This window comes from Scardinius erythrophthalmus (genome assembly GCF_964197995.2).
Source record: "Scardinius erythrophthalmus genome assembly, chromosome: 21".
Lineage (NCBI taxonomy): Eukaryota > Metazoa > Chordata > Actinopteri > Cypriniformes > Leuciscidae > Scardinius > Scardinius erythrophthalmus.
Genome location: NC_138241.1, coordinates 10,497,680 through 10,620,574, shown reverse-complemented (window position 1 = coordinate 10,620,574; position 122,895 = coordinate 10,497,680). Strand labels below are relative to the sequence as shown.

Below are 122,895 nucleotides of genomic sequence, written 5' to 3'. Positions count from 1 at the left end.
TTACATTCACAAAACTTTACAGTTTTATTCCTACCTACATTCTGACGGTTTTTACAGAGGAGTTTGTTCATATATAATTTGCCTAATTTTAATTCAACAGTTTATTCCTAAAAAATGGTGGACAATTATTTTGTAAAAATAAATAAATAACAATAAATAAATAAATAAATAAATAAATAAATAAATAAATAAAAATTAAACAATTTTTAACCTGGCTTCATCCAATGTTCATATTGTTGTTCAAGAAGTGCATTTAAATGAGTGCATATTTAATTAGAAAATGCATAATTTGCATATTTAAACATACTATAACATTTCAGAAAAATTGTAATACAAAAAATGTTAAAAGTATGGTGATTTCTAATAGTATTTTTTTTGTTTACCCTATTCACCTGTCTTTCCTTAATTGAAACATTCTTACAAATCAATTGTGGATCTTTGATGAAGATGGCTGATCGAACATACTGTGAAATCATTCTAGTGAGTTGTCTTGCTGTCTATTGCCTATATTGACAATATCTTGTCAGAACCTAATGGAGCTAATTTGGAACTCTATTAGCAAATCACGCAGCACTCCACATATAAAGCACATGGGAGACTCCGCTCACACTTCAATACATTTCAATAAAAATACATGCAATACTTCCTGAGAAGTTGGCCAAAAAAAGTGCCTGCGATGGTTTAAAATGCAAAATTTTTCATAGGCAGCTCATTCAATTTTTTTAACCATCTGTGTAACATAAAATAATGTGACAAATAAATGACAGAGTTTGGTTTATTTCTCTGCACCATGGATCTGTGCAAATAAAACTACAGAGCCACACATATTGTCAGGATTGGTGTCAGGCTGATTGGAAGGGTTTATGTCAACGGCTTATATAATTTAAACCTCTTAATCGTATATTCCACGTGCATTCTTCTATTTGCAGTTCTGTCAAAATATTTCCTCTTTTACCTTTGCTCCTTCATGTGGGAAAATAATTAGTGTAATGTAGAATCATCAGGTTATTTACACATACCAACTGAGAGAAAATCATTAGTGAACATCTAGCAAGCAAACAAGTTAGTAGCATCTTAAAGGTGCTCTAAGTGATCCCGGGAGACTTAACTTCTTGTTGACGTTCAAATTGTTGTCAAACAAAACGGAGGCTAGCTAGACCCTCCCTCCTCCTCATCCCGTCTCCTCCCTCCTCCCCTCCCTTCCGGCATAAAGGAAAGTCATAGTCACTACAAACAAAGTTCAATGTCTAATGTCGCCAAGTTAGATAAATGTTTTTATATATTGCAGAACAGAATGCAGAAAAAGAGAAACATTATCTTAAAATCATTTCACCACCTGAGGTTATAACTATAGCTCCCATACAAGGACGCAATAATAACAAGATAACTTCGCGTTTCCCAGTGAGCATAAACAACAGCGGCGTCGTAAACAAATTTAGTCAAAGTTGTCAATAGTCTATAAATGAACATTCAAATTCATAACAAACAGTGGGTGAAAACAATCATTCACATAAATTGTCGCCTTACTGTGAATTTGCTTGATCATTTACAATAGAGATTGATCACTAACTGCTAGAAACATATATGTTGTATTAAAGGTGAACTAAGTAACTTTTTTTACCTTAACTGAACAGCTTCGGAGTCATTGGAATGGTTATATTACTTATTTCGGGTTGAATGGTGGTCGTTTCGCACCCCCCTGGTGCCCGTGAGCGGAAAATCCGCACTTGCAACTTTGAGCCGGCGGGCCGTGCGGCCGCCGCGTCAGGAAGTATCGCGTGAGATCAGGTCTCGCGATGTAAACAATTGCTTTACGGCAAAAGAAATCTGCTCAAATACTGTCATTATTGCGCTCCCTCACGCTGTCCGAACCCGAATGAAGAAGACGTTTTAAAGAATGTCCCATCTGCTTTGATGTCGTTGATCTACTAGCCTCTGGTGTCTGAGAATCACCAACGAGTTTTTACAACAGTGTTGTCAAATATCTATTCCGAAGCTGTGGGGGGGCTCTAGAGAGAAACCTGTGAGCAAAAAGCGAGAATACAGCGAAGAAATCCCAAAGTTACTGAGTGCTGCTTTAATCACCAAAGTTAACGCTGACTGCATAGTTCTAGCTAATTACATCCTTGTGTTGGTTTTGCGAACATGAACGTCAATTTAGAAAGAAAAATGGATTTACCCACCTGTTCTGCAAAAACAGAGCAACTGAATGTCGGATTGGAAGCCCTTCTGCCAGCGGAGTTCTCGCCACCTTTCGAAGGTTTTTCCGATGTAAATTCGGGTCTTCATGCGTTCCTTATCCTTGTCCCTCTTCTTTGCAATTTGTTCATCGGAACGTCGTCTCTTTGGTCGTGTGTCTGCCATAATTCAAACTTCCCTCTTCATGCTTCTCTCTCCTCCACACACCCCCTTCATGTGTGCACTAACCCCCCAAACCCCACCCTCAAATACTTCTTATCAGTGATTGGCTGGAACACTGTTTGTTGCAGTGACGTGCGGTGATGTCTTAGAGAGGCTAGGCACTGAGTTATGAAAGCCAGATTACCTGATTTATTGTTTAGGCTATAATACATAATAACAGTAAGCGTTACGCACAAGCGCGGCATATCAAGAAATGTACAAATCAGGATGTATATCATGTATTCTCACAGTCTCTCTCTCTCTCGCACACACACATCCATACATACATACATACATACACGCACGTCGCACACACACAAGCGCGGCACAGGCACACACCGGTAGTTAATGTCCACTCCAGCATCAGAATGCAACCATTCTTAATCCTTATTGTTGCACAGCAGCCAAAAGTAAAAGTAAAATCACACACTGCTCAATTGAATATGAAGGCAAATGGCTTGCATTAATTCAACCACATTTATCAATTCAATATTAAGCCCAAAATAGTTTTTCACCAATCGGTAGATTATTTGTAGCCTACATAAAATTCATCCGCCGCTCTTTCCTCGTGAAGACGTCGATCACAGCTTTGTAAAACTCGTCTTTACGGGCCTTCAGTTTGCAAAGTCTCTGGCTCTCAATTTAAACTTTTTAACTCTGTGATGACGGCCGGTGCTGTCATTTTGACTTTGAATTTGGCGCGTGGATTAGGCATGTAGGCTAGCTGTGGTGTAACGTTAATGACGTTAGCTGCGCAAATGTCCAGTAATATCTCGATTTTAATTGGTCCATGTCTGATATGTTACGGAGATGTTACTGGCGTACCATATTTACGTCCAAAGGCACAGCAGATTTGTGCTTTTTGCCGTACATGTTAAAGAATACAGGATCGAAGTGCGCATGCGGAACATGGGTTTTTCGCTTGTCGTCTGCAATGAATCGTAAAAGCACTGCTTATTCTACGAGTTGTTTTTTATTTGATTATATGCGTAACTGCTACATTTGTCATCATAACGTCTAAATAATTGGAATAACACACGTATTGCATATATAAATCACAAGAATAAACAGTAAAAATACAAATACAAAAATTATTTAATAAACATTTTTATTTTTGAATTTTGGCAGGGTAGGCAGTGCCTAGTTTGCCTACCCTGACCGCACGTCACTGGTTTGTTGTGTTTCGTGGTGCGGGTGAGCCTAGTTTGTTTTTGTTGCCGTTTGTGGAGCCTGTGATGTCTACAGAGACCGCGTTTTTTTACAGTGTGTTCTGGGGACAGACAACTAGCGGATAGTGAGGAGATGTTTGCTGTGTGTGACAAAAAATGTTTTGGCCTAAAAAACGCGTGACATCACTTAGAGCACCTTTAACAACCTTGCATTGCAAAAACAAGTTATGGCTATGAGGAGACATGCACAGATTATTGAAGAAGTCCTTCTCATCACATTCCCTAACGCCCTGGGCACAGCAGCCACAAACACAAAATGGCCTTGTAAAAAGTCTACATTGTCTATATTGTTGTTTATATCAAGATAAGGACACAGCAGTGAGACAAACTGAAGGCCACACACTGCAATCATTTGACACCATGAATTGGCCAGTAAGTAATGTCACAGGAAGACAGTTCAGCAGGGACATTTATTTATTTGACACTGCATTACAAAAAGCTTCAATTACTTACATGTTTATGTGAATAAGGCATATATTACATACTGTAAAAGTAATAAACCTGTAAAAAGTTTTTCACCAGCAGTATAAATGTCTCAACAGTATAAAATCAAACTAGGAACAATCAGACATATTTTTACATACTGTGTTGCCAACCAAGCAACATATCAAAAATGCCCACATCTGATATGGCTCTTTTGATAAGTAAACATCTGATGGATAAAAGCAGCATCTGACAAAAATCAACTGATAATTGCGTTAAAAAGACACTGTTTATTTACCTGAAAATTTTGTGCAAATGGTAACTGTAGTCAAATGCCATCGCCCATTCATAAAATGTTGCTCATTACATGTGAACAACATATGTAAACAACATCAATGTGCTTTATTTTTTTCTTTGCCAGAATGCATGTGCTGCCCTCCAGTGGCAGGAGCTTAGATGTGCATTATCTGCAACTTCATGCTGCCATAAGGCACAAAGCTCCAAATCTACCACAAATTTAACACATTAAGATTGCAAATTTAGGGCTAAATGGCCTCTTTCAATGCTAAGCAAAGCTAATATCAGATTAAAAATATAGTGGGAAGAATATTACAGATAACACATAGAGCATATTTCAACAAATTCTTCTGCAACAAAACATTTTAAAAATATTTCATAAATCTAGGCCTGTAAAAAAAAAAGGGTGAATATCACAAAACCTGTCAAAAACAATTTCAACAGAAAAAAAAATAAAGACTGACATTATGTTTAAGAAAATATAGAAGATTTGGCTTACTTTCAGAATCAAATGTGATTCTTATTTTTGAAAATAATAGTAATATATTATCTATATTGTTAAGTAATTTATATCGTTGTAGTATTTGTTGCATTGCTTTTATGCTGATTTAAAAAAATATAATTTTAGTTTATTTTTTAATACTATAATAACATCTAATATGTTATATATAATGAAAATCATTGAGAATTTGTTTAATTGTCATGAAAATAATATTAAAATGCCACCCAAAATAGCTTTATTTTCTTATAACATGCTTCTTTCAAAATCGTTCTTTTCTTGTATTTTTTCTTGATATATTTTTGTGATATTCACCTAAAAATAAACATGACAACAGTTTGGCTGAGCAAACTGTAAAACCAATAAATTGTAAATATGAACCCAGCAAATCATAGAATACAGCATGCAATGTGTGATTTTGACACCCTTAAATGTTCTCTACTGTTCCAGCATCATCATTTAAAATAAAGGAATTTAATGTGCAATGAATTAAAAAGATAGTGTAAATAGAAAACATTTCCAACTGTTTCCAGTGTTTCAAATGCTAGACAGGAACTCTCAAATTAATTCTTGAATTCTCGTCTCTTTCTCAGTGATTCCACACTCCCAAAAGAGGTCTGGATTTGCCCTCTATGATCTGCTCGGCACTGGAGGGTAATAGATCTGCATGGAGTGATCACATACACTGAGGTCTGGTTTGCCACTGATGAGTATGTCATTGCTCCAGATTTCGTCTGTTGACTTATCGCAATTGATCAGCTGGAAATCCCTGTCAACACAGATCTCTATTTGGCCCAAAGTCTGAACCTGGCCCCCCTGAGAAATACAGAAAGAAATTAGATCTCACCTCAGCAAAACCGATGGCAAATTGTGGTCCGAGTGAATTTAACTGTTGCCCAGAGCAGAAGAGGAAATCTAAATGGGCTACATTTACTTTCTTAAAGGAATATTTTGGGTTCAATAAAAGTTAGGCTCAATCAACAGCATATTCAAAAACATTAATTAATTTTTATTTTGAAACGTATGTATTATTTGAGCCGTAACGTTTAATTTCATAAATGTATGTTCTCATGGCAACAAAATTTTAAATCTAGATATACTAAAACATTGTGCAGTTTTTGACTCTAAAATTGTTTGTGCCATAGGCTGACCCATTCACTTCCATTGGAAGTGGCTTACTGTAGCCCGGATTTGAAATTGTTTAACAGAAAAGGTGGGACGAGTCTAAATACATTTTTGTGGTAATCACCATTATGCCAGTCATGAGGGGCTTTCGCACTGGGTAGTTCTAGGAACTTTTGTGACTTTTATTTTGACGGCGCGACTGACCTTTATTTTGGCGGCGGTGAGAATGCCAGAGGCTGAGCATATAGTGCTTGCATGACTCACATTGGTTATTAGATAAAACTATTATACATAGAAAATAGACAGTATATGAAAGGATATTAGCATATGCCGTGTGGTTGATGTCCAGTGTTGCTAGCTGAGCAGAAATACATAATCATGTTTTGCTTGGTCCCCTAAAAGTTGCGTTGGATTTTCTCCTCAGCGTAAAGGTTAAGAGGCCCATCTATCACTGTTTTCCATGTTCGTAGAGTTAGATTGTGGAGTAAATATATAGGCTACAATCTGTGTTTGCCATAGACTGTAAAAAAATATGGACGTAGTGTCCGTGATGTCACCCGTAGGTTTATGAAGAGTTTTTTTGAAGCCCAAAGTTGGCGGAGCCGGCCGTCGCCATCTTGGCAGCACGTCACTCCCAGATAAACGAAAATGGGCAAAAAGGCAGGATTAGCTGAAGGGACGTGACGCTAACAGACAGCAGCTATATAGACCAAAACCACTTTTTGCACCAGGCGGTAAACACATTTTTTTCTGCTGTAAAGTCGGGCATTTTAACATGGGGGTATATGGGATTGACTCTCTTTTGGAGCCTGTCTCTTAGCCTGGCTCCGCCCTCCTACGTACTTCCGCTCAATTTCATTTTCCTTCAGTACTACGTCTGGGACTGCTGTATATTCTAAGGTTTCCAGAAACAAATTTTTTGTAGGACCAATCAGCGAATAGAGGGAGTGGCTGAGAACGATGACGTTGATGTGATCACACACATGACTAGCGTCGGCCAATAGTGAGTCTACGTGTGACGTACAACACACAGACGCGCTGCTTTATCAAGACTCGAGGAACAGAGAGAAGGAAATGAATAGTGGAATAAAGTCGTTTTTTTTGTTTGTTTTTGCGCACAAAAAGTATTCTCGTCGCTTTATAAACTTTATAAAAGACAGACATCTTATTCTAAACATAATCCTCTGATCATTCAGACGACCACACGTTAGCGATTGGCTATGGCAGATCCTGAGTGACTCTGGGCAGATCCAATAGTTTTGAACTTTAACAGAGAACCCGCCTACAAGGAAGTAAACGTTTCTCAATGGAGCGAGGCCAGACTCTCTGTACAAATGAAATGTACGAGAGTCTGGTAGAACCAGGCTACCTGTCTCTAGCGGCCAGTCGATGAATTGTAGTTTAAGTCACTTCCGTGTTGGTTTCAAGAGAGAGACCGGAAGGTTGCCGCTTGGTGCTTACACAGCTTTTTTTTTTAAATGGCAGGTGCTGGTGTTTCGCGTGCGTTCAGCCAAGGTCACTGGTAGTTCCTATAGTGCTGGTAGGAGCTCTTTTTTTTACTCTGAAGTAGGAGCTAAATAAGTTCCTCCAAAAGGAGTTTCAAGAACTAAAATCCTTCCTAGTTCCTGCGGTGCGAACACGCCAAAATCTGGGTACTTCCGCCAATAGTTCTAGGAACTATGAAAAGATTGCTCTGGTGCGAAAGCCCCTATGCTGTCGACTGAGCCAGGAATATTTAACACACAGTCTCAAAGGAATACACACAACACGACAAAATAAAAAAAATGCTTCAAAGTCTAAAACAACTTTTCTTGTCTGCTGATGGAAGGGTGGTTGGAATATTCATACATTTTTCATTCATACCTTTCCTGGGTGGACACACTGAATCTTTGGCTTCACTTTGTAGAAGTTGATAAGGGCTGTCTCCACATCATCAAGCTAAAACAAACAGGAAATATGACACATTTACTCACATGTGACCATAATCACATGATTTTACTCTAGGCCAAAAATGGAGAAGTTGAATGAACGCAATTGAACACTGCAAGAAGTCAGGCTCTGTGTGTTGAAATGCTGATCTTGCAGCTATCGCAGTATAGCCTATACACTGGGCAAATTATACACGCTGCGGTTTAGGATAATGCTTTGAGCCATCTTATTAGATTGATGATACTTTCGTGAAACTTAAACCTGATCGTTATTTCCATTATCTCTTTCATGTGAGCACATGTTGTGGTATCAGTGATAGGAAAAGAAAACACAGCAAGCTGGTACATTACAGTAAATACACTCCAATGCAACCACAGCTTCTGGATTATTAATCACAGACCACCTCTCAGGTCAAAAGTCAAAGTAAAATATTTACGTGATCATCTACAGAGGACCACAAATAGTTCAGTATATCATAAATGATAATTACAGCAGTGAGAGCAATTAAACCACTTACAGTGTAATAATGCTCCTCAGAGGGCACAATGTTGTTGTTCCTTAAAAGACTGAAAACACAAAAGACTCATTAGGAAATCAATGTCAACTAGGGATGGGAGGCATGATGGTAGCAGCCAACATTTCTGTGAGATAGCAGAAGTGTTTTAAGCGGTAGTGTTTATACCATTGTAGCTATAATTGTGAAGTCATTATGGGCAGGATTGCTTTAATATACTTACGTACACAATGAGGGAACATGAAGTAATATGGAAATCCAAATCCGCTTTGGATTTCGTGCCCCAAACTTGTTATTAAAGTGCGTTGTTAGGTACAATATGAATCAACGGTTTATTTGTTTATGGTTGTCAAGCAACATTATAGTTTGCCACATTAACCCTACAAAGCCTATTGTATCATATTTGATATGCAGCTTTCTAAGGCCTCTAAATTATCAACATGAAAAATAGGGGCAAAAACAAAAGTTGTTGCGTTTATAATTTTGTTCAGTGTGTGTGTGTGATATATTATATATATATATATATATATATATATATATATATATATATATATATATATATATATATATATATATATATTTCTCAACACACAACCAAAATCTTTTTTTTTAGATTTTGTCTAAAGGTTCTGTTATGCCATATCCTTTACAGGGTTAATTTAGAGTTTAAATTGAAGAGTCATGCAAGTATATATTACCTATTTTACAAAAGCTTTGAATGAGGCTCCAATCAGAATTTGAGTCAGAACGATCAGTTTTATAATACTAGCTTTACTGTATTGAGTATTTTAATTCAGCTGAAGTTTTACATAATGCCTCTTTATGGTGACAATTATCAATCATTTACTTTATAGATAAACGTATTTTTTGCTTTGAATCCACCAACTATACTGCTATCTCACAACTTCCTAATTTACCGAAAGCCACAAAATCAGAGTATACAGTGACAAGAACCACTGAAAGACAAGAACTCACCTATTAAGGTCATACTTGTGGTACAGCTCAAGAGCTTTGCTAAAGTATTTATGCTCACTATTCAGAGACTCTGCTTTTGCAGCACATGTTCCATGTTTCTGCCATTCATATTTCCTAAGCACACAAAAACAAATACATTAATAAATTATTGTAATGCTTAAATGTATTTTACATTTTCAAGTTTTTGACATACCAAAATTCTGGGGAAGAGGGTACTATCAGATCTGGCCAGAATTTCTCCATTTCAGGTAAGATGTCCTGCAAGACATGCACATACAACAAGTCAAGCACATGTCCGTTGAATTAAAATATATTACATGCAACAGGGCAAGAGGGCAAATTACCTCAATCAAAGTGGCATTAAAATGCCAGGATGAGTTGCACCTTACGCCAGTGTTGGGCCTGTAATAACAAAAATATTCTCCAAATACATCTACCGCCACAAACCATAATCATCCAACTGGCATTGTCACCATTACTGGATGATTTTTGAGATCACATGACAACCAGGGTTGCACTATAAAAACATTTATCATAATCAATATATCATAACAATATTTGTAGTACACAATGTCAAGTATAAAGTTTATGTTACACAAGATGTAGCAGAAGTGAAATGCAGAAAATATTTATTTTTTTATTTATTCAAATAAGAGGTGTTATATTAGAATTATGCATTTTTTTTATGCTTGTCGATTAGTTAAATGTTTGAGGAAAAGGTGTCTTCAGTTAATACCAAAAGCATATATTTATTACAGCTGATTAACATGATGGCTGCTTTTACAAATCTAAACACTTTTATGTTTTTCACCTTCTTTTTTAATACAGCATGTCTTCCATAAAAACAAGAAACCAATATAGTCACTGATCATGCATGTGCACCTCAAAAAGGAAATATTTGTGAGACTTTGACAAACATTTTGTCTTGATAAACCTACCATAATCCATGCAGAGTCCAATAGCTCAAATTTGTTTTGCACTGTTCCATCTATAAATGAAAAACAGCATAATTGATCCACCTGATACCCAGTGGAGGACCAATAGATGGCGCGTCAACAATAAAATAATGTCAAGCAAAGGAAATACATTACACTGCAAAATGTCTGTGGCCAGTGTTGGGTCAGGATGAGTTTTGTCCATTCTCCCCTAAAAGAAGCAGTCAATTCACAATGTATGATTTCAGTGTGACAATTACAATCTGACATACATTTTGTAAAAAGTGTGCATTTTGTTATACATTATGCATATCATGGTTGCTGAGCGAGAACAAGTTCTTAGAACATTTCTTTAAAATGTGATTCTTATTATGAAACGGTTCATTAATTAGCAAATCAAAAACCGTTCGACCAGTGTAGTCGGATATATATGAGTCGGTTCTTTCTAGTTGATCAAAAATAACTGAATTAATCTGACTCTCTAAGTTATTAATATCATGTTCAATATTAATTAACCAAGAACTGTTAGTGTGTTTTGTTTTGTTTTCATTGCTGTGAAAAGTCACAGGATGTCTTGTCTGAGACCTCAACAGGAAGGATAACAGAATGTGAAATAAATGTAATAAACCTAGCCCAATTCTTACTAAAGTTGTTTTTACACAATCTTTGTAATGCCAAAAACAACTTTAGAAAGAATTAGGCTAAATTTATTACATTTATTTCACATTTTGTTATCTGTCCTGTTGACGTCTACAAAAAAGAAACAGTCTCATAAGGGCAGTACATTAAGTTCAGTTGAACGTTGTTTTCTAATCTTTACCCTTTTAAACGCATTGGATTTTATATAGTGTTTACCGTGTAATCTATATATATTGTCCAATAAATTCAGGAAAATACAAACATGAGGCTTTACAGTAAGGCTATATTTACAGTATTGATTGTCTGGCTGCTAATGCACCTCAACTTCAAACAGGGATCAAAATGTAGAAATACATTTATCTAAATATATTTGAATGACATACCGAGGATGGGCAAAGGCCGATGAACAGAAATATCCAGCACAAAGTACGACAGCAACTGCAATGAATCTCATTCTTCCAGATGGAGCAAGTCCGTTCATCTAAGAACAAAAGAAGGATTTATTTCCAACGTATACAACGTACATTGCAAAAAGCATCTACAAGAGTCAAGACACAGTCAAAACACAGAGCATAACGCAAAGTGGCGTCCAAAAGTAACAACCGAATGTGAGATAGAAAACAAACACAAACAACAACAACAAAAAACACAGAACATAGCAACTTGCGTTAAGAAGTCAATTACCTTTTATTGTCTGATATACAGCTTAGATATTTTTGTGCAGTTTTTACGTCCTATTAGTATCAGAGAGCAGCAGCGTTTTAAAGGTTGTTATTCAGTCTACAGTATGTGTAAGATCGGACTGTCCCAGCCACTGTTTCAGAAACCGTGCGGTGGAGTCACTTCTCTTCCTTTCCTGTCAGACACACACACTGCGGCCTCTGTGTGCCTTGATCATGTTTACGTTGGTACGTCACTGCGCGTGCGCTGTCAAATCATGTGATAAACGGCAATCGATGTCATGTGAAGGTGGATTATGCAGATTAAGCTATATGTCTCAACTGGTCTAAACCAGGGAGTTTTCTAATGTCATTGTACAGTTCCTTTCGGGTTGCAGGCAAAAACACTGTTTTTCATTCATCTGTCAATTTAAAGATTTTGTATGTAAAGAAAACATTCAAAATACACTTTTTTTTAAGTGTATTATATCTTGTATAGCCCTTTATTTATTTCCATATGTAGAATTCATTTACAGTACATATCTTTAAAGGCTGTGTTCTCAAAGATTGTTTCTCATGCCCTGAGCCAGAAATCTCCACTTCAGCAGCACTTAACGTTACATACAGTATACCACACTTTACAGTTTTATGCATTTCTTTCTGAAGGTTTGTACATGGGGGTTTGTTCATTTATAATTTGCCTGATTTTATAGGCTATAACATTTTGTTCCTAAAAAATTGTGAAAATGTAGTTTTTTTTTTCTGGCTGATTTTATTTTCTGATTTATGGAGTGATAAGTGATATCTAAAATCCCCTATGTAAAAACCTTTAAGTCTAGTATGTCAAACAATAAAAATAAATAAACAAGAATTTTTAATCTGGCTTTATCCAGTGTTTAGATTTTTGTTCTAGACGTGTATGCAAATTGGTGCATATTTAATTAGATAATGCTGCATTTGCATAAACAGCATTTCAGAAAACTTGTAATACATATTTTTTTTTGTTGCAATTCTTAATGTAATCAATCAACTGGGGGAAGTATGGGGATATCTAGTTATTTTTTTAAATTGTATTACCCCATTCACCTGGGGGTATCTTGCTGTTATGGATCTGTGAAGGAGAACTCAAATGCAGGATGACAATTAACAGCTTTATTGATAAACAGATAACACGACGAGGTAGGAGAAGGTAGCAATCCAAACAATAGGTAGAGATGAGACAATGCCAACAGCAGAGCAGCAGATGTAATGAGGTATCCGTAGGCCGGAGTGAAGAAATGGCAGATCAGAGTGAGACCAGAGGTAACCAGCTAAAGCCAGACAGGAACTTCTTACAGCTTGACTTCTTACAGCTTGACACTCAGGTATCTCAGGCTCAGAACAGGGCTGCTTGCTGGACAGGACTTGGACAGGACTGGACCAGGACTGGAACAGGGAAACAAGACAGAGCCAATGGCAGTAAACAGAGCACTAACAAACTTCTACAACAAAACACTAACGACTTAAGAGGAACGATACTGAGACACATTAGTACTCTGAAGTACAACATTTAACGAACTGGCAAATACAAGAGGGAAAGAGCAAACATATAAAGGGAGCTAAGAACATGAGGAACAGGTGAGCACACTCAGACAAACAAGGACTTAACGAGATGACAGGTGCTAACACTCAAACAAGGACTCAACTAAACAAGGGGGCGTGGTAACGGGAAACAAGGAGGAAGGGACAGAGGAGCACATGGCAAACACAAACAAAGACACAGCCATGTGTTAAAGCACAACACAAACATAGAGACATGAAACAAAGACAACACAGACAAAGCTGACAGGGCAGAACCCTGACAGTACCCCCTCTCTAATGGACGCCTCCAGGCGTCCAAAACAGGCATAGAAGTCCACGGGGGCAACAACTGGAGAGGTGGGTGGGGTGAAAACATTGAAGTCCCAAACTGACCAGGGAACACAGAGGGAGGGACGGGGCGGTTGGGAACAGAACCGGGAAAAAAGTTCAAGGCTGACAAAGGTGCCAGCTTAGGGGAACCATAACCAGGAAACACAGAGGGTGGGATGGGGGGAATGGGAACTTGATTAGAGGCACTCTGGGAACCAGGAACTGGCCTAGCTGGTCTGGGCCTCCAAGGGGGCTTGACAGGTCCGGGGGCGAAGACAGGGCTGGTAGGATCGGGGAAAGTCTTGGAAACAGGTAAGGGGACTGACTCGGGGACGCCCTCCTGGTCTGTGCAGACGTGCACGGGGACACCCTCCTGGGCTGTGCAGACGTGCACGGGGACTGAGTCGGGGACGCCCTCCTGGGCTGTGCAGACGTGCACGGGGACACCCTCCTGGGCTGTGCAGACATGCACGGGGACTGACTCGGGGACGCCCTCCTGGGCTGTGCAGACGTGCACGGGGACACCCTCCTGGGCTGTGCAGACTGGAGCAGAAGGCTTGAAAACAGTGCTTTCTGTAGCTTCAGCGGGCTTTGGGACAGCCCTTTCAGTAGCATCAGCGGGCGCTGGGACAGCATCTTCAGTAGGATCAGCGGGCGCTGGGACTGCACTTTCAGTAGCATCAGCGGACTCTGGGACAGCGCTTTCAGTTGCATCAGCGGGCTCTGGGACAGCGCTTTCAGTTGCATCTGCTGGCTCTGAGACAGTGCTTTCAGTCGCATCAGCGGACTCTGGGACAGCGCTTTCAGTCGCATCAGGGGGCGCTGGGACAGCGCTTTCTGTCGCATCAGCGGACTCTGGGACAGCGCTTTCAGTCGCATCTGCGAACTCTAGGACAGCGCTTTCAGTAGCGTCAGCGGACTCTGGGAAAGCGCTTTCAGTAGCATCAGCGGACTCTGGGACAGTGCTTTCAGTAGCATCTGCGGACTCTGGGACAGCGCTTTCAGATGCATCAGCGGGCTCAGGAAACGCCCTCTCTGTAGCAGCAGCGGGCTCGGGAAATGCCCTCTCTGTAGCAGCAGCGGGCTCGGGAAACGCCCTCTCTGTAGCGGCAGAGGGCTCAGGAAACGCCCTTTCTGTAGCGGCAGCGGGCTCGGGAAACGCCCTCTCTGTAGCGGCAGCGGGCACGGGAAACGCCCTCTCTGTAGCGGCAGCGGGCACGGGAAACGCCCTCTCTGTAGCGGCAGGGGGCTCAGGAAACGCCCTCTCTGTAGCGGCAGCGGGCTCGGGAAACGCCCTCTCTGTAGCAGCAGCGGGCTCGGGAAACGCCCTCTCTGTAGCAGCAGCGGGCTCGGGAAACGCCCTCTCTGTAGCAGCAGCGGGCTCGGGAAACGCCCTCTCTGTAGCGGCAGCGGGCTCGGGAAACGCCCTCTCTGTAGCAGCAGCGGGCTCGGGAAACGCCCTCTCTGTAGCGGCAGCGGGCTCGGGAAACGCCCTCTCTGTAGCAGCAGCGGGCTCGGGAAACGCCCGCTCATTAACAGCAGTGGGCTCAGTTAACGCCCTCTCAATAGCAGGCTTGGAACTAGTGGACAAGACAGGATTAACAGGCATCTCTAGGATCTTGACAAGACTAGTTAGAAGTTCAGATAAAGCCTCTGCAGCAATGACAATAGGCATCTTAGGACTGGGATCAGTAAACATAACAGGACTGGTAGAGGTTGTCTCTGTGGGAATGACATCGCTTATCAACGGCATGGGAATAGAACTCACTTGGCTTGACACCTCAGAAACCATTGGATCTGGGGCTTGGGAATGGAGAAATGTAGACTGTTCAGCACGTACCCCTCTCCTCTTTCTCTTGCGACGAGCTGATACTGCTTGCTGGGCTCCTTCTGTAGTATCTGTAGCCAACTCGGCCAACCCAGGCGGAGAAGCAGTAACCCTCGTAGAATCAGCACTGACTGAAACAGATTGAACAGGCTCTGAAGACACAGGATAGTTCTCGTTAGTAACAGGGAAAACAGAGGTTAAGTCGACAGACTCAGAGATGACTGGAACTGGCATATCTGTCTGAGAGACGACAGCAGTTGATTTGGCTGTAGCTTGAATAACAAATAGTGAGTCAGATCTTGAAGTAATTGGCATAGTTGACTGAGAGATGACAGCAGTTGACTTAGCTGTGTCTTGAATAACAGATAGTAATTCAGATCTTGAAGTGATTGGCATAGTTGACTGAGAGATGGCAGCAGTTGACTTAGCTGTGTCTTGAATAACAGATAGTGAGTCAGATCTTGAAGTGATAGGGACTGACCTGGATTTCTGAGAAGTGGTGAGGCTTGGTTTGACTGGCTCTGAGGTTGATGTGGTGAACTGGACTGCCCTATTCCGTCTGGATCTCAGTCTTCTCGTAGAAGCCAAAGGAGGATCATAAATGTGACGAGACAGGCGGGGAAAGTTGAAGGCAGATGCAGGTGGGCTTGGCGGCATTCCCCACTTACTGCGATTACCAAGGTAACTAACGAAACCCCAGAAATCCAGAACACGGAGAGAATCCATCTCCCATGCAGGCAAGGGGTCATCCAGGCAGGAGTTAAAGATATCCTTGAGAGCTGCATCATTATAATCTAGCCCCCTAGACCAGGTCCAAAACATCTGGGCAAAGCCCCCAACTCCTAAGCCATCCTGGCGAAGAGCGGTGAGACTACAATGACGGGCCAATCTCTCTTGCATGTTGGCGGGTGGCAGGACCTTGATGCTCATCCTGCTGAGTCCTGTAGTGGCCAGTTCGTTCTGTTATGGATCTGTGAAGGAGAACTCAAATGCAGGATGACAATTAACAGCTTTATTGATAAACAGATAACACGACGAGGTAGGAGAAGGTAGCAATCCAAACAATAGGTAGAGATGAGACAATGCCAACAGCAGAGCAGCAGATGTAATGAGGTATCCGTAGGCCGGAGTGAAGAAATGGCAGATCAGAGTGAGACCAGAGGTAACCAGCTAAAGCCAGACAGGAACTTCTTACAGCTTGACTTCTTACAGCTTGACACTCAGGTATCTCAGGCTCAGAACAGGGCTGCTTGCTGGACAGGACTTGGACAGGACTGGACCAGGACTGGAACAGGGAAACAAGACAGAGCCAATGGCAGTAAACAGAGCACTAACAAACTTCTACAACAAAACACTAACGACTTAAGAGGAACGATACTGAGACACATTAGTACTCTGAAGTACAACATTTAACGAACTGGCAAATACAAGAGGGAAAGAGCAAACATATAAAGGGAGCTAAGAACATGAGGAACAGGTGAGCACACTCAGACAAACAAGGACTTAACGAGATGACAGGTGCTAACACTCAAACAAGGACTCAACTAAACAAGGGGGCGTGGTAACGGGAAACAAGGAGGAAGGGACAGAGGAGCACATGGCAAACACAAACAAAGACACAGCCATGTGTTAAAGCACAACACAAACATAGAGACATGAAACAAAGACAACACAGACAAAGCTGACAGGGCAGAACCCTGACACTTGCCTTAAAAGGTATTCTGAATTCCCTCATTTTGATTAACTTACAAATTAAATAGATACAATTTGTCATTAGGACTTTAGGAGGCATATTTTTGCTGTATAACAAAGTATTTACGTAAATTACCCTATTTATTTGTTTTATATTTATGTTTTTTTTTCTTTTTACCCATCAATATTAAAATTTTAGGCCTATATTTGTGTAATACCGTTTGATGCCGCTATAGGAGCCTAGTAGTAAGCAAGCTAGATCATACATCATCATCCAAACAAAATTGTTGATGAGCAATAAAAAACACATAGGCCTACATTAAGAAGCTTTAAAAGTTTCGAGTGCAATTCGTCTTTTTAGTAATTGTGAGCAATTACTAATTAGTAATTCAGAGCAATTGATGTGTCTACTTTAATACATTATTGTGATTTCTGTTCGACTCACCTTTAACTAAACCTTTAGCGAAATGATGTGGGAAGTTTGTGTAAATGCTATATATAGTCTAACGCCTTTCCATAAATGGGATGCGGGAGAGGCAGCATTCCGCATGGGTAATATTTTGCTTTTCATCAGCTGCTTTCATACAGGCGGGTAGAGGCTCATCTACCTCCGCGTCGCGCTCTTCTATTCTCCTGGGGTGAGTATGTCTGGCCCCCTTATTCACACACTTATTAAATTATAAAGCAGAGTTGTCCTTGTAGAAACGGGTACAAAAACGTTGAGGCTGGAGAAGACTTTTGAAATTTCCCTTGTTTGGATATTGATCTATCTCATGATTTTGCTTGAGTGGGAGCTGCACTTGACTTTGAAAGGATTCATAAAACGTTGGCAGTTAAAACATTTTTAGTGCTCTGTGAATATGGGTGAATTAATAGCTGGACAAACTTTGACATTGTTTCGTTTGTTTTTGAAACAGTGTGTTGGTTGAAATGACCTTTAGAATAGGCTATTTACCCCCTTCCCATGAATGATTGTACATGCATTATGATCCATTAATTGCCAAATATAGCTATGTTATTGAAAATTGTGCATTTTTTTGGTTACACTTTTAAGGTGTCATTGTTACAGTGTAATTATATATTTAAGTACTGAGTAATCTTAAGCAACTGCATGTACTTTTTTATAGGGTTAGGGAGGATAGGATTAGGATTTGGTTGAGGGTTAGTTGCATGTCATTATGCATAATTTAAGTACATGTAAGATGTAACAAGGACACTGTAAAATAAAGTGTTACCCATTTTTGATATGCACATTAGATTATATTGTATGTGTTGTTCATTTGTGAATGTGAGGACGTAATGCTGCATTTGAGTAAGCATGATTGTTTGTTTATTTGTTGAATTATTTTTCTAAAGAAATGTGAGGAATGTGTTCTTGTTCTTTTGGGCTTTCTGGTTGAGATTGTCTTGCAGTGTAGTTTATTTGTCCTTGTTAGAAGATAAATGTTTATGAGAAGTGGTTATCTTTCCATATTTCAGTAGGCTATGTATGCAACAATAGCATGTGTCTTCAGTATACAGTAGAAATTACCCTGGAATACTGTACCCATCTCCTTGGACTGTCCGATATCCCAACCCCCAAACTCTAATTTTAAACTGCCATGATGTTTGTCTTCCCTATGGCCCAAGGCTCCAGAACACCCCCTCCTCATCATCTCCACAAACAGTTCCACTTTCCTAACCTCAGTCGAATCAGGAGTGTGCCACAATTTGTCTTTACTGCAACACCATGTCCCAAATAACTTTAAACTCTGAAAATGGAAATTGAATATAGGAATTTGTGCATCCATCAATGCATTTTGTTTTGTCTTGTGTGCAAAGATGGTGCATGTTTTTGTTCCCGTTTTGATTCATAGGTCCTTTGAGGTTTCAATATGGCTGCAGTTGTAACCAGACACAAGCATTTCGATCAAGAATACCTCAATACTGAGTCTAAATATGTTGTTCGCGAATACTCCAGGTAAGGTGAAAAATTACAACAGCTGACTCTTTCTTAGGACATATATTTTGTCACGCATAGACGTTTTATGATCCAACAGGCCATGGAATTGTTTCAAGCAAGTCACAGCTAATCATGATGCTCACAGCAATTCTAAAACTAATTGTAATAAAATAGCAACATCATTTATAACATATAATAACATTATCTGTTGAAGCTTTTCTAATAAACCATATTACCAACAGTAGCTGAGCTATAACTGATACCGTCATGCATGTCACTGATTTCCTCTGGGTAGTTGGCATGACATACTTTTGGGAAGTTGACATGGCCTACAGTGTGACATGCTATACTCCATGTAAAACTATTTTCTAATTATGCGTGCAGCTTATATGACCTCATATTAGTGAGAGAGAGAGAGACTACAGTCTACATTTGTCACATTGCAGGACCATTTAATATTAACTAGCATATTAAAATGAAGGTGATAAAAACTAGTGAAGAACTGACAAGAGAGGAGGATTAGTTATAGGGCCTGATGTATGCACTTTCACTTGACCACTCATATCGGTTTCAGAACATGCACTAAATACCCTGATACTGTCTGGAAACTTTTTGCATTTTATAGAGACATGTTTTAAGTTTGACAAGCTTTGGATATTTTAGGATAAGAAAAAAAATCTTCATTAAAATTATTGTCAAAATGAGTTATCAAAATTAGTTCTATTTTAATATATCAGGACAAAAGCAGATGCTGGTTTAAAGAACATTTTATGTTATAGAGAAGAGAATTGTGATGATGGCTTGTTTGCCCCTTTTGACCCCCTCTGAGGGGCAAATGGGCAGTTTTCAGTTTCGAAACCATTGTGTAAACCATGGGTAAAGATAATAAATGTCAAATTTGGTATTTTATCAGATTCTTTTTTTTTAAAGTGCATGTTTCTTTTGTTACTTGTTTCTTTCCACTGTAGACTGCCCTAAAATGTCTCTGTTGAAATGCATGAAATATGTATGTTTGAATGCATATCAAAATCAGTAAACTGATTAACTTGGGATGACATGAAGCATTACTGACCCACGGAGATATTATGAATTCTCTGATGAATATTTCATGCTGTTTGTACCGTTAACATTTTAATATACGAAAATGTGTGTTTTTAGCTCTGCGGCTGAAGAGGTGAAATATCAATACCAAACACAGAAGAGAATCAAGGGAGTGGTAAAGCACTTTAAATAATCACTCCTTTCTTTTTAACAAACTTTTTTTTGACCTGCTGATGTAATAGTTCTTTCATTTGTCAATATGCATTTTATTGTGTGTTAGCTATATATAAATCAGAGGTTAAATAGAACTGACGCTTTTCTAGGGCATATATTTTGTCATACATAGACGTTTTATGATCCAACAGGCCATGGAATTGTTTGTCTCTTTTCAATAGGTGGATAGGAAGATGCCTGAAAAATACATCCGTGAGGAGTCCATGATCAGGGGCCCCAAGTTTTTGGTTAGACTGAGGTCCCACACAGTGTTTGAAAACAGTGCCATTAAACTTTTCTGCTCGGTGGAGGGATATCCCATCCCACACGTCAAATGGTGAGGTTTCTTTTCACAAACAGGCCTGCCATGCTTCCTGCACACTTGGGTTCAGTGCGGTTGCTCTCACATATCGTCTGTGGTCATACAATGTTACTTGTGAGTTTAAAGTTACAGGTCTAGCATTATATGTGGCCAGCTACAAGAAAGTGTTTCTTTAAATAAAGTTTTTATTGCGTCAAACATTTCATAATATTTTTAATCATATAAGAAACAGGCCAAAGAGACGCTAAGTAGATCTGTTGTTTTTAAATCACAAACATTCTACAGGTTCAAGGATGATGTCATCTTGGACATTTCCTCTGGAAAGTACTTTGTGGAGAACAACGCTGGATTCCATGCCCTCACCATCCTCAAGTAATTCAAACTTTACGGTGTACTTTTTTGGATAGGGATGCAATGACAGAATGTGGTTTACTGATGATCTGTATTGAACAGAATGAGTGACAAACTTGAATGGGGACAAAATAAGTGACAAGACTCAGGTTGAGTGCTCATTACATACTCACTTAGTTATTGGAAGGCCACAGAAAGCAGGACACTTTTAAGAGATTTCCAAGTTATTAAACTTTCGAAAAACTTTTGTTGGAATCTCAGGAAAAACATGTCCAGGTTGCATTTCTCCCAAAATAAATAAATACACTTGCATAGAACATTTTAAATCCAGTAGGATGTTGCATTGTGACATTACTATCATGACCATTAAGTAAAATAAAAAAGTCGTAACACTTTACAATAAGGTTCATTAGTTGAACTAACAATGAGCAATCCATTTGTTACAGTATCTATTAATCTTTGTAACAAATACAACCTTTGATTTTAATAATGTATTAGTAAATGCTGAAATTAATATTACCTAAGATTAATAAATGCTGAAGAAGAATTGGTCATTCTTTGTTCATGTTAACCAACATAGTTAACTATTGAAAACTAATGAACCTTATTGTAAAGTGTTACCAAAAAAGTAAATTGTCAAACTATTCTAAAACATTTTAAGAATTCTAAAATATTCCTAATTTTTGGAGTTCAAATAATTTTTTCTTTATAAAATATTTTGTGGTGCAATTTGACCTCAAAGGATATGCTCTTAGATATTTCATGAGATTCACCCTCTTAAAACACATTTAAAAGTTACTAACAAGTGAATTTCCACAAAAGGAAGTCATGTCAATGGGATTGCATGTGAACTTTTCCAATTTAGTCCAGGGCTGGTCGCCCACGTCTTGAGCTGCTGTCAGCTGTTCATGTCAAAGTGCTGAGTCTGGTGTCATCTGACACTCCGGCGCCTTACAGAGAGATGACTTTCACTGCTGTCACCCTGTCAGTCCCACAAAAACTCACCCTGGCCCTTATGTCACTTTCCTGATGGCTTCTTGCATTCAGAGGCCAAATCTCACAGGTGAATCTTGGTGTTCCGCATTTCCTCTAAAATGACCAAACCTTTCACTTTTTGACAAACAGCCATGCTTCTCAAGACCGCAGGGGCTATGAGAACGTCTCTAATATAGTACGGTCACGCCGAAGGTCACATTACAGTCTTCTCATTTTCCTTTCCCTTGCGTCTCGTGTTTGCCATTCAAGCCTTAGAGGCTCCCGTGTTGAACACGTTTCGAAAGCAGGCGCTAGTCTACATTAGCATTTAGTTTGGAGCAATTATCCTCTTGACATTAGAGCATTAGTTAACTGCCAATTCATCCATCATGATGGGGAAGCACTTCACGTGCTTTCCAAATGTCAATTAGGAAATGACTGTGGCATATATCCAATCAAATAGCAATCATGTTGATTATTTATTGACTGATTAATTAGTGGAGTGGGAGAAAACTGTGTTGTGGTCCAGTCGTGTATTGATTGAAGTTGTAGACACCTGTGAATGAGTTATACATGTTTTCTGTAGGTGTGCAACTGATGACACTGCAATGTACACGGCTGTAGCTTCAAACTTGCACGGACAGGCTTCCTCCCAGGCCTCCGTCATTGTGAAGAGTAAGCTTTTTTCTCCTGTTTTCTGGTATCTAAGCATCCTTACAATAAGATACAATTTGCAGGAGAACCAAAAAGTCTACAAATGACAAATGTGTTTTTTATCCAAACGTAGACTATGATCCCTTTTTTTAAAAAGTCAATATATACTCTGGTAACACTTTACTGTTCCTTCATTAATGAATAACTATGCAGGAACAAATGAGTAATACACTATTAACACTCTAGTAACTACTATTAACTAAGAAGAAACTCTGATTAACGAATTAGTAAGTAAAAGCGCTCAGTCGAATGTGGTTGTTCACTATTAGCTTATCAGTAACTATTTTTTTTCGTACCTCAGAGTGAACTACTACATACAGGTTCATAATTAACATGAATAATGCATCATTTATAATAAAAGGTAATGGTAACCCACTAGTAATGACTCAAGTGTTACTACATCCTTCTTAATAAACTACTAATTATTTGGATCAGTATTTTAAAGCGAAAAACATGATAACTACCTAATATTGACTGAAGTCATTGTAAGCTTTTGAGATTTTTATAAGACTTTGAATAGTAATTCCTACCGATGTGTTCCCATGATCTTCACTTTAGAATACTGATCCAAATAATTAGTAGTTCCTGTAGAAAGATGTAGTTACAGTTGAGTAATTACTATCCAAAACCTTACAAAAACCAATTAGTAGTTTCTTTAGAAGGCTGTAGTAACATTTGATTCATTACTGGTTACCATTACCTTATATTATACATTATGCATTATTAATATTAATTATGAACCTGTTAATAGTAGATCTTAGTAGTCTTCAGTGAGGTATGAAATACTGATTAGCTAATAGTGAACTACCACATTCGACTGAGACTATTACTTACTAATTCATTAATCAGTTTCTTGTTAGTTAATAATAGTTACTAGAATGTTAATGGTGCGTTACACATTTGTTCCTGTGTAGTTATTCATTAATGAAGGAACAGTATTCTGAAGTGTTACCTTTACTTCTGGTTGTGTCTGCTTTATAGGGTGCAAGGAGGAAGAGAAGTCCAGTCCTTATTCCTGGATGCCTTACCAGTGTAAGTGGGAAAGCCTCCTCTCAATAAAGAGTGAATAACTGGGATGATTTAAAAACAGGTCATGAAAGAAAGGAACTGTTTTGTTGTTTCTCAGATGCCATTTTACCTGAAATCAAGTACACAAAGATTAACATCACCTTCACTGAAACGTTTGGCGTGACCTTTGGAAAAGAAGGCGAAAAGGCCACATTGACCTGCAAGATGACCATTAACCCCAACCTTGCTAACCTGCAACCTGAGGCGCTGTGGTACCGAGATGGTAGGAAGTGGCCACCAAAAGTCACACCAGTTATTCTTACTGTTAAGAATAATCCATAGCATGTCATTTTTGTGCACTGCAAACATAATGACTGTTTTTAATCTCCTATTATTTACTGACTGACAAACACGTGCCAGTTGGTTGAGCCAGTCTTTTAAGTCCGTTTTTTGTGCTGCTAGTGGCACAGAAATTACACACTTCGCTCATTGATATGATTTATCATATGATGTAACTTTTTGGACCTAAGCAACAGAGGAATGTGAGAGCATACATTTTTGGCGCAGTTGTTGACATTGCTTTTAAAATAAATGTGTTTAAGTAATTACTGCTATTTATTGTTATACTGATGAATATAAATTCTTGCTTTTAATGATAGTTTTTTAACGATAGTTAATGATAGTGAGGAAAATTAGTTTTTTATTTTTTTTTTATTCTAGATACTGTTACTTCTTCAAATGCATAAATAATGAAATATATATTTTGGTGAAAGGCTGGATAATACTAAAACTTTTTGTATTTTTTGCTGAAATTTTTATAGCCATTTAACTGTCCTAATGACAACTGCAACTGATTCATTGTTGTGTCATTCACCCCGGTCAGATATTAATTTTCAAGTTGTTTTGTAGGTATTTGTTTTGCAGTTGAGTCATGTACTAAAGAAATAGCTTTGTATGTCTAGTTGTAGTTTATGACTCATTTCACTCCAATCTCATTATATTCTACAAAAGTAATAGTTTCATTTTCTCTCCTCTGATACCCAATGGTGTTTTTTTGGCCCTCCAGAGCATCTCCTGAAAGAGTCGAAGTGGGTGAAAATGGAGTCTGGGGGAGGTGTTGCCAAGCTCACGCTTACTCAACTCGCTAAGGATGATGAGGGTCTTTACACCCTCCGCATGGTGACAAAGGGAGGGGATGCGGTCCACAGGGCTTACGTCTACGTTGATGGTAAAGAGTTATGAACTTTTCCCAGGCTTGATGGAAAATCTTATGTGATTCTTTTGATGGCCTTTAAAGGTCCAGATTAGCATAATTCATCTCTGACAATCTCATATAGAACATACATCTGTCTCAGAGTAATTCCCTTAGTGCATCATTGATGTGTAGGAGTCCTCATGTTTTGCCTTGACAGATGGTCCACCTCCAGTTCCTCAAGCTCCCGGAGCCCCAATGGACATCAAGATCCATGACGCTAATAGAGATTATGTCATTGTGTCCTGGAAACCTCCTAACACCACCACTGAAGGACCCATCATTGGATTCTTTGTTGACAGGTGACTGCGCTGACTAAGGTGTCTGTCTGGGAGTTGTTTTATTGAATACATTTATTTAAATTATCTTTTTACAGTGTCCTCAAAAAAGTATTTGGACGCTTTAAAATGTCTGAATGTTGTTGCTCTCGGCTAATTTTTGAGCCAGTTTTTCAATGATTTTTAATCAACACAACATGGATCCACTAAACACTAGCTTAGTCACTGCAAAACATCTCGGTTATGACTGCAAACCTGGTTCCCTGAGAAGGTAACGTAACCCAGACGTTCCCTTTCAAGGCAACTCTACGCTGCGTCTGAGGATAATGCTATGGGAACATTAATACCCACTACGCCATACTGACAAGTGCCTGTCCTAGTGTGAATCATGGCGAGCACATGCTTAGGACATCAGCACTTGAGAACCCGGTGTGGAGTCCAAGTCTAGTCAAGTCACCTTCATTTATATAGCGCTTTATACAATGCAGATTGTTTCAAAGCAGCTTAACAGTGATAATAGGAAATTAATGTAACAAATATTGTTTTGGCTGTACAGCAGCTCTATAAAAAAAAGTCACTGTCCAGCTTAACCCTTCTGTTTCCCTCAAATGTACCAATATTTTTATTTAAACCCCCAGAATGTTTTTTTTTTTCAAAGGTTTGAGTCAGGTTCTTTGTTTCTTTGAGAGGTACCAATGAGAGGTACGGTTTCTCAAGCGTCTGCTCATTATCCATAATGTGACCACACCCACGCTAATCATCCATGCATGAGCCATGCCTGTAAACGCCCCATCACCTCAAAACAAAGCATCAAACTTCATCATTCCTCTGCGTCATTTTCTCAAAACTACAAACTTTTACATACATGCTGCTCACATATTACTGTAGCAGAGTTTGTGCTGAATACAGTGTAATCAGACTTTAGCCATGGAAATGTTATTACAGAAATAAGTACAAAATCAGGGTATATCAAAACACCTCCAGGGCCCAGAAAACACCTCAGAAATGAGAGGGTTAACTCGCTGGAAACCACTGCGCCCCGAAACACCAGAGGTGGCAGATTAATTTCCTGAGAACACAGAGCCAAAGCGAGTGCATTTCGAGTTATATGTACGGTGCCCTGAAGCGGTTGACCGGCAGGGAATAAGCAAACATACTTCTCCAGTTCCCTCCTCAAAGCAGGGAGCTTCCCAGAGCTGCAATGTCACTAGGTGGACACTGAAAAAATTAACTGGCATATTGTCTCCCTAAAGGCACCAAGGAGAGTGCACACTGGTATAGACCACTTCTCCCTGGATGGGGCCTGACCCATCTGGCATCAGGGCCTCTTAGCCGAAGCCGGTCCTCAGTTCCGACCGCCCCACAAAGACATCGGCTTAGAGAACCATCCAGAGCCCCATTCTTTTTGAGGGGGAGCTCGAAGCAACACTCTGTTTTTGCTGTTGCCGATGTAAGGAGCTAGTAGACAGCTGGGACCGGAGTCCGGCGAGGGTAGAATCTCTGGAATGCTGCCACCTCTTTTTTTGCCTCCTAAAACCTCTTGACGACTGCATCAATGAAGAGACCAGGAGGGGAAAGCAGGGCGTCCAGCAAAAAGGACGTCCTTTTCTTTTATATCAGATCAATTTAACAATAAATGCCTCTCCGTAGCCACCAGGGCTGCCATAGACCGGTTAATAATTAATTTGTTACATTTGTATAGTGTTGCCATACACTATTTAATGGTATTTATTTATACAGCCATATTGCGCCAGAATGCACACCACACACCAGCTTACTGGTGGAGAGGAGACAGTGATGAAGCCAATCAGTATATGGGGATGATTAGGAGGCCATGATGGACAGAGGCCAAGGGGCAAATTTGGCCAGGATGCCGTGGTTATGCCCCTACTCTTTTTCGAAGGACATCCTGGGATTTTTAATGACCACAGAGAGTCAGGACCTCGGTTTTACGTCTCATCCGAAGGACGGTGCTCTTTGACAGTATAGTGTCCAAGCGGCAACATTCTAATCTGAAAAATGAAGCCTACCCGGAAGTGCGAAAAATGCGCTAGGGCAGGTCCCAAAAGGGAGCAAATGACCCCATGTTAAAATGTCAGTTTTCACAGCATAAATTCATGTTTTTACAGGTTGGTCCCATGGACTTTTATTGTATTTTTCGATAGGTTCCGAGTGCCTGACAACTGTGAGGGGGGTGAATTTTTTTCTAACTCGTTAATTTATATCGTATTTAGATATAAAATGTATGACAAATAAGGGCGTGATTAACTTTGATTGACAGCTTGATTGACAGCTGATAACTGTAACGCAGTTCAGATGTTACGGTAAGAAGGAGGCGGGAACCAGCGAACATTCAAAGATTTTAATAACAAAATAAAACAAATACAAAACGAAAGTAAAAGACAGCAGTCGTCCGTGAGGGGCTGCTGTCTTTTACTTTCGTTTTGTATTTGTTTTATTTTGTTATTAAAATCTTTCTTGTCTTTTATGTCTTTAAAATCTCTGGCGTCTCTGTAGTGGTTAAACATGAGATATAATTCGTCTTGTGTATATCTAACGGGCGATTTTTGGTCTCGTGAATCTATCATTTGTTCCCTGGCCAATCGTTTTGGCTGAGGGCTAAGTGAATTTTCATAACTTAATAAGCTATTTAACTTTACCGTTGTATGGTTAGACTAGAGCGCTGACTTTGTATGTTTGACTGAATTGTTTGCTTTATTTGTATAGCTTCTTGTACCTTTTACTTATACTTTTATAATGGCTAATATTGATAAAACTGAAATTTAACAAAAAGAGACTGGGTTGAGTTTTGTCATTTTAAATTTTAATACAACGAAGATGATCTGTAATGTTGTTTACTGCAACATCTGTTGTTTAGTACAAATGCACATATTGCCTGGACCATATTAAAATGTTTAATATTTTTATATTATATTTAAACGAAAAGAGGCAGGGTTGTGTTTTATATTTCGTTTTGTTATAAATAGGCTAACGTTATATGCAGTGAATATAATCAATACACGTTGCCTGAACCACATTTGTGTGGCTATAATGTTTAAGATTTCTTTAAATGAAAATGAAAAGAGTTAGTGTGGTGTTTTATAACATATTTCGTTTTACTGTTGCCTAAAATATACATACAGAGATAACCGAAGTAGCAGAGCGAGCTGAGTGACGCGCGCTGTTCCATTTGCAGAATAACCGGACTCGCGTCCTTTACCCATATATGGATTAGCCAGAAGGTGGGCAGGGTTAGGATTTCCCAAGATTTTCCAAGATGGTGCCGCCCATTCCCCCCATAAACCCCAGTGTGTTGATAGTCCTAATGCAAATGTCCAACAGTGTAAATACAATCCAAGTGATAGTCAAAATGCTTGTAACTGGAAAGGTAAGAATACAACTCCTCAGTCCGGGTTCAGTGATCATCAGCGCATTTGTTAGTGACCTCTAATTGTTTGCCATGCTGCTTCCTTTATGCAGTTTACTTACTATTTCCTGTCATGTGATCACTCACATGACAGGCAGACCCATAATCATTTCAAGTATTACACACATAAATTGACTAAAATGACTAAGACAACATGTAAACATATTTAAACTCTAATTTACATAATATCATTATAATATATAGAGCGGTTGAAACGTGGCATATGTGACAGTGTCACAAGGGAGACCTTTCTGGGATGTGGGTCCTAGTTGAGAAGCACTGGTAGTGTGCTTGTGGTTTCTGTAAAATAAATTTACCTTGTTTTGATATTCTGTTGTCTGAGACAAAGACATTCGTACATTTTAAAGTGTGCTTTAAGTGTTATATTGAATTGAAGTAGCTTAATTGCAGGTTCTCTGTAATACAAAACAAAGTCCCCTCTTCAAAGTTGCTTATACAAACACATTTTTTTTTCCTGGAACATAGGTTACTTTGCATATGCTAGTACAGCCTGTGATTAGTTTGTTCCCTGTCACTTTTAACTGCACTAGTATCAAACTGAAATTTACTCTTGTCGGACGGTAATCAGACTAAGTGATGCATGGATCAGCAATTATGTATGAATGCTCTTTAGCTCAAATCATCTCCTCAGAATGTAAAAGTGGGTTGTAATTTTCAGTCTTTCAGAGTAATGTGGAAGTAATGATAGGAACATCTTGTTTACTGTCCATATTTGTTGTTTTTCATGTTTTTCCTTTCACTTTTGTTGGGCAGATGTGAAGTTGGAACAGAGAACTGGGTGCAGTGTAACGACTCCCCTATTAAGATATGCAAATATCCCGTGCAGGGTCTGTTTGAGGGACACTCTTATTACTTTCGTGTGCGTGCTGTCAACTCGCGTGGCATTGGCAGACCCTCCAGAGTATCTGAGCCCATTGCCGCTCTGGACCCCACAGAGTTTGAGAGACTTCATAGTAAGCAAAAACGTCTTCATTTGGTCGATTTTGTGTTAATAATGCTCCTTATGTACTGGTGTTTGTTTCAACAGCCACAAAACTTGGTGGGAGACTTGACGTTGTGACTTACTATGATGACCTTGAAGGTACTGTATAATCCTGGTTTATTTACTGAAAATTTTGGAAAATTTAAAAGTGTGATTTGTATGTCTATTAAAGTCATGGAAATGTAATCGATTAAAATAATGGAACGATCATGGAAATTTCAATAATATTTCAATAATAGTTAATTCTTTCATTTGGAACGACCCAACTACGAAAATGTCCCTGTACCTCAGTGCCCTTCAAGTGCTCAAAAATGACATCCATACTGCATCCTTAAATATTGTGTGGCTGAACTGATATCATTCCGTTTGTTCACTCAGTGACTCTACCTTTGCATATGTAATCTGTAATAGATGACAACAGCTGTCACTTTGTGCTTTTCCCCATTATTCTTTTCATGGTTTTCGCTTTCAAAATTAGCAATAATTATCCAGCCCACAATTGGTTCTCTTCGGAGAGATACTGATTAGTTTTTGACGAGAATTCCATCAGGAAGGGAACGTACAAACATCTGTGGTTCTTTTTCAAGTTGAAATGAACACATCAACCAGTGTCACCCATGTGCATATATAAGTGTATGTGTGTACAGATAACAGTGTCAGCAGGAGCAGCAGCAGCAAAGATGATATTTATATCAGTCCATAATATTAAAGTTGCTTTTAAAGCTAGTGAAAATGGTGGGATATTTCCTAGTGTGTGTGTGTGTGTGTGTGTGTGTATTGTGTGTGTCTATGTGTTCAGGGTAGAACAGTAATTCTGTTTGATGTGGTTTGCCTGCAGCTGAGGGAAAAGCTCCAGGACCTCCCTCTAAAGTCTGCACTTCAGAGACGGACCGAACATATGTTGTGCTCAGTTGGGTCCCTCCAGTCTACCATAGCAAAGCCCCCATGTGGTATTACATTGAGAAGGTTAGTTTCAGCTCACTTCCAGACATTAACCCAGCCGAATAGTCAAAAACTTTAATTCAGCTGTTTGGTTGGTTTTCTTCTTACATCACCTTTAATCAATTAAGAAACATCTAACATCTAAAATAAGAATATGGAGTTCTCAGTTATCACAGTTCTCAGTTGTTTCAGATTTTCTTCCTTCAAAAAATAAAAACAACAAATAAATGAGTCAATATACTAAGAGCAGAGTGTCACTGTCATGGACTATTATTGTGATATTCCTTTAGGTCCTGTTTCCCGGCTCTGTTTAGTTTAGTTTTTCTTGGTTACTGATTATGTCTTAATTTGTTCCGATGGTTATGTTTGATTTGCTCCTGTCTGTCATTATGTTCGTCTGGTATTTATACTCCCTGTAATGTTCGGTTCAGTGTCGGCTCTCGTTTATCATTTAAGTGGCTTGCGTTTATTTCTTGCGTTTATTTAGTTCCTGTGTTTGTTGGTTTAAAATAAAGACTCTTCACTTGTATCTTCGTGTGTGCTTACCATAACACATAACACACAGATCTACAAAAATTACTCAATGAGAAATGTTGAGTTCATATTGGTAACTCTGACTTGTGATTGTAGACTTTGATATTGTGGCAAATCCATTGTCAATCATTTGCTCTATTGCTCTATTTAATCTCATTACTGTCTAGGAGTATTTGCGATTTAAAAAAGCCTTTCACAGTAAGGAGCACAGCAGTCATTTTGCCATCTCATTTTACAATACATATTTGTGTAATCGAGTGTTTTTAATGGCTGTGGTCTCATACAGCTTCAAGTCGGAGCAGGATCGTGGCAGAGAGTGAACACTAAAGTACCCATCAGATCACCTCGCTATGCCGTCTTCGACCTGTCCGAGGGAAAGGACTATCTCTTCCGTGTGCTATCTGCTAATATGTACGGCATCAGCGATGCTTCCGAGCCTACCGATACCATAACAACACTTCAACTGAAGGGTAAATGCTCTAAATCCACCATGTCAAAGGTCACCACCCCACTGATGCATTTAGTAAAGATATTAAAATGTTGAAACTGTTGCATATGAAATGGAATATAGATCTTTGAAGTTTGGTCAAGTTTGACTTTGATGTTGGTTTTAAGGCAGTAATGAACTTTTATCTGCCTTTCTGTTGTGGAACTAATTCATGCATGATAGGTCATTAAGGGATTGATTTGGCTGGTTGGTGAAGTCACCCCTGAAATGAAGCTCTGTGTTCATTCAGGTGTGCCCTCAGCTCCTGGACAAGTTGTTGCAACCAGGGAGACAGACACCTCTGTTCTAATTCAGTGGGCACCTCCAAAGGATCCCAATAACCTGATTGGATATTACATTGATTCTTGCGTGAAAGGATCTAAGGACTGGACCTCAGCCAATCACAAGCCCCATAAGCATACTAGGTATGTGCTCAGTCAAGGTGAAATTATTTGAGGCAAATTCCATGAATAGAGACAAAAGGGTCTGAAACTCAGGTCAGAAAAACTCTTGAAAAATGTTTAACATTTAATGAACGTAAATAAAATAAAACAAAATATTAAAGAAAATATTCAAATAAATTAAATTAGGATAACACTTTATTTCGATTGTCCACTTTAGACATTCTACTAACTATAAGTAACTTTGCAACTACATGTCAACTACTGTAACTGTCATTAGATTATTAGTAGACTGTCTGCTTAATATCTGCTAACACTTTATTTTGATGGTTCCCCGACAGACATTCTACTGACTATAAGTAACTTGGCAACTACAAGTCAACTTATTCTACTAATCCGAACCCTAACACCTTAACCATAACCTAACAGTCTACTGACAGTCTACGACACTCCTCCTATACTCTAATGAGAGTTAGTTGACATGTAGTTGCAAAGTTACTTGTAGTTAGTAGAATGTCTAAAGTGGACTATCAAAATAAAGTGGAACCCTAAGTGAGAAACCTCAGTAACATTACCTCAGCCAATCACAAAGCATGAAAAATAAAGCATATACTGGTCAAACACTTGATGAACTAGGAAAGCCATTGGTTTTAATAACTTGCCTCATGTTTCCCTTATATGGTCATTCAGCAAACTAACTATTGAGAGAAAAAACATTGAGCCATTCAAATATTTAAAATGCAACATTTACTATTCAGCGGCATTTAGCTCACAGGAACATTAATCTCTATGACGGTAACTTTAAATATTATCCTATAACATTTTTTTTTAAATAATATTTACATACATATTTAATTAATTAATCCATATATTACACAAAATAGAACTTTAAACATGATTATATTTATGAGTGACAATTAAAAACATCCCAAAAGAGCAGCCAAGCCTTGTATAGACTAACCTCATTAAATATTAAAATACAGCAGCTAATAGGAAGTCTCCAGCAGCAGACCTTTCAATATGTATATATTTGTGTTACAAGTAGTTATGTTTTTGCCGTTTAATTCACTTCCGTGTTGGTTTCAAGAGAGAGACAGGCAGACTGAGGCCTTCTGCACCAACGGTCATCCGTCCGTGTGGTCTCCTTAGTCTCCTCTCTTGTACCCCTCTGTCTCCAGACCCCTGCCAGAGCACGCCCCGGTGGAACGCTGGTCCTTCCCTGGCCTCCTCTGGCAAGACACGGCTAATGACCGTGCCCCCGCACCGGGCCGCTATGCCACCCACGCCTGGGCCAGTCATTCCACCTCGCTGCACCACCGAGGGTACGTCTGTGGTTCGCATGACCCTGCTGGTACAGTTCTGGGAGCCTGGCTAGAGCTACCCAGGCTGTCCTGCTGGGTCGCGAGAACCATCAGGCTCGGCTACGAGATTCAGTTCGCGTGGTCTCCTCCCCGCTTCAGGGGAGTCCGCTTCACTATGGTCGGTGGCAATGCCCCTGTCATGAGAGCGGAGGTCGCCACCCTACTGGCAAAGGGTGCGATCGAGCCTGTCCCTCCAGCCGAAATGTAGTCCGGCTTCTACAGCCCCTGATTCATTCTACCTAAAGAATCCGGTGGGTTACGGCCAATCCTCGATCTGCGCATCTTGAACCGCTCCCTTCACAGGCTGCCGTTCAAGATGCTCACGGCCAAACGCATCCTCCAGTGTGTGCGGCCGCAGGATTGGTTTGCAGCGATCGACCTGAAGGACGCCTACTTCCATGTCTCCATTTTACCTCGACACAGACCGTTTCTTCGGATTGCTTTCGAGGGGCGGGCATACCAGGACGCGGTTTTCCCATTCGGGCTAGCCCTGTCTCCTCGCGTCTTCACGAAAGTCGTCGAGGCAGCCCTTGTTCCCCTCCGGGAACACGGGGTTCGCATCCTGAACTATCTCAATGACTGTCTGATCCTAGCTCACTCTCGAGACCAGGTTTGCGAACACAGGGACCTAGTGCTCCGGCACCTAGCTCGTCTGGGCCTTCGGGTCAACTAGGAGAAGAGCAAACTCTGCCCCGTGCAGAGGATCTCTTTTCTCGGTATGGAGATCGACTTGGTCGCGCAGTCTGAGCTGACTTGCCTTCGTCAATTCGAGGGCAAGAGTGCGGTTCCACTGAAACTATTTAAGAGGCTCCTGGGGCATATGGCATCCGCAGCCGCAGTAACGCCGCTCGGATTGCTTCATATGAGACTGACTGCTTCAGCTTTGGCTTCGCGATCGAGTCCAGAGGTGGGCATGCCATCATGGCACGCTCCAAGTCCCAGTGACTCCGGCCTGCCGTCAGACCTTCATCCAGTGGACGAACCTCAGTTTTCTACGGGCCGGAGTGCCCGGCATGTTGTTGTATCAACAGATGCCTCCTCCACGGGCTGGGGCGCCATGTGCAATGAACATGCTGCCGCAGGCTCCTGGACAGGACCCCAGTGCCTTTGGCATGTCAATTGCCTCGAGTTGCTGGCAGTACGTCTTGCCCTGCATCGCTTCCGTGCGTTGCTCAGGGGTCAGCACATACTAGTCCGATCAGAAAATACAGCGACAGTAGCGTACATCATCCATCAAGGTGGTCTACGTTCCCGCCGTATGTCGCAACTCGCTCACCACCTCCTCATATGGAGTCTGAAGCATCTGAGGTCGCTTCGAGCCATTTATGTCCCGGGAGACCTGAACCTTGTGGCCGACGAGCTGTCTCGGCTTCGGCCTCTCCCTGGAGAATGGAGATTCCATCCCCAGACGGTTCAGCTGATTTGGGATCAGTCCGGGGACGCACAGGTAGATCTGTTTGCCTCCCACGACTTGTCCCATTGCGACCTGTTTTATTCCCTGACCGAGGGCACGCTTTGCACGGACGCACTGGTGTACATCTGGCCGCGGGGCCTACACAAGTATGCGTTTCCCCAGTGAGCCTTCTTGCGCAGACATCGCGCAAGATCAGGGAGGACGAGGAGCAGGTCATTTTGGTTGCCCCGTATTGGCACAACCGGACCTGGTTCCCAGAACTAGTACTCCTCGCGACAGCACCTCCCTGGCCAATCCCTCTGAGGAAGGACCTGCTTTCTCAGGGACGGAGCACCCTATGGCACCCTCATCCCAATCTCGGAACTTCCACGTGTGGCTCCTGGACGGGACGAGGCAGGTTGAGTACCCTACCACCAGCGGTGGTGGCTACCATCACTTCCGCTAGAGCATCGTCCACGAGAAATGCCTATGCGCTGAAGTGGAACCTCTTCGTCAACTGGTGTTCTTCTAAACATCAAGAACCCACGAAATGCCCGATCAGTGTCGTGCTTTCCTTCCTGCAAGAAGCGTTGGAGCGAAGGCTGTCTCCCTCCACCCTGAAAGTGTATGTTGCCGCCATTGCCGCACATCACAACGCAGTTGATGGTAAGTCTCTGGGAAAGCACGACCTGATCATCAGGTTCCTGAGGGGAGCGAGGAGACTGAATCCTCCTCGTCCTCCCCTTGTACCCTCTTGGGACCTCTCAGTGGTTTTAACTGCCAGCACTCCTGTTTGTATTGGCCTCCATCAAGAGGGTAGGGGACCTGCTGGCATTTTTTCGGTTGACGAAGCGTGCCTGGAATTCGGGCCGGCTAACTCTCACGTGATCCTGAGACCCCGGCCTGGATATGTGCCCAAGGTTCCCACCACACCCTTTCGAGACCAGGTGGTGAACCTGCAAGCGCTGCCCTTAGAGGAGGCAGACCCAGCCTTGGCACTGCTCTGTCCAGTACGCGCCCTCCGTGCTTACGTAGACAGAATGCAGTGTTTCAGGACCTCAGACCAGCTCTTTGTCTGTTATGGTGGGAAGCTGAAGGGAAAGGCTCTCTCCAAGCAAAGGTTGTCTCACTGGATAGTGGACGCCATTGCTTTGGCATACCAGCAGCAAGGTCGACCATGCCCCCTTGGTTTGACGGCCCACTCCACTCGGAGAATGGCATCCTCTTGGACTCTAGCGCATCAGGGGTGCAGATAGAATTTTTTAACTGGGGGGGACCAAGCTGTCAGCAAATGATTTAAACTCAATTCGTTATTTTCGTAATTTGGGCTTTAACTAGTGCTCAAGTAGTAACTTTGCATAATTTGGGCTAATGATTTGCATTAAAAAGCCATTGGGGGATTGTTATTTGAAATCATGGATAAAACCCAATGACCAAAGGTAAACAAAAGCCTACCTGATCACCACTAGCAATGCATGATCAGACTGTTATTTGACTAGTATGCCAATCACCCACCAAAACTTCATGTCTTTAGCAAAGTATGTTTTTTTTAAACATTTGCTTATCTCAGCATACAAAGTCTATCATTATGAACAAAAAAGCAAAGAACCTATGTGCAAATAATAATAATACTAATTGTTTGGTTTTTGAAAAAACGAGGTGATTGTTTTTTGTCTCTTCATCGCCTTTATATGACATTTATACAGTAAATTTTTTTCAGTTCAGAAAATCACCGGTTCAGCTCAGAAATAGGGGCTGTTTACACCTGGCCACTTCATGCGTTTTCTGTGATGGGATAGCTATCCGATCGTGAAAAGACCAGGTGTAAATGCCCTCCGAAACGCATTCGAGACAGATTTGAATCCGATCGCTCAAACCACTTCAGGAGGAGGTCTGGTCCGCATCCCAGACGAAACTGAACAAGTGTAAATGCATCTGGTTGTTGAAACCATATATGTAAATTTTACTCCTCCCAAAAATGCTAAAAAAATAAACGTGTGAGAGCGTGTTATAGGCTATATGTAATGTTATAGCCAGATATGGCGACGCTACTGGAACAGCATCGCCGCAGACGAGAAGCTGAACATATTCATCAAGCAAACTATCGCAAATCAAAGTGAAAGTAAGTCACAGACGCGGGACCAAGCGCGGGAATTGAAGATCGGATTTAAATCCGTTTTGCAAAAACACGTTTATGTAGGCTATAGTGTATACACATAATGTATTGCGAAAACAGTGATTAATCCCCTGTTTTACCGATTTTTGTCGCGTTTCGTAGGGATAGTGAGGGCGGGGGACGGATCGGGTCACTATGAATCTGGGGGGGTCATGTCCCCCCCGTCCCCTGTGCCATCTGCGCGCCTGTAGCGCATGGTGCCTCGCTAACAGACATTTGTAGAGCTGCAGGCTGGCCGACACCTAACACATTCGCGAGATTCTATAATCTCCGAGTGGAGCCAGTTTCTTCTCACGCTTCAACTTGCCGGTACTAGATTCTGCTCAGGTGTCTTCGATTGCTCGCCATTCCTCTCCACGGATGGGATACGTACGATATTTCCTCAGGTGAGCCTAATAAGCCCTGAGTCTCCTCCAGCACTGTCGACGTCAACGCCAGAGTTATGCCACCGGCAGCTTTCGCGCTTGGCTAGGTGCCTCCATGTGCATGGTTCCCCCTCTGGGCGACCCCCACATGTGTATTTCCACTGTAAGCCTCCTTGAGCATGTGTCTTTCCCTCGGCAAGCCACCTTGCCACTCCTGGGGTTGAAATATTCCACCTACGGCTGGACTCCCCAGTGATACTCCATATGCAGCCCCTCTGGGTCATATGTGTTTTCCAAGTCGGAGTTCAGTCTCAGCTCCTCAGCGAAGAAACATCTGCATGTTGCCAGCGTACTTCCTTATATACCCACGACGTGGGGCGGACTTACGCTATGCAAATTCCGCAGACCCATGGCATTTTCTTGTCATTGGCTCGTTTTGTATACTCAAAGGTGAGAGGCTTTCTAAGCGAAACCCCATTTGTCGTCATCCGACGTAACGTCTCCGTCCTCCCTGTCTTGGCATGCTCTCTACCAGTAAGTCACATTCCTGTTTGGTGAGTTTATGCCACTCCTGGCACAAAAATTCAAGCAGTTCACCTTTAAACTATTTCATTACATTCTATTGTGTTTTTAAGGAGGAAGCGCATCTATCCTTACTCTGGAGTTGGTTCACCCTCTGTCTATGATTGTGTTGTTTAAAAATGAATATAGACTTGTGTTCTTTGCGTTATTCGAAAACATGACATCTGTTTTGTTATTTTGACCAGTTGTTTTTAATTGAAATTTGGAAGACATATACATAAATATAAATAGTAAATCCAGAGAAACTGCTAATTTTGCAGTGGTCTCTTATCTTTTTCCAGTTATTTGCTTATTTTTTACAAATTGACAGAGTACATAAAAAACTCTAAAAATCTCATATGTAATCATATGCACATGTAAAATAATGTGATCATCAACATTAAATTCTATAAATCAAAACTGCCTAATGATACTGAATGAAAAAAGAGCTATAGGACTGTGAAGTTTTGGGGGTGTTGATGGACTCTGTCTACTCCATCTATGTTTTGATCATCATTCTGAATATGATCCAGATGTAGTGTTTTACAAAACCGGGATTTTCTCATATACTTTTATATTTTACATGTATTTTATTTTTTGCTTTTACTAACATTTGTAGATTTTTAACTAACTTAACTTTACATTTGTACCTCTTATGCTTTTAAATAAGTCATGGGACACCAGGGTAAATCCGATTCATGAAAAGTGCCCTAAAGTGCATGACAGTGTATATGGTAATTTAAACCAAATCAAAATGTAACCACACATTACAACATAAAAACAACTGAAATGCCAGAAAGCTTGTATCAGGATTTCGTGTTGCTGACATGTTTCTTTTGATAATGTTATTCCCTGCAAAGGATAAATAACGGAATAGAAACTTCCTCTTTCACTACCTTATTTTTGGGTTCTCACAGGTTTGTCGTGCATGGACTGACAACCGGTGAGACGTATGTCTTCCGTGTACAAGCCATCAACGAGCTGGGCCTCAGCGATGAATCCCAGGAATCGGCTCCTCTTTCTGTGAGAGCCGCTCTCAGTAAGTTTGGCTCTCATGACCCAATCTCCTTTACATTCCATCAAGAAGCCAACTACAATTTATTTTGAACCTTTTCCAAACACACTCAAAAGCTGTTTCTCAGCGTTAGGTGTTTGTTATTGATAGCCCATGGTGTAGTAAATGACAAAAAGTAAGGTACCCACCAGAAATGGCCCACCAGCCTTAATGACAACAACAGGTTGGAAAAGGTGTATATTTATCTTTATTCATAGGCAGTGCTTAGGAAAGTTGCCACAGAGTAACAACAGAAAAGATTCATTTTACAAGTCAGATGTTTTTTTAATATACATTAGAGTTGAGCGCTGAAATGTATCAGCCAGTAGATTCTGCTCTAGTGTTTATTAAAGCAATAAACCATAAGAGAATGTGTGTTACAGTGATTTTTACCATGATTAATGCACTGTAGACAACATTGTTAATTATAATGGAAGCGATTTCGTTTTTACAAATCACATCATGTGTAAACAAAGTGTAACTGTAGATTGCTTATTATTGCCCGCTATTTTACAACTATTTTACAGTATGAGACTTATGATTCATTAGTTATGCATAATCTTTTCTTTTGGATCCATCAAGTTACAAATAAAAAGAAAATAATCAGATGAATCATTTAATCAAGTCATACCTTTCCTTTGTAAATTATGCTTGATTTGCAAAATAAGATATGGAAAAGCATTTTATATTACTACATATTAGTATACACATTATGTGTGTTATATACAGTCACCATGATATAAAATTGTTCATAGTATGAAATATATAGCCATCACACTATGAATATATAAGATATGATCGTACACAGTTGTATGCAAAAGGTTTTAAAAATCGTTTTATTCCCCTCAAACCTCACACCATTTGCTAAATTGGTTTAATAATTTATACCAAATGAGTTAGAATGTGTTTTTTTTGTCTTCCCTATCTCTGTGGGACACTTAATCAACAAGTAGAAGTTATTTCAGCCAGCAGATCATTAAATTTTTACAGATCTGGATGATTTGTAGAGCGGATTGCTTTGTAACTCTTTAGCTTTAGCTAACAGCAATCCTCTGTTTGGACTCAGGGGGACTATTCCATACTCAAAGACTTCAAAAGATGAAAATAAAGATGAAACTTTTTGTCCTAAGAGTGCAGGTCTGTAGTAAACAGCCAGTCAAAACAGTGGTTAAATTAAAATAGATGAGTTCTTTAGATGAAATTATTAGATGAAAGTATTTCTCAAAGTTTTTCAAACAAGCATCTATGAAGTAGTATATCTTGTCTCGTACCATTTTTGTTATGGACAATATTGATTCTTTGAGGAGAATATATCGTCTATCTGGTGGTGAAAAAAAACAAAAACACAGGCAGAGCAAACCACCTAATGTCACGATCAGGTTCAGATGAAGACGATGAAAAAGGTTCAAACAAGTTTCCACAAACAAAAGGTTCTTTAATAAAACACACTCAGGTAATCTAATAGCAAGAAGGCAACATAACAACATGTAATACACAAACAATACCAGACAACAACTGAATGTAAAGGAGGAACTTAAATACACAGGGTGATTGAACTCAAATGATGAACAGGTGTGCTTTAATTAGGAACATACTGCATCACCATGACAACTGATTAACGATGTCCAAACAGGAACATAGGCAGACGGCAACAAAGAGGAACATAATAAGAGTCCATGAAAATGAAACTAAAGCTAAACAGAACATAATGGTGACACCTAGCAACAACTCAGAACACCCTAGCAAACCGCACAAAGTGCTGAAATCCTCTCAGAACTCCCTTCTGTAGCATTTTGATAGCACATAATTATTTTAAAAAAATGTATAGGCTCTGTTCTAAAGCCTAGTGAGCTGACTAGGAATAGGAAACATTTTAAAGCATCACATGTTGATTATGATTATGCTGCTTTCAGAGATATTTTGGTCAGTTGTAAGGCAGCATGGAATCTTTTGTGCAGAATGCAATCCCATAATGCTTTGAGATAAATCAATTTGATGGTGGACAAACAATAGAAATAATTATTTAATTATCAAAGAATACTGATAAAAATACTTCAGTCTAATAAAAATATATATTTTTTAATTAATTATTTAATTAACTATTTGTACCATTGTTCAAGTTTGTGGTCAGTAAGATTTAAAAAAAAAAAACATTTTAAATATATTTTAAAATGTAATTTATTCCTTTAAAATGTGATTTTCAGCAGACATTACACCAGTCTTCAATGTCACATGATCCTTCAGAAATCATTCTGATATGCTGATTTGGTGCTCAATAAACATTTCTTATTATAGCATGGCCTGTCTGAATACACGACTCTTGTTGGCTTGAAAGTTTGCAATAAAACTGTTTAATGCACAGGTAGTTCCAAGTCAGTTTAATCACCATTCTGTATTAATGTCGCCATTCTGTATTAATCTCTCACTGAAGCGCAACATACATCACTCGCACACAGAGATTGGAGATCGCGCTGCACACACACAGAAACAGGAGCACAGAAACAAGTTGACAATGCTGCCCCCCCCCCTCCCCCAGTCATATGTTACCTTACCGTACTACTTTATCTGTTTCTGATTTAAAAGGAGTAGTTCACTTCAGAATTTAAACTTCCTGATAATTTACTCACCCCCATGTCATCCAAGATGTTCATGTCTTTCTTTCTTCAGTCGAAAATACATTTTTGAGGAAAACATTCCAGGATTTTTCTCATTATAGTGGACTTCAACGGGAACCAACGGTTTGAAGGTCCAAATTGCAGTTTCAATGCAGCTTCAAAGGGCTCTACATGATCCCAGCCAAGGAATAAGGGTCTTATTTACTGAAACGATCAGTCATTTTCAAAAAAATAAATAAATAAATACATATACTTTTTAACCACAAATGCTCATCTTAAACATCCACGACTTCACGCATTATGTAATCACGTGGGAAAGGTCAGGTGGTAACAGGACGTTGGCAGAAAATGTAGGGTAGGGCAAAAAACTCTCATCTCATTTTCTCCTCCAACTTCAGAAACTTCCAACATCGTCCAAAAATAATAATAATTATATATATATATATATATATATATATTTTTTTTTTTTTTTTTTTTTTTTTTTTTTGAAAATTGCAGATCGTTTCACTAGATAAGACCCTTATTCCTTGGCTGGGATCCTTTGAAGCTGCACTGAAACTGCAATTTGGACCTTCAACCCGTTGGTTCCCGTTGAAGTCCACTATATGGAGAAAAATCCTGAAATGTTTTCCTCAAAAACCTTCATTTCTTTTCAACTGAAGAAAAAAAGAAATCAATATATTTGATGACGTAGGGGTGACTAAATTATCAGGAAATTTTAATTCTGAAGCAAACTAATCCTTTAAAGCTTTTCTTCGTGTTGTGCCCTTCTTTGCCTCCAAGTCGTGCATTAAAATGGTTTTAAGCACAGCTAGCAGTGGATTATCCCTTACTTATTATCAACAGTTGTGCTGCTGAATATTTTTGTGGACTTTTTCAGATTTTTTTTTTTTTTTTGAAGTAGATATCACTTTACATCAAAAAGCATCTTTGCTGAATAAAAGTATTAATTTATTTTAAAAAGAAACCTTACTGTCCCCAAACTTTTGAATGGTAGTGTATATGATGCCCATTTTGCTACCTATGTACATTGTTCCAGTGTTCCAAATCTAACATAACTGAAATGCTGTTTGTTTTAAACGGACAAAGCCCTACATTATCTTATGGAAAAGCATTCTCATAGTTTGAGGCTAACAGTAATGTGTAACAAAATGCATTTCACCATTCTAGATTATATCTCCGCACACATCTTTTCCTCTGAAATGTGCATATTACAAGCCAGAGATGTGGCCTGCACGCCAGGGCATGTTCCTCTTTGTTGAAGACACAGAGTAATGTGTACGGTCAGCTACAGCAATCTGTCTTCTCCACAGAGTTGCCCTCTTCCCCTTACGACATCTCTCTTCTGTATTGTGACGGGGAATCCATGGTTCTCAACTGGAAGCAGCCCATCCATTCTGGAGGAGCAGAGGTCACTGATTATTACATTGACAAATTCAATGTGGGCAAGAAGACGTGGAAGGAGGTCAACATCCCACCCATTAAGGAAACCCTGCACAAGGTGTCTATTTATTGCAGCATCCTGTGCATGTTGTTACATCAGGTTATACTGTTGGAATTCTTATAATATTCTAATAATATATTAATATATTATAATAATATATAATAATATTATATTATGTAATGTAATATAATATTACCTTGTAAAATAATTACTAAGATGATCTGTATCTTCTGAAGGTTGGAGGTCTGACAGCTGGGTCAGTGTATCAGTTTAGGATCTATGGAGCTAATTTGGTTGGATTGGGTGGTGCCTCAACCCCAAGCATGTCCTTCAAATGTGAGGCTTGGACCATGCCTGAGCCAGGTAATGTGAAGTGTGTACATAGTTTTGACTTGTACTGTTAAAATTAGGTCATTATTTATTCACCCTCATGTCATTCAAAACCTGCATGCTGCTATTTGTTCAGTGCAACACAGAATGAGAAATTAAAGATATTTTTGAGATCTAATATCAGAAAATATGAATAAATACTGTATCAAATGTATTGTTCATTATTAGTTAATGTTATAGTTAGTCCATTAACTAAGGTCAACTAATGAGACCTTATTGTAAAATGTTACTGCAGAATCAGCTGAATTTGAAACTTTGAAACCAAGGCATAGCAAAGGCTGTACAAGATCAATAAATGGCCCAAAAAAGCAATTGACAGTTCTGCAAAGTCAAAGTCACATGGCCTTTTTTTTAGGGATTTTTTCTTTCTTTCTTTTTTTATTTTTTTATTTATTTTGCCATCTTTGGAGTTTGAAAGTCATGGTAACGTTGAACAGATGATGTTCAGTGTATGTGAAGATTCTCCAAAAATCTTGTTTTCCACAGAAGAAAGAAAGTCATACATGTTTGGAACATTATGAATATGGTGAATTAATTATGGCAATTTTTATCTTTGTGTGAACTCTTCCTTCTAACAAACTAAAACAAATCTCCATTTAGCTCATTTTATTTTATGTGCTGCCCTAAGAACACTTTAGAGGAAGTAAAAGTCTTGTGTGTGCAAAACACTCATCCTTGAGACCAACCCACAACTCTTGGTAAACATTACTTGAATACTTTGTTCAGCAGATTTACAGTATTTTTATTGGAGATACAGATCCTCTGCAGTAAGATGTCTTGCTTAGGTGGTTAAAAACCATTGTTAAAGGCTACAAAGGGAATAGGAGGTCTCTATAGCTCTGTTTGGTTATATATTGACCCTGCCAGTCACCTCTAGACTACATCACCATCATTAAAAATGAAGGATTAATACATGTCTCAATCCTTGTTACTGTGTTTCAGGTGAACCAAGTAAAGTGATTGATAGCTGTTTTCACACACAAAAAAGCTGTTTTTATCAAAGTGACACGTTCAAATCCAGCCTGCATTATGCAATGCTCCAATTCTGACATTAGTGTATTGGACAGTCAAGAACTGCAAGGAACTCAAAAGACGTGTGTGATCCTCACAAAAGTTTTCAAGAACATGATCCAAATATTACATTATATTTTACCCTAAGATAAAAAATAAATTCACTTTTTTTTCACATTTAATATGAAAAACTTGAGCTTTAATTGCCTTGTGTTTGGCTTTGGTAGGTCCAGCCTATGACCTGACCTTCACTGAGGTAAGGGATGATTCATTGGTGGTGGAGTGGAAGGCTCCTGTCTACAATGGGGTCAGTGCCATCACTGGATACTTCATTGAGAAATCCAGGAAAGGCTCTGATACCTGGAGCAAAGTCAACGAAAATTCAGTCAACCACTGCTATCTCAAGGTATTGATTTGTGAGTGCAGACAAGCTCATATGCTCAGATTTTCTGTGCTACTATTTCAGTATGCTAGACATAGAAATATGAAAACGTGTGCACTTCTCTGTGGCTTTATCAAATGTACGGTTTCAATGTTTACAGGTCAAGGGTCTAGAGACAGGCGCATCTTATGTGTTTCGCGTACTGGCCGAGAATGCCAAGGGCATTGGCATGGCTTCAACCCCCTCTGACCCTGTGTGTGTCAAGGCACTGCCAGGTAAACATGTAATGTAGAGCAGACACTGTTCAAGACATAGAGATACATATCTGAATGGGGGAAAAAATCAATGTGGTTCTGCCTTACAGAGTCAGTTGCTTCTTTGATGGATGCATTGTGATGCTGAATGTGTCAGCTGAAAGAATAGATGTCCCTTTTTCAATTCAAAGCGACAATTAATTTAGTTTGTTTACTCTAGAACATGTTTGCGAAAAACTAGCATGCATTTTTTTTTTTTTTTTTGCAGTTATTCTGAGCTTAAGAATCACAATTTATGAGGCAATAAATATAATTTGTAAATGAATTGTCATTTCGAAAAACAATTACATAGATTGTTTGTCAAAATAGCAGATAGGAAATACTGGATTTATGCTGGATTTAGCTGCCCATTACGCAAACGGACACTGAAAAATGACTTGCCTTAAAGGGTTAATTCACCCAAAAAGGAAAATTCTTTCATCATTTACTTAACCTCATGGCATTCCAAACCCAAAGTCTTAAATTGTTCGATTCTTAAGGAATTATTTAATGGCGCCTTTATGACTATTGTTAATAGTCTTCTAATTTTTGGTTACATGGACTTTCAATGGAGGGACAAACACCTCTCACATTTCATAAAAAAAAAAAAAATCTTAATTTGTGTTTCAAAGATTAAAGCTGCAGTTTTTAACTTGTGGCGCTCTATAGCGGTTAATAGCCAGAACTACACTCGTCTTGTGGAAGAACATTGTAGCCGGAGCTACTTCTCTCTGTTTATAGCCCCTTTCACACAGAGATTCCGGAAAATACACGGATAATGTGTTCCGGGATTTGTCCCGGGATCGTTTGATTGGTTCATTCACACTGCCAGTGATTTTCAGAATCTGTGAGTGCGTTCACACACATCCCGTAAAAATCCCGTAAACACACGTGGCATCAGGATGTCATTGCGATGGCACGTGCGTTAGGGCTGTCAAAATGGCTGAAAAGCTAAATTTGAATTTCTTTCTTAAATATTAGCAAAATTCGAAGTACATTCGAATTCTAAAGGCAATACTTAACGTTAGAGGAAAAAAGTACTGTATTGTCTCCTACACCCACAAGAGGGCGCAAGCGAACGCAATGAACAAATATAAACCAAATCAAGCATCGCATCTTTCATTGAAATGAAATGACATTCACTTTTTAAAGTGCATTAACTTTTCAAACAATTGTTCATAAATAATGAACAAATGTAAGGGATTTCGAAAAAAACCTGCGTCAGTTACGTCATCATCATGTCTCGTGCACCTCTTGACACGCAACAAATTCGAATGCACGTTTTTTGCATTCAAATGTGTTTTTGTTTTGTTTTTGTTTTTTGACGAATATTCGAAATTAGAATATTTTTTTTTGACAGCCCTAAAGTTGAAAAGCACTACAACACACCCCTTACGGCATTGGTCCTAGCTTTTGTTCACACAGGGCGCATTCCGGGACTGATCCCGGTGTTGTGCCGAATTTCGACCCCCGCCAAATGATTACCCCCCTCCAGCATTGGTATGTTTAGGATTAGTTATGGGGGACGGGTTAGGATTAGGGGAGGGGTTAGGATTAGGCAATCAGGTGCTGACTTCAACGAGGGGGGTAATAATTTGGCAGGGGGTCGAAATTCGGCACATCACCGGCAATGTTACTAGGTCTCCATCCCGGCATCAATCCCGGGACGTGTTTGCGTTCACACAGAAGGCACTCTAGCAGTTTTACGGCAATTTCCCGGGATCAGCGCGCTGTGTCAAAGGCTTTTATGTCTATGACGAGTCACGCAGGTACTTGGCTATTCCGCAGTGTTACAACCCAAATCAGTCTAAAATAGTCTGAATATGAAGACTTATTATAGGTGTACTGTAATGATTCAGGATAAGACAAAAACACGGTTTGGAAAATGGATTCATGATGTACTCGCTTATTATATACATTTTGTAAATTTTGAACACAAAAAAAGTTTTGACCCCTACTTTAACCAAAGTCTTATGGGTTTGGAATGATATCAGGGTGAGTAAATTATGACATAATTAGAATTGTTGGGTGAACTATCCCTTTAAGGCAGCATTTTTCAATGAGAGAACATCTTGGGTTCTGGAAGCAATATTTTTGAAAGGGGTTTTGTTTAAGGCGAGTTTACAGCAAAGATTCACAATGATACGAGCTGAACCGTTTAACTACTTGCAAAATAATGTAGTCTGCAACATTCTAAAACCTTCTAGTTTACACCAGTGTGACTAGACGAGACGAGGTATTGTTTCCATAGCAACTACTCTTTTCTTCAGTTTTTCTGTCATCTCTCTGTAGCGCAGCTGTTGGACCTGTGAAAGCAACTTAGTGTTTAGCATCCAAAAACAAATTAACAGACGTAATAACAATATTAATAACAATGATTCTTGTTTGTGATAAGCTACCTAAATAAAGTTAGAATATTTTGATATATTTATTTAACACTCATACAGTTTTTTTATTATATTCACATGGCTCACATCACTTCTCCCTGGGAAACTAATGAAAATGATATTCCAGCTGTTAAATATGGTGAACCACTGCCTTAAGGGGACTTTGTCAACATGAAAGGCTTTTTGCAACCAATTTTACTTCCATAACGTGATGAAAAAATCATCACAGAAATAAATTTAAATCTAAGTATATTCAAATAGTATAATACAATACAATAACAACAACAATAATAATAATAATACCCTGTACAATAATTTTATTCATTAAAACTCATCTTTGATCACCAAAATGAAATTTTTAAGCATTTTTCCTTGAAAGAAAAACATTTCTTCATGTCTTAAAATAGCTTGAATGTAACTCTACACCCTTGCCTCATATAGTATTTGCGGTTCTATGAATATGCAAATTAGCCCCGTCTCCACTCACTCGCACCAGCTCAGAGATCCACTCGTTGAGGATCACACATTGACCTGATTGGTTACAAGGTAGTTTGTGACGTCAGAAACACCAGCAATTTCAAACTGTGTTTTTGAGACGGTCTTTGGCTCACTGCAGTTTTAAAGAGAAAATACAATAGCAGTGGTGTTGACTTATAAATTTACACATGGTTTGTCTTAAAACATATCAAAAACACCACATCGACATATAAACAACATTAAAAGGGGACTTTAAATTGTAATAATATGTAACAATATTGCTGTTTTTTCCTAGCCTGGCAAGCCACACCTACATCACGATGTTAGGTCTGGCAACTCACTATAGACACGGCTCAATCCGAGGGGCGGGATAAACAGCTGTCTTTCAAATTCACTCTGCACGCAATAGAGACAGAGCATATTTAGGCCACGCCCACACCCGGGGGGAAAACAATCAAAACGTCTCCATTGACTTTGCATTGCGAGAGGCTGCCTTCTTGTCATTTCTTGCTTCTAACAAAAGACAGAAAAATGCTGCTGTGTGACAAGGTGTACAGCAAACAAGCTAAAAAACCCAGAAATACGTTTTTATTAGCTCTCGACCCCAAAAAACGAGTGTTTAGGACATAAAAGTGGACACAGGCAGTTGAGACAGAGCGTCACGTGTCTCATTACTCTGAGAACTAACGTACGCCCGCTGGAGGAGACTGTAATCGGCAACACAGGATAGTTTATCTTACAGAAATATAATATATAAAACTGACATTTGGATATTTGACTCACCAGTGACCAAATGTTTAACTTACTGCACACATGGTGTATTTTTAGTGCATACTGAGTGTCAGGATCCCACAATTTACCCATTCATTCCAGCCTGTATCCACTTTTATGTCCTCAAACGCTCGTTTTTTGGGGTCGACAGCTTATGAAAACTTTCTGGGTTTCTTAGCTTGTTTGCTGTACACCTTGTCACATAGCAGCTTTTAGGCATTATTCTGTCTTTTGTTAGAAGAAAGAAATGACAAGGAGGCAGCCTCTCGCAATGCAAAGTCAATGGAGACTGTTGGACTGTTTCCCCCCCCCCGGTGGGCGTGGTCTTCAGATTATGACGTGTTGCGCTCTGTCTCTATCCACCTTATTCTGCTCTAAACAATGCGCGCTGCCATAACGACGACTCTGGTTCCCTACTTCCGGTTCGTAGCGCTTGACCTGTACTAGTAGCGAGAGAAGTTCAGTTTTAACGCTAACCACTCTAAACGTTTACTTTATTGAATGTATCTGATACGGAACCGGACATGGGCATTATCTCCTTCTTATCTTATGCTCGAAACACTCAGTTTCTAAAAAGTTTAAAATCTTCTTTGAATTGTTAAAACAAATAACAACAGCACATGAGGAGCTTGAACTCAAGGTGCGTTCCATTCGACCGTAAGTGGACTGCGAAGTGGACTTCACAGGGTATTCCGCCATCTTAAGTGAGATTCCAATCCGAAGGGAGCGAACATGTTCAGTTCGAAGGGCACTGTGCACGGCATAGGGAATAAGGGAACATCGATACATCACTTCACAGTAGAGATGTGACGGTGATAATATTCTCCCACCGGTTAATCGACTTGTGACAACACCGGTATTACCGGTTTCATCGTGGGGGTGGGGGGTGTTAGAGTGATGTATTTTTTTTTTTTTACATGGCGTCAATTCATCATTCGTATTGAGTTTGATTGACATGCGATCTGACCAATCAAATTCCACCATTTTTGTGCGATAAAGCAGTCAGAAGAGTTATTGATAAACTTCGGTGGATTTGAAATTGGCTTTAACTGAGGCAATCTATCACGACACATTAAAGAGCCAAAAAACGGTAGGCCTATTTTATTTTTGTTTGACTGACCAAATTTGAAAGTTGAGACTTTGTTTCATATTAAATATTACCTGCTCGGTCCTGTCTTTCAGCGCGTTGTCTGTGTCCTCTATTTTTTCACTGCTTGAGATTATGTTGAGAACAATAACGCCCTATTTGAGTGTATAGGGCGCGATTTCGGATTCAACCACAGTGTTTGAATGGTGGGTTCGTTATTTTTCATGAAAAACGCATGTTATTATTTCAGCACTTCGCGAATGGACAGCGACTCTTAAGTATCACGAATGCGTTCTCGCGCATTCATGTTAAGTGCATTTTTGGGAAACGCGCGTGGAATTGCGGCGTGTGACGAGTGTAACCTTGCACATAGAGAACGCTCTTAAGATCCAAGATACATCGTTATCGGGAAACCAGGCCCTGGTCTCCGCACTAGCCTAACTGAAAACTATGAAAGCCGTGTGGCCAAACCGGTAAAAAAAAAAAAAAAACTAAAAGAAAAAAATACATTAAAGAAACTATTCCCTCTGATTTTGTTTCATTAATAAAGTTTGACTAATCGCATTAGTCTCACATTCGTTTAGAGCTCGTGTGAATTGCACGTATAAAATGAAGTTAACGAACAACCTCGTTCCATCAGGAAACGCCACATGAATTTCACTGCGCTTTATGAAGAGTTTTTATTTTGCGTGAAGAAGCCGTTCGCCGGAGATGTGTTAAAAGATTCATTCATGCACACAAGAGAGTGTATTCATGATTATTAGGCTACCGGTGTGCGTGTGTGTGTAATAGGCAGGACTTACAGCGCGGTCTCTTGTTTTGTCGCGCTTGAATGGTTGAGCGTGATCATACAACGCTAGTCAACTGGTGACAGAAAATACGGATACTGCGTAATTGCTTAAATTTTTTTTTTTTTTTTTTTTTGCGGTGCTGCGGTGGGCAAGTGATGCAACCGGTGTTGCGACTGAACACCGTGTAACACCGGTAACACCGACTATCGCGACAAGCCTACTTCACAGGAAGTGGAGAGCGATGATCACCCAGCTGTCATTGCACGCATCACGTCGTCACCAGTAACGGTCATAACGAATGATGGAGGAGTTTACGTATGTGTGTAATTATTCAAACATTTCACCATTGTTATACAAATGACAGTATTTTTAACGGTTATTCTTGTGAATATTACATATACTATTTTTGATGATTATAATTTACCTCAGTGAATGCAGCCAGCTTAGCTAGTTTGTGAAGTAAAGTGATATTTTAAATGTGATAGTAAATAAAAATTAAAATATGAATATAGTCCTATATATATTTGTTATATCATTATCTGCGCGACCCCGTCGTTGACTTTCTTTGATGACGTTTGCAGGGCATTCCAAATGAGCGGTTATTGTCAGTGAAGTCCACTTCAACTGATATACCGTGCTCAGGGAGTAGGGAGCAGTGAACACAGCGTAGGGACCCTGTCGAATGGAACGCACCTTCATTCTCTCGCTGCTAGTACAGGTCAACCGCTACGAACGGAAGTAGGCAACCGGAGTCGTCGTCATGACAGCGCGCATTGTTTAGACTGAGCAGAATAAGGTGGATAGGGCAGCGCTTCAACCAACCAGAGCGTTTTCTTTTGAAACTTTTGAATCTGGCCGGCAAAACTACGAACACATCTTCCTTTTTTAAGAATGACTTTGCTCTTAGAATGAGACATTTTAAGAATGACTTTGCTCTTTTCTCAAAGAAAAACTTAACTCCAAGTCCTCCAGAGTCGCGGCCAAAGCCGATTTGAAAGACTGTTCGCCAGCAGCAGCAGCCATTCTTTGTTTTCAAGTAGCAGGGAACCGTCGCAACTCTGTCGTCATTATGTTAAGCCCGCCCCGCCTACTCTATACACGACAGTGATGGGCGGGTTGATCCAAAATGAGCGGGTGCCTGCGGTCACCCGCGGTTACCCGCGATTACAAGTCATCCAAAAATATTTTTAATGATATTCGGGTCGCGGTCGGTCGGGTCGTTTGAAATAAAGATGCCAATTAAACCTTTGTAATTTATATAGTACTAGACACAATTTTCTATGAAATACATAGGCCTACACTTTATTGGCTGAATAATTGGCGCGAAGATGACGCACGAGCTCAGTCTGCAGGTAGAGATGGAGGCGGCAAGAGAAAAGGTGAAGACTGGGGAGTGGAAGCTCCGCAAATACACAAATAGAAAGAGCAAAGTGTGGGAGACATTTGCCGAAATAATGAAAGATGATGACCAAAGTGCTGGCTTTGTCATGTGTACTTCTTGCAATGCTATTTACACATTTGATAACCACAAAACTGGCACAACCAACCAGGCACGGCGCCAGGATTCCAGTTTTGGATGGGCCAGACCAATTGTGGGTGGGCCTTAAATTAAAAACGTTAAATAATAATAAAAAACGTTATCCAATCACTGCTTAACCTAATAAAAAAATATTGACTAATATAGCCTACTGTTATATTATCTGTGCATACATAATGTAGATTTTAATAGCTTGATGCTCTTTAAATATTTTGTTGCATTGTTAAAAGTAAATCCGCGATCGCTTTCAATGGTTCTGACCAAAGAGGAGCTCTTTGGAATCTCCATTACGCATCATACGCATCATACCTGGGCTGCATTTTCCGATAACATTGTCTCTTAGCGCGCTACGAAGACTCTTAAGGTATAACTTAACTAAAGGTATACTACTACTAAAGGTATATCATTGCTAGGCGTCTTCAGGGCTATCATACACTCGCGAGGCAGAGGCGCTGGCGCCCTCCTAGCAACGGCGCTGTTTTTGGTAAAACATAATTTTGACGACTTCATTAAGTTTTGTTTTATAGAAAACTCTTTTTAAAAGATTTTCGTTTTGTATAAATTGTATCTTAATTTTGATCAATGTTTTATCAATCAATTGCCCGTATTTAATACATAAGAAGCAAATATATTGTAATAATGCGCCGGCACGATCACTTGCATTGCATGTGAACTGGAGGGCGCCGAAACTCAGCTTGTGCCTCACAGATTTGAGAAATATAGGCTATATATTCAAACCAAAATAAATAGGCTACTCTCTGATTATGTAATCCATTCCATATGAAATGTGCATTTCTCTCTGGCGTTCATGGCACAAAGCCAGCTTTTTAAAAACTAAACATTTAGACTATTTTAGTACAAATTATGAGCTTATTGACGATTTTTTATAATTCTTGACAAAATTAGAATATATTAAGTTATATTAAGACGCTACGATGAGCATTTACTACTTTTAAAAAATGCGGGTCAGGAAGCGGGTCGGGTACAATATTTTCTTTTTCTTTTTTTGCGGTCCGAGTTGCGAGCGGGTTAGTTGAAAACGTAGGTCGGGTGCGGTTTGTTTATACATTGAACCGCGCATCAATGATACACGATGTGATTGGCCTGACCCAATTTAGGTTTTTACAGCTCCGAAAGTCAATGCAGAGTTGCTAGACTACCCTGGCTGCAAAATAAATTTTGCTGCCGCTAGGGTGCGTCTAGATTTCTAGGCTAGTTTTTTCCTGTATTTTTTATCAAATAAATGCAGGCTTGATGAGCATAAGAAATTTCTTTCAAAAATATAAAAAATGGTTATGTTCTTTTTTCTTTTTATCAATACTGCACACACACACACACACACACACACACACACACACACACACACACACACACACACACACACACACACACACTGAATAGGACATTAATTTCTTGCAGATCCAGAGTTTTCAGGGATTAGTTATGATGACTCAGGTGATTGGCTCAGAATGTCTGTTCCCAGAACTGAGAAGAGAAAACTGAGTGTCTATTCAGTTCATACACTTCTGAGGGTTTTGTTTCAGTTGATGAACGGATAGCCTTCCTCAGAAATTCTATAGACCTCATTGGCTTGGCGACATCGAGAAAAAAAAAGAAAAAAGAGGAAAGTCATTTCAGAGGAGGTCGTCCATCCAGGGTGTTTTCCTGCCTTTGGCCCGAGATGCTGAGATCAGCTCCAGTATCCCTGCTATCCTACATAAGACAAGCAGTTTCGAGGACGGCTGGGTGGATTTGAGAGGTTGTTATTACAGTGATGCTATTGGTATTTATTTTCATGATTTTTGTTTTATTTTGTGCACTGATGAATTGTGCACAGTAAGACCAGGAAGTCGAATTCAGTTGTCAGTTTTACGTTTTAAACCTAAATAACTTACACAGCCATCCAGAATAGCAGAATATCTGTTAGTTCTAAAGAAGGGGGTTTTATTTTTGAGGAAATGGGAGGAGTTTACAGTGGGGCAGAGAGAGAGTTGTTCAGGGCAGTGTGGATTGCACCATGGGAGGTGTTCTGGAGTGTCTTGGGGAGCAGCTGCCTGCACATTCACAGATAAGCAAAAAGCAGCCACGGGATGATCCAAGATGATTCATTCCGAGTAGCCCGAAAGGTTTGTGGCTGATAAAAATGGCATCAGCCAGTAGAGTGCACTGTGGATTCATGTGTCTATAGAAAGTATGTGTGTGATGTTGTGTGAGATGTTCGACAGTACAGCTGAGAAGGGAAGCCCTGCTTGGGCTGATTGGTCATAATCATCTCCACAGATTTCTGCACTTGAACACCCATCATTCACAACCTTCTGCACACCTGTTACATGTTCATTAATTAATTATTAGATTTTTTTTTTTTTTTTTTACAAATTTTATTAAGCTTTTAGATACCACTATACTGAGAAAAATGATAACCTAAAAATGGTAGCATCTAAAGGAACTGCTTTTATTCGAGTCAAAAATATTATTTTACATCACTGAATCCACATAAGAGAACTGAATCAACACTAAACAGCCGAAATGTATAATTTTCCAGTTATTACTGTAAAGCTGCTTTGAAACAATCTGTATTGCATAAAGCACAGTATAAATAAAGGTGACTTGACGACCTAAATACAATGATTTAGACAAAAAAAAAAAACTATTTTTTTTTATGCAATAAATAGCTATTTAAAGGGATAGTTCACCCAAAAATAAAAATTCTGTCATCATTTACTCTCCCTCAAGTTGTTCCAAACCTGTATGACTTTCTTTCTTCTGCTGAACACAAAAGAAGATAATTTGAAGAAAGTCGGTAACCAAACGACTGATGGACCCCATTGACTTCCATAGTAGGAAAAAAAAATACTATGGATGTCAGTGGGGACCAGCAACTGTTTAATTACCAACCTTCTTTAAAATATATTATTTTGTGTTTAGCAGAAGAAAGGAAATCATACAGGTTTGGAACAACTTGAGGGAGAGTAAATGATGACAGAATTTTCATTTTTGGGTGAACTATCCCTTTAAGGTGATATAAATTTTCTTGGTTGAAACTTATTCTTTTTAAACTTTTTTTTTTTTTTTTTTTTGAAAAAAAGTTGAGATCCCCTGAATATGAATGAAAGTGAATTAGAACTGGTTTGTAAAGCCACAAAATGACAAAAACACCAGTAATGTATCATTAAAATGGTACATATGACTTGTTTACACAAAGTCTCATACATAAAATATTGTGCAGTCATATGTACCATTTTAATGATACTGTATGTTATTTATATATATATATATATATATATATATATATATATATATATATATATGCATCTTCTGGAGCCACAATATAGCTTTGTGTGACAAACAGACCAAAATGCTGGTTTTCACTGAAAATCAAATATGGTGCTGCATCAGGTTTGACATTTGGTTTCAAGACACATTGGAGCAAATGGCATTTTACGTCAGTGATGTGAAATGCCATCAGCAGATGTGTTTTATATGTGACATTTGTTGTCCATTTTAAAGCTTCAGAGGAGCAAAATAGCATTAAATTACATTTAGATTATATTAATATTAAAAAAATAATATATGAATTAATTTAATATTAAAGTGTACTTATTATTAGAAAATTATGGAACAGCATCCCATTCCTATGGAACAGCATCCCACTGTGTTCCAACCATAACTCCAGGATATCCTACAGCATTTGTTTAGTAGTACTTGTCGACTTGTGTGCAAATTCTTCTGTGCTTCTGTTATTTTGAAGGCACCCATGAAATCAAGTGTGGCGTCGATGAGGAATCAGGTGACATTTATCTCTCTTTTGAGAGCTGCCAAATGACAGAAACATCAAAATTTGTGTGGAAGAAGTCCTACCAAGAAATTACTGACTTCTCTAAGGGCATCATCGTCAAGACGTCAGGCAGCAAGTAAGCACAACACACGCTCAATGTGTCCTGACTTGATCTGGTCCAGATACATATTAGCTCAAAGCATATTTAGGGCAATGCCACAGTCTGTGCATATTTAATTCTATTTGTTTTCCCTGTGTTGTCCCAATGAACAGACACTAATGTTTGCTCATTGTTTCTTTAGCTCATCTTTGGTTTTTAAGAACCCAGACAAAGAGGATTTGGGCACATTCTCTGTATCTGTTACAAATACTGATGGTGCCTCGGCCAGCTACAAGATCTCAGCTGAAGGTGAGGCTTCTTAATATATAATGACCATCAGCTTCATTATTAATGCCCTCTCTCAAAGTTATATAGAGTACAATACACTATCAAAACATTCCATTGACAGATTCGAATCATATTTGATTCAGATGTCGGTACACTATATATGTTGGTGTGTGACATGGATGTTACATCATCTGCTGTAAAACAGTTACTAAGATATTAGATATTTCTAAGATATTTAATTTAATAATAATAATTTTAATAATAATAAAGATTTGTGTTGTCTGCTGTAATGTACTTAACAAGTGTTGATAATGATGATAGCTGATAGAAAATGATATTTACCTCTATCCTTTAGAGCTGGAGAAGATGTTGGCCCTCAGCTATGACATACGCAACCCAAGTAAGTGGCCCCAGATGAAGGAGTAGAGTATGGAGCCCCTAAAGGGACATGGTGAAGAAGAAAAAGGAGATGGGAGGAAAAATTATTTGGCAATGCTTTTGCATTCTTTCCCCTGAGAAACTTTGCGTTTGCCTGCAAAATGTTTTGCGTTCCCCTGAACGCAAAGTTTCTCAGGAGGACACAAAACATTTGCGAGAGAACCCAAAAGCATTGATATTATTTTTCCTACCCTCTTTTTTCCACCACTATGTCCCCTAAGGGGCTCTGTAGTAAAGATTATTATACTGTTGTTTTTTACCCTACAATCTGTCCAGTATGTAATTTTGTCAAATGGTGTTCAGACTCAACTTGAATGAACCATGTTCAAAATGCACATCAATTGAACAGTGTATTCAGGGTTCCCACAGTTTTGGAAAACCTGGAAATGATCCATTATACTAGAAAAGTCATGGAATTCGAAGGTCATGGGAATTATTGTAATTTCACAATATTCTTCAATTTGTTAACATTAGTTAATACATGTTAATTTGTAATTACTGTTATACAATTTGTCTTGTTACAAATTGATATATATTAGCTTTTGCAAAACTAAAATGTTGTGTTTCCGAAATGTCTATTGTGCATATTTGTTTTTCTAGTTATGCTTAGCTCTAACATATTTAATCGTCTAAAATAACTCTTTGTGAGTGCAAAAATTCATCTCTGATCTATGATTTAGCCTCCTGTTTCACAGACAAGGCTTCAGCCTAGTCCCAGATGCACGTTTGAGCTGTTTTAATTGAAAGCAACTTGCACTGACATATCTTAAAATATGTCACTGCCATTGTTTTGTCTCAAGATGCACACCAGTAATGTTTACATTTATAGAAATACTTTTAAAGAAGCTACTTAAATGTCCTAATTGAACTAAGGCCTAATCCTAGTACTGACTGTGAAACCAGGCCTAGTTAGCCTAGAAATCTAGACGCACCCTAGCGGCAGCAAAATGTATTTTGCCGCCAGGGTAGTCTAGCAACTCTCCATTGACTTTCGAGCTGCAAAAACCTAAATTGGGTCAGGCCAATCACATCGTGTAGAGAGTAGGCGGGGCGGGCTTAACATAATGACGACAGAGTTGCGACGGTTCCTTGCTACTTGAAAACAAAGAATGGCGGCTGCTGCTGGCGAACAGTCTGTCGAATCGGCTTTGGCCGCGACTCTGGAGGACTTGGAGTTAAGTCATTCATAAAAAAGGAAGATGTGTTCGTCGTTTTTTGCCGGCCAGATTCAAAAGTTGAATCTACCAACTAACGTTAGCTCCGCTGTTGGGAAAACGCTCTGGTTGGTTGAAGCGCTGTCCTATTGCGTGCAGAGGGAATCAGAAAGACAGCCGTTTATCCCGCCCCTCGGATTGAGCCGTGTCTATGGTGAGTTGCCAGACCTAACATCTTGATGTAGGTCTGGCTTGCCAGGCTAAGGCCTAGGAGTCCTTATCTAGAAAAGCCATAGATGGGAATATTCAGGTATGGGAACCCTGAATTGTAATCTGCCAAATTGCTACATTGGCAACCATAAATGGCTCTATACTAATGAACTTTATTACATGACATATTATTAATAACAGTGTCACTATTTATTGAACTTTAGTGTCTTTTTTAAAATTGCTAATGCTGCTGTATTATAAAACATTTGAGGCTATTACAGTGATTTTATCAAAGTTAAAGGGGTTTTAGATTCACGCTGTGCCTGACAACACCATTTAAGCATGTTAAAATCACTGGAACATGTAGCGTGGCTTATTGCTTAAAATAAACTAGATGGTTTTTATATAGAATCAGCATGTGTGTACAGGTCTAAGGTGCGTATGAACTGTGACACAACACACGTCATCACTTCTTCTGTGTCACAGTTATTCCTCTGAAGACTGAACTGGCCTATAAGATTCTAGAGAGAGGCCGTATGCGCTTTTGGCTGCAAGCTGAGGGTATCTCTTCTTCTGTGACCTACAAATTCTTTGCCAATAACAAGGAGCTTGTCAACTGTGAGGTAAATAACTGTCAAATAGAATGGTACTGACAAATACTGTACAGCCAGAAATCAGGGAGTTTTATATTAAAAGAATAGTTCACCAAAAAAAATGACAATTCTGTCATCATTCATTCACCCTCAGGTTCTTCCAAACCCCAAGACGTTCTTTACTCTGTGGGACATAAAATATGTTTAACATCACAGTAAAAGTATCATAAACATGCTCCATATGACTTTTTGACTATTTTTATACAATTTAAGTCATTATTCATTGAAAATATTGCTTGGCATGACACCAATTGGCCATTAGGGATTACGCAAAATATCAGTATCATACTAGTTATATGATTATTTATTGGCCATTTATTCGTATATATATATATATATATATATATATATATATATATATATATATATATATATATATATATATATATTGGCCAGTATAATATAATATAATACAATATAATGTAATATAATGTAAAATAAATAATATAATATAATATAATTGTATTTTTCTATTAAAATGATATTTGTTTACATAATATGTAAATGTGTACAATGTGTGTTTACTGTGTATAATTATTTTTGTATATTTAAATACACACACATCATGTATATATTTGAGAAATATTTGCATGTGTTTATAATTTATATAAATATTTTATATATAACAAATTTTTCTTAAATATATACATGCATATGTGTGTATTTATATATACAAAATAATTATACACAGTACACACACATATATTATGTAAACACAAACTTTTATTTCAGGTGCGATTAATCGCTGCACAACCCTATAATTATGACCGCCGCTAGCGTAGCTAGCGAAAGCGGTCATATAGGGATTGTCAAAGTTTTTTTTTTTTTTTTTTTTTCGTCACCTTACTGAATTTTTCGTCAACGATACCAGGGACACCGAAGCACCGGGGAACATGAAATTTGGTGGGCATGTAGCCCCACTAGACTTCTAAGGAAAAATTTTGTTTGGTCCCCGGGGGCCACTCCCCCCCCGCGCTGGGCCCCCCCAAACCCCCAAAAATGCAGTTTTTCCTAAATAACTACCTGAACCGTGGCACCGAGGATGAAGAAATTTTTATGGTATGTTGGTCTACTAGACTTTTACGGAAAAATTTCGTTTGGTCCCCAGGGGCCACTTCCCCCCCCGCGCTGGGGCCCCCTTAAATTTTTCGTCAACGATACCAGGGACACCGAAACACCGGGGAACATGAAATTTGATGGGCATGTAGCCCCACTAGACTTCTAAGGAAAAATTTCGTTTGGTCCCCGGGGGCCACTCCCCCCCCGCGCTGGGCCCCCCCAAACCCCAAAAAATGCAGTTTTTCCTAAATAACTACCTGAACCGTGGCACCGAGGATGAAGAAATTTTTATGGTATGTTGGTCTACTAGACTTTTACGGAAAAATTTCGTTTGGTCCCCAGGGGCCACTTCCCCCCCCGCGCTGGGGCCCCCTTAAATTTTTCGTCAACGATACCAGGGACACCGAAACACCGGGGAACATGAAATTTGATGGGCATGTAGCCCCACTAGACTTCTAAGGAAAAATTTCGTTTGGTCCCCGGGGGCCACTCCCCCCCCGCGCTGGGCCCCCCCAAACCCCAAAAAATGCAGTTTTTCCTAAATAACTACCTGAACCGTGGCACCGAGGATGAAGAAATTTTTATGGTATGTTGGTCTACTAGACTTTTACGGAAAAATTTCGTTTGGTCCCCGGGGGCCACTTCCCCCCCCCGCGCTGGGGCCCCCGTAAATTTTTCGTCAACGATACCAGGGACACCGAAGCACCGGGGAACATGAAATTTGGTGGGCATGTAGCCCCACTAGACTTCTAAGGAAAAGTTTCGTTTGGTCCCCGGGGGCCACTCCCCCCCCGCGCTGGGCCCCCCCAAACCCCAAAAAATGCAGTTTTTCCTAAATAACTACCTGAACCGTGGCACCGAGGATGAAGAAATTTTTATGGTATGTTGGTCTACTAGACTTTTACGGAAAAATTTCGTTTGGTCCCCGGGGGCCACTTCCCCCCCCGCGCTGGGGCCCCCGTAAATTTTTCGTCAACGATACCAGGGACACCGAAACACCGGGGAACATGAAATTTGGTGGGCATGTAGCCCCACTAGACTTCTAAGGAAAAATTTCGTTTGGTCCCCGGGGGCCACTCCCCCCCGCGCTGGGCCCCCCCAAACCCCAAAAAATGCAGTTTTTCCTAAATAACTACCTGAACCGTGGCACCGAGGATGAAGAAATTTTTATGGTATGTTGGTCTACTAGACTTTTACGGAAAAATTTCGTTTGGTCCCCGGGGGCCACTTCCCCCCCCGCGCTGGGGCCCCCTTAAATTTTTCGTCAACGATACCAGGGACACCGAAACACCGGGGAACATGAAATTTGATGGGCATGTAGCCCCACTAGACTTCTAAGGAAAATTTTGTTTGGTCCCCGGGGGCCACTCCCCCCCCGCGCTGGGCCCCCCCCGCGCTGGGCCCCCCCAAACCCCAAAAAATGCAGTTTTTCCTAAATAACTACCTGAACCGTGGCACCGAGGATGAAGAAATTTTTATGGTATGTTGGTCTACTAGACTTTTACGGAAAAATTTCGTTTGGTCCCCGGGGGCCACTTCCCCCCCCGCGCTGGGGCCCCCGTAAATTTTTCGTCAACGATACCAGGGACACCGAAACACCGGGGAACATGAAATTTGGTGGGCATGTAGCCCCACTAGACTTCTAAGGAAAAATTTTGTTTGGTCCCCGGGGGCCACTCCCCCCCGCGCTGGGCCCCCCCAAACCCCAAAAAATGCAGTTTTTCCTAAATAACTACCTGAACCGTGGCACCGAGGATGAAGAAATTTTTATGGTATGTTGGTCTACTAGACTTTTACGGAAAAATTTCGTTTGGTCCCCGGGGGCCACTTCCCCCCCCCGCGCTGGGGCCCCCTTAAATTTTTCGTCAACGATACCAGGGACACCGAAACACCGGGGAACATGAAATTTGATGGGCATGTAGCCCCACTAGACTTCTAAGGAAAAATTTCGTTTGGTCCCCGGGGGCCACTCCCCCCCGCGCTGGGCCCCCCCAAACCCCAAAAAATGCAGTTTTTCCTAAATAACTACCTGAACCGTGGCACCGAGGATGAAGAAATTTTTATGGTATGTTGGTCTACTAGACTTTTACGGAAAAATTTCGTTTGGTCCCCGGGGGCCACTTCCCCCCCCCGCGCTGGGGCCCCCGTAAATTTTTCGTCAACGAAACCAGGGACACCGAGGGCCGGGGAACATGAAATTTGGTGGGCATGTAGCCCCACTAGACTTCTAAGGAAAAATTTCGTTTGGTCCCCGGGGGCCACTCCCCCCCAGCGCTGGGCCCCCCCAAACCCCAAAAAATGCAGTTTTTCCTAAATAACTACCTGAACCGTGGCACCGAGGATGAAGAAATTTTTATGGTATGTTGGTCTACTAGACTTTTACGGAAAAATTTCGTTTGGTCCCCAGGGGCCACTTCCCCCCCCGCGCTGGGGCCCCCTTAAATTTTTCGTCAACGATACCAGGGACACCGAAACACCGGGGAACATGAAATTTGATGGGCATGTAGCCCCACTAGACTTCTAAGGAAAAATTTCGTTTGGTCCCCGGGGGCCACTCCCCCCCCGCGCTGGGCCCCCCCAAACCCAAAAAAATGCAGTTTTTCCTAAATAACTACCTGAACCGTGGCACCGAGGATGAAGAAATTTTTATGGTATGTTGGTCTACTAGACTTTTACGGAAAAATTTCGTTTGGTCCCCGGGGGCCACTTCCCCCCCCGCGCTGGGGCCCCGGTAAATTTTTCGTCAACGATACCAGGGACACCGAAGCACCGGGGAACATGAAATTTGGTGGGCATGTAGCCCCACTAGACTTCTAAGGAAAAATTTCGTTTGGTCCCCGGGGGCCACTCCCCCCCCGCGCTGGGCCCCCCCAAACCCCAAAAAATGCAGTTTTTCCTAAATAACTACCTGAACCGTGGCACCGAGGATGAAGAAATTTTTATGGTATGTTGGTCTACTAGACTTTTACGGAAAAATTTCGTTTGGTCCCCGGGGGCCACTTCCCCCCCCGCGCTGGGGCCCCCGTAAATTTTTCGTCAACGATACCAGGGACACCGAAACACCGGGGAACATGAAATTTGGTGGGCATGTAGCCCCACTAGACTTCTAAGGAAAAATTTCGTTTGGTCCCCGGGGGCCACTCCCCCCCGCGCTGGGCCCCCCCAAACCCCAAAAAATGCAGTTTTTCCTAAATAACTACCTGAACCGTGGCACCGAGGATGAAGAAATTTTTATGGTATGTTGGTCTACTAGACTTTTACGGAAAAATTTCGTTTGGTCCCCGGGGGCCACTTCCCCCCCCGCGCTGGGGCCCCCTTAAATTTTTCGTCAACGATACCAGGGACACCGAAACACCGGGGAACATGAAATTTGATGGGCATGTAGCCCCACTAGACTTCTAAGGAAAAATTTCGTTTGGTCCCCGGGGGCCACTCCCCCCCCGCGCTGGGCCCCCCCAAACCCCAAAAAATGCAGTTTTTCCTAAATAACTACCTGAACCGTGGCACCGAGGATGAAGAAATTTTTATGGTATGTTGGTCTACTAGACTTTTACGGAAAAATTTCGTTTGGTCCCCGGGGGCCACTTCCCCCCCCCGCGCTGGGGCCCCCGTAAATTTTTCGTCAACGATACCAGGGACACCGAAGCACCGGGGAACATGACATTTGGTGGGCATGTAGCCCCACTAGACTTCTAAGGAAAAATTTCGTTTGGTCCCCGGGGGCCACTCCCCCCCAGCGCTGGGCCCCCCCAAACCCCCAAAAATTCAGTTTTTCCTAAATAACTACCTGAACCGTGGCACCGAGGATGAAGACATTTTTATGGTATGTTGGTCTACTAGACTTTTACGGAAAAATTTCGTTTGGTCCCCGGAGGCCACTTCCCCCCCCGCGCTGGGGCCCCCGTAAATTTTTCGTCAACGATACCAGGGACACCGAAACACCGGGGAACATGAAATTTGGTGGGCATGTAGTCCCACTAGACTTCTACGGAAAAATTTCATTTGGTCCCCGGGGGCCACTCCCCCCCCCCGCGCTGGGCCCCCCTTAACCCAAAAAAATGCAGTTTTTCCTAAATAACTACCTGAACCGTGGCACCGAGGATGAAGAAATTTTTATGGTATGTTTGTCTACTAGACTTTTACGGAAAAATTTCGTTTGGTCCCCGGGGGCCACTCCCCCCCCCCCCCCCGCGCTGGGGCCCCCGTAAATTTTTCGTCAACGATACCAGGGACACCGAAGCACCGGGGAACATGAAATTTTGTGGGCATGTAGCCCCACTAGACTCCTACGGAAAAATTTCGTTTGTTCCCCGGGGGCCACTCCCCCCCCGCGCTGGCCCCCCCCAAAACCAAAAAATGCAGTTTTTCCTAAATAACTACCTGAACCGTGGCACCGAGGATGAAGAAATTTTTATGGTATGTTGGTCTACTAGACTTTTACGGAAAAATTTCGTTTGGTCCCCGGAGGCCACTTCCCCCCCCGCGCTGGGGCCCCCGTAAATTTTTCGTCAACGATACCAGGGACACCGAAACACCGGGGAACATGAAATTTGGTGGGCATGTAGCCCCACTAGACTTCTAAGGAAAAATTTCGTTTGGTCCCCGGGGGCCACTCCCACCCCGCGCTGGGCCCCCCCAAAACCAAAAAAATGCAGTTTTTCCTAAATAACTACCTGAACCGTGGCACCGAGGATGAAGAAATTTTTATGGTATGTTGGTCTACTAGACTTTTACGGAAAATTTTTGTTTGGTCCCCGGGGGCCACTTCCCCCCCCGCGCTGGGGCCCCCGTAAATTTTTCGTCAACGATACCAGGGACACCGAAGCACCGGGGAATATGAAATTTGGTGGGCATGTAGCCCCACTACACTTCTACGGAAAAATTTCGTTTCTACGGAAAAATTGCGTTTGGTCCCCGGGGGCCACTCCCCCCCCCCGCGCCCCCCCAAACCCCAAAAAATGCAGTTTTTCCTAAATAACTACCTGAACCGTGGCACCGAGGATGAAGAAATTTTTATGGTATGTTGGTCTACTAGACTTTTATGGAAAAATTTCGTTTGGTCCCCGGGGGCCACTTCCCCCCCCCCTGCGCTGGGGCCCCCGTAAATTTTTCGTCAACGATACCAGGGACACCGAAACACCGGGGAACATGAAATTTGGTGAGCATGTAGCCCCACTAGACTTCTACGGAAAAATTTCGTTTGGTCCCCGGGGGCCACCCCCCCCCCCCCCGCGCTGGGCCCCCCCAAACCCAAAAAAATGCATTTGTTATTGCTTTGTAATTTGTAATTGTAAACATTTGTAATTGTTATGGTATGTTGCTCTTAAGGGCCCACATCAACCTAGCCCATAATCACTCATTTGTGATTTGCGCCCCTCCCATAAAAAATGAAAATGCAATATTATTCTGCTTTGATCGCCCCTATCTTCAGTGGAGATGTTCAGAACTGCACCATATTTCATGTGTATGATTAACTTGACATCCTCTGGGGGTATCCTCTGCTAAGTTTTGTAGAATTTCATCCATGGGGGGGTATAAAATAAATTCATTTATGTGCACAATTAGTGACTGTACACTCATCGGCCTGTAGATGGTGCTGTTGAGCGAAGGGTTGCTGGTTTAGGATGATACTGTCACACACACACATGCAGGAATACAAACAAACGCAAGCATGCACACACACTGACATCCACACGCACAGACACACACCCATACACACACACATACAAATCCACATGCACAGACACACAAACACACACGCGCACACATGTACGCACACATACATACACGCACAGACACACACACACACACACACACACACACACACACACAGACACACACATACACACACACACACACACACACACACACACACACACACAGACAGACATGCACATACTATTACTTTTTTTAGGTATATACATAAACACGCAATACAGCCAAATTACTCCACGTCATTTATTTTTGTGGAAAGCCAGTGCAGGCCTGAGCGGCGGTCATATTTTGTACCGCGATGCGGTACATCTAGTTAATATATTCATATTTCTTTTGTTAAATAACTCTCACTTAAAGTTAATCTTTACAAACACTAATAATTTAATAACATTAAGTGTAACGTTAGTTCTGGCAGGTCATGTTAGTCAAGCTCGCATCAGCTGATCCGCGTCTACCTATAGGAATACAACGCCCATCACTGTATTCATATATAAGCTCCTTCAGTACTATCAGCAGCTATTGCGTTTCACAGAAGCTAATTACCCTCCACCATCCCCAGCTCCTCCTCTCGTCAGTCAGGATTTGGCATTCTGATTACCCCTTGAATCAGAATAAATTCTCAAATTATGTTGTTCTTTAAAATCTTGAATTAATGATATCTGCAATACATTCATGTTGGTTCTGTTCTGTTTACCCAAAGGGGGGTTATTGCTGCTCTTCCTGCTCTTATTCATGCTAGGCTGCATGGATGCGCAGGGAGTTCTTGCCCAGAACAGAACCATACCGCCAATCCAAACTGTATGCTAACTGTCAATCGTACTTGACAATAGTGGTCCTGACAGAAATTGTTAAATGTAATCTTTAGCAGATCTCAAAATAAATATACATTTGTTTGCACTGTACATTATAATTGTCATTGCCATTCTCATTGTTTTATTTTGTTTTAGACAGAAATTGACCCCAATTGTTCCCCATTCACTTTCATTGAACTGAAAAGGCCAGCATGGACTTCCTGCTATAAATATTTTATTTTGTGTTCTGTGGTAGAAAGTCATACCGGTTTTGTATTTGATTACAGAATTGTCATTCTGAGTGAATTATCCCTTGAAGTTTTGCTCCAACTGATGCTGTGCAAAAACATAGCCAATCCAAATGAATAGATTCATCTCCTTTGCAATACTACCATCTGTTATGTTCATTTGCTTGAGCCTCGTAAGAAAAGCCCAGGAGAGAAATGTTTACCTCTCTGGCTTTTTCACAGCAAACTAAAATGAGTCACGACGCAGCTACGGGCATTATTGAGATGGTGATGGATCATTTCACTGAAGACAGCGAGGGCACTTTCACCGTGCAGATCCAAGATGGCAGAGCTAAGGCCCAGTCTTCTCTGGTGCTGATTGGAGATGGTGAGAGCCAGCATCGCCCTAGGGCTTGCAGAAGCTCACATCTTGAGATATTGTGCTCTTCTGTTGAACTCTATTCACTGACCTCTTATAGTTTCTGCTTTATTTTCCTGTTCCAGCCTTCAAGGCAGCGTTGGCTGAGGCGGACTACCAAAGGAGGGAGTACATTCGTGTGAAAGAGGGTACTGCACTCATCGAGTTGATGTAGCTGTTGAATAAACTTCTGATAGAGTGAATTAGACCCTGTGGTTTTGTAATGCTATTACTTTTTGAGGTTTACAAACAAGCTTTTTCATCATCGACAGAATGTCTTATTGGTTCCCTGCTGAAAATGGCTTCAATGAATAGTTCACACAGAAGTTATAGTTATGTAATTACAAAATGATATTTTCCTATATCTTCGCCTGGAATGTTTCCATGACACTGCAGAGCGGTGTCTATTAGCTGTTCTTACAACAGGATTTTTTTATTACTGCTGTTAATATAATTGTTAAATAAACATACATTTAATAATGGAGTTTCTAAAATATGCTTATATATGATATATAGAGTTAAAGGAGACATATCATGCTTTTCAATCGTTCCTTTTTACATATAAATCATACATTTGTGGTCTATATAAAGCGGAACTGCAATGCTTGGGTCTGAATTCCTCATTATTATAGCTCCACAGGCCCCTTTTCTACCCCTTTTCTGATGTGCGTCTGAGAGCAACTCGTTTTGGTCCGGTCTCTTTAAATGCAATTGAGACACTTCATACCCCGCCCCCTCTCCAGGTTGCAGAGGTGACACTCGGTTCAACTCCACCCCGTTCGGCCATTTTTGTAGTTTGATAGCAGAGATACATTATATAGCGGCACATAAACTTTTTATTCACACGTTATTAACAAAATGTCAACAACGGAAGATGTTCCGTTCCAGCCTTACATGTTCGAGCCAGAGTCGGAGCCAGAGCGAGATGAAAATGAAGACGACGAACCTGCAGAACAACGTCTTCATATGGATGTATCGCAATGGTGTGTTACTGTATTTACACATGAAACTTTGGTATTCCGACCTTTTACCACCGTGTCGATTTATTTTGATTAACATGTGCGAGGGAGAGAGAGCAAGACAGCGTCTAGTTTGGAGACGGTGAAGTCTTGTTTACACTTTCGCCTGTCACAAGCGAGGCTGTTCATCTACATTAGACGGTGTAATGAAGCGTGTGGGTTACTACATCCAACAACCGAACATTTTAACTTACCCTCTCGTAACTTCTGCATCCTTTAGCTTGGACTACAAAATTGCAGCGAGAAATAAAAATGGCGGATTGCTCGAAGTGTTGGGCCGGAAGTCAATTTCCTTATTTGGCAGTTCTGCTGCAAATACTGTGATGTAATAGTTCAAAAAACGTAATAGAGAATATAAAAATCGTAACAGGTTGAAAAATATGACCAAAACAGAATATAAAGATATCAACGAAGCACCTGAAGAGAATAATTTCAACTTTTCTGTACTTCTAAACACTCCAAATATACAACAAAATGCATTTAAGGGCTAAAAAAGTGGATTTAGCATGATATGTCTCCTTTAAGACACATTCACTACATACAGCCATTATCTGGGCTTTTCCGAATAAGGTATTCGGCTTTGTGCGCATCCCTATTACTGATTATCATGTTGTTCCAAACTATCGTGCTTCTGTAGAAGAAGACATTTTGGTAAAACTTTCTATGAAGACCATGCTTATAATGAATTATAGCTCAATTTAAGTATTACTATTTTATAAATATATTTATAAAGACTAATTAAGACCTACACTGCATTAAAAAAACAGTTATGTCACCATTATGTTCAGTTTAGTTATATTATGATTTTTTTCTTCATTATGATGTTTTTATTCTCACCATGTGCTCCTTTGTTCAGTTTTACGTATAAATGGGGCTATAATTAATTTTAAGCATGTACTTCATAGAAAGTGTTACCGACATTTTTTTAAATAATATTCCAGTCACTCTTTTCCCCTCAGTTCCCTATCGTTCGGTCACTATGACGTACGTCGTGGTGACCGACGAATAGGAATCTTGCTAGAGAGGCCAATCTACTTCGAGTGAAACTAAAACGAGCCAATGGCGTGCAATAATTTGCATCAGCTGTTCAGCCATGCAGCGCGGGTATAAATGAGCAGCAGGTGCGATTACACTTCAGCTTTTTGCTTCGGAGCGATGCTGTTTAATCTACTGAGTGATCAAATAACGAGCGAGCTCTTCAAGATGATCTCTCGTGTCTGGTGCAGGCGATACAGCGCAGCAGCGGGGTCAACTTTCCTTTTCTCTCTCTTTTGTTTTTGTGTTACTAAGCAAAACAAAAAGGCTGTTTTCACAGCTGGTAATGGTGTGCCAAGAGCGCCGAATAGCCGTTCTTACGGCTGGTAAGACCGCCGTGAAGAGAAACAGCGCACGACAGGTTGCACATTCCTGTCTGTGTCCGCTACGACCGTTCCCCTGCGCGCTTCAGTACCAAGGAGAGCATTCCCCTGAAAGAGCTTACATGGGTGTGAGTTGCGTCTTTCTAAAGATGACATTCCACCTGTGTGTTTCTGGTTGCGGTCGTTTCCTGTCCTCACTGACGGCCACGATCACTATCTCGCATGCCTGGGAAGCATGTGAGTCTGTGTTCGTGGGTGGTTCATGTTTTCGCACGGGAACATGACCACGTCGGCACGCCGGTCAACTCTTCTTTCTTCAGAAAGCTTGAGTCCCCTCTGTTGTTGGCCAGCCGCTGCTTGTGTGTAAAAGCACAGCTGCAGGTCTGCTCGACACTCTGGGAGACCGTAGAGATCAGCGAGAGCTCCTCAGCATGTCGTGTGCCGTCGAGCTGCCGGGCTGCAGCGCAGTTGGCATGGCAACCCAGCGCTCGCTCAGCGTTCTAGGTGCGCAGTCTCTTTGTCTATTCTCTGCTGTAGCGCCCTCCCTGGTGGTCACTAGGAGAGGTCTACTTCAGTAGAATGGCTTGGGTGATCTGAGAGCTGAGGGCTTCTCCTTCGGGGAACCAACCTCCCTCTCTAGCGCATCACAAGCTGTGCAGCTTCTGCCTGGGATTGCTGGACCTTCAAAATTGGAGGAATCTAGCGTTTCATTCAGGGCTCCAGCTGAGGGCAGATGTCGATTGCTGCATCGGAGAGAGGGGCTGTTTTGTTATGGAAATGATGATGCTGAGTTCCCACTGTAATAGTGTGTGTGCTTATGCTGAATCAGATTCAGAACTGACAGTCATGCTTTCCCGGGTCTTTCTCGGATGTGCATTGAAAACTTAGAAGTATGGAACTATTTGGTGCCAAAATATGGAATGCCAAAAGTGCCAAATTCTACATAAAGTTTTCACCTCTCTCGCTACCCTCGATGGTGGGGTGGCTTTGCCTCTGGCGAGCCACCTCTGCCCTGCATGCGAGGCTAAGGCACTCTTATTACACGAGGGTAGTTCTGAGCCGGGGTTGAGCTGCGCTTGTCGACTGACCGTGTTCAGGTTACAGGACAGGCCTTTGGCCAGACGATGTCCACCTTGGTGGTCCAGAAGCGCCCCTGGCTGTCCTTGCACAGGTGCGAGAGTTTGTCAAAGTACGCTTTCTCGATGCTCCCATCTCACCAGGTGGCCTTTTCGGTGACACTGTTGAGAACTGGCCCAGCAGTTCTCTGCAGTCAGCAGCAGACTTAAGCACTTCCCCCGACGTACCACCAGAGTGCCTCGTGGACCGCCCCTCAGTCTACTCGTCGCCAAGGGTGTCATCCCCTGCAAAAAAAGGGAAAAAAAGAAACGGCATAGCCTGCTAAGACTACTGTGTCCTCTGCAGGAGGATGACACCACCCGTCTCAGCCGCTGTTTAAGTGGTCAGTGAAACAATCAACCCTGAGATGGGTGACCCGGAGATGGGTGGAGCTGCTCTCTCCCGGTGGAGGGCCGGGGAACAAATCTTTTGAGTCAAAATGATGTTCCACCACTGGAGTCACAGTGGTACCTAAATTCTCAAAAAAAAAAAAAAAAGAGCAGTTCCTCTATCCCTGGGTCTGAAGAGGGCCATGAGAGCAGTGGGAGGAGAGAATCCTCACCATTCTCATCCGCCTCTTTTATCGCCAATGGGCAGCAGTGTGCGGTTCGAGAACGCGACCAAGCTGCCTCCTGCACCTCCTGCCCTGTGGAAGTGTTGCTCAGCACACTCAGACTCCGCTACGGGCCGCCTCCCAGAGAGAGCCCCCCGAGCCGAGTCCCTGTGTTCTACCTCGCTGCCCCACTCCAGGTACACCTACGGTCCCTTTGGTCCTGCTTGCACGGTCTCTGCAAGCCTAGTTAGCGCTCCCCAGTCCGTCTCGCTGGCTCATTCGGACCATCAGGCTCGGCTATGCGATTCAGTTCCCCCGGCATCCCCCCAAGTTTCGGGCCATCCACTCCAGTACAGTGAGAGCAGCCGATGCCCATGTTTTGTGCGCGGAGATCGCAGTCCTACTGGCGAAGGACGCAATATAGCCGGTCCCTCCAGCCGATATGAGGTCAGGACACTACAGTCCCTACTTCATTGTACCCAAGAAAGGTGGTGGGTTACGACCTATCTTGGATCTGCGAGTTTGGAATCGGAGCCTTCACAAGCTACCTTTCAAGATGCTTACGCAGAGACGCATTTTCGAATGCATCCGTCCCCGAGATTGGTTTGCAGCGATCGACCTGAAGGACGCATACTTTCATGTCTCGATTTTTCATCGACACAGGCCATTTCTCGCTTTGTGTTTGAGGGTCGAGCATATCAGTACAAGGTCCTGCCCTTTCGGCTGTCCCTGTCTCCCCGTGTCTTCACGAAAGTCACGGAGGGGGCCCTTGTTCCTATGAGAGAACAGGGCATTCGCATTCTCTCTATCATTCTAACTATCTCGACGACTGGCTCATACTAGCACACTCTCGAGATCAGTTATGCGAACACAGGGACCTCATGCTCAGGCACCTCAGCCAGCTGGGCCTTCAGGTCAACTGGGAAAAGAGCAAACTCGCCCCCGTGCAGAGGATCTCTTTTCTCGTTATGGAGTTGGATTTGGTCGCACAGACAGCGCGCCTCACAGAGCAACGCACTCAGTCGGTGCTGAACTGCTTGAACACGTTCAAAGGCAGGATGGCGGTCCCACTGAAATTCTTTCAGAGGCTCCTGGGGCATATGGCAGCAGCAACAGTGGTAACTCCGCTTGGGCTGCTCCATATGAGACCACTTCAGCACTGGCTTCACGGCCGAGTCCCGAGATGGGCGTGACATATCGGCACTCACCGGGTGACAATCACACCGGCGTGCCGCCAGACCTTCAGCCCGTGGTCAGACCCTTCGTTCCTTGGGGCAGGAGTCCCATTGGAACAGGTGTCCAGGCATGCTGTGGTATTCACAGATGCCTCTGCCACCGGCTGTGGTGCCACGTACAACGGGCATGCAGTGTCAGGGGTGTGGACGGCCCCCAACTGCATTGGCACATCAACTGCCTCGAGTTGCTAGCAGTACGTCTCTCTCTGAGCCGCTTAAAGAGGCCGCTACAGGGCAGAGACGTGCTGGTCCGTACGGACAACACTGCGACCGTTGCGTACATCAACCGTCAAGGTAGCCTACGCTCCCGTCGCATGTCGCAACTCGCCCGCCATGTCCTCCTCTGGAGTCAGAAGCATCTGAGGTCGCTTCGAGCCATGTATTCCCTGGTGTGCTCAACCGTGTGGCCGACGAGCTGTCATGAGCTGTGCTCCCGGGAGAATGGCGACTCCACCCCCAGGTGGTTCAGCTGATTTGGAGAGAGTTCGGGGAGGATCAGGTAGACCTGTTTGCTTCCTCAGAGACCTCCCACTGCCAGCTGTTTTACTCCCTGACCGAGGGAACACTCGGCACGGACACACTGGCACACAGCTGGCCCCGGGGCCTCTGCAAATATGCATTCCCCAGTGAGCCTACTTGCACAGACCCTGGGCAAAGTCAGGGAGGACGAGGAGCAGGTCCTTCTGGTGGACGCGGAGGTTCTAGGTGACTTAACCCCAGAGGTACTTAACACCATAACTTCTGCGCGCGCGCCGTCTACGAGACGTATGTACGCCTTGAAGTGGAACCTGTTCGTCGATTGGTGTTCCTCTCGCAGAGATGACCCCCGAAGATGTTCGATAGGGTCAATGCTTTCCTCCTTGCAACAAGGGTTGGAGCGAAGGCTGTCTCCCTCCACCCTCAAAGTACATGCTGCCGCTATTTCAGCATATATGGCAAAACAGTTGGAAAGCATGACCTGGTCGTCAGGTTCCTTAGGGGGACGAGACGATTAAATCCTCCTCGTCCCCCCTCCATACCCTCTTGGGACCGTTCCCTAGTGCTTTGAGCACTTCAGGATATGCTCCCTTTGAGCCTTTGCAGTCAGCAGACTTAAAGCTTCTCTCCTTGAAGACTTTGCTGCTGATTGCACTGGCCTCGATCAAGAGTGTAGGGGACCTGCAAGCATTTTCATTCGACGAATCGTGCCTAGAGTTTGGGCCGGGTGACAACCATGTTGTACTGAGACCCCAGCCTGGCTATGTGCCCAAGGGTTCTACCACTCCCTTTAGAGACCAGGTAGTGAACCTGCAAGCGCTGCCCCTGGAGGAGGCAGACCCAGCCCTGGCTTTGCTCTGTCCCGTTCGTGCTCTGCGTATGTACGTGGACAGAACTCAAAGCATCAGGACCTCAGACCAGCTTTTTGTCTGTTACGGAGGCCAGCAGAAGGGAAAGGCTGTCTCCAAGCAGAGGATGGCCCACTGGATAGTGGATGCCATCGCCTTGGCTTACCAAGCTCAAGGCGTGCCCTGCCCACTCAGATTGCATGCACACTCCACGAGAGGCGTTGCATCCTCCTGGGCACTGGCATGTGGCTCCTCACTAACAGATATCTGTAGAGCTGCGGGCTGGGCGACACCTAACACATTCGCTAGATACTATAGCCTACGTGTAGAGCCTGTGTCCTCCCATGTTCTCACCCTAAACGGGTAGAAGCACTGTGAGTACCGGCTCTGTCGGCTTGCTGCACCCTACTGTGATTCCTTATTGCTCCAGAGTCAAACCTGTTGAGTCCTCCAACACCCTCGGCCCGGACATGGCTAGCAGTACGTCTCGCTCTGAACCGCTTAAAGAGGCCGCTACAGGGCAGCAGCTGTGGCGCTTTGGTAGGGATTCCTATTCGTCGGTCACCACTACGTACGTCATAGTGACCGGACGATAGGGAACGTCTCGGGTTACATATGGTAACCCTCGTTCCCTGAGGGAGGGAACGGAGACGTACGTCCCGTCGCCACATCTGCTGCGACCCGCCGGGGCAGCCAGCTCACCGGCTCGGCTCCTCAGCAAAAAACTGAGGTGCAATCGCACCTGCTGCTCATTTATACCCGCGCTGCATGGCTGAACAGCTGATGCAAATGATTGCACGCCAATGTGTATTGGCTCGTTTTAGTTTCACTCGAAGTAGATTGGCCTCTCTAGCGAGATTCCTATTCGTCAGTCACCACGACGTACGTCTCCATTCCCTCCCTCAGGGAACGAGGGTTACCATATGTAACCGAGACGTTATGTTGTAGATTCTACTCAAACTAGTAGATTTTGAAAATTTGTAGCTTTACGCATCCCAAATGTTGGGCATCTTGGTCAGGCCGTAAGACAAGCTAAACCACCAATAGGCTGGTTTAAGTTTTTAGTTTCTTTAAGTAGGCATTCTATGTGATTCTTCAAGTTCCTCATCATTTCAAAATGTTTGTTTACCAATTTAATTTTTCAGGCCCTCACTTTACGGAGTTCCTCTCCATTCAATATGGGGATAACGCCTCAGTCTCTCTTGTTTGCAAGGCAAGTTGAATGGGAATGATTTAGCCCAAGCAAATTGAACGTCTTGGACTGACTGATGATATATTGGTGTTTTCTTGCATGTCTGACCACTTTCAGGTGGCTAATTTGAAGAAGGAGTCTGCGTTTCAGTGGTATAAAGACAGTGTAGAGGTGATTCCTGAGGTGCCTGCTGACTTGAACTCAGGAGTCTGCAAGTTCGCCATAACTCATGTGAGCACTTCACTTCATAAACACTGGAGTTAGAACTTAAAAAATAAAAATAAACTTTGATGCACAGTCGGAAATTTTTTCTACTTCTCTCTTAATATGCATGGTGTCTTAATATTGCAATGCTATACATGTGTATATGGCTAATTATTGTGATATATTTTTAGCAATTACCATTGTTTTTTTCCATGCTGCCCTCAGAACAAAGAGACTAGTGACCCATTTTTGGGTCGTGACCACTAGTTTAGTCAGTGACAGGCAGCATGTGTGTTTTGTGTTTTCTGTAATCAAAGTTTAAAATATATCAGAAGTGTATTGAAGCACACTCAATGTTAAGTACCATAGCTAAGGTTATTTCAGTAAACAGACAAATAATCCCTGCTGGACTGTTAAGGGTAATTGTTCTAGGGTTTTTTCAGTCAATATTCTTCCCATTTACAAAAACAGCTCGTACAGCCTCAATAAATACAGCAAAGCTTGATGTGTGACACAATTATACTGTATTTGATGTAATCGCTCCTGACATCTTCTGAAAAATAACATAAGAACATTTCACATGAGAAATAACCTTAAGAGCTTTTGACTCCCAAAGGATTGAAACCAGAGGTGTGAATCAATTGAGTGCTGTAGTAATTTTATGTAATGCTGGTTATTCTTTGACACTTTTTTGTCAAATGTATTTTTGCAAAACTATTTGAAATAGCTATAAATTACTCCCAAGACAATGTAGCACAGAAACTGTTCTGCCGGTAATGCTCTAAAAAAAGCATCACTCAGGTGGCCTGTTTTTGTGAGATGCTGATTTTTTTTTCTTCCATTTTTTTATTTTTTATCCTGATATTCTAGTTCTCCAAGAAGGATGTGGGACTATATAAAGCAACCATCACCGATGACAGAGGTCAAGATGTGTCACAGATTGATATTTCTGGCAAAGGTACCATCTCTCAGGATTGTCTTATCAAATACAGAAAAATGTGTGCTGGAAAATGTTCCACAAAATGTGTTAAAGATGTCTTTTTTGTCACCTACAGCTTTTGATGACATCATAAATGAGCTCAGTCGTATCTCTGGTGTGTATGACATGTATCATTGTGCTTGTCATTTGGCTCTCAAAAGCCAGTATGTCTTTCCCTGTGTTAACCCCAACTGATTTTAAATCAGTCTTCTTTCACCCCTCTCTCATCGTCTCTGTAAATGGAGTCTAACATTTAAATGGGCTAGAAATTCAATTATGAACTTTTTATATTTCCCCATAGTTCATTTTTAGTGCTGCTCTAGCAGTCAGGGTCTTGGTGAGGAATTATATGACTGTAACCCTAGACTGTAACTCTGATACTTATGATAAAAATATACCATGTTGTTCTGCTATTTAGGTGAATGAAAACATATCTAGGTGAAAAAAAATGTACATAATTAACCATATTAGTAAAGCCATCAAAAGAAATTCATACCTACAGTAGATACAAATACAATTATAAATACTACAGTAATATACTGTATTACAATTATACAAAACTAATATTACGCTATTAATTTACAAAGTTTTTAAAATCTTAAGAAATTTTGGTTGCACTTTCTTTTTACAGTATGTGCAGTTACATATACTCACAGTGTACTTACCTAAGAAAGTACTGGGTAATATAAGGTAACTACATGGGTTAAGGTTAGGTTTGGGGTTGTTTCAGGGTTAGTACCTAGTTATTACCTAGTTATTACCCAGTTATTGCGATTACTATAATAAGTACATAGTATGAACATGGGGAACAGGACTTTAAATTTAAAGTGCTACAGAAACTTTTAACTGCTAAAATACATAAAAATTATTGAAACATAATATATATATGATTTTTTCAGGGTGTTTTCCTAGTGGTTTGGAGAATGGATGGATAGATGGATGGATATTATTTTTTGAATTATAGTAATGAGAATTTGGGAGGAAAAATATAATGACATAATGTCACAATGCAAAATATATATTTATATATACTTTTTACTGATTTTAAGGTGAAATACTGTATGGCCACGTTCTTGACATATTCCGCATATTTTCACATACATTTTTTTATACATAATCAATGTGAACTACAGCGGTTGACCAACTCAATGAATTTCTAGTACCACCTGATCTCAGTTTCTATTTTCAATCTTTATGATGCAATTACTTACCAACACTTTTTTTACTGCAACTGTGAGAAGAGCAGTTGTTCATTTTAGATGAGTGCACTTGCAAATCTATGTATAAATAACAATAGGAGCTCTGCTCAAACACGTGGTGAATATCAGCAATGCAGCTTTTTGTCCAACCAGCCCCTGTTGGTGAATTTTAAGATCTCTTTCCTTCTTTTTTGACCTGGACAGGATCCAGTGCCTCCGAGTTGTCGATTCAGTGCACTGCGGAAGGCATTATGATTGTGTGCCATATGAAATATTACACCGAGGAGATGAAGATCCATTGGAAACAAAAGTATGCACATTTTCCACTATCACTTGAAAAGATGTCCTAGAATAAAAAAAATTACACAAATAGCCTAGAAAATTAAATGCACATGCCTCTTCATGTCCCCAGGCGTGACAACAACACTACATGTAAACATGATCTTCTGATTTTGGTGTATAATTTTGTGTTGTTTTAGTGTGAGATGTACAAAAAAAAGATTATTGAACTACAGAAAATTACAGGAATAAAGAGTCTGTCTTGTTCCACACTCTGTTGTCGACACAAAACAAATCATTCTGATTGCAGTTGCCTAATGCTCTGCCCTGGAGGTGATTCAGAAGCATGTGGAATACTAACATAGAGAGAAAAGCCTCTTCCTGCTCGCATGGGTTCTCAAATCCCTGTATTAGCATTTTGAAGTGGCTATTCTGGGTCTTTCCTCCCCATGTTGCACGTTTTGAATCTTACGCAAGGCAGGTATTAATGCAGGGGTGATTTCACATTCAGTTGCAACACAAAAAAAAAAAACGCCCGCCGTGTCTAATTTTACTCTAGGGACATGCTAATTTGATGCTCCACTTTTAAAAAAGGCATGTCTAACATTTAATCTATGGAAAAATGAGCAAACAATTGAGTTTAAAAAGGATTCCACAAGCCTTTGTTGAAACATTTTAAAAGCATTGATGTGCATGCGCTGCGCTTGCACATGGTCGTATTGGTTTTGTAATTCTCTCATTGATGAACAGATATGTATCAGGTCTCTGTGCATTCATTTGCTCTTTGTGTTTTAAGGGAATCTAAAATCACTGCATCAGATAGAATGCGAATTGGTGGCAACCCAGCAATGGCAACTTTGGAGATAGTCGAACCTACTGATAAGGATAAAGGATTGTATATTATTGAGATTATGGATGCTGAGAAGACGCACACTCGTAACCTGGACCTCTCTGGACAACGTGAGTTGTTTGGATGTGTCATTCTTTAATACTGCTTTCTGATCATTTTTAAAGGCATTTAATAATAGTTGACCTAAAAACCTTCTGGACATAAAACTTCCTCCTCGTTTAATCCTAATGGCTTCAGAGCGGGTCGTAAATAGTCACGGAAAACTAAATTATGCCTGTTTTAGCATAAAACAACCTTGACTAAATATTGTAAGTGGACCTCAGGGGAAAAAATATTAATTCAAAATGTATGATGCCTTTAAATGAAAGTATTGTGGAAAATAACCCTTTTATATTTGAACTTAATTATCAAGTGAAATACTTTAAGAACAGCTCAAACAGTTTTCAAATCACCTCCAATGAAAAACGCCACATTAACACTGAAGACTCATGTTTTCAAAGTGATTTTGTCTATTTTCAAAGGCTTTTTCACTCCAAAATCCTACACCACATTTGTTATAACCAAAATGGTCACCTGAAACGCGTGTTCTGGCATTGATCTTGTGTAGATGTGTTTAATTGGAAGTAAAGGCCAGTATTACAGCTGCACACAGGAAATGTATTTAGGGAAATCCAGGGATGAAAAAATGCCATCATAGTATCAAAGGTGCAGATACTGGCAGTGGTTTCAGTTAGTCAATAGACTGTGTGATGACAAACATAATCAAGGGCTGGTGTCTGACAGGTCATGCAATTTGCTGAATGGTGACAGTAATGAGTAGGGGAAGAAGAGCTATTTCCAGTGAAGCAGGAAAACAATGCTATTAAATTAATGAGAGCTGATTTTCTTTTTATGCTGTGCCTCCGGGACAAGACGCGGCAAGTAGAGACAGTGCAGTTTTCTTAAAAAAAAAAAAAAATTGTATTCATGTTTTATATGCTCTTAACTTTTATTCTTTTTTTTCCTGTTTTCCCCCCTTTAGTCTACGACAACGCCTACGCAGAATTCCAGAGACTCAAGTAAGATAACCAGTGCATCAGGCCACCACATGGCTTTCCACGTCCTAAATGTTTAGAGATGCAAAGCATGTGAGCTGCACATTAGTGTTTGGATAAAATATAATGGTCTGCTAATGAACTCAACAATGCTATTCTTGTTTTGCCTTTCAGAGCAGAAGCATATGCTGAAAAGAGTGAGTATACTCAATCACTCCCAACACTCTCGGGGGTCCTGCTTTGAAATGTAATTATATTCCTAAAATTAACTTTGCAATGTTTTCTTATCAGATCGTGGCAAAGTGGTTGGTGGTCTTCCTGATGTTGTGACTATCATGGAAAAGAAGGTTTGTTCAAGCTCGTTATGTGTGAGCCATAACAATATGAAAAATGGATGCAATGCATAAAGAAATTGGAATCTGATCTGACTTTCCTTTTGAAGAAAATCATGTCAAAAACACCACAAAATGTACACACACACATATATTTTGTTGTATGAATATACAGTATGAACATGTAATATATCAAAAGAAAGAAAAGACCCAAAAGAAAAGAAAATCCCAACTACTCCCCACACCCCACCCTCTGAGGAGGGTGCTGGAGCACGAGAGGTTGTTAAGCACTTACATCAGGCTCAGATTGTGGACTGATAATATGTGAGGTGTGTCGCAATAGTTATGACCTGTCATCTGATTGGTTCAGTACAACATAGATTGGGCTTCATTGGGATTGGGGACCCAACACAAATCTTGCGGGAGCGGGTAATTTTACCTTGGCTGCGGGTGGGAGTGGGCGACTTCAATGAGTTTATGACGTGTATTGCTGGTGACCTTTTATACTCACGGGTGCTCTGCTTGTGACATTATGGACTGTTGTCAACCAATAAATATTGGCGTGAACACATACTTCAGACACGTGTCACTCTAACGCCCGTTTCACACATACTCCGTGTGTAGTGCGTATGCGGTGCGTGTTGCAGTGCGTATGCGGTGCAGGAGCAGCACGCGCTATAGTGCTTTCCCATATGCTGCGTTTGCAGTGCGTAACTGATCCACAGCTGTACCACAAAAACATACTCTCTATTTGTATTTCAAATCCAGAAGTTATCAGCAACTTTTATTTAAAAAAAGTTTTGTCAGCATTGCGATTCTCTTCTACACTCTCTACACTCTTTAAAGGGGTCATATAATGGTACATGCACTTTTGCAAGTTGATTGTACTGAAATGTGTGTTGGCAGTGCCTGTACACAACCATCATATAATGATAAAAATCCATCCAGTGTTTTTTTTTTATCTCCTTATATGTTTTCCCCTGTCTCAAATCAAGCCGTCTGACCGTGTGATGTCACACGGTTGGACGCCCCTCCCGCGATTGTTAATTGACAGTAGCGTTTCAACACAGACCCACCCTGAGCGAGCTGTCATCATAGTCCGCCATTGTTGATACGCTGGAGCAGAATGGCGTCTAAGCGATTGTGGTGTTCTGTTCTTGGGTGTAATAACGAACACAACAGTCATTTTGATGTTCCTAAATCCGAACCGCTGAAGACGCCGTGGCTGAGTTTTGTTTTCGAAGGGAATATTCCCCACGATCAACGTCAATGCTTTCATGTTTGCGCAAATCATTTCTCACCAGACTGCTTTATAAACGAGGGTCAGTATATAGCTGGTTTTGCTAAGAAGCTGCTCCTGAAAAAAGGATCAGTACCAACTATTCATGTTCCTGCTGAAGGTTTACACTCAGGGTACATTACGGCATGTTTTCTATGTACGTCATTCTCAATATAATTCATAATCCCATGTTTATAATGAACAACGCGTTATTCATTACCCAGATCTGATGAAGGACCTTCGCCTGGACCCGATGACAACGCAGTGCTGAAGCGCCAACTAGTCTCTCCGGATCCCTTTACCACTCTACAGATAAAGCGTTGTCGGGAAACTCAATTCGTGTATCTACCCCGAATTGATAAAATAAAATAAAATTCTGCATCAAAAATTATAAGGAAACACCAGTACTTTGTTTAGGCTTGGTTTGTAGGGAATTCAAATTAAAAAAAAATTTTAACCATGTAGCCTACTTATATTAAAATCGCAAAAATTTTAAATTAAAACTTAAAATTGACAAAAACAGCCGACTCTCATGCCTTTGCTTTTGCATTTAAATTTTAATACAATAAATCTTGCATGTCACAAAGAACTTGTTTTTCCACCTCCATGAATGAGAATTAAATTAAATACTTTTATAATAATAAATAATAATAAGTTTATTTTATATAGCGCCCTTCTCAAACCCAAGGTCGCTTTACATAGTAAGAAGGCAAGGAAACACAACAACAACAACCAAAACAATACAACAAGACAAGTTATCTGTATGAAGCTATGAGTTAGGTGTGGAGAAGTGATCGTTAAACAAAAAGGTCTTGAGATGTGCTTTAAAGAAGGGAAGAGAAGGACAGTCACGAAGAGGTTGTGGGAGGCGGTTCCAGAGTTTGGGGGCCAAGGCACTGAAGGACCTGCCACCCAGGGTGGAGAGTCTGGAGCGGGGGATAGCCAAGAGATTTTGGTCAGAGGATCTGAGTGAGCGGGAAGGAGTGTAAGGGATCAGGAGGTCACGGATGTAGGGGGGAGCAAGGTTGTGGAGTGCTTTGAAGGTGAGTAGTAACACTTTGTATTTGATCCGGGACGGAACCGGTAGCCAGTGGAGTTGGTGGAAAATAGGGGTGATATGTGCTGATCGTCTGGTATGGGTGAGGAGCCTGGCTGCTGAGTTTTGAATATATTGTAGCCTTTGAAGTGATTTAGCAGGGAGACCAAGGAAAAGTGAGTTGCAGTAGTCTAGACGGGACATAATAAAGGAGTTAACCAAAATCTGAGCATCACTAACAGAGAGGAAGGGTTGGAGGCGAGCAATGTTGTGGAGGTGAAAGAAGGCAGTCTTAGTGAGTGATTTGATATGAGGATCAAAGCTAAGGGAGGAGTCAAGCAGAATGCCAAGGTTTTTAACAACAGGGGTAGAGTGAACAGGTGAACCATCAATGTTGAGAGTGAAGCTGGGAGATTTGGAGAGGATGCTTTTAGGGCCAATCAGGAGAATTTCGGTTTTATCTGTGTTGAGTTTGAGAAAATTGTTTTGCATCCATAATTTTAAGTCAGAAAGGCAGTTCTGTTTTGCATCAAAATTGTTTTGCATCCATAATTTTAAGTCAGAAAGGCAGTCAGTGAGGGAGCATGGTGGTGGGTCAGAGGGAGAGGGAGTGGTAAGATAGAGTTGGATGTCATCTGCATAACAGTGGAAGTTAAGACCGTGGCTGCGTATGATCTGCCCAATAGGGAGGATGTATATGAGAAAGAGTATGGGCCCAAGTACAGAACCCTGGGGAACACCACGAGTGACAGGGGACTTGGAAGACTGATGTGGACCCAGTGTTACAAATTGCTTTCTGTTGGTGAGGTAAGACTGAAACCAAGTGAGTGCTGTGCCAGAAACACCAATAGCAGACAGACGGGCAATTAGAACATTGTGGTTGATGGTATCGAAAGCAGCACTAAGGTCAAGGAGGATGAGAATGTTAAGTGAACCAGCGTCAGCAGACAGGAGGAGGTCATTAACTATGCGTAGAAGAGCAGTCTCTGTACTGTGACATGAACGGAAGCCAGATTGAAAAGACTCATACAGGTCATGGTGATTAAGAAAAGTGTGAAGTTGAGAAGCCACCACTCTTTCCATTACCTTGGCCAGAAAGGGGAGGTTGGAGATAGGGCGGTAGTTTGATAGTGATGTTGGGTCGCAGTCCGGTTTTTTGAGAATGGGTGTGACTGCAGCAGTCTTGAGGGCAGCAGGCACAACACCAGAGTTCAGGCAGGTGTTTACAATCAGTGCAATGGGTTCAGATAAGGATGTGTTGCAGGCTTTAAGTAGAGGGGTGGGGGCAGGGTCAAGCTGACACGATGAAGAGTTTGATTTATTAATAATGTCAGTGATAGTGAGGGAGTCAATAGCGGTGAAATGGGAGAGCTTAGGACCCAGAGAGGGGGGAGATGAAGAGAGAGAGATAGCATTGTGGTTGAAGCAGTGGTAAATTTGGCTAATTTTGTCATCAAAGAAGTGTAAGAAGGCCTGACACTGCTCAGGGGTCTTAGGACAGGCAGTGACAGGTGGTTTGATGAGTTTGTCCACAGTCCTGAAAAGGGTTTTAGGCCTGGTCATGGAGGACGTTATGAGTAATGAGTAATAGTTTGAACGGGCAGCATTGAGGGCATCCCTATATGTCAGAGTATGTTTGGTGTAAAGCATGGAGTGAATTGTAAGGCCAGTTTTCTTATATAGCCGTTCAAGACGGTGGCCAGAGGCCTTAAGTTTCCTGAGCTCAGGGGTGAACCAGGGGCAAGTACGGTTAGCTGGTATAAGCCTAGTCCTGACAGGGGCTAAGCTATCAAGCAGGCTGGTCAGGGTGCCATTGTACGTAGCAACTAAGTCATCCGCGGACGAGAGCTCGTCAAGGTCCAATAGTGGTGAGGCCTCTATAGAGGCAGCAAACATGCTGTGGTTTATTGGCCTGATGTTACGACATGTGATAGTTGTTTTTTCTGAGGATGGAGGAGGAGTGATCATATGAAAACGGCATTCAATAAGCTTATGGCCTGAGATGGAACCAGAGACAGAGATGTCATTTAGACCAGAAGAGCAGAGCAGATCCAAAGTGTGGCCGTGAGTGTGAGTAGGAAAGTCAACATGCTGTGTCAAACTAAAACAGTCCAATACAGAGTTAAACTCTGAGGTGTATGAACAATTTGTATCCACATGAATGTTAAAATCCCCTAACATAATCATAGCAGAACAAAGAGATGAAATAACAGTGAGAAGTTCATTCAATTCAGACAGAAAATTTACAGATGGTTTAGGGGGGCGATAGATTAGCAATAGCAGAAGGGGTATGGTTGAAACAACCTTCACAGCAATATATTCAAAGGATGTCACTTCAAATGGCCTAAGTTCTTTAACAGTCAGATCTGAGCGGTACACTACAGCCAACCCACCCCCTCTCCCTACAGATCTGGGTTTGGATAAGTAGCAGTAGCCAGGGGGAGTCAGCATGTTTAAATTAATGTAGTCACCGGGTTTTTGCCAGGTCTCTGAGAGACAAAACAAATCACATTTTTTGTCCACAATGATATCGTTTATTAGGGCCGTTTTGTTTGAGATTGAGCGCACATTTAGGTGGTCAATGTTAAAGTTCTGACATGATGACGAGGCAGGAGGAGGCAGCCTAGGGGGGTGACGAAGGTTGTCAAAGTTAATTCCCCTGTTCTTTGGCTGGTATCGTCGACAACGGTCGGGCGTGTAAACAGTTGGAATTTGAGCATCATGTTCATAGATGAGAGTCGGTTCCCTTTTGAAACGATGAGCGTAACGCGGACGACGAATAATTCCAAGCGAGCAGCAGTGTTTGTACAGCGTCGGGTCCAGGGGGGCGTGGCAGCGAAAAAGTTTGAGAGTAGCAGGGGTGTAAACAGGCTCCATTGCCAAGTTACAAAAAACACACATGCACAGCATAAAGCAAGCTGAGAGGACATTAATCCAGCTGCCAGCGGGAAACATGATATCGACACAGTAAAGTTGCCACAAGCAACACAGAGAAACACCACGCTAATGCTACATGTTAGCCAACCAGGCTCACAACACAACCCAATCCGCAATGTAATCAGCGCAGTTTAGTACACCAACCACAGAACAGACTGGGGACAACAACGAGGCAAGCGGGTAGAAACACACTTACCTCAGCGGCAGTCACTGTGAGGGGAGAGAGGAAGAAAGCTCATGCAGGGAAAAAGCAGGCGTACCGGGCAGTGGCAAACAGAACTGGAGGAGCAATGTAGCAGAGTTTGTAGCAAAGTCTGTAGCATTAATCCACGGATTGATACAACAGCATCAAGCAACAACGCTCCAGCGACAGAGCAGACAGATTCGGCGAGAAGAGATGCAGTAGTCCACTAGACTTCGGTGGTAAATGACATAGAGAAGAAATCCAGCGATAGCAGGGAAGGAGAGACTCCCGGTGAGCAGCGGCAGACACACACGCACAGCGTTTTATGGTGAGATTACTACATTTTATTTAATTAAATGCATTTATGGTGAGATTATTATATTTTCATGTCAATCTGTTCATTTTGACCACGAACCATGCGTTGTCACTTTAATTCAGCACGTGCAGCACAGCAAAAATAGACTCGTGCGTAAACGATCGCTGCACTGCTGTATACGCACCGCTACTGGAACGTATCGCCAGACCGCATCTGCGTGCAGTGTGAAAGCTCTAACCTGTTAACATGGGTACAGAAAAAAATACACACCGCATACGCACTGCAAATGGAGTATGTGTGAAACGGACGTAATGTCGTTGACAGTGTTGACAGAACGGGGCTAATATGGTCATACTTCCTGGTTCTGGTAAGAACTCGAGCTGCTTCGTTTTGGACCAGCTGTAGTTTGTTTATCAAGCGAGCTGGGCAACCACCCATAATAGCATTACAATAATCTAGCCTTGATGTCATGAACGCATGAACTAATTGTTCTGCATTTGTCATTGAAAGCGTATGATGTAATTTAGATATATTTTTAAGATGGAAAAATGCGGTTTTACAGATACTAGACATGTGACTTTTTAATGAAAGATTGGTATCAAAGAGCACACCCTAACTGACAACGAAGACTTGACAGAGCAGCCATCAAGTGTTAGGCAGTATTCTAGGTTATTACGTGAGGAAGTTTTTTGTCAAATAATTAGTATCTGTTTTTTTTTTTGTTTTTGTTTTTTTCAGAATTAAGTAGTAGGAAATTACTAGTCATCCAGTTTTTTTTATCAGCTATGCATTCCGTTAATTTTGTGAATTGGTAAGTTTCATCAGGGCGTGATGAAATATAGAGCTGAGTATCAGTGAACATAACAGTGAAAACTAATGCCATGCTTCCTAATGATATCTCCTAAAGGTAGCATGTACAGAGTGAACAGCAAAGGTCCTAGCACTGAGCCTTGTGGTTAGCCATACTGAACTTTTGATTGATAAAACATCTCTTAATTTACTGCTACAAACTGATAACGGTCAGATAAGTATGATTTAAACCATGCTAATGCAATTCTACTTATGCCAACATCATTTTCAAGTCTATTTAAAAGAATGTTGTGGTCAATAGTATCAAATGCAGCACTAAGATCGAGTAACATTATAGAGAGATACAACCACGATCGTATGATAAGAACAAATCATTTGTGACTCTAATGAGAGCTTTCTCAGTACTATGGTATGGTCTAAATCCTGATATCTGATCCTCGCAGATATCATTTCTTTCTAAAAAGGAACATAGTTGTGAAGATACTACCTTTTCTAGTATCTTTGACTGAAAAGGTAGATTCGAGATCGGCCTGTAATTGACTAATTCTGTAGGATCAAGTTGCATTTTTTTAACAAGCGGTTTAATCATAGCCAGCTTAAAAGTTTTTGGTACGTATCCTAATGACAAAGATGAATGAATGATATTAAGAAGAGGATCTATGACCTCTGGAAGCATCTCATTCAATAGCTTAGTCGGTATAGGGTCTAACATACATGTTGTCTAATCATTTGTCTTTCCTTCTCAAAACCAAGAATGCAAAGATTGGACTTGTGTTCTTGGGGAGAACGCTCTTGCTAGTTGTTCTTGGAAGAATGAACTCACAAGGTGACGAGCACACAGAACGCTGCTGGTAGTTTGAGACAATGTGTTCTTGCTGGTATTGCGCAATAATACCCCCGCACAGACGCTGTCTGCAGTACCCAAACATAACGGGAATTATTGACCAAGCCCAAGCCTACCCTCAGCTCAAAGGATTACTTTACAACTGTACACTACAATGTAATGTATATTCATAACAATAAAGCTACGCTTATGGAGATTCTCACTTCCGAAAACGTTTGAGCACATTTTCGATTCGCCATAAATTTTCGTAAAAATGCCAATATTTGAAATCTACACAGTTGATTTCTCGCATCAAAATGTTCTCAGAAGTGAATTTAGTGATGAAATAGCGTACGAAATTGTAGAAAAACGACTTGCTGTATTGACCTGCCTCTCTTTCCTCGAATGCCGAAATGAATGCTGGGACATTTCTGCCGTCAAGTTCACACAAGTTACCAACCTATGCATCCTCGGTAAAATGGGCGTGTCAAGAACACTTCCATTTTTACAGATTTTTAACCGTTCTTGCCAAAATGCAAACTTGTGTTTTGGGACAGTACTTGGGCAGCGACTGATGATGTTTTACAAGTCCACAAGAACACAAGTACAGACAAGAACGCATATTGAGAAACGGCCATAGTCTCTATGGGACTGACAGGAAGAACGAAAGACTCAGACTCGGCCGAACCCCGATCCAGATGAACTAATCATTTCTCTTTCCGGTACTGACAGCATAGTCTCTATGGGACTGACAGGAAGAACAAAAGATTCGGAGGACCCGGCCGAGCCGAACCCGAACTCCCGATGACTCGAACTAATAATTTATGTTTCATGTACAGAACCTATGGGATGTTGCGCGCATGCGCGGTCAACACGGTAGTCCCGAGTCATATTAAAGATTTGTTCAAAATGAACGAATTGTTCATGAACGACACATCACTAAAAGGCGAGAGTGCGCTCGAGAAATAAAGACGGCTAGCTAGATACTAGCGTGTTGTGCTAGTGATAACGATTTATTTAAAAGCTAGTGATGTCAGATTAATGTGATAGGCAATATTAGACAATATCTAATATACTGTATGTTGATGAGTAAGTTAAATTTAGCAAATAAAAACAACAAGGAATAATAGTAAATAGAGATTCAAAACAGAAAGCTATAGCCTACTGAGTTTACAGACACAAACCAGCAGCAAGGCAGACAGGAGCAATCGATCAAGTTAATATGATTCAGGTAAATGATTCAATGATGCAAACAGTTCATTTGAGCTGTAAAGCAGCTTTAAAAGAAAATTGTATCATTGTTCAGATCATCATTTATTTAATTAGTTAATTTCATCTATAATTTAATCTCACACCATAGACTTAAGATGCCTTACTGTAATACAGAAATGATTCCGCCTGGAAAGGTAGTCCCACCTCAAAATAATTATTTAGACAACTTTATAGCTCAACTAATAAAAAGTTGTTACTGAATAACTAATATAAATGCTTTAGCAAAATAAGAAAATTATTTTTCAGTTTGAACCCTCTGAGATTCTGATCTATTTGACGCTATAGACCTCTATATAAACTTAATCACTCCTGAATTTTCTAACTAATTCTGCAGTTTTTATTCTAGATTATTTTAAGTTGTAAAGTGAATTAGCTATATTAAAATTTATCTTATGCCTTTGGCTGGAATTATCAATCCGCTTCAGCAACGTGTGTATATTGTATCAGTATGCATTAGTTCAGCAAGTCAGATTGTGAACACATCTGTTTTTTTATCTTTAGCGGCAGGCAGGGTGATTTGTGGAGCAGCGTTTTAAAAATAAAATTTATTATGTAAGAACTTGTGGCAAAAGTGCATCTACATGTGCACAAATGTAAAACAAGTTGTTAATCACAATCGTACACTCATTATTTTAATTACATATCTAAAGCTAGCACTATGAATCTGGGCCACCTAAATTTATGGTTAGGATCCACTACTATGTCCATCATAAGTACCTTACTGTAACTGTCTCCCAAGTGTAAGAATTTTACTGTACACACGATTTTTGTTTGCTATTATTAACTGAGCAATGAGTCAACATTACTTTCTGTGATAATCTATATTATTCCTTAAGTGTTGTCAATAGACTTAAACTTGTATTGCAAATGGAGCAGTCCTTTCAGACGCCCATGGAGGGCTGTAGCCAACGCATTAGTGATCTGTGTTGCCGCAGGCAGTCGTGCCGGTGAGTGCCGTTATGCGGCTCTTCTCTTCAACCCTGGGAGTGCGCGTTGGAGGGCGTCATACTCCTCCGCTCCCTAAGATCCATGTCCATTGTCTTCTGCCTCATAATCCGTTGCTTGCTAGCAGCATGAATCCATCTTGGGGAATATGGTGTATTCTGACTGTGAAAGGATATTGGTGGGATTATGATTCGCCTGAATAGTTGATGCCGGAAATGCCCGACATCCTTTTTTCTTTCAGATCAAATAGACGTAGCAGGTCAGTGGCTCTCAGATCCATTAAAGGAAAGATGAGGTGAACTCATGTGGGAAAGGAAACCTTTCACATGATGACCTGCTGAGGTCATGTACACTGGTTTTCCAGTGAGAGAGCTCCCCACAGGGCTTTGACCGTACTGTATATTTTAGTTTTTATTGAGCCATTTTGTTGATACCTATTACTGTGAAATATGCCATGTTAACTGGAAAAAATGCAACATAAATCTGAAAACAAAGTTAGATTTATGTGCACTCAAAAAAAAGTGAGAAAATTCTACCTATATGGGTACAAAGGCTTATCACTACCATCTTTGTAGAGGCTAGAAACTTTCTTCAGAATTATATTTCTCACCATACATGTTTCATTGAATTAATAACACTTAAAAACAAAAGGTTTCAGTAAAATTATATGGCCACTTTATTAATGATAATCTCCCTATATGCATGTGAATTAGTATCATTAAGGGATACATAAGTATTTTTAGTTAGCATCTCACCATCAGAATATCGTTCTATCATTAGGAATTATGTGCATCTACTTAATGCAGTCATGATGTTTCTCATATTTATGCCATTAGTGTGATAATGACAACATACTTCCTCTGGGAATGTTTCGAATTACATATGCGTTTATCAAATCTTTTGTTTGGTTTTAATTTTTTTCAGACTCTGAGTCTGACCTGCACAGTCTGCGGTGACCCCAAACCTCTGGTCAGCTGGTCTAAGAATGATCAAGAAGTAGATCCCAGTGATCAGTACGTCATTGCCATAGACTCGGGCAAGTTCGCCAGCCTCACCATCAAAGGCGTATCCCTGGAGGACTCCGGCAAGTACACCATGACGGTGCAAAACAAGTACGGTGGCGAGTCGGTGGACATCGTCGTCAGCGTGTACAAACACGGCGACAAGATTCCAGAAATCAAACCCACACCCACGCCCAAAAGGATCATGCCTCCCACAGTTCCGATTGTACTTCCCACCACCAAGGCTGCCACCCCTGCCCCTGCACCTGCTGCAGCCAAGTCTCCAGCTCCTCCCCAAAACGCCAAATCCCCCACTCCGCCTCGCGGCATGAAGTCTCCCACTCCCACCAGGAAGAAGTAAAGGCCTAGCTCTTTGCTCTCATTTGCCCCAACAGCACAAAGACGACTAGATTTACATTTCCACTAAGAAATATCAGTGTTTGCAAGGCAGCAAAATAAGTTTGAGTTTAGGTTTTGGTTTAATGTAAACAAAATGCTGCCATCATGACACTCAGCACACATCTTGATTTCTTTCAGCTGTACACAGAAATTTACATAGCTGATTATATGGGTATAAATCAGTGAAGGTGATGCCATTTTTCTGATGTCACATTTTTTTCTGTCAGCATAATATGCACAGACATGTATAATAAATAATTCATAGTTTCATTGCCCTAAAAAGTGTAAACAATTTTTAGCTGCATCGCATACTGTCTGTAGATATTACATTTGGTTTGAAACTTACTTCATGACCATGAATAAGGGTAATCGTTTGAATAAGGGTATTATGAATGAAATTTGGAAGTAACGTTTGACTCTGTGTTGCAGTTTGTTTGAGCATCCTGACCAGCCTGATACAGCAACTTAGGCACAACCAATGGTGTGAGTTAAGGGGATGGGGGTATATTTTTGTCTTACTAATGACAGAATTTACACACTCTTTAAATACAACAAGGAAGACAAAACCAATTGAAATTCAGTATGCAAATAAGACTGTCAGAAATTGGCTGAAAATTCTCTACAAAACATCTGTATGATAAGCGGTTTGGGCTGAACGAATTGCAAAAGTTTAATTCTTAGGTTTTGAGGTTTAGAACAAACCCTCAGCGATGCACCAATATTAAAATTCTGGCTCATACCAGTAAGCTGTTCACTAATTGATGTTATAGCTGATAAACGAAAAATAGCTGATAGTAAAATTCTATTTTGTGTCAGAAATTAATAAATAAACACTGAAGTAAACTCAAAAGTTGTTTACAAGTGAATTTAGGCATCATATTGTAATTTAAAGTGTGAAAGACTAAATTGTTAGTGTTATTAAAAATTAACTTTAAGTAAGCGTTAGAAGATGGCAACATTTACATAAAAAATAGATGAAAATGAACATGCACAATTAGGGATGCATTCAGGTTGACTTTTTCAATGGCTCTCTCTTCAGTGGCTTTTTGCCATTGAGATGACTGGGGAAAATATGTCCCAATCAACCTGAATTCAGCCCTACAGTACCTACCCAATATTGATCAAGAAAAAAAAAAAAAAAAAATTCTGTCATGACAACAGATATATTCAGATATATATCAACATTATGCTGCCTTGCAAACAGTAATTGAACTATAGTGCACAAATAATAAAAGTACAATAGAAAAGTAGTATTTTCCTCCAAAAATGCATCGTCATATCGTAAAATGAGCAAGCATTTAGCATGAAAAGAAAGAGAGTAGGAAGTTTGTGTGAAGGAGGGTTGGGCGAGTTATATTTAGTGCCATGAGAAAATGTGCGAAACAGTTTGTCATCTGGGTTGCCTAAGCTGAGTGGGCCCCTAATGATTTTGGCTCCCTTTTGCTTGGGGGAAAGCTTTGATGTTAGTTTATTAAATCTCTGTTTAAAAGCTGTTCTTTTAGTTAGCAACTGAAATCCAGAGGTTTTTTTTTTGCTTTCTCGAGTGGATGGATGGCCTAAGAGTGCAGGACCTCCACTTAGCCCCCAGCAGCTGCCATGAGCCCATCAGCGCTCCTCTCAACCTCATCTCACATCCTTGCCTTTTTCTGCTGGTATTGTGTTAATAAAAGAGTTGGAAATCACTACCAGTGTCATATCTGCCTTTACATTGTACACAAACACACACACACACACACACACGCACACGCACACACACACACACACACACACACACACACTTATTGTAAAATATGAATGCGATTAGAAAAGCTACCACCCCATCTGAAACGCATCAGCACTTTTCTTCGGTTCTTGGACCAGTTGTACTTCACAAATCATTTCATGTATATGGAACACCTAGCTTGAGGTGTTTTGCTGCCAAGAATGCACTGCTATACTTCCTTATTCACAATGCATGACTTGGCGATTTGTATTGCCTGGCAAATCTCCAATCATAACCACTTTTTCTTCTTTTGAAATAAATGCATTTAGTTTACAGTGGCCACAAAGTATTTGGACACTTAAACCACTCTTTGTTGCATTAAATGACACTATACTAAGCCAAAGAAAAATAGCAAATGTGTGTGTGTGTGTGTGTGTGTGTGTGTGTGTGTGTGTGTGTGTGTGTGTGTGTGTGTGTGTGTGTGTGTGTGTGTGTGTGTGTGTGTGTGTGTGTGTGTGTGTGTGTGTGTGTGTGTGTGTGTGTGTGTGTGTGTGTGTGGACTTTTTGGTATCTTGTTTGTTGTATCTTGTGTTATAGAATGTTAAGACAGATACATTTTAAGTGTGCCTTAAGTGTCCAAATTATTTTTGGTGCTATGTTCCTGGTGCTTCTTTTCAGAATTTGTCTCTTCCTATAATATTTAAATAATGAGATCATCATTTTAATAATTTAAACAAGCAGTGGCACTGTTTCTTTTTTTTTTTTTTCTCAGATTGAATTACTTTAGTAATCAGTTTACTTCAATAGGAATTTGATTGGAATAATTAAAATGTAGGAAATTTAACTTGTTTTGATTTCAAATGTGACTTTAATTAAAATATGAAAATTTAATCAGTGGAATTATTTGCTTTGAACTCAGATTTCTATGGCAACTCACAATCTCAGCAAATCCTTTCCCAGACACAAGACACATCAGTTCATAATTTTATGCAACAGAAATCATTGACAATATCACACGCGGCTTGGAAATGTCATTCCTGCATGATCGATCATTCGCGGTGAATTCTAATGGAGTCGTTGTTGCATGTCTTGTTGCTGACCAGAGCTGGCATGGCAGGCTGACCAACAAGTACAAATCTTCAAGACTGAACACCACATGGTGGCACTGATGTCCCATTATGAAACCTCTGCAAGCTGCTGTCACCCCAATGAAAGAAAAAAAGACAATACCCGATTACAGGGCTCAGTTTTAGACTTTGAGTTCTATCAAGAAGGCAAACCACAAAACTATGTAATGTTCAGAGGGCCTGAGGAATCAGTTTGGGGAACATCAAACACAAAGTCATATATGATAAGACTGGACATTATAGCTGAGGAATTCTTATTTAAAAAAAAAAAAAAACTATTACTCTAAATTCAAAATGTCTAAGCAACTGTAAGAACTAAAAACCAGCAAATGTCAAGTCAAAAATAGTATGCCATTTTTTCACACAGAATGATATTTAGTAATTTTCATTTATATGCACCTATATGACAATGCATAGTAATAAAAAGGCAATATTTCACTATGTATATTTTCATTGCAACATCGTATGAAAAATACCACATTGGGACTTCTGTGAACATTATGTAATTGAATACGAGTTTTGAACAGACTAATTGAAATTGAAAGCACTGGTTTAAACTGACTCAAGGTAATGAATCAAATTTACCAACTTAACACAATATTTCATTCTAGGTTTAAAGGTTACTATATACTAGCGCTTACACTGAGTATGCAAATGCTTACAAATCCATCGAAATTCATTAATTTCAAACGCTTGAAAAACCATTCTTTGTCACTATGCACACAGAAGATGAGAAACATGATCAGTTCAGTTGTGTATCTATAGCAATATGGTCACACTTTAGATTAGGGTCTAATTCTCATTATTAACTAACTATTAACAACAACTTTCAACTTCAATAAGCTCCAAATTACTGTTTATTAATAGTTAGTAAGCTAGTTGTTACATTTAGGTATTTGGTAGGATTAATATGTGCTTTGTACTAATAAACAGCCAATATCCTAGTAATTTGCATGCTATTAAGCAACTAGTTAGTGAGAATTGGACTCTAAACTAAAGTGTTACCAACTATATAATAAGAATCTCTCTTAAATTTGTCTCTAATAATAAGTCATAATACTAACAATAATACCACTGTGTAAAACACAAGGCATATCAATCATGTCAGCATTCTATTTTTTATATAAAAAGAATTATCTAGTGGTCACACTGACGTGTTTTTACACACAAAAGCATCTTAAATGATTTTACTTCCTGCTAAATGCATTCTGAATAACCAGCATGTAATTTGAAAAAAGTTATAACTATAGTGTTTCGTTAAAGAGCCCCCTGGGAATCCCACAACAAAAATATATATACATAATACATAATAGAATCTGAGACTACTTTGAAGTAAAGAAAGTTTGCTATTGTTATCACTGTCGAGTGCACACAGCATTTTTACTGGCAGATAATCTGAGTGTGGGTGAGCGTGCTTTGAAGATGTGTTAGCTTCCACTGCACTGAGCAAAAAAAGAAAAAGGAAAAAAAAAAAACCATGCCAACAGAAACTGTTGAGATTCTTATAAACACCAACGGGCTGCCTGAAATGAGAGCGCCAGTGCTGTGAGTCTTGTCAGCCATTCACACTACACCACGTTTCATTAAAAAAAATTAAAAGTTCCTTTCAAACTATCTCTCTTATCTTTTACGGCCTGAATTCACATGGCTGTCATTCCCATGTACCACTTATGCTTTCAAATGGAAGGGTCATTTTTATGTGCATTTAGCATGTACATCTAAGGCAGGGCCGGTTCTAGACATTAGGAGGCCCTAGGCAAAATTCATGTTGGAGGCCCCCCACCCCCAATAAAAAACACTTGAAACAAATATGATTCCTAACCTTATACAACATTTAATTTTAAATTTAGAATATTTTTACTTACACAGTACATAAGTTTGGACACATGACTATTTTTAATGTTTTTGAAAGAAATCTCTTATATGCTCATCAAGCCTGGATTTATTTGATCAAAAATACAGAAAAATAATATAAATTTAAAATAATGGTTTTCTATTTTACTATACTTTAAAATATATTTCTGTGATACAAAGCTGAATTTAGTGTCACGTGATCCTTCAGAAAGCTTTATTATATTCTGATTTATTATCAAATGTTAGATTTTTTTATTTTTAAAAAGTTGTTTTAAAAAGGTCTTCACTATCACTTTTTATATATTTAACACATCCTTGCTGAATATTCCTGTTTTTTTTTTTGTTTTTTTTTTTTTTTCTGTATTTTTGATCAAATAAATGCAGGCTTGTAGAGCATAATAGGAAACTTCTTTCAAAAATATTAAAAATAGTAATGGGTCCAGACATTTTACCGGTAGCCTACTGTATGAACATATCAAACTTTATCTAAGGTAATCTCTCTTTTGTTTAATGAAGATGTTATTGTTGTTGCTGTTATTTTGCTGTTTTATTTTTTTAAAATTAATTAAATTTTTTTGTTAATTAATTTATTCACCGTTCCAGAATACCACTTCAGTAGATGAACATAAGTGCTTTTATAATTTTTTCATAGCTGCAGTATGGGCAGGATTTTTCTCTCCCATTTAATCAATATTGATGGCAGATATTGTCATATTATTAATATCAGTAATATATTATGTATTGCATTGTTAGGCTACCTTAAATATGCTAAATAAAGTGGAAGAGAAAGACACGATCGCTACTGAGCAGAAAAAAAATTCTAAACTGATATTATTGGCGTAAGTAGGCTATGATGTCAGGGTATAATCTATCTAATCATCAGGATAATTTAGAAGATAGACCCATAGATATGACATCCTTTATTTGAAACATTTAAAATGTTGTAGTGTTGGCTTTTTAACTTTGAATACAGCTCCCGACACGATGTTATTCATTGTATGCGCAAATTCAAAGCGTCGCGTCTGGGCATGTTAATGACGCCCGCGCTCTTTTAAACAGGCTTGTGCAAAATTCAGAATTTCAGAATTGGCCTCCATTCAATTCATGAATTGGAATTTGAATTGAATTTACTCCGCCCCACAGGACATTGAATTGAATTTGAATTGGAATGACAGGAAGTGGAATTAAATTCATGGCAATTCAAAGAAATTCCACACAGTCACACAACAGAAAGAATGTGTTGAGTCTCGCATGCATTCAGTGTTAGGAAGGTTACTTTGTAAATGTTATTGCTTACTGTTATTAGTTACCCATTATAAATGTGGTTTGGATTACTTTATTTGGATAACTTTATCAAAGCAAAGCAATTTCGTTTTAAGTTGATTAGTAACTAGTTGAATTAAACATTTTACCTCAGTAATACAACTAAATACAATTACTTTAATTTTTTAATTTAATAACAGAAATTTCATTTCACATAACTATTTACTCCGCAACCCTGCGTACATTTTGTTCTAAAATATATATTGATCAAATTCTTGAAATAAATTACCCCCTCAGTGTTGTTTAATTAGTTTTGTTCCAATGTAATTTTCATTTCAAAGTAATCACACAAACACAAAGTTGTTGTAAATGAAGTTATCATTTATTCCAATGCAAAAAATTACTGAGCAACACTGTTGCATCTAATTCTCAATAGCTCCTCAACTCCTTTTCATTGAGTCTGCACAGTTCTGGTCTGAATATCTTTCCTGCAATACTAAAGATTCTCTCAACAGGTGCAGAGTGAAGTTGTAAGTGTTGGCCATCAAATTGTGCTTTCAAACAAATGTCCACCTCAAATTGTTTAGCAACCATTTTAAATACTTGGTTAAAGTAAAGCATTCTGGGAAATGGAGTCATGTTCCATCATGTTCCAAAAAATTACAATTACAATAAATCAAACTTAATTATTTGTTCTGTGACTAAATGGTAAATGGACTGCATTTATATAGCGCTTTCACAGACCTATGGCCGCCAAAGCGCCATAGCCTCACATTCATTCATTCATACACCAACGGCGTCAGCCATGCAAGGCGCCAACCAGCTCGTCTGGGGTTAGGTGTCTTGCTCATGGAAAATCTCAACACTTGGTCAAGTGGAACCGGGGATTGAACCACCAACCTTTCGGTTTGTAGACAACCTACATGAACCACTGAGCCACTGCCACCCCACATATTATAATGCAATCATATCTAAATATACAAATATGTATATGAATTTCTTTGAATTTTTATTGAATTGCAATTCTGCTTCCTTTAATTCAAATTCGAATTGTAATTCTAGATCCTGTTTTTGACATCAATTCAAATTCAATTCAAATTCAAGAATTTAATTGGAATTAAGGAGTCATTCTCAATTCAATTCTGAATTGTGCACAAGCCTGCTTTTAAACTCGTAATAAAGCGGTGAATGATTTTTCCAGAAATGACGCTGATCTACAGTACAAGTTTATATTTAGAATACATTGCAATCACTCCAAAATAGATGATGACAACTCACACACCTGCATTACGAGCTGTGCTTCTTTGCGTGCCTTTATAGGCTTTTGCTTCACAGCACCTGATGGATGCGTTCGTTACACAAACTTTCAGAAGCTGGTACCCGCTTTGAAACGGAAACATTAATTGGTTTAACTGCAGATGAGTGACAATTCAACAATATCCAATGAACAATGAGGCTAGTATTTCTGCCCGTCTTGATTGGTGGACTATATGTAGGGGATGTTACGGTTATGGAGGCCCCTCCTCAAAGCCCGAGGCCCTAGGCAATCGCCTGCTCTGCCTATAGCTAGCGCCGGCCCTGATCTAAGGGAACAAAATGCATTAAAAGTACTTACATCTTGCAGAAAACACTGTTTCACAACCAGCCTTAGTCTCGTCTGCTGTCCAGGCGTCTTACTCTATTGGTGAATTTGACGTGCTGTTCTAAAGAGAGCAGAGAGAGCAGTCGTGGCTTTCATCATCACACACATGAAGGACCAGTAGGTTTAGTGCATGTTTCAAGATGGTATAGACCTATAGATTCATGTGCTATAACTAAGAAAAGGCGTTTTCTAATTTCTTCTTTGGCTTGTTGTAAGAGAACTAACACAGAAGACCCCATGAATGAATGCGAGAACCTTGAGAACCTTGCTTCTCATTTGAGAAGCAAGGTGTTATTTTCTTTGTTGATCGTGAAGGCATATAATACCTGGAATTCTCAGCATTCTCATTCATCTCAAATTCTGCCATCTTCTCTCACGGGAACTCAGTTACAGAAAAGGTTTCGCTTTTAACTAATAACCTGAGCCATAAATGTCATGTGACTAATTACATATCACAACAGCTTTGATTGGTTGATGGCACCACATCACACTCCAAAAAAATGCTTAGTTATTTTAATTTTTTCAATCCAAATGCTGGGTTGAGACTGTTGAGTAAGGAAGCGGGCTTAATTTGACCAATCAGTAACTCAATTATACGGGTTGGGAATATGGACATGAAAGACTGCAGGCACGTCACACAAGTATTTTAAAACTGACTTCAATGAGAAGTCCACCAATTTTACTTGAGTGATGACAGGTGAGTGGGATCTGAAAAAGCCGAAATGGCAGTTGAGAGAAGTGAATAAAATGCTTTAATGGAGTTTATTCCTGACTATCAGTGTTTATTTCAAGCTTTCAGTATATCTGTTTCTTGGCGGCACTCAAAGCGTGAGGCTTTGGCTGTAGTGTGACTAAAATAAAAGTTATTCAATATTTATTCAACATTGTTCAGTGAACTTTTCAAAAAAGCAACTTTGTAATTTAGCAACTTAATTTACTACCCATTTTGGGCTCATTTTAACAATACATAAGTTCATATTTGACTCAGTTCACTAAAAGATTTTGATAGTAAAATAGAGGTAAAAAAATAAAATAATAAACTTGAGGCTAAGACATTTTAATGATGTATAGTTTGTCAAGTTAATTTTTTTTTTTTTTTTTGCAGATCATTTTCCACTCTTGCCTGTTTTAGGGTTAAATGAAAAAAGATTAATGCATGATTTTCACAAAAACTAACTTAAATTTTAAAGTACATCTTGCTAGTGTCAAAAGCAGAACTCACTTCTTGAAGAACCTAATGAATCAAGTAATTTGATAAACATTGAATTCACATTCATTGTATTCAGGAACCACAGATATACTGACATCCAATCTTCATTTAGTCAGATATAAACCTGATGGTGTTTCATAAAAAGAAACACTGCAAGCATGTCTTTTGATATAATCAATGGCAGTTTTCGATATAATGTGTCATGACTTAGATAAAGGAATAGATAAAGTAATCGCACTATAGTGATTATTTGCCCTTCTGCACTAAGAACGTGTAAAATGTAAAGGTGTCCTCTGTGTTGAGTGGTTTTCAAGACTGAGTTTAAGGAATAAGGAAATAAGGATGAGATTCACCCACAGTGAAAGAGAATGACACATAACAACCGCATAGCATGACAAATGACTGACTTCACAGAGTTATGCAGCATTCAGGTTTTACACTTTCCAGCACATTTGAAATATAATGACATTTTCTTATTTGTAACTCGTTGTCCTTGAACAAATTCATGAAATACATAAGATTCCCAAATGAGAATGGCTACTGCATACTGGAATTTTTGTTGTATTTATTTATTTATTTTACAAATTGGTTGTTAATCAGTCAGACCTTTTCCAGACTCCAGGTGTGTATGACAATCAACTGTCTCTATATCTCAACTACGACACACCATTAAACATTTATTAATCACCTCAAATCCCTAAATGATAGACTTTTCCTTCTTAACTACATAAAGAGAACTGATTTCAAAAGGTCCAGTCTTGCCCCAAGCAATGCTTGCCATTAAGTAAACTGAGAAAATGAGAAAATAATGATGAGAATTATGAATAGATAATGAAATAAATTTGCAAATGATGTGCAAAATTATGATAGCATGTTATAGGGAACACTAAATTCTTGAAGGTAAAGTGTGCAATATATATATATATATATATACATATATATATATATATATATATATATATATATATACATATATATATATATATATATATATATATATATATATATATACATATATATATATATATATATATATACATATATATATATATACATATACATATATATATATATATATATATATATATATATATATATATATATATATATATATATATATATATATATATATATATATATATATATATATATATATACATATATATGTGTGTGTGTGTGTGTGTGTGTGTGTGTGTGTGGTGATTCACACAAAGCTATTGTATGGTTTCAGAAGGCTTGACATATAGCTCATGCTTTTATGAAGTACTGTTATGCTACTTTCAACTACTTTTTAGAGAACAGAAACTCAGACATTTTGTCTAGCTCTCATTTCGCATTTCAGAGAGGAAAGACAAGTGTGATAATGACGTGAGGGTGTGAGTAAATACTTAAATTAGATAAATCGTTGTTTTAGGGTGAACTATTCCAATTTGAGAGCACTTTCAACATGGTATGGACAAACCCTATGTTTATATGCTCATGTTAACCATTGGCGATCATATTAAATGTATATAATATAAATATCTTCACACAGTTTCGGTCCAGTCCACAAATGTATTTTGAGTGCAGTACAAGTAGCTTTCAAACTGCATTTCAAACCAATTGAAATGAATCAACAGTGGTTCAATGGTGCACACTACTCGCCATCCAGAGGATTTGATCCCAGAATGCGATGGAAATATGCCAGAAACTGAGTTCCACTTACACGCCTCTGGTTTCTGGTTCCCCCAAAGCTAAACCCCTGCTCAGCGCTTTAGAGAATGCTTTCAGCCGTAATAACATCGGGGGGATACTAAAACAACATACAGGAGAAAAGATTCCTCTCCTTCTGTCCTCTTATTTTAGAATAACTGAAAGTCGTAGAGGGAATAGTAATTATTTATACAGAATTTCACAAGCTTAAGAACTGTGTTTGGTCGTTTTATCAGAGTAAATATATTTGTTGAGCTCCGTACAGTGGTTATGCACAGAAAAAGTACACCCAAATGGATTCATTATTTATTCTGCAAAAAGAAAAAAGAAAAAGAAGTTCAAGTCTGTGAAGCATTGATTAGAATAACCAGGAGGGAAACTGAGCTGCGAATAAGCATTTAGTATTTAAAATAATTATTTCCATTTGGACCATGATAATATGCAAATTACAGTTTCAGGTTCAGCGAACCTTTCCATTTGTAACACAGAAGCCTACAACATGACTGCATTTTGCTTATCAGTTATTTATTCAGTTTTTACCTAGAAGAAATGCCACAAAACAATTAACACTTGAAAAATGAAACATCCACTCAGGACAGAGGAAGAAAAGCCTTCATTAAATGGCAGATTGATAAGCGAACAAATAAACAGACAACTAGACCAGCACCTCAGTCAATTAAACAGGTTTTTAAAAGGACTCAAATTAGCATTTTTAGCTGCACGTATATGAGTGTTATTTGGGACAGGAAAGTCATTACATCAGCAGGCACTGCTCAGACAATTCAAATGCTCAATTAATGTCAGGGTTTATAAAATAATTAATTCGTTATTACTGCACAAAACTGCGTTGGGGTGAAACCTGTCAAGAAAACCTCTCAGTCACTCCAAAATCAAAAGAAGAAGATGAAGAATATATTATTATTTACATTATAAATTGTATATTATATGAAAATTAAGCCTATTTTTAGGATTGTTGAGTTTTTTTTTGATTTATTTTTTATTATGTGACATTATTTTGATGAATTATTTTCTCCAAAAATTCTCATTACTGTAATGTGAAACTCTGACATTGTTTAGCAGTACTGGAAGCAGTGTTGGGTAAGTTAGTCTCAAAAAGTAATTAATTACTTGCTAGTAGCTATCTTCACCAGTCGAGTAGGCTACTGTACTAATTGCTCTCTTTCTAAATTTAAAATTGAATTACTTATTACTAATTACCTTTTAAAAACCATATCAACCTCGAGCAGTTGAACAATACATAGATAGACATGAAACTGCTCTTTTAATTCTTTCAAATAAATAATGTAAAATTTCATAAATTATTCTTGAACTGAACAAAGTATTTAAAAACTTCTTGAGATTAACCCATGAGACAGTAACAAGACATGACATTTACATATAATTTAGGTTCCTCTATGGAATGAACTTCACTGGACAATCCAGCGACCCAGTAATTAAATATAAATTACAAAACTGAGAAAATTAAGAAAACTTTTTAATAAGTATACTTATTACTCCAAGAAAATATTGTCAGATGAATACAATATTACAGTTTTTCTCAATCGATTTGGCTTTCTTTTCTCAAAACAATAAATTCAGATCTCTGAACAATTACTTTCTTGTTCACATCAGATTAGAATTTCTTATTGATTTGAGAAAATTGCATGTGTTTTGGCAAAAGAGTAAGTACAATTTTCTACAATTTGCACAATAACTAAATGCAAATGGCTTGTTTATCAAAACTGATGTTGATTACCAGTAAAATTGTTAAACTCTTCATAACTTCTAAACATTCTTTCATTGTGTGAGCCATCACAAGCAACATGATGCATTTAGTTATCAAAATATGTCAGCTCATGCATGTATATTCCATAAATATCTGACATGGAATGTTTGTTAATGTCTGTTAAATGTGCAAAAATCCTGAATTGAAATAGTAAGCACAATCTTACTAATCAACCAATCAAATTTGGAAGCATATATATGGGATTTGCCCGGCACAATCACTGCTATTTTAACTTTAACGTGGAGGAACGTCACAAGCCTACACAGTAGCAGCTAAAGCGGTACTGTAAAAATACATTCGTATTCATACAGTACATCTATTTTTGAAGAAATGCGTGGCATTGACATTGTCCAATTTACTGACACAATAATTTCCCCTTCGAAAGGGACCTCGCACTGCGTCGATGACACTATTGGGGAATGCCCTCCACATGAACTGGTGTCTAAAAAAAACGATCACAGCAATCGATATTGACCGGCGACAGCCTATGACGTCACTACTAGTGCGACCCGGAAGTATAAAAGGGGCGCTTAGAGAACATGTCATCCTCTTTTCGTCTTCAGGGACTGTTATGTCGTATTTGCAATCACCTGAAAAAGGTAAGAACAATTATGGCAAGTTGTTATGTCATATTTGCAATCACCTGAAAAAGGTAAGAACAATTATGGGAAGTGATAAGCGTTTCAAGAAGTGTGTGGATCTGTGTCTCAGGTTTCTGACACCAGATGACACACACAAATTGTGTGTTTACTGTTTGGGCTCAGAGTACGCACAGTCAGCTCTTGAGGGATCTGATTGTGCAGAATGTGAGAGTTTTCCTCTAAGAAAACTCCGCTCTCGTCTGGCCATCTTCTCGAGGGAAGAGGGACAGACATATGTGCCAGGCGATTCAGGTCCTGCTCACACTGAGGCAAAGCAGAGACTAGAATTGGTGGGGTTTCAGAGCTCACCGAGGAGTTTGAGAGAGTTGTTTATCTCTCACGCCCCTCGGAGGCTCGCGAGTTTGAGCTGCCGGATGAGGATGTGTTGTCACTAACATCCTCTGATCTGACAGCGAGGCGGGTCTGGCTGGTGATGCCTTGCACACAATGGCTATGTTGCTGAAAGATTTGGACCAAGGTCGGGGTCTTTCCCCTGACGCAGTGAAAACGAGCTGTGCCGCACTACAGATTAGCCCTCCGGGCCACCATACAAACAGCCGATGGTGGCCAGGAAAGGGCATCTGTGGTTGAACTTGGATGACATTGGGGAGAAAGAAAGCTTTTCTTCTCGATGCACCAGTGTGCATCTGAGAACTTTTCGGAACTTTCGGAACTTTTCGGAAAGTTCAAAGAGGCGAAGGCATGCCTGGCTGCATTAAATTTTTCATAACACTGCGGTCCAAATCTGCGGTCCGCTTCCTACACCCCATGCGCTTCTTGCATCAGCCCTGAGGCTGGACCTGTCTGTTGGTCTGGCGTCGGGTTTGGTAGTAAGTGCGCTCTTTCAAGCTCTTTATGGTGATAGGCCTCCATTTAGTGAATGACGTTTAGGCCATCGCTCTACGGGCAGCAGGTTGAGCTCTGTAGGTCTCCTCCATTTACAAGAGTTTTAGTAAGGTTGTACAGTAGACCTTGGTTCCCTTTGATTCAGGATGGATGGCGTGCTCAATTCCTTTTGAGTTTGATTTGGGTGCTCTTCGGTCCAAGGTAGAACATCTAAGGTGCAGTGTGGAGAAAAAATCTCTGGTAGCCGAGGCACTCCTTAGTTAAAATGTCTTTATTAAAGAAATGACATGTCCTAAACGGACAACTTTAAAATGCCCACGCGTAGCGGCATGGGGCCTTCTTCAGGGCATGACCTTGGTTCCCTGTTAGAAAGCATTAAGGGGTGTGTTTGGTAGGGTTTTTATAGGAGTAGAAATAGGGCCCTGAAGTTCCCATATATAGGTAGGCTAGGTATACCCTTTCCACAGGCGTCCTCTGATTAGAGTCGTCAGGCTTATATAGTGGGTAGTGCCAATCTGTGGTAGTGAACAGGATGGCCGTATTATACAAAGTCAGGCTTTGACTTTGTCAAATGATAATTATGTTATAGTCAGGCCACCGTTCATCCGAGCATCAAACAGACATTTCTGCGAGAGATGGTTTCCTTCCTATCAGGAGTTTTTCTACTGAGGCCACTGCTTTGTCAAGCTCAAGATAAAACAACAGAATCAAGCATTGGCCCTTGTCAGGCCACCTTGATAGCCACCTTATACTAGAGCAGTAGTTCTCCTCTCACTTTTGAGAGTCATTTTGAGATTATAGCTCTGAACTTCAGACATATAATATTCGTGTGTCTTCCCTCATGGGGCCGCCTTGACATCTGGCTTAGGCTTAGTATCTAGGATTTTTGGTGGCGGTCTGCTAAACATTTCTAAACATAAACATTCCTGTAAATCTAGTTTTTCCTGGCCTCTTACTACTAGCCAAGGCCCGCCTTTTGCATTACGTGTAAATGCTAGAGGTGTATCAGGGTAGATAGCAGCATAGGTAGCAGGCTACCTTCAAAAAGCCTCCCACGCAGATATCTATGGGCATTGTCAGGTCTTTCTATCCAGAGAGTAAGAAGCAGTGGGCTCAGACCTCCGCCCTTTAAAGCATTGAATGTGGTAGCTGGCAGTAAGGCCTTAAGTTAAAAAAGGATTTTTCTTCTGAGCCCCTTGAATATAAGAATTCAAGTCATAAAGTCAAATGTCGTTGGCCACTTACTGAGGCCTCCATTCCGTTGGGTTTAGTAAAGAAATATCATTTCTGTCTTGTAAAATTACAAGATAATAGGCCTCGACCCTTGTTAGGGTCATTAATTAGAGCACTTTGCTACCCATAGCTCATATGTAATCACCCTTCACCACCCAGGCTCAGGTAGAGACAGATTAGTGACTCCCTCCCACTTGGGATGGTTGAGTATGCTCCTTTAGAGCCAAAGTGACGTCATAGGCTGTCGCCGGTCAATATTGATTGCTGTGATTGGATAGTTTTTCAGACACCGGTTCACGTGGAGGGCGTTCCCCAATAGCGTCATTGACGCAGTGTCTCGTTCCCTGTTTTCAGGGAACAGAGGTTACAGTCGGTTTTGAACCATGAATTATATGTTTTGGGTGAGTTACTTCATTTTTTTGCAGACATATAGTCTTCTGATGTTCAAGCAAGCAGTTGACAATTGAACTTACAGTTTAGAGAATTTTAAGACTTTTAAAAAAATGTGCCAAAGCGATTGAGAAAAACTGTAAAGAGAACAATAATAATGAAAAAGCTAATCAAACAAGAGGTTTTTAATAAGCCATACCATGTTTAGATGTTGTAGACAAATCCAAGAAAATATGCATGTTACATCTTGTACATATAATTGGCATTTCTTAATTGACTGGCCATATGTTTGCCAAATGTAGTACATGTATAATTTCCTCTGGTATTAAAACCCCTTTATGTTGTTCTCCCATTTCTACATCTTAATCAAATATGCTTGGGTCTTATGTAAATTCTTACATAAATGCCCCATCATTATTCACAGTATATAGCTGATATAAAACAAAGAGAAATTATTTAGTAAAATTAAAGCAAAAAATATTATAATATTTTATATTTTGCCACAAAGACAATACGAAATTAATTTTGAATAGTGTAAATTATTTGAATTTTTTTTATTCAGAACAAACCTGTGAATTTGAAATTTGATTGTGAAAGTGGTGGTGATGATGATGAACATTATTCACACTATGTTACAAAAAACAGACCTACAAGTAGTGATAGATAGATAGATAGATAGATAGATAGATAGATAGATAGATAGATAGATAGATAGATAGATAGATAGATAGATAGATAGATAGATAGATAGATAGATAGATAGATAGATAGATAGATAGATAGATGTCCTATTGCACTGACAGAAAATCATAACGTAGGCTCATAAATCTTTTAGGCTACAACTGGTCAATGGGGGTCTTATTGGCAGAAAAAACACTCTGCTTCATGAGCCCACCACACCCATGCACTAGAGCAAAATAACAGCAGTGCCTTCCGGGGTGCGTCAATCAGCACAGCCACACTCCGAATAGCCACCTAACAGCACCTGCCAGTGGAAAAGCTGTCCTCATGTCTGGCCTGGCTAGGTGCCCATTACGACCAATCTCCCTTGGTTACGACCCCTCCAATCTGACAGCACTCCCGCTCTAGGAACAAAGGGCCTCCACACCACATGCTCAGAGCTCACCATCTGCAGAGCTAGTGACTGCTTTTACTTTAGTTGATCAATTGGTGGTAGCTTAAAGGTTACAGAAAGTTAAACAGTAATTTAGAAGTGTTATTAAGTGTTACAGGAGTCAACATGAAATCAGCATTAAGCCTTTTTACTTTCTTAAAACATATTCATGATCTTATGAACCTTAGTCATGATAGTGCCATATTTAATTTTTTTGACAGGAATGAAAATAAGGCAGTGAGGGAGAGAAGTACAGTGTGTTCAATGGATTGTACTGTTGTTTAAAGGTGCACTATGCAGAATTTCAAAAAGAAAGAAAAAAGCACAGGCACGAAAATAATCCTCTCAATCATTGCTTATGATCCACTAAGTGTGTGGTGATGTTTGTGTCTACAGAGAAATTGCCCTATGTCTGTACTTTCTTCTTGTATTGCTTTGCTCTGGACATTTCTGGGCTGCAACCATGTGTTTACATAGCAATTTTCCCCCACACCACAACCAGCTTTTACTCGGCCCACATACAGCAATGAATTACTGTCCTTGTGTGGACCAGATCTGGATTAAAGACAAAGGCCACACATGGGCCATAACTGGCACAAGTCTCAGTAATTAATAACGAATAACCGGCCCTGAACTGGGCCAGAACAAATTGTAATTTTGGTACTGATTCACAGCCTTAAACCATATCCACACCAGTCTTTAACCAGAAACCCCAAAACTGAGCCACACCTGAGCCTTATCTAGTCCAATATGCCATTGGCAACACAGAATCTTAGTATTTGGTATTGTTATATATTTTTGTATTGTTGTATATTTCTCTTATTTTCCATTATTCGTTTGTAACTGTTCCAGTAAACTGTTACCTCTCTTCTATGTTCAATATAAGTTGTAATTTAATTGCTAGGGAGCCATTATCAGGGAGATTTGTATAATAATGTTTTGGCATGCAAACATAATCATGGCAAAAACATAATCATAATCATTAAATACAAAATTGAAACTCCACAAGTTGGCGTGAAGTTAAATAAGTCAAGTATTGATAAAACGAGCCAATGCACACATTGACATGCGAGCTTTGCATCCACACTCCGCCCCGCAGCGTGAGTATAAATACGGAAGTGATGCACGCACCACTTGTCTTTTGTTTCGTAGCCGATCGGTCTTCATGATGGTGTCTCTGAAGAATGTTGATTTATTCAACGAGTCCAGCAGTGTGCAACGGTGGTGGCCGCCCTAACATGAATAAATTATTTTAAAGAAAAACTTCGGGCGCCAGACAGGATTAAAACCTGTCAAAATTTTAATTAACCCAGCATAGCAAAACACAAATAAATAACCACCTGTTACACAACAAATCAAAATAATAATCCCAGAAAAATTAAGTTCACAATGGGATATTTATTCTTCAATTATATAATGTTCATAACAACAATAATAATAATAACACAAACTCCTTTTTAACAAAAGGAGAAACAATTAAATAAATAAAACAAACTAAAAATAAAGTTCAACACAGCAGTAGATAACCAGAAATCCGGTCTTTGAAAATCGTGCAGGAAAACGCATCACTCTAATCCATGTTTGCAGATTCATGTCCACATTCATTCACAAATTGTCCATAAAAAAAGAAAAGAGAAAAAAGTAAACATTTGATAAATATCTCATTCATTTCTTTTTAAATCACCAACATCAAACAACAATTTTAATGGGCAGCAACAATTAGGAAAAACAAAACACTAAGCACACAGAATGTGCGAATGTGCAAGGTATGCGAGTGGGTGCGTGCGTGTGTAGTAGTGTGTGTAATGGCGGCGCCGAGGTACTGACCAAGTTTGCAGGTATGAAGGCAGCTAGAGAGTATCGCGGGTCATTTTCAGACACCAAGATAGGCGGATAAGCAGCTTTGACTTGTCTTCAGAACAGCTCAAAATCAGTTGGTCTGGAAGTGCAACGCTTAAGTCGAACTTCGCAACGCACCAGACATATAACTCAGGAAGCATCAGATTGACAAGCTGCCGTCTTTCCCCAATAATCCACCGTACTCACAACTGGCAAACCTCTCATGCAAAACAAACAGATGACGTGTCTTTTCCAGGTACGTTACAACACACTTCCCTATATCCAACTTCCTTCCGTCCTTAATTGAAATACTCCACCCATTCACGCAAAAAGGAAAGTGAAAGTAAAATAAACAATGACGTAGCACAGATTCTCTTTACTGCCACACTCTCCCCCTAGAAGAAAACAACCCATGGTTGTTTAGAAGAGAAAAAAACGAGGATTAAATCCCAGAAAATCTTCGTCATCAGAGGCTTCTTGAAATATATCCAGGAGTTTTTTCTTTTCCTGTGACTCCAATTCCGCCGCCGTTGGATAACACATTTTTAAATTGCAAACATGAGCTGTACGTACATCTTCTCCAAGGGCTTCAAGGGCTATTTGATAGTTCAACGGACCCAGCTGCTTAAGAATACGGTAAGGACCTTTCCATTTTTTAGCTAGTTTTGCACTAAATTTATGTTGTGACTGTGGAAAGTTACGCGACCATACTCGATCCTTGCTTTTGAATGTTACATCTCTCCTATTTTTGTTATAGTTTCTCAGTTGTCTCATCATAGCTTTCTTGCTGTTTTCTTTGGCTTGAGTTTTCAGATGATGAAGATGATGAACCACATCATAGGAGGCAGCGTCTGGAGTTAGATTAGGTCCACAGAGTATTTTGTCCATTGGACTTTGGAGTTTCCTACCAAGCTGGAGTTCTGCTGGGGTTAGTCCAGTGGTCTCTTGAACGGCTGAATTAAGGGCGAATCTGAATTCTGGTAAGAACTGGTCCCACCTCTGATGGTTGTCGTCCACATAGGCTGCCATCATGTTCTTGAGAATTCGATTTACTCTTTCCGTCATGTTGGTTTGTGGGTGATAAGCTGTAGTTAATTTGGGAGTAATACTCCAGTTCTCACACAACTCTCTGAATACAGATGAAACAAACTGAGCCCCTCTGTCTGAGAGAATGTAGTTGGGTACACCCCACCGTGTCAGGATGTCTTTTCTGAAGATGGAGGCAACATTCTGGGCTGTGGCACTACGAATGGGGAACAACTCAACCCATCTGGAAAAATAATCAACAAAGACCAGCAGGTATTCATTTCGGTTTGTGCTACGTGGTAACGGGCCCATGATGTCGACTCCCAGCATTTGGTTTGGGCGGCTGGTAGTGATTTGCTGTAGTTTTCCAGCAGGTTTTTGGTTATCACTTTTCAGAGTTTGACATTTAACACAGGTTCTCACATGCTGTTTCACAGCTGACCACATGCCTGGCCAAAATGCTACTTCCTGAAGTCGCTTATAGGTCTTGTAGATTCCTCCATGGCCACAGATGGGAGTGGAGTGACAGTGCTGGAGAAGGGTGGATCTGAGACTGCTGGGAATGTAGATTCTGTAATGCAATTGGTTATTTGCCAGGTAAGTTTTATGATACAATTTGTCCTCAATAATTTCATACTGGTCAATCAGACTGGCACAATTATCTGCAACTGCTTTCAATAGTTTTGTAACTTCGAGGTCTTTGTGCTGTTCTTCCCACAGGACAACATCTGATACAGGCAGTGCTGGGTCTTTTTCGCTGGTGTACAAGTTACATCTTGAGGTAACAGAAGACCTGGATAGAGCATCCGGAGCTACATTTAGCTTCCTTTTTCTGTACTCAATAACAAAATCGAATTTCTGCAATCGCAGAACCCAACGGATAAGGCGGCTGGTGGTTTTAGTGGAGCTCATGACCCATTGCCGCGCAGAACGGTCGGTGACAACTGTGAAAAGCTTGTGCTCCAAGTAATGTCGCCACTTTTCCAGGGCCCAGATAACTGCAAGACATTCTTTCTCCATTGCAGTATAATTGAGTTCGGCCCCAGTTAAGGTTAGGCTTGCATAGGCGATAACCTCCTCTCTACCAGCATCCCTCCGTTGTGCTAATATGGCACCCAGACCGGTGTCACTGGCATCGGTGTATACAGTGAACGGATGCTGAAGATCAGGATGGCCAAGAATGGGTGGTGAAGTGAGGCAAGATTTTAGCTGATCAAAAGCTTGTTGACACTGAATTGTCCATTGAAAACTATGTCCCTTCTTTTTCAGTGCGTTGAGGGGTTCAGTAATCTTAGAAAAAGTCGGAACAAACCGGTGATACCACCCTGCTAAACCGAGGAAACGCTGAACTTCCTTCAAGTTCGTAGGCCCAGGGTAGGCATGAATGGCTTGAGTCTTACATGGGTTTGCTGAAATGCCTTTGACACTTACAACATGTCCTAGGAAGGTGATTTCTTGAAGACAGAATTTACTTTTCTTCAAGTTTATGGTGAGACCAGCAGTTTCTAGTCTATGGAGGACAGTCTGGAGGTTGTGGAAATGCTGGGTTATTGAAGGTGAGTACACAATGATGTCATCGATGTACACAACGCATATTTTTCTCCTTAGTTCTCCCAGAACTGTCTCCATGAGCCTCTGAAAAGTTGCGGGAGCATTTTTAAGCCCAAACGGCATAACATTAAATTGAAAGAATTTGGAAGAGGGTAAGCGTCACTTTCTGTTACAGAATTAACCTTTCTGTAATCCACACAGAATCTAAATTTGCCATCTTTTTTAGGCACTAAGACCACCGGTGATGCCCAACCAGAGTGGGAGGGTTCAACTATTCCTTGCCTCAACATTTCATCAAGTTGCTCATCCAGTGCAAGTTGCTTGATGGGAGACAAACGGTATGGTCGTTGTTTGTTGGGTACTTGGCTGGTGGCATAGATGCGGTGTTGGAGAACCTCAGTACGTCCAGTACGGAGAGTACATACCTGAGGGCTGCCTTTCAAGATTTGGAGTAACTGTAGCTTACCTTCAAAGTTTAAATGTTTTTTCATCATTACTGTCAAGTTGTTGAATTTGCAATGGTGATGATAGAGGGGGAACAGAAGTTAACAGGGAAAGGTTTTGTGTGGCTTTCTTAAGTTGACCCCTCTCTTTTTGGGGACTTACATTTGGCACACTTGGATTTCCTGGTTGAAAAGGATACTCTTTTGAGGGATCAAGCTTGAAGGAGTATTTCTGCTCAATAACATTGAGTTGCAGCCCACTGAAGAAAATAAAGTCCAACCCCAAGACTACAGCATAGGCTAGAGCGTGGGATGAAAGTACAGCAGTAGGTAAGGTAAATTCTTGGTTGTGTAAATGAATTGTGGTATTCAGCCATCCTAATGGAATCTCTGCTTTTCCATTTGCCAGATAAAGAGGACCACAAGACCACGGTTGAAGCTGGTCTGGCGATGTGAGCTGTCTCATGAGATTCTCATTGATGAGTGTGTAGCTTGCACCAGTGTCCACAATGGCCTTACCTGACCAGGCATCGATACAAAGGGGAACAACTAGTCCATGGGCCAGACCAGATATTGGTACCATCTGGGTGGGCAAAACCATACCTATACTAAATTGTTTATGGGGTTAATATAAGTTAATTATAATATGATAACCTTTCCACAGGCCCAGCTTTTTATACTTTTTTTAGAATTAGTCATTTTCCTACTTTTATGTATTAGAATTATTTTTGAAAAATACACAAACGTCCAATACCGTAATAACAGTGATATAACATTAATCCCAAGCAAACTAAAATATATTGTACATAATAGGCATAATAAAGTCGATATCTTTGAATTGAACATTGTTTTGAGATTTTAAAAATATAAAAGAAAAGAAAAATAACACATGTATTGTCGACTACATTGTCTACTATTGGAAAGTCATAAAATGTACGGACGATTTGTTCTTAATTTTTGTATAATATATTTTTGTATAATATATTTGAATTAGTTTTGTTATCATGTTCATGTGGAATGTATTAGGTTTCAGCTTTGTAACACAAGAAAATAAATAACGTTGATAGAAAACGTTCTTAGAACAACATTCTCAGAACGTCCTTATAATGTTATTAGTATTTTCTGAATGTTATGTTTAGGCTATCATAAAACTTTCTGGGAACATGTTATTTGCTGAACATTCTCATAATGTTAAGTACACTTGTTAACAAATGTGCACTTCTTAACATTAGTTTACAATCACTAGATTTGTATATCCAAGTTGCATTTGAACCAGATTTGAACTGGAGTTACCATGGAAACGGGCGGGGAGCTCAACTGACGACAAGCAGCAACTCCGTCTCTCACTATTGTTTTCGCTAATTTCAGGTAAGTTTAGTCCCCAAAATTACACAAATAGTACATAAAAATGTTTCTGACACATTCTTTCATGTAACCATGCCGGCTGTGCCGAGTCCCGAGGAGCATGGGTGGAACACAGATGAAGACGGGCAGCTGACAATCCAGCACCTGATGCCGTCCTGCAGCTATTATCCTGCAAGTGCACCAGGTCATGCAAGCTACCTGATTGCACGTGCCTCGCCAACAGCCTGAGGTGCACCAACCTGTGCAAGCTGCAAACCTGTACTAATCAACCTTGTGAGGAGGAGCCCGCTACACAGCTGTCTGAGTCTGATACCGAAGACGATGATGACTAGACTTTATTGAAATTTTGTGATGATTTTGTAATGACTGTTGTTTTCACCATACATTAAACATTGTGGTTTTTCTAATCTTTGACTGGCTCATCAATCATCGTCTCAATGCTCTTTCATGATATTGTGGTATTGCGGTTTGACATGCTAATACTCCCAAATTTAGCCATGTATTTTGGAATTATTGCCTTTATCTCATTATTTCACTAATTTAGAACCTACTTTATTCGTGATGAATGAACCACTTGATAAATTATCAACTGGATGAACCAGATTATTTCCATGGAATGTACTTTTACTATTTCTTTCACTGACAGGGGTCAGTCACTTCAAGCAGTCATAACCACTACTAAGCTGCCAGTTGGCAAGGGTTATCATGTCAAAACATTATCTAGGGGTGCATAGGATGTAAAAAATCACAACTAGAATTTACCCACCCAGATGGTACCAATACGTGAAATTTTGGGTCTTGGCTCAAGGACTAAACTAGTTATTGAGGTACCCCTACACGTTCATTAGAGATTGTAGATGAAGAGGAGTTTTTCTTGGTTGCTGATTGTGACTTATGCGTTCTTGTTGCAGCAACAAAGTTGTTGGAAGGGTGACCACCTGACTTGGGGTGATAAGGATGCTTGCCACTGGTGGAATACTGTGGACCAGATGTCTGAGGTGACTGTGGAGAGGTATAGTGTGGACATTTGCCTGGTGGATGCTGTCCTCTACATCTCCAACACTGAACTGGGATTTTCTCAGCAGGTTGGTTTGAGGAGGGTCTTTGTGATGTGGGTAGAGGTTTAGGGCCCATTCGACCACAGTCATAACAAAGCTGTTGTTCATAATCTTTTTCCAGTTGATGTGCTAATTTTACCAGCTCTTCCGCAGTATTCACCCGGCTACGTAATTGGCTAGCAAGGTACGGCTTGATATTCTTGAGTATCATCTTCACAATCTCACCCTCTGTAAAATCTGCCTTCCATCTTTTACAGAGAGCTCTGTAAGAAAACGCAAAGTCTCTAATAGATTCTGTCTCTCTTTGAATTCTAGTACGGACACGTTCAGCCAGTTCGTCCTCATAATCCTCAGAAAGGAAAGCAGATAAGAATGCAGCCTCAAACTCATTCCAGGTGGTTATGTTGGATCGTCTGACTTCTCACCAGTCACGTGCTGTTCCGTATAAGACACTACGGAAGGTAGCCAGGATGTCTGAATCTGTCAGGGGATGTAGAACCAAAAAATCCTGACATTTGGTTAAGTACAGTAGGGGGTCTGCATCGTCTGAAGGCCTTCCAAATGTGGGGAAAGTTAATTTGATATGGTCACTTTTAACCACAGATGTTGAAAGAGGGGTTGAAGAAGATGAAGGTGTCACTGGAGCAGAAACAGATGGCAGGGATGAAGTACTGGTGGTGCTGGGATCTGGTGGTGTCAATACACGTAACTTTTGTTGATCCGCACTTTCTTTGACACTTTGAAATCCTTTCTCCACTTCACTTTTCAACTCTTTGAAACTGGTGAGACATTTGTCAGTTTGGGTAACACATTGTTGGAGTTGTGAAGTTATCTTATCATGGCTTGTTTGGAATGTGTGTTGAACAGCTTTGATGTCCTGCTGAACCTCTGACTGGAGCTGATCAATCATGAAACGTAGTTCAGACACCAAGGTAGATTCCACCTTTTGGAGTTCTCCTGTGATCATCAACTTCATGGCTTTAGTCAGCTGATCTGCTTCAGACTCCTCTTGTTGCTTAGTGGTAGTAAACAGGGTGAAAACTTGACATTTGTTATCCTTCACTTTTGCAGCAAGATCAGCAATCTGTCTCTTGTGATGAGAAGAAGTATCTTTCACGGGTAAGTTCATTCACTCTTTTTTCTTGTCTTGTCTTTAAGTCAAACAAGGTATCCCAGTTCCCTTGTAACCGAGCAGTGACTTGTTGTATTTCCCTTCCAGGAGTTGGTAAAATGCTGGGCAGGTAATGTTGTACCACTGAAGAAGGAGTTCCACCTTCGGAAGAGGTGCAAAGTTGCATGTTATCCATTTGTGGTGCCCAGGTGAGAGTTTGCACTGGAGTGCTGCCAGCCAGAGCAGGAGAAGACATGTGCACATGGGTTTCAGGATGAACAGGGCTGAGTGGAGTGGGGGTATGGTAGAAGACAGGAGCACATGGAGGTGGTACCAGAGGCATCCGAGGTCGCAGTGCAGGCGGCCATACTGGAGTTGAGATGTCTGGTGGAGGCTCAATTTCCACGAAAGTAGATTGGGGAGGAGGGCTATGTGCCATGTTTGCTGTGATTGTGTGAGTGTAAGAAAGTTGGGTGTGAAAAAAATAAACATATCAGTAAATGAGATGTGTGTCAGTTTTGTTTGTCCACCAAAGATTTTTACAAAACAACAAAATACAACTTTACAACAATATTCAATCAATATTTTCCCAAAAAACACCAAAATAAATCAGAAACAATAAGCATTCATGGTAGGTCACCTTCAATTATCTTAATTACTGTGACACTGTAGGGATAACTCTAATTATTCAATTAGCGTTCACACAGTTTGTACAAAAAAAAAACTCTTGTACAAAAAAAAAAGAAAGGTTTTTTTCTTTCTCACAAGCAAAAAAACTATTTACAAAGTTATTTCAGACAATTTCATTGTTTCACCAATTTTCCATAAAAATAATAATAATAATAATAATAATGATTGTACAGTTTTTTTTTTCCTTTTTTTTTTTTTTTTTCAAATGTTCAAGTGTTCAAGTCTTAGGTTTCATGTTCAAGTCCCTGTTCGGGCGCCACTCTGTAACGGTGGTGGTTGCTCTAGGATGAATAAATTATTTTAAAGAAAAACTTCGGGCGCCAGACAGGATTAAAACCTGTCAAAATTTTAATTAACCCAGGATAGCAAAACACAAATAAATAACCACCGTTACAAGTGGTTGCGAGCCTTCTGAGCTCTCAACTGCTGTTTTAACAGCATTCCTTGTTGTGTTTGTTTATCTGACGGCTGGTTGAGGGTGAAGAGAGTGAGTGCTTCACTGGTACAGGCTGCACTATCCCTGTCAGTGTTGCCGCGATCATTCCCCTGTGTGCTCTGGCACTGGTGAGAGTTTTTCATTTCCTGAAAGAGCAACATGGGTGCGTTTGCGTGTAAAAAAAAAAAAGATGTCATTCCACCCGTGCATTTCTGGATGCGATCGTTCCCTGTCCCCCTCTGATGGTCACATTAGTTGCATCACGTGATTGGGATTACAGCATGCTGAAGCAGCTTTTGTGAATAGTTCATGTTCTCATTGTGAGAACATGACTATTGCGTGTTGAGATTGAGACTCACCTTTGTCCGTGAAGGTGGAGTCCCCATTACCACTCTCCACCCTAGGGTGCCGTATGGGATGGGTGATCAGAGGATCATAGTGATGGCTTCCCTGCCCGGTAACCAATACCCCTGTGGGCCCCTCACTCCTCTATCACACCACAGCCGGTGGAGCCCCCCATTGAGCGCGCTGGTTCCTATGTAATGGACCTACCAGCCATTTCATTCGGGGTCCCTCCAAAGGACAGGATGCCAATTGCAGCATCGGAGGGTGAGCTGGGAGTGTCTCCCTCTGGGAGTGTAACGTTGCTCGAGCCAGATCCAGAAATGTCAGCTATGCTGAAACGGGCCGCCGAGGCTGTCGGGCTTGCGTGGAATCCTCCAGTGTGTCCCGAACAGTCTCGGTTGGATAATTGGTTTCTCTGGGCGGGCCATGCTGGTTCTCAGCCCACCGCCCCAGTTTCTTTCCTGAAGTGCATGGAGAGCTTACCAGGTCGTGGACGGCACCTTTCTCTGCCAGAAACTGCCTGAGTAGCTCCTCCCTCCTCACAACCCTTGACCCAGGGATGGGGCACCGTTGGCACCTGCGCCAGACCTCTGGAAATTCCATGTCTCGAAGCGGAGGTTCTAGGTGATCTACCTCAAAATGATCATAGATACCATCACTTCTTTGACCCCCAAAGGTATTCAATCACTTCCATGCTTTCTTTCCTGCAAAATGGGTCGGAGCGAGGGCTGTCTCCCTCCGCCCTCAAAATGTATGTTGCCTTTATATTTACGCACATCATGATGCAGTGGATGCAAATCCGTGGGGAAGCACAACTTGATCCTCAGGTTCCTGAGGGGAGCAAGGAGACTGAATCCGCCTTCCCAATAACTTCTTGGGACTTCTCTCTGGTGCTACTGAACTCAGAGACCTCCCCTTGAGCCTGCAGGCAGCTGAGTTAAAAATTCGGACTGGCCAACTCTCACGATATCCTGAGACCCTGGCCTGGATACTGTGCCCAAGGTTCCTACCTCTCCCTTAACACAGGACCAGGTGGTGAGCCTGCAAGTGCTGCCTCTGAGGAGGCAGACCCAGCCCTGGCTTTTCTCTGTCCCTTCCGCTCCTTGCGGTTATAACAGGACAGAATGCAAAGCCTCAGGACCTCAGACTAGCTCTTGTCTGTTACAGAAACCAGCAGCAGGGAAGGCTGTTTCCAAGCAGAGGTTGGCCCACTGGATAGTGGTTGCCATCATCTTGGTGTGTTTACCCACCCGTGTCTTCCCTTGGCAGAGCTTGCTCTGCCGTCACTGACCGGTTGAGTCTCCCCCCATTATAGGCTGGAGCCACCTCAGTGACATTCCATGTTGTACTGCCCGGTAAATTGCCCAGTCTATATGTGTTATTCCCCACATGTTACCTCCCTATGGGCAGGATGTGGCTTCCGCAGCGTATTCCTTCCAACGAAAGGGCACGCTTTCCCAGTGTCAACCAGTCTGACTGAGTGGGTCTTGCGGGGATCAGGAGGCTTTTGTCTAGGCACTGGAAGGTGGCAGCACTAGTGGCGTTTTAATAGGGATCCCAATCAGTCGACACGTCGACTATGTCGAATGTGAGCGACTGAAAGGGAACGTCTCGGTTACGTATGTAACCCTCGTTCCCTGAAGGAGGAAACAGAGGCGTAGTCCCATCGCCACTATTGCTGGACCACCACTGACTCCGGGCCCCGCTCGCCTCCTCAGCGAAAAACAAGTGGTGCGTGCATCCACTTCCATATTTATACCCGTGCTGCGGGGCGGAGCATGGATGCAAAGCTCGCACGCCAATGTGTGCATTGGCTTGTTTTATCAATACAACTTGTTTAAGTTGATTTTTACCGTTAATGGGTGGTTGTGTACCCATAATTGAGATCCCCGAGGTCCGGACAATAGGCAATAATGAAATGAGCAAGGAATAATTGACGATGGGCCGTTGAATTATTAGAAAAATAATGCACACCCAAGGTGGTAATACGGGCACCTCAGGTGTGCATTATTTTTCAATAATTCAATGGCCCGAAGTCAATTATTCTGCTAATACTACGTTTTTCCACACATCAAAACATTGATCAGATGATTTATTTCAAGACGTTTCAGAGCTAGTAACAGAGGCTTGACCCACTGATAGCAGACTAATGCAGTTATTGATGTTATTAGAGAGAGAGAGAGAGAGAGAGAGAGAGAGAGAGAGAGAGAGAGAGAGAGAGATTAAGCGAGCATGTATGTGTATGTAATTACCTGAATCTGTGAGTCTCTCAACAGTGTTCGGCAGAAGCATCTCTACTAATAGCAAAACTGTACGTTTCTGCTCCAAGAGTCCTATTATTACCTTGCTAGTGAGAAACGTCATGTAGCTTTTAAGTTAAACTATTTTACTGACAAAATCATCAGAGCAGCGCTGACAACACGTTTCTGTGCAAGTGTGTGCCCATACTGTAAATAATGAGGGATGCAAACTAATACATTTCTAATTTCGGCATTTGATTTGAAAATATAGGCTATCATTTACACGATTAATAAAATGTAGCCTAATTTGTAACTGTCAATGTGACGACACAAGAAACATTAACAAAGCGGTTTTCATCAGCATAGGATTACAAAGGAATGTGGACATATTGTGAACGAATTTAATAAGTTACTTAGTTGCCTATATAACTTTCCTGGTAGCCTTCAGTAAATTTACTTGTCTATTTACTTGTCTTTTATAAAGATATAATTTATAAAACATACATATCAGTTCAAACTATGTTTACTTTTTTCACTGACACTGATGAAAATGAAAAGACTATAAATCAAAGCTCAGCTTTGGTGAGGGATGAAATAAAGGGCAAGATAAGGAGACAGAGAAAAAGAAAGAAAGAATCGTGATGGAGATGAGAAAGGAAGAGTACTGAAAAATTTCTTATTTAAGACCATTCCTGTTTGGAATATGTGATTGTGTATTATCAACAATAAACATAAATACCCTCTTCTGTATTCCAGTTTGTAGTGTGGATCATTCATTGCAACTAGCTAACCTTACACAAATATTTAAAATTTTTTCCCCTAATTTTTAAAACATTTTTATTTATAGGATTTATATCATACTCATTCAGTTGTGTTTGTTCTTAGTTTTGTTTTCATGGACTTTTAGTTTGTTTTCATTCATCATTCATCACATGTGTTCCTTTGTTTGAATTTCTCCCCACTCATTAGTTCCTATGGATACTAATCATCACAGCTTTTCCATTTAGTTCATCACATGTGTATTTGTGCTCCTCACCTTCACTCTATGTTGGTTGGTAACTGTTCATGTTTGCTTTTAGTGTGTGTTGCTCAGCCTGTTTGCCTGTTAATTGGATTATTATTATTAAAACTTTATGTTGGAACTCTATTCTTCATCTGTGTCTGTTTGCCTGCCATTAAAGAGTAGAATAACAAAATCTAAATAGGCATTATTTAAAAAATAGTTTATATGACTGACTGTAGTATTGTATGACTGAGCACCAGACTTTCTCACATACACAAAGGGATTCCATGCCAAACTACCTAAATGATGCCTTGGGAGGGCACTGAAGTATTTATAATCATTGTAAACTGTTTTTTATTTATTTTTTTATAAAAAATAAAAATAACTCTAAAAAATGAATTATTCTTTCAGCCCCACAGTTTTCAGGGCTCCAAAGCTCTAACAGTTGATGGTAAGGAGTAAAGATGAAAAGAACAGGGTGATTGTTTCTGAATGGAACACACTCTCTCTCTCCCAGAATCGTCTCTCAGCCCCTGACAATCACATGTAGAGCACACATCCTTTCTATTTGAAATAAAACTACTCTGCTCAAACTCTGTCAAAAGTGCCTCTTTCAAGCTAGTAGCAGCCAGCGGCTTGAGGTGTGACGTATCCTGACCTAATCTTCAAGCAGGAGCTAGGTGAATTTTTTTTAAATTACATAATCAATCTGACTTGTGATGCAGCCTGGAATAAATCACACCATGTTCATTCATTTTGCCAAAGACTGAGGGCTCTATTTTAACGATCTAAGCGCATGGTCTAAAGCGCACGGCGCATTACACTTAGGGTGTGTCCGAATCCACTTTTGCTAGTTTAACGACAGGAAAAACAGTCAGCGCACGGCGCATGGTCTAAAAGGGTTGTCCCTATTCTCTGAGTAATGGGGGTGTTTTGAGTGTAACGTGAAATAAACCAACCAGACTCTCATCTCCCATTCCCTTTAAAAGCCAGTTGCGCTCGTACCATGGCGTATTGCTATTTACATGACAGAATTTGCAAGCCGAAAGACTGAACGCTTCTCCAGAACGCAAACGGATCTGCTCGTGCTCGAGGTTAAAGTGCGCAAACAGACCATCTATGGGACAAGCCGGATTCCACCATATCTTTATTGTATGCACTGTTACTGAACTGAATTGAATCAACAGTGAAATGACTTGACCTGAATAACACCATTATCTTGTGTAGAGCTACTAATTGCTGGATTTGTCTTATATTTGATGAAATGTGCATTGTTGATTCATTTCCTGTTTATCACTGTGAATCTGCTTTGAAACAATCTGAATTGTATAAAGCACTGTATAAATAAAGGTTACTCAATTTAACTTCTTTAATAAAAATAATAATAAAAAATCCACTCTGTTAAGGTCCACTATCTAATCCCAAGCCTCTCTCTGTTACACATCGTAAAAATGTAATTTATGTGGAAAAATTTCCTAGACCACATGTGAATTTTGAGCTTGACTGTCTCAGGTTAACCTGGTGACTCTATAAACTTGGACTTACAAACATACAAACATACACCCATTTCACTGATACTGTGCATTGCTGGCAATATTAACATCTGTATATACACATCAGGAATGTGTTATGGAGTTTTTGTTTTGATCAGTCTAAAGTTTGTTACTGCTGTGTTTTGTTATAGTTTTCAACTTTTTATAGTTTTTGTTAAAGTTTGTCATTGTCAAAGTTTGTGATTTAGAAACAGTTGTTTTTGCAAATTAATTTGTTGTTAAACTCTTTCTCTTAGGCTTGCTGGCTGAAAGGATTTCAGTTCTGATTGTGGACTCAGAGAAATCTAATACTGAGCAGTGTTACGAACTTGGGCCATTAGCCAAAATTAGCACATTGTTGCTGTTTTCTTTTTTATGTACAGTTTTTATTTATTTTTGTTTTCTCCTGCACTGTAAATATTTTAGCACCTTCCAATCAGGGGCGTGTCTAGAGCATTTTCAGTGGGGGGGCCATGCTGGGGCACTGCCTCCAAACGGGGTGGCCGCCAGTGACCAAAAAAAAAAAAAGCTAAATTCTACAGTATATTACGTAAATCCTATTGATATTATTATGTTTTTTTTTTACTTGAATAAAGTTACTTGTAAACAAATGTAGTAATACAGCATATTTTTGATTAATTTAGTTTTTTGTCATCCCTGTATATATCCATTAAGTTAAATTTGAGAGCCAGTGTTTATTATTTTTAGTGTTTCCATAAAACTAACAAGTTTATAAAATAAAAGCAATTTTAATAATGAGCAATTTTAAAACCCCAGAAGCAGAAACGATGTCAATTATTTTCTTTTAATAAGTAGTTTGGCCATTACAATATACAGTAGTTTTATTCACAATCTCTTTCAAATAATTAATAAATAAATAAATAAATAAATAATTCAAATGGTTTGGCCAAAACATCATAGTGTTTCATTCAACATTTCTTTCATATTAATTTACAAAAAAGCTGAGTAACACAGAGTTAAAGTTTTAGCACTGTAACACTTCAAATGAAAACACCACAGTTTAAAAATAAAATATGGAACCATTACATTGTGCTCTGCTAATATATTAAAGAACAGTCTTTAGTTTAGAAACAATAATAGCTGCCAACTTTTGAGTTTAGCTTGGAGTGAGGGGGGGGGGGGGGGGGTAAACAATACACTTATTACACAATAAGTGTATTGTGATTGTCACTAACATTTTAGTAACTAAACTGAATTTTATTAGGTTTAGT

The 122,895-nt window shown here is 40.3% G+C and overlaps 2 protein-coding genes across 2 annotated transcripts; one reads left to right on the top strand and one right to left on the bottom strand.

Annotated features, from left to right (window-relative positions):
• Positions 1-4,021: 4,021 nt before the first annotated feature.
• On the bottom strand, positions 4,022-11,883 carry rnaset2 (ribonuclease T2). Its single transcript, XM_081351960.1, has 10 exons — positions 11,650-11,883; positions 11,349-11,446; positions 10,483-10,537; positions 10,330-10,379; positions 9,736-9,793; positions 9,585-9,649; positions 9,392-9,505; positions 8,420-8,468; positions 7,837-7,911; positions 4,022-5,664 (listed from the first exon to the last, which is right to left on the bottom strand). The coding sequence occupies exons 2-10, from the start codon at positions 11,444-11,446 to the stop codon at positions 5,479-5,481; spliced, it is 750 nt and encodes a 249-aa protein (XP_081208086.1). The 5' UTR covers positions 11,650-11,883; the 3' UTR covers positions 4,022-5,478.
• Positions 11,884-17,570: 5,687 nt separating this feature from the next.
• Positions 17,571-92,206, top strand: myom2b (myomesin 2b). The gene is made up of 36 exons (XM_081351161.1): positions 17,571-17,672; positions 18,891-18,994; positions 20,135-20,192; positions 20,413-20,567; positions 20,838-20,924; positions 22,465-22,553; positions 23,574-23,624; positions 23,719-23,883; positions 24,667-24,828; positions 25,013-25,154; positions 29,332-29,531; positions 29,606-29,659; positions 30,399-30,526; positions 31,323-31,506; positions 31,774-31,948; positions 38,698-38,819; positions 42,763-42,950; positions 43,130-43,256; positions 44,522-44,700; positions 44,837-44,951; positions 55,768-55,930; positions 56,097-56,203; positions 56,538-56,582; positions 58,471-58,607; positions 66,673-66,817; positions 66,934-66,996; positions 74,599-74,666; positions 74,763-74,876; positions 75,720-75,807; positions 75,905-75,943; positions 77,232-77,337; positions 78,103-78,266; positions 79,178-79,214; positions 79,365-79,387; positions 79,482-79,537; positions 90,049-92,206. Exons 2-36 carry the CDS (start codon positions 18,909-18,911, stop codon positions 90,484-90,486), a joined length of 4,260 nt encoding a protein of 1,419 aa, XP_081207287.1. The 5' UTR covers positions 17,571-17,672; positions 18,891-18,908; the 3' UTR covers positions 90,487-92,206.
• The last annotated feature ends 30,689 nt before the right edge of the window (positions 92,207-122,895 follow it).

Bases quoted from the DNA above. Each gene is read 5' to 3' on its own strand.
- myom2b (XM_081351161.1), top strand. From the start codon at position 18,909: ATGGCTGCAGTTGTAACCAGACACAAGCATTTCGATCAAGAATACCTC. The intron at 55,931-56,096 runs GTAAGCACAACA...TTGTTTCTTTAG, and splicing joins GTCAAGACGTCAGGCAGCAA to CTCATCTTTGGTTTTTAAGA. The intron at 74,877-75,719 runs GTGAGCACTTCA...CTGATATTCTAG, and splicing joins GCAAGTTCGCCATAACTCAT to TTCTCCAAGAAGGATGTGGG.
- rnaset2 (XM_081351960.1), bottom strand. From the start codon at position 11,446: ATGAACGGACTTGCTCCATCTGGAAGAATGAGATTCATTGCAGTTGCT. The intron at 8,469-9,391 runs GTGAGTTCTTGT...TTGTGTTTTCAG, and splicing joins CACAAGTATGACCTTAATAG to TCTTTTAAGGAACAACAACA. The intron at 5,665-7,836 runs GTATGAATGAAA...TGTATTTCTCAG, and splicing joins AGTGTGTCCACCCAGGAAAG to GGGGGCCAGGTTCAGACTTT.